This window comes from Salvia hispanica, chromosome 6, assembly GCF_023119035.1.
Source record: "Salvia hispanica cultivar TCC Black 2014 chromosome 6, UniMelb_Shisp_WGS_1.0, whole genome shotgun sequence".
Lineage (NCBI taxonomy): Eukaryota > Viridiplantae > Streptophyta > Magnoliopsida > Lamiales > Lamiaceae > Salvia > Salvia hispanica.
Window position 1 is genome coordinate 10802043 of NC_062970.1, and position 142539 is coordinate 10944581.

General features: G+C 35.1%; 13 protein-coding genes and 2 long non-coding RNA genes across 32 annotated transcripts; 8 read left to right on the top strand and 7 right to left on the bottom strand.

Annotated features, from left to right (window-relative positions):
- Positions 1 to 7121: 7121 nt before the first annotated feature.
- Positions 7122 to 8875, bottom strand: LOC125192690 (syntaxin-52-like). Its single transcript, XM_048090318.1, has 5 exons — positions 8803 to 8875; positions 8593 to 8678; positions 7917 to 8017; positions 7414 to 7458; positions 7122 to 7280 (listed from the first exon to the last, which is right to left on the bottom strand). Exons 2-5 carry the CDS (start codon positions 8672 to 8674, stop codon positions 7167 to 7169), a joined length of 342 nt encoding a protein of 113 aa, XP_047946275.1. The 5' UTR covers positions 8675 to 8678; positions 8803 to 8875; the 3' UTR covers positions 7122 to 7166.
- A 1854-nt stretch (positions 8876 to 10729) lies between these two features.
- Positions 10730 to 20531, bottom strand: LOC125194095 (formin-like protein 18). 13 transcript variants are annotated; one of them, XR_007171705.1, is made up of 21 exons: positions 20418 to 20531; positions 20049 to 20289; positions 19246 to 19946; positions 17257 to 17478; positions 16452 to 17172; positions 15671 to 16352; positions 15426 to 15552; positions 15133 to 15204; positions 14671 to 14718; positions 13918 to 14016; positions 13737 to 13778; positions 13528 to 13608; positions 13393 to 13443; positions 13221 to 13302; positions 12840 to 12934; positions 12364 to 12435; positions 12149 to 12265; positions 11769 to 11837; positions 11607 to 11673; positions 11018 to 11361; positions 10730 to 10926 (listed from the first exon to the last, which is right to left on the bottom strand). XR_007171705.1 is itself a non-coding variant. In XM_048092124.1 (21 exons), the coding sequence occupies exons 2-21, from the start codon at positions 20119 to 20121 to the stop codon at positions 11186 to 11188; spliced, it is 3513 nt and encodes a 1170-aa protein (XP_047948081.1). In that variant the 5' UTR covers positions 20122 to 20289; positions 20418 to 20531; the 3' UTR covers positions 10730 to 11185. The 13 variants fall into 13 exon arrangements, 7 of the variants coding, with proteins under 7 accessions (XP_047948081.1, XP_047948079.1, XP_047948078.1 ...); XM_048092124.1 differs by having other exon boundaries at positions 10730 to 11361; positions 16452 to 16517; positions 16602 to 17172; XM_048092122.1 differs by having other exon boundaries at positions 10730 to 11361; positions 20049 to 20278.
- A 2012-nt stretch (positions 20532 to 22543) lies between these two features.
- On the top strand, positions 22544 to 23787 carry LOC125194377 (replication termination factor 2). The gene has a single exon (XM_048092560.1). The coding sequence runs from the start codon at positions 22609 to 22611 to the stop codon at positions 23641 to 23643; it is 1035 nt and encodes a 344-aa protein (XP_047948517.1). The 5' UTR covers positions 22544 to 22608; the 3' UTR covers positions 23644 to 23787.
- Positions 23788 to 23907: 120 nt separating this feature from the next.
- On the bottom strand, positions 23908 to 27434 carry LOC125194378 (trafficking protein particle complex subunit 5). The gene is made up of 8 exons (XM_048092561.1): positions 27243 to 27434; positions 26862 to 26950; positions 26542 to 26605; positions 26175 to 26252; positions 25367 to 25443; positions 25211 to 25277; positions 25019 to 25126; positions 23908 to 24182 (listed from the first exon to the last, which is right to left on the bottom strand). The coding sequence occupies exons 1-8, from the start codon at positions 27312 to 27314 to the stop codon at positions 24153 to 24155; spliced, it is 585 nt and encodes a 194-aa protein (XP_047948518.1). The 5' UTR covers positions 27315 to 27434; the 3' UTR covers positions 23908 to 24152.
- A 4104-nt stretch (positions 27435 to 31538) lies between these two features.
- LOC125192030 (FIP1[V]-like protein) lies at positions 31539 to 40055 on the top strand. The gene is made up of 9 exons (XM_048089482.1): positions 31539 to 32646; positions 34201 to 34433; positions 34778 to 34904; positions 35025 to 35093; positions 35255 to 35398; positions 35622 to 35723; positions 35833 to 36089; positions 36822 to 38430; positions 39274 to 40055. The coding sequence occupies exons 1-9, from the start codon at positions 31696 to 31698 to the stop codon at positions 39814 to 39816; spliced, it is 4035 nt and encodes a 1344-aa protein (XP_047945439.1). The 5' UTR covers positions 31539 to 31695; the 3' UTR covers positions 39817 to 40055.
- A 4908-nt stretch (positions 40056 to 44963) lies between these two features.
- On the top strand, positions 44964 to 47282 carry LOC125193903. The gene is made up of 3 exons (XM_048091838.1): positions 44964 to 45265; positions 46544 to 46567; positions 46732 to 47282. The coding sequence occupies exons 1-3, from the start codon at positions 45073 to 45075 to the stop codon at positions 47031 to 47033; spliced, it is 519 nt and encodes a 172-aa protein (XP_047947795.1). The 5' UTR covers positions 44964 to 45072; the 3' UTR covers positions 47034 to 47282.
- A 236-nt stretch (positions 47283 to 47518) lies between these two features.
- LOC125193902 (two-component response regulator ARR12-like) lies at positions 47519 to 51502 on the bottom strand. Of its 2 annotated transcripts, XR_007171660.1 has the most exons (7): positions 50991 to 51502; positions 50381 to 50533; positions 49895 to 50272; positions 49723 to 49799; positions 48344 to 49561; positions 47734 to 47852; positions 47519 to 47652 (listed from the first exon to the last, which is right to left on the bottom strand). XR_007171660.1 is itself a non-coding variant. In XM_048091836.1 (6 exons), the coding sequence occupies exons 1-6, from the start codon at positions 51124 to 51126 to the stop codon at positions 47784 to 47786; spliced, it is 2031 nt and encodes a 676-aa protein (XP_047947793.1). In that variant the 5' UTR covers positions 51127 to 51502; the 3' UTR covers positions 47519 to 47783. The 2 variants fall into 2 exon arrangements, 1 of the variants encoding a protein (XP_047947793.1); XM_048091836.1 differs by having other exon boundaries at positions 47519 to 47852.
- A 13214-nt stretch (positions 51503 to 64716) lies between these two features.
- On the top strand, positions 64717 to 68189 carry LOC125191981 (glycerophosphodiester phosphodiesterase GDPDL6-like). Of its 2 annotated transcripts, XM_048089434.1 has the most exons (11): positions 64717 to 64723; positions 64933 to 65048; positions 65124 to 65420; positions 65496 to 65611; positions 65693 to 66191; positions 66279 to 66320; positions 66397 to 66672; positions 66739 to 66872; positions 66953 to 67433; positions 67498 to 67706; positions 68036 to 68189. In XM_048089434.1, the coding sequence occupies exons 2-11, from the start codon at positions 64946 to 64948 to the stop codon at positions 68045 to 68047; spliced, it is 2169 nt and encodes a 722-aa protein (XP_047945391.1). In that variant the 5' UTR covers positions 64717 to 64723; positions 64933 to 64945; the 3' UTR covers positions 68048 to 68189. The 2 variants fall into 2 exon arrangements, with proteins under 2 accessions (XP_047945391.1, XP_047945390.1); XM_048089433.1 differs by lacking the exon at positions 68036 to 68189 and having other exon boundaries at positions 67498 to 67895.
- A 3912-nt stretch (positions 68190 to 72101) lies between these two features.
- LOC125192390 (GATA transcription factor 26-like) lies at positions 72102 to 77085 on the top strand. The gene is made up of 8 exons (XM_048089926.1): positions 72102 to 72398; positions 73323 to 73691; positions 74031 to 74454; positions 74878 to 74950; positions 75328 to 75431; positions 75782 to 75968; positions 76057 to 76174; positions 76532 to 77085. The coding sequence occupies exons 1-8, from the start codon at positions 72359 to 72361 to the stop codon at positions 76840 to 76842; spliced, it is 1626 nt and encodes a 541-aa protein (XP_047945883.1). The 5' UTR covers positions 72102 to 72358; the 3' UTR covers positions 76843 to 77085.
- Positions 77086 to 79557: 2472 nt separating this feature from the next.
- Positions 79558 to 84533, top strand: LOC125196781 (GTP-binding protein YPTM2-like). Its single transcript, XM_048095403.1, has 8 exons — positions 79558 to 79644; positions 80122 to 80194; positions 83252 to 83299; positions 83382 to 83429; positions 83540 to 83611; positions 83715 to 83870; positions 84039 to 84142; positions 84266 to 84533. Exons 1-8 carry the CDS (start codon positions 79631 to 79633, stop codon positions 84360 to 84362), a joined length of 612 nt encoding a protein of 203 aa, XP_047951360.1. The 5' UTR covers positions 79558 to 79630; the 3' UTR covers positions 84363 to 84533.
- Positions 84534 to 89739: 5206 nt separating this feature from the next.
- Positions 89740 to 91150, bottom strand: LOC125196514 (E3 ubiquitin-protein ligase DZIP3-like). 2 transcript variants are annotated; one of them, XM_048095049.1, is made up of 3 exons: positions 90872 to 91150; positions 90682 to 90779; positions 89740 to 90035 (listed from the first exon to the last, which is right to left on the bottom strand). In XM_048095049.1, exons 1-3 carry the CDS (start codon positions 91031 to 91033, stop codon positions 89798 to 89800), a joined length of 498 nt encoding a protein of 165 aa, XP_047951006.1. In that variant the 5' UTR covers positions 91034 to 91150; the 3' UTR covers positions 89740 to 89797. The 2 variants fall into 2 exon arrangements, with proteins under 2 accessions (XP_047951006.1, XP_047951007.1); XM_048095050.1 differs by having other exon boundaries at positions 90682 to 90782.
- Positions 91151 to 100431: 9281 nt separating this feature from the next.
- LOC125192386 (homeobox protein knotted-1-like LET12) lies at positions 100432 to 103743 on the bottom strand. Its single transcript, XM_048089925.1, has 6 exons — positions 103389 to 103743; positions 101517 to 101637; positions 101192 to 101391; positions 100917 to 101048; positions 100707 to 100843; positions 100432 to 100618 (listed from the first exon to the last, which is right to left on the bottom strand). Exons 1-6 carry the CDS (start codon positions 103686 to 103688, stop codon positions 100594 to 100596), a joined length of 915 nt encoding a protein of 304 aa, XP_047945882.1. The 5' UTR covers positions 103689 to 103743; the 3' UTR covers positions 100432 to 100593.
- Positions 103744 to 107909: 4166 nt separating this feature from the next.
- LOC125197290 lies at positions 107910 to 110230 on the top strand. 3 transcript variants are annotated; one of them, XR_007172037.1, is made up of 3 exons: positions 107910 to 107998; positions 108153 to 108216; positions 109682 to 110230. It is a non-coding gene; the product is annotated as an uncharacterized LOC125197290 (long non-coding RNA). The 3 variants fall into 3 exon arrangements; XR_007172036.1 differs by having other exon boundaries at positions 109690 to 110230; XR_007172038.1 differs by having other exon boundaries at positions 109697 to 110230.
- A 16282-nt stretch (positions 110231 to 126512) lies between these two features.
- Positions 126513 to 127159, bottom strand: LOC125194680. Its single transcript, XM_048092924.1, has 3 exons — positions 127149 to 127159; positions 126957 to 127007; positions 126513 to 126801 (listed from the first exon to the last, which is right to left on the bottom strand). Exons 1-3 carry the CDS (start codon positions 127157 to 127159, stop codon positions 126513 to 126515), a joined length of 351 nt encoding a protein of 116 aa, XP_047948881.1.
- A 9939-nt stretch (positions 127160 to 137098) lies between these two features.
- On the top strand, positions 137099 to 142478 carry LOC125191821. Its single transcript, XR_007171255.1, has 2 exons — positions 137099 to 137234; positions 142278 to 142478. It is a non-coding gene; the product is annotated as an uncharacterized LOC125191821 (long non-coding RNA).
- Positions 142479 to 142539: the final 61 nt, after the last annotated feature.

The window sequence follows — 142539 nt, forward strand, 5'->3', positions numbered from 1 at the left end:
GGAGTATTAGTTTAATAATAAAATGTGAGTGAATAAGTTAGCGAAATGTGAGACCTACTTACTATTTTTGATAAAAGTGAAATATGACTCTTATTGTGAGACGGATCAAAATGACAAATAGGACTTTTATTATGCAACGGAAGGAGTATATGTGAGACCCATATCTTCTAATACCTATAAATATTTGTGATGAAAAATATAAATAGAATATATTACTACTTCAATTTCATTTTCCACCTTCAATAGAGCCTCTGAAAGAAAGAGATTCAATCTAATACATAATAATGAAATAATAATGAAAGAGGGTGGAAAAGATTTAGGGGTTCCAAATTTTACCACATCTCCCGTGGCAATTATATATATAAAAGTCGGTTGGCACTTCATTTTTCACAATCACATATTGGTTGGGGTGACATACTCAGCTATTATCTCAGAGACCTGTGAAATAGCATATCATATTCATAGAAATTGAAGGATATAAAACTAGTTATTATGATTTACCCGTTGTAAGAGTAACATTTCGGAGACTCCACCAAATAAGTACACATTTTCAAGCCGAGAGTGGAAAAGGTGCTTGGAGATATTTGTCCTCATAGCTTGTGGGAGTGAATTGAGCATTTCTTGTTGTTGTATCCTGTCTGACTTGATTCTAAATGTTAATGAAAGATGTGACATCATCTGATCTACAAGTCCAGAAGGTAGTTGGTTTCTGTGTGTGAAACTGGAGGCAGCCCAATCTCATATGCACCGAATCCGTAGTCCAAGAACATGACAATAAGGCACGTCAGCCTCTCCTTTGAATTGACGACATGTAAATCTCCAAAACCGATGGTAGAGAAGATTGTGACAAACCAATACATGAAAATGATATAACGAGAACCAAGGCTCAGTTGAGGAAAATTGTCTTCAAGAGGCACAGTTTTAGCAATCCAAGTATTGGATGGATCGTAGTTAAATGCAGCAAGTAAGTAGAGAATGCAACCAACACGATTACTTGAAAAAATGACAACCTATATGCAATAACAAGTTATCTATAGTTCAATAACGGATATTTAATCAATAAAAAAATTTATGAGTTTATGAATTACAATATACTTACTGCTATAAACTTGAACCACCTCGCCAAGGCGTAGTTAACACGGATATTTTTCTCCATTCTGTTTTTGTAAGAAAAGAAATATACTAGGTGGTAAGACAATACAACATGTGAACATAAACACGTCAAACACTCCTTCAAGACGCCATAGACGAATCAAACATAATAAACTGTATTCCTTGAGAGGTCTCGGTAAATTGAAAAACAACTCCAATAGGGATTGCGGCGAGCACATCCGGAGCAAAGGAGGAAGTTGCATATCTCATTGCAATCTCCACATGTGTGTCAAACACAAGATATGTACTCCCTCCGTCCCATAAAAGTTGAGTCGTATTCTTTTTTAGTCAGTCCCAACAAAGTTGAGTCATTTCCTTTTTTAACAAAAGACAAAACATCTAATCACTCTTACTTTATTCCATCATTTACTTTACCCTCTCTTATCTTTCCTACTTTTTTCATCTCTCCTATTTATTTAATGTAAATTCTTAATCTTCGTGCCCAAAAGTTTTGTCTCAACTTTTATGGGACAGAGGGAGTACTTTTGTCCACATATTCAACTAACAATTTGATAAAAATATCAAGTATCAATAACGAGCAGCTGACAACGTCTGCAGTAGAAATAAAACTCCACGATCCATCTAGAACCTCCATCTCGACCGGAGGTGTAATAGCCATGAAGATAACCAGAAACCCAAAAATATAGGGATTGACAATTTTAAAGTTAGTGAAATGGACCAAACAACTTCAATAGGGATTGTGAAATCATATCTAGAACGAAGCAATAAGTTGCATATTTTGTTACAATCTCAAGTAATTACCCAATTTGACAATTTTAAATGCATTAAACATAGCGATTGATTAAATCATATTCTTGTAAAGATATCGGTGAAATGACCAAACAACTTCAATTGGGATTGTGGAGATCACATCCAGAATGAAGCAATAAGTTGAATATTTTATTACAAATAAATCAAATTTGAATAGCTTCTCTTATTTTCACAAGTTTTTCTAATATTGGATTAAAATTTACGATGAACCATCAATTTCCAAAAGAGATGTTGGATTTGAAATATGAACAATAAAATCTATAAGCCTTATTACAGTCAAAGTTGGGTCCAATTGGGTCAAACCGGTGTTTTTTATAATTAAAGATAACGATAGTGTTTAATAAGAACGAAATGATCTGGTAGTAGGCACCGTGGGGAGAGATAACAAACGCACGGAGGTTGTAACAAGGATTTCTTCATGCCCCAAAGCGGGAAGCGGAGCCGTGGTGGCGTGAAAAATAGGAAGCAACGGTGTTTAGGGGCTGCTTTCCGTTGAGAGTTGTTCCGGAGTTGATGAAAACAATCGGCGGACGATTGACGAAGCCATTGAAGCTGATTTCAGTTAGGTTACTTTGCTTAGCTTTGCTGGAAGAAGATGGAGTGTTTCAGACTTTTGAGTCTACGTCTTTTAAACTTCCAAATACTACGTACTATGGCTCATTTTTATTTTTGTTTTGCCTTTTTATTTCACTACTCACTTAATTTTTATTTACTGTATACCCGCTGTCATAATATTAGCAGATTCCAATGAATTCAAACTCAAATAGAAGCGGTTTTAAATAATTTCTTGATTCTTAGCTAAACAAATTGATACATTTATTTTGATTGTTTGTTTGTTCTATTTAATTCTGAAAGAAAAAAAGAGATCATTTTTCAATAACAATAAGGACCAAGTCACGTTGGGTTAGAGCTGACAATTTTTGGCACGACACGATAACACGACACAAACCCGCACGAAATTAATGGATATGTGTCAGCACGATAACGACACGAAAATTTCGTGTCGTGTTCGTGTTACACGTTAAGAAATAATATTATAATAATATTATTATTTTATTTATTTTAAAATGTAAATTAGGTTTAGTCTAATAGAGCACTTAGTATTAGGTAGTGTCGTGCTCGTGTTACACGTTAAGAAATAATATAAATATAGTGTCGTTATTGTGTCGTGCCATATATGTGTTGTTATCGTGTCGTGTTGACCCGAAGTGGTTCGTGTCGTGTTCGTGTCTGAGGATAGCGGGTCGTGTTCGTGTTTGGAGTTTTCTTAACGGATCGTGTTTGTGTTTATTGTTATCGTGTCGATAGGATAACGACACAACACGCACGATTTGCCACCCCTGCGGCGGGTTCAAACTCCGTCATCCGCTAAGAGACTTTCGGCCTTAATTCACAAAATTGTTCGAATAGGATTAGATGGATTCCGTAAAAAACGTGTTCATTATTCATGTGGTAAAAAAAAATAGTACTAATAAGTAACCAAAATGCATTGCTATTTCCCGGAAATAGATTGCTTGATTGTGAGTTTTGGAAATTTTGGATAAGGAGAAGTAACAATTTTTACATCGTGGCCAAGGTGCAGTGCACCATTTTGAATTAGAGTATTATTACTCCTCCTGTTATAGTTGAGACATTTCACATAATTTAAGGAAAAAAATATTGTTTTATTAAATGAAGGATAGAAAAGTAAAAGAGAGAGAAAAGTAGGAAAAATGAATAAAGTATAGAGAATAAATTAAAAAAGAGAATAAATAGAAAAGAAAAAGTGAGTTAATTATTACTATTATATAGAAAAATGACCCAACTTTGAAAGAACTTTCCTAGATAAAAAAAATTGACTCAAACTATGGTAGAAATGAGGGAGGATATTATAAATGTTGGAGGTGAGAGAATTTATTTCGTCCCCGTATGTGAACTATACTTCTATAAGTACTACTACTTCCTCCATTCCATAGTAGTGCATATATTACATTCCAGTACAAAGATTAATAAAATGATGTATCATGTATTAAATAAAAAGATACTAATAAAATAGGAATGGAAAAAAATAGAGATAACAAAATAAGAGAGAAAAAAATAAAAGTAAAAAAATGTGTTAAGTACAATTCCCTCTGTCCCACTAGAAATGAAACGTTTTCATTTTTGGGTTGTTCCATTAAAAATGAAACGTTTTTTAAAATAGAAATAACTTTATCTCTACTTTTCCCTCTCTCTCTTATTTAACTCACAAAACAACACTATATAAAATCATGTGCCGAAAAGCAAACTTTTCATATTTATTAGGACGGAGGGAGTATTATTTTATAAAAAGAAATGACTCTATAATTATAAACAACTAAAATAAAAAATGAGTTTAATGATGATTACATAAAGTACCAATAGTAATGTTATTATAGTAAATTTTATTTATAAATGTATTTTTAATTTTTTTATTTGTGTAAGTATAGAATCGCGGATACCCAAGTAGGTTGGACAGTATGTCAATATATTGATAGTTTGAGACGACGTCAAATCACACAAATACATTTGAATATTGCTTAAGAACAAATTGCAAACACCTAAAGAGCAACCCATCCGTGCTCATTGCATAAGAACAAATTGCAAACACCTAAAGAGCAACCCATCCGTGAACAAATTGCAAACACCTAAAGAGCAACCCATCCGTGCTCATTAGCAAGAGCACGGTTATAGGTCCGAACCCACTTTTATTCATTTTTTATTCCCTCCTCTTAGGTAAGAGTACCCACATCCATACTCTTCCGCAATGGCAAGCTCAAAGGTCTAAACCATTCCATTATTCAATTTAAATAAAAATATTTTCATAATATTAAAATACATTAAAAATATCTTGAATACTATTACAAATTAAAAATAAATAAATTTTACATAATTCAAATCCTAAAAAATTAAATTACATAACTAAAATCCTAAAAATTAAAAAAAATCAAAAATTTAAAAAAACGGTAATAAACAGCTCTAATTTTTGGGAATCCAATTTTATTTTATTTTTTTGGTATTTTTTCGATTTTTTTTTTTTTTAAAAAAGAAAAATCCAACGGCTAAGAAGCGGCACGGACGTGCTCATATTATCGAGTTGTGCCCTGCCGTCGGCACGGACAGACAGCTGCGCAGCGGCGGACAGTAAAGAAGTCTAGACAAGAGAGGTTACCGAGCACAACATTCACAATAGGTCCTTTGACAGTGAATTGCAAGTGATAGTCTCTTTACAGTGATCAAACACTGACAATAAGATCATGTTAAGTAGTGTCCACCTATGGGCATCACATATTACTTACACGAAAACAGAATAGTTGTCACGTATTTATCATCAAAGGTATGTGTGAATCTCGTGCCAAATATTAATCTTCATGTGGGCCGACTAATATTCGCATTAAAATACACACATATCAATAAGGGAACATGAGATGCACCAAACAAAATTTGAATTTAAAAATTTAAAACTGAATACAGACGCTCGCAAGCGAGTCGTTGATAACTGTCTGTAATATAGTGGCTAGCCAGCAAGTCACTGGGTTCGCATACGTTGCGAACTTAGCAAGTCGCTAAATCTTAACGGCCAGTCTAATAATTCCCCAGCAAATCTCAAATCGATGACTCCTAATGGAATTCCACATAACAAAATTCCAAATTTTGATGTTCCCGGGATCAAACTAACAAACATAGATAACTCAAAGCAATATCAAAACAAAACATGCCAGAGCAAAAACCTTAATAGCCAAACAAGAATATGCAGTTTGCAAAATTCTTTACAGAAACGAAATCAACCATTTACGTGAATTGAATTCTCATCCTTAATAATGAATTTCTTTATCAAAGCTAATATTGCACAATATTGCAAAGCCATCATCGGCAGCGTGAAGAATCAATTCTACACCGTATAATTAACTATACAGCCATGAGTCAGAAGAGAAGAGAGTATGTAAAAGAGAAGGGAGAAAAAAAATATTTATAAATAGATATAGACTATTTGTATGGGACCGACAAAAAAGGAAAGAGAACTTATTTTAGTTGGACAAAGAGAGTATAATAATTACTTCATCTCTTATTATTTCTTCTTGGACAAGAATGACACGCATAAATTGAGAAATGATTTTCCGAGTCAACTTTGAAATATATCATACTCGATCCAATCCATACCTTAAAATATATCTCGAATGTTATTTATTAATTATAAATAAATAATTATAGAGCGTGTGAATAAATAATAAAAATTGTGTTCAATTGCAAAGAGATAAGCGTAAAAAATATATCAAGATTTTGAATAACATAATGATGATAAATATTGTTAGGATTGTTGGCGGTAGTATTAGTTTGATATTGTCCGTTTTGGATCAAGCTCGCACAGATTTGTTTTTAGGTTGCTCCTAAAATGTCTCAAACTAATTGAGATTGGACATAAATTATATACACCTTCCAACTTCCCTCAGATTTTTTATGTGGATAGGTTTGTACTCTAACAAATACTCCCTCCGTTCCATTATAATAGAGACATTTCATTTTCTGCACTCATTTTGAAAAAATAGTACTACCTCCGTCCTTTAAAATTTGCTACACTTTGACCCGACACGGGTTTTAAGAAATGTAATGGAAAGTGAGTTGAAAAAGTTGGTGGGATGTGGGTCCTACTTTTAAAGTATTAGTTTTATAATAAAATGTGAGTAGGAATGAGTTAGTGGAATATGGGGTCCACTACCAAAAATGATAAAAGTGAAGTGCATCAAATTTTCAGGGACGGACCGAAATGGTAAACTGTGTAAAATTTTCAGGGACGGAGGTAGTATTAAATAGTTAAAGTGGAGAGAGAGTAAAGTAAGAGAGAGAATAATTTAGAGAAGAGATTTATTTTCAATATTCTCTCTTACTTTATTTTTTCTTCACTTTAATTATTTATAATTATTTTTTTAAAATAAGTGCGCAAAATGACAATTTACTTAGTGGCGACACAACCAACACAAATAGTGTATACATAGCAATTTCCACATTTGTGGGGCCACAATACTCTGTTGACTTTCTTTCTATTTATTTGTGTATATATTTCTCCTGTTGCGAATAAATATTTTTGATCATAAAAATATCAAACGTCTATTAAAAATGTGGTTATTTTTACTCTTATAATCGTTAATTTGATATTGGAATCGAAAATTTAATTAAAGAATTAGCATTGATGATAAGTGTAGAATGAGTTTTTGTGTGACAACTTTATTACAAAATTCATTACAAATTTACAAATACCTGCTGAGTATATAAATGAAAGCAGCCAACACAATAATTCCAATTAATGACAAAAGCAATAGCATTGTGCGTTTGTTTGAGATTTCAAGCCTTCTCTGCACTCGCTGAAGATAGAATAACAAATTAATATCAACTTAGTTTACAGTTTCAGATGCAAAATTAGAAATATTAAAAATAACCTTACGTTAAAGGTTACGAAAATATACAAAAAAAGAAGAAGATAAATTAAAAATTCACCTGTAGTTTGGGGTCTGGAACCTCCACATATTTGTTCACACCAGCCTGAATAGACATTGATTAATTCAGTAACATATTTTGACTCAGGAAAATTCAGTCGTTTCTTTTTTTATAAAAACTTTATTCTATCATATTTTACGGTATTTTTTCTTATTTATTTCTTAATTTATTTTTTCTTCATTTAATCTCTAAACACTTATTTCTTAATCTCCTTGTTAAAAATAAATAAATAAACTTCAACTAAGGTGGGATGGGGAAGTAAAATAAAATAATTCCTTGAAACACATAAGATAGGGTGATCAATTAATATAATGTGACAAAGCAATTGTTGAACAAAAATAAATTACTAGTCCAAGTAAATGGCAATTACCAAAAGTCCAAAATAGCTAAAATGGAGATCAAAATGAGAACTGGTGAATTTCAATGAATAAAAAACGGAGCAATGTCTGATTAAAATTAAATGTGATAAAAGGTAGGAGTAAGTGTATAAGTAAGAAACTAACGTCAAGTCCTTCAAGTAAACGAAATTCTTCTTTGATGGCCCATGCAATACGGTTTGTGCTTCCAATTACCTCTGCCAGTTTCTCAAGATCTTCATCTTGCTCTGCATCAAGCCAATCATATAATACATGATTAGCAAATTGCAAAACAATTCACAAAGTTTGGTCAAATTCTGGTCAATCCTGCAAACTTAAAGAATAACCGATTACTATCATAATTTTGACATTTTTTTCTTAATTGTCTCATTGCAAAAATTCTGGCACACTACATATTTGAATTTATTAGCATAGCGTGTACATATGCATATCTGAATTTAAGATGTGGCTAACAAAGTGTACCATGTAAGTCGAACGTTTTGTCAATGTAGTATTTCTCGTAAGTAGTGTCATACATAATTTTTCCCAAATCTAAGATTTTGGGACAGTTGAGAAAAAAGTGTCGAATTTATGATATAATCGGTCATCTTTGAAAGTTGCGGGATTGACCATAATTATAAAGATTGATGGTTTTTTTTGGCAATTTTAATAATAAATAAATTGTAGTATATTCCTTTTTAGAAATAAAGCGGGCGATCAAAATTGAACACTAAACATTTTACCGTTTTAATACCCTTACGAGAAAATAATACTACTACATAAAAGAGGTACTTCCACATAAATCTGAATCAAATGGACAAACCTCTTATGATTTGTGCCTGAAGATGAAGAATTTCAGAGTTAGTAAGGCCACTTGCTCTGCTCATAGCATCCACAGGCTTCATTTTTCTATACAGATGGAGAAGAATCCCATCAAATTGGACCAAAAATATAAAATACTTGAATTATAAATTTAAAAGAGCAAAATACCAAAAATATTCTGAAAGAGTAATAATTGTAAATTTTACTGTACCTATTTATTTTGTAGGCTAATGAAGGCGCCTCTAAATCAGCTTAATTGAGATCAGTTCACCGGCTATCTTCTTCCGGAAGAAAATTGTTAGAAAAATGAGACCCTTTTTTTGAATTAATATTCGTTCCATTTGGTCTTAAAGGTGGACCCAGTCTGCGTAATATTTCTAATTATCAATTAAATTTTGCAAGTAGTAAGCACACTTGACATAAACATTACTCAAAAAAAAACCCACATGCATTGTCAACTATTCTGAAGAAGGAATATTAATTTTTGGAATTTTAAAATTTCTATTAAGGTTGAAGTTGTCAAATTTTGTTCTTAATTTAGAGGCCATATAAATAAAAATCACGGGATATTAGTATATAAGATAGTACTATATAATAATCTAAATTGGGGCCTATACCTCTAGCGTTTTATACTTAATTCTATACTATTTCATTAAGTGTATCATAGTTATACTTGAACTATTGTATCCATATATTTTTGTTGTTAAATAGAAATTATTAATTTCCATTTATTACAATAATATTCTTGAAAATAGATAAATATATTTCAGTTCGTACAAACAAGTTATTTCTACATATTCTTTTCTTAATGTGGTTGAAAAGGTCTGAGAGGAAAACTATACACAAATTCATTTAATATATACAGGCGATTTCTTGACCTAACATTGAAAATTATCAGTATGCCAAATTTTATTATGTTTTGGGGAAAAAATGTCACATGTTATTATGATCAGTAATCTTTCTTTTATAATTATCTTTTCGGAATTCATTTCTTCTCTCTCTAAGTCTTTTTATCTCTTTAATTGCTAAAATAAATAGCAGAGATGGCAACTCCAAAGAACAAAGTTGACATTTTGCCCCAACTCCAAGTTAAGGATTTTCAAAAATAGGTTTGTGAAGGTCAAGCACCATTGGAAGAATTTTGTTATCAAACCACATGCACATGCCACATTTTTTTGCCTCATCCCACTTTGTTATCACAATCAATCTTCCTTGCTGCATGCTTTTATTTAACGTACATAATTTTTCAAAAAAACAAATAGCCTTACTGTCATCCGATTCTAGATTCTTCAAAACATTAATATATACTTGAATAATTATTGTAGAGATCAAAAATAGTTTGATGTCCAGTCAACTTTCATATATAGGATTTAAACATGAGATCGAGAGTGACTTGATTGCTCCGGTGTTGTGAACTCGGTAAATTGATGCGTCCCTCTTCTAGAGCCTTGTTCCATGAAAAATAGGCTCATAGATGGAAGGCACAATTTAAAGAAAAATTGATAAAATAAAAGAGAAAGAGTAGATAAAATATGTGAGAGATGAGAAAAGTGGATAAAATATAAGAGAGAAAAAAGACGAGGAAGAAAATGTGGATAAAATATAATAGAAATAAGAAAATTGAATAAAGTGTGATAGAGACTTTTCATTTTTGGAATGGGATTATTTTTCTTCGAACACTCTAAAATGAAAAAATAGGACTATTTTTCGCGGAGAGAGAGAATATACGATTTGAAAACCAAAATACTTTACCTAAGCTTATTATATTCCATATTATTCATACAACAATAAATAACGTTTGTGGGTGATACAAATTTGTAAACAGCTATAGATTTTGACTCCCACTGTTTATACACACTTCCACTATCATACACAATTTCCTCTAAATACAAATAAATGGGAGAATTGAGGAATTCACCTGAATAATTATGAATTTGACCAAACTTGATGATTTTTTCAATATTAAAATATTACTATTAACATTAAAAGTAAAGCAGAGAAGCCGCAATGCTAATTAATTATTATCACTAGTTAAAAAATAACAATTGAAAATCATGAACTCTAATTGGAGTGGATGCATTATTTCCATAACTCATCATCTCTGATCAACCACATTAGCATCATTTTCTACAAAAAGCTACACCCTCAACGAAATTTTATTTGAAGCTCGAATAAGATTACTGTACAACGTATTTGAAACAACCAACTATGTACCCCACACAAAGAAAGAAAGAAAGAAAAGTGTGTGAGAATATCTTATACTAGATTTTAGGAGCCTAAGAGATGCTACATGGAACGTTGGCCAGTAAAAAAAAGTCGCACGACCTTCATTCTTCTGAAATTCCAACACGAACCGACTTGAGGCATCAGATGAAAATCTCTCTCCAGCTATAAAGGAATAAAAGAGAACATAGAGCTTAACACACCTCATCATATTTGATAACGGAATTCTTCTGCACCGAACTATCCAACAGAGGAATAGACCATCATCGGGCGGCTTCCCAGCAAGGCGGGCAGTTTAGTTCAGAAAGATCATTTCAGCCAATCCGGAACGTAAATTTATCAAACTCTGCTTCACCCAAATTTGGTTCCAGTTAATTGACACTATTAACTTGTGACTGTAACAAATGTCCAGTATCAGAGGCATTCATCTTTGTAGGTTCTGCTGCGCCTTCTTTCTCTGCCTTCTTTTTCTCGGTCTCTATCTGCTTGCAGTTTTCCTCGTGGGATTGCTTGAACATCTTTACGAAGTTGGAGAGAGTCGAGATCACTGCCACAGTAAAACAAAGCATACATCAGAGTGCGTTGTAATACTATATCTATATCAGTACCAAGAGTATTGGGTATTCAGGGTAGAAGGAATGCTCCACAACATTCTATTTTGTCAACAAGAAAATCTGATTGAATGAAACATAGTAGTGTAGCTAATGGCACACAAACCACGTTTTCGACAAGTTGGTAGTCCTATGATAATATAATACTATCACAGTAAAATAATCAGGAACTGAGAACCACCTTGCTCAAATTGGCAACGCGCAGGATCTTCCCCGAAATATAGGATCAATGAGTCTACATTCTTCCCCTGCAGTAAGAAAGAGATATGAGACACCATTAAAAAGGATTGCTGACACAAATATTATGAAATATGCCTACTAGCTTAATGGCAGGGGAACGTACCACTGTAGCATAAAGTGAAGCCAATGTCCTGACTTCACCTTCGGAAAAACAAAGGAACTCCTTCAGAGCCTGGAAGGGAAAAAAGGAACTAGTACATCACAATTGCCTAAAAATATACCAATCTTTTTATCACCACACACGCAGAGACGGATTGTATTGGCAGTACATCAATTGCATCAAAATATACTCCCTATAACACTATATTAGAACACCATTGCTTTTTCCCAACTCTATCTCCCTACCACTGTTCCCCACAAACTCAAAACTTCACCTAAACAAATTATACAAACTTTAAAATAACAAACTAATGGGAGAAAAAAATTATTTCTCATGGATAGATGAAAGCACCAAGATCCATATTGACAGGGTTTAGGATGTACTTGGCAAAAGTGTTCGGAGACAGGGCCATCACTTTCTGCCATGGACAACTCCTGCATAACTTTTTCAAGCCCTTTGTTAATAGCTTGCATCTCCTCAGCCAAAAATTTCAGTTGTATCTGCAAAAGGATTTCTTCGTCCGCTAAGCAAGTCACTTGAACATTAGTAGAGTCAGAAAATTTGGAGTGCACAATAACATTTCATGTAGTTATTATACCTTTGACGCATGTTCCAGGCTGGAAAGGTCTTGCCAAAAATCAAGAAGCTCCGGCAATTTGTCCGAAAGAACCTGGATGAAAAAATGACGAAAAAACATCGATGGCGAAACTTCATCCCTTACAACCACTATGTGATTAGAACTTTCTAGCCTTATCGAAGTACTATATAATTAAGGTATTACTTGCAAAGCAAAGTCAAGTTGAATGAAGGGGCAAGATTAACAATTTCTTATAATTGTCCCAGTTGCAGGTTAAAAAAACCATTAAATGTCATGGGATGCTCTGCTTTGCACTTCACTCATAAGTGGAATGACTAAAACATTTTCAGAAGCAGAATTGGCAGGCTCAGCAGCAATTAGCTTTTCCAATTGTACCAAAAATGAAGGCCGGATAATAAACCACATTGATTTATTCACAAATGCAAATACATGGTTTATATGATTCACTATGAATCCCCTGGAGATATTAAATGTACCTTGCACAAATAATGCATCAGGGTCATCTTATTATTCAGGGCACGAGTCTCAGTAAGTTTGAGGAGGCTATCCAACCTGAACCCCACAGCAGATCCTGTGGTAATAACACATACATAGCATTGGAAGAAAGTAAGAACTCAAGAAAAAGTGACACATCATCGAAAGAAAATATTCTAGTCCTTAATTGTCTATCATGTCTCTTTCCACCAAGGAACAACAAATAAAGCTTCGTGTCTGGGGCTTTTCCAACAAGACAATAAGCAACTTCCTTTGTACGGCTTGTGCACTCAGTTCCAAAGCAGGAAGAAAGAAAAAACAGACACACGAGGAGAGATTGAAGGTGGTAAATCACAACGTATCAGATGGACAGGTTTACACACCTCGAGCAGTTCCCTGGTTTAAAGCATTACCCAGAGAAAGAATTGTTTGCATGATTCTTTTCAACTTAGCAGAACCCCTGATCTGATGAGAACATGATATGACGATTAATAAGACAGCATATTTCCAAGCTTACATACTGATATGAAAATTAAAAAATAAAAAGCAAGTTGCCTGATCTGAAGCAGAATTCACCACATCCAAACTCTTCCTGAGGTCAGAAACCTATTGACAAAAAATGGATAACAACATTACAGATAAAGGCCAAGAAACAATGGAAAATAGGGAAGTTATGTACTAATTTCTGACCTGGGCACGGAACTGAATTTTAAAGGAATAAACTCTCAACTTATGTTCTATCCGTGGCACATGCATCAAGTCCAAAAAGAACTGGGATTACAGAGAAAAACCAAATATCATATTTCATAACACCAACCAAGCCATATTAGACTGGGTATTAAACAAAATAGACCAGGAAAAAAAAAAAGAGAAAGGAAAACCAATCTAATGCTACGGACCTGTTCGCATTTGCCTAAATTGTCTCTTTCACCTTTGTAACTCTGGAAATAGAGAAATCTGATTAGAATTTCAATTAATGAACATAGAAATTGGCTTCCCAGAGAATCCTAGGTTTGTTAAACAAATATGCTGTTCAAGAGCCCTCGTATGGAAAACAAAACACGAATTTTAAAGCAACACCTTCAGAACTTCCATCTCATCTTTAGTTGGACAAAACTTGATTAGGTTATCAACCTGATCGACATCTAATGCAGAGTCTTCCAAGGCAAGTACTGAACTCTGCAAAAATGCCACAGATTTCATGGTAGAAATGATTGGAACCAACAATTTAAGGAAGATAAATCAATGAATCTACCAAAGTTTAGTAACTACAAATCATGCAAGGAATCTAGAAGGTTTGCAGTGCACAAAACATACATGAAGAATAAAAGGGAAACTTGAAATATGTCAATTTAGATTACAGAGAGTTGAGAGTGTAAAATAACTTGGAGCAGTTACATTTCCCCTCATGTTACCAGATTCAAGCTGACAAAATCAGTAACCACACGCTCCTTACATCATGTACAGAAGATATGCAGTGAATGGGATATTATTCAAGCAATATAAGACGTGCGAATTTGAGATTCAGTCCCTTAAAAAGTACAATAACAAGGGGTTTCATTTCTCTGACTAATTGAACCTACAAGTTAAGCCATCACCAGATTTACTGCCTGATGTACTCAGTTCTGAAGATACAATGAGGAGTATATGTTTAACATACCATGTTTTGAAAATTACAATTTTGTTCATCTAAGCATGTCTCTTAACATTATTTACCCTTTCAATATAGGCAAACCACACCACGCCACTAACAAGGGACTACACTTGTCGAAAATGGAATGTTTAGACCTAATGGGGATTGAACTAGAGCATCTGAATAATGAAATATGAAACCTGTAAATTTGCCGAAAATGCTATTATGGAAACACTTGAAACCAAATGCTGGAAAAAAATGTACATAAAATCAGAATAAAGATCATAGTAGCTAACAAGTTATACGTTAGATAAATCATCTGTGAACTTAAACAGCCTGAACTCAATCTTCATGATAGAAAAAATTGTAACATGAAAGAGAAAGACTCAAAAGGTGCTAAGGTCTCTCAGATACGAAAAGAACAAAATAATCTTTTTTCTTTTCTTTTCCCTTCTTATGAAGCTAAGATTGCTTTCAGTCTTTATTTGCACAGAGAAGGACACATCCTGGTAAATAATAAATATTTTACTCTGTACTTCGTAATTTACAATGATGAGTTGGAAGTAGTAGCATGGCACCTATGGCATAAATCTTAGTAAAGCTAAGAAATACTCAATGTCATTCTTGAAAATGATTGATAAAAGGTGTAATTTATAGCTCACCAGCATATCTTGCAAGGGTATCTTCACTTTTGACAGCATTATTTCACAGTTGTATGCACGCCTGTGTTCTATCTGCAATACCAGGAAGAAATGGTTACAGCAATTCCAATCCTAAAGGAAGCCATATCTTGCAACCAAAAGGTCAAAACTGATTAGTTAAGATTGTGTTAACATTCATTAATGAATTTCACGACTAAAACAAATGAAATTTTGGAATATATTAAGGGAATTCAGAAGGCACAAACAAATCAGATTTTAGAATTGACAAGTAATATTCAACAATTAATAATCACCAATTGCACTTTTTCAGGTTTACTGCTTATTGAAGCTAGTGAACCAGTTTTTCTGCCCCCTTGACCTTTATTTGGAACTGCTGCTGAGAAGAGAGATTCAAGTTCTGAAATATCAATCTCCGGAGCCCTAAAAAATAAATAAAAGTAAATAAACATGAAAATATGGATAATAGGGTATTATGCAAATACACCTACAACAAATATGCAAGAATAGGACCTTCCACCTCAGCCCTAGTAATACTTACTTAGAAGCTTCAGATTTTTGATTCTCAGCCCACAAGCTTCCTGAAACAGCTTTTGATATTTTTAGCCAGTGCAATGGCTTCAATTTTTTCGATTGGTTATTTTTTGAAACCTGTGTACGCGACAACAAGGCTTTCCCTTTTGTCCCAGGTAGAGGGGCCAAAGGTGGAGGGGGAGACGGAGCTCCAGGCAAACTGCCTCCACTAGCAGTATTGTTTGTAGAATGAGGTGGAGGAGGTGCTGAAGGAATATTTGAAGAACTCTTGGTAGTGGGGATGGCAGGGGGTGGAGGAGGCTGTGGTGGAGATACATTTGGTGGAGTATTAGGTCCCACGGGATGCAGAGGAGGTATAGGACACAGAGGCCCTCCTCCACCAGATATCTCTTCCAGGAGCTGAGGGGGTGGCGGGGGACAAGGCACAGATACTGCGCCTGAGCTATGCCCCATACTCGGGGTTGTGGGAGATGCACCAACCCCAGAAAGTGGAGTGGACTCCCCACCGCTAAAACTTTCCTTAGGAGGTGGTGGTAGTTGTGGTGGTGAAGAAGGAATAGGTGCAGGTTGTGCTGGACCACATACAGGAGCTGTTTTAACCCCAGTAGGAGCTGCATGCAGATCAGACACAGGAGGAGTTGGAGGAGCTTCGGCTTTAGGGGCTTCTGGCAAATCTTCAGCTGAAAATGCTGATGAAAGAAGATATTCAGATTTAGAAAGTTCATCCTCTATGACCCTATCTTGACTCTTTGGACTTTTTGTATGAGTCGAAGAAATATTGGACTTACATATATTTTCGTCCCTAAAAGGGCGGCCACTAGCGGTCTCCAGTGGCAGAAGTGGGAGAGAATGAGCTGCACTTACAGAGCCGATTTTATCCTTTGAATGGGTAAAAGGTGAAGTTTGTTGACTATAAAGAGAAGGTCCAAAAGAGGCACCTGCATCTCTTGCTGACTGAGATGGTGCACTTGTAGGTGAGGTTTTAGCATATGATGTTTCTTTAGGTGCACATAAAGGAGAAACATCTTTGGCCTCAGCTGTAAGACTCGGTTGAGCCTTTGTTTCATATTGTTGTCTGGGTGACAAATGAAGAGTTTTTGTTATAGAAAATTGATGATGTGGTGAAGTCAATGAGGGTGGAGAATGATCACCAGAAGGGATTAGCGTTAACTTCGAGGATATGACTGCCGTCATATCAGTCGGTGAAAATTGGTGGTCAGCTTGAATACTAGCCGTATCAGTGTTTTGGGAAAATTTTGGTGATAAATCAGACTGGTTCTCAGAACTTAGACTTGTGTGGCTCTTAGCAAGAGATTGAACATCTAATCCTGCAAGGCTCTCCTTTAGAACTTCAACTCCAGAATTTCCCTTCGGAACTAACCAATCCACACTATTAAACATTTCACGAACTTTAGCAAAGGCCTCCTCTGGAAGGCCATCCTTCTCCTCAAAGCAGGAGGAGTCCACACGAACCAGGGAAGTGGTAGTGTCCATCTCAGAGAAAAGAACCTTCATTGATATAACAGTCATCACTGGAGACACCCTCAATGAGTTTGGGAATCATAAAGTAGCGCCATTTAAGAAAAATTGTACCTCTGACCTGAAGTCCTTAGGAAATTGTTCCTTTGCATTCCATAAAATATCAATATCATCCTTATTGAGCATTAAAATATTTGACCTTATAAAAGCAGTGTTAAACATGACACGAAACATCATCTTTTCCCGCTCCATGTCATCATCCAAGCTGATACATTCCAGCACAACATCACCTTGAATGTGGCAATTGAGGTCAACCTTTATTATTTCAGATTCACCCTGATAATAACTAGAAACCATGAGGGTGAAAAAACTTCACAATTTGGGACATAATGAAGCATAGCTTTTGAACATAACAAAGCACGGACAGAATGAAGGAGGTCGAAAAGAGATTCCAGAGAGAATCACCATATATTTCATTTAGAGATAGTTAAAGTTGTCATAACTACAAATTTAGTTATAGAAGTCAGAAAAAAGGTGGCACTACTAAATGTAGCAGCAAACTTGCAGAGAGACAATTCCTTACTTCTGAAAGGAATACAAAATAAACTCTAGCAACCATAGATGATTGTTAACAAAATAGAAGTATTGCAAAAACTATTGTCATTCATCATTCTGCAGACGTAATCTGGAACAACCTGTTTCGTATATCTTACCCACCCCAACTTCATCTTCAACTTTTTCTATAATGCATAACAGGAACAGGCTGAAAGGAGGCCAAAAATAATTCTTCCTGTGTCCTTGCTAAAACAGGCAATTGTTTGAATGGAAAATATGCCTTCCACTCCGTACCCAATTATTTCAGATATTAGAAAGATAGTAGAACAATCATTGAAATATATAGCTTTGTTTCAGAAATAAGCCCAAGTTAATTGATCTGACCTATTTACAATAATCTTCAAAAAGTGTAAACTATCTAGAACTGTGAAGAAACCAAAAGACCTATTAGCAGCAATTGAAAGAAGAGCCACGAGTAATCATATGCATAATGGTATCATAATCCAGTGCAGTTCATAGAGTACATTGCACAATGCACATGTGACTTCTCTCTCACATAAAAACCATGATAAACTATCCCACTTGAAGTTAGTTACTTGCCCCAGTCAACAAACTGCATTTCTGTATCCTATGAATATGATTCAACCTGTGTGTATGTTTTCAAAATACAAGTTACTAGTTTCACACGTATCCAATACTTAAAATACTATGAAGTTTGCTTAAGAAGCAAAGATAAATTCTTCAATTACATGATGACTGAATGCGACTGAATAGTAAGATCAAATTGACTGTGCATGCAAGAAGAAGTTATTTTGCTATTTTGTCCATGTGCTGAGAGTATAGTGAACAGCAAGAGAAAACACACATTAAATGGTTGAATAAGTTATTCTGTGATTACCTCTTTATATTCTTAATAAAAACAGTACCCCATCCACGATGATATTTTCATATACTTGGGTATATCTTGTTTGCATTTTGGATCAATTTATGGATTCCTACCATCAGCATCAAAATAGCATGTGGAGCACGAAGTGTAACTATACAAATTTTATCTTCACAGTTGAGCATAATCACAGGAACGCTGTGTGCTAGTTCTCAGAAAATAGCATGTATCAGATGAAACCTAGCTTTCCGGAGGACACGACTTCCAAGGATGATTTTTAGAAAAAGTGAAGAAAGAATTAACATCATATCTTGATAAATGTGGAGCTTCAGAAGCACCTTCGCAACTTGAGTTTATCTTCTGTGGATAGAGTAGGTCTGATACTTCAGGAATTTAGAAGTGTTCATAGATATTTCAAAATTGAATCAAAATTCAAAATACATTGACATAAGGTTCAATTAATAAAATATGTTAACAGGTAGTTGCTCCCACTGGTCTACGTTTCTATAAAATTATAAAAGCAGGCATAGTTTTATGATGATATGAGCCTGACTGGGAGGTTTACAGGTAAGAATATTTAAGAAGTTGGGAAGACAAAATATTCGTCCCTCAAGAATATGATGCTTGAGTTGCGTAAAAAGTTGCTATAGATCTTAAGAGTTCACCTGCTTGTAGTGTCGAACAGCTTTATTCCTCTTTGGAGTCGAGAATAATACCTTGGGTGCACGCTCAGAAACAGAAAGTGGATCTTGTCCATAAATACAAAATATTGGTCGGCAACCACCCTTGCCGTCAAAATTAGGAATCATTCTCATAATAATACAATCCAAGGTGAGTGCCCGGTCTATCGGTGGCCATTCTGTTGCGACGTTTCTCCTTGTCACATATTGCAAGTACCTTAACTGAGAAGGAATTGGATTCAAGGGGGACATCAAGTATAAAAGCTCTCGAGGAGCTTGTTTGTGCACCATGTCCAAGGTCTTAAATTCCCCACTGTAGTGCTTTCTGTAGATCAGCAAAGCAGCCAACATGAAAGCTAAAACAGGCCAACCACCACGTTCGCAGTGCATGAGAAGCAAATTTTGGATCCCTAGTGACAGCCAGCTTTCGCTAGATTTTAAGAAGTGGTGAACAACCTCCATTGGGAGGAGCGGACAACCTTCGTATTGGCGAGGATACTCCATTACGGTCATATCATATCCTGTCAAAACACTCCCTATCTCGGTCTGCGTCTCCCCTTGTCGGAAATTAAAAGCTAAGATTGAAGAATCAGGATAGTTTTCTCTGAGTTGGTTGACAATGCCTCCCACATAGCTTTTGTAATCTTGTTTCTCCAAAGAATCAGTTGTGAAACAACAATCAAACACTGTAGAATAAATATATTGCGCAATCAATATTCAGATTTGCAGGCACGTATCAAAAAAAAACATTCACAGAGAAATTAGGGAAATTGAACTAGAGAGAGCACCATAAACTCTCTCGCAGATCTCGAGAAGGCCATCAGGCGGCTTGCGGTAGAACAACTTGCGAAACAGCGACATTACTGAATCGAACTAGTGGTGCGAATCCAATAGAGAATCTGAGCTTCTGTTTGGGGTTAGTGAGTTAGAAGCAGAGCGGAATTTCTCGATTGGGTGTATTTATTCGATTCTACTACTGGGTGATTTCTCCATTATAACATCAATCAATGCGTTTTATCTGCAAATATCCTAATTCGATGTACGGTCAATAACGGCAAACGTTAATCGATGTTGAAGAAACACATGAACCCTAATCAGTTGTACCAGAAAATAATAAGCTCAATAAAACAGAGGAAAAAAGGAAATCAAAAACTCACGTTTATAGCGAATAATATACAAAAGGTGGTAAGAATGGAGAGAGAGTATATCCTTAATCCTTCATAATTGTGAGACGATAGTAGGACAAAACACAGAGATGCTGCTCTTGCGGATTGCGATGGCGAAGGTGATGATTGTGTGGAAACGTGTCGCGTATATATGGAGTAGCTTGCATGAAATGAAATGACCTTCAATTTGTTTTATTTTATTTTAAATTTAATGAGGCGATGCATGCACGACTACCCAAATCTCTTAATTACCGAATCGTTTGTAGTTAATTAGTTGAATAATGACAATTGGATTACCTTCAAAGCCGTAAATTTTATGTCGTCTGAAAATCATGTCTCGCTACCAAGTTGTTATTAAACTGGTTATAAAAAAAAAATTGTAATTTTAGTCTCCCATTTCTTTTTTATCAAACACATTTTGACACATCATGAATTTTAAGAAATACTACATTCGTCCCTAAAAGTTTGTCACAGTTTACTATTTCGATATGTCCCTGAAAGTTTGTCACAGTTTAAAACAGTGTTTTAAAAATTGGATCGGACCGACCGGTTCGATCGGTCGGACCGCGAATCGGGAGCTGGTCCGGTCCGGTTTGGCCCCTAAAACCGTTCGTGTGTTGAGCTGCCGGAACCGGCCGGTCGGACCGGTTGAACCGAAAACTGGGAACCGGTTTTTATATTTAAAAGCTTGTTTAAAATATGAGACTAGAGGGAATTGAACCCTAGAGTCTAGGTAAGAAACTATCACCTCTACCACTCCACCACATGGTCTTGAATGAAATATTGTGAACATTAATTATTGTTATATATTAACTCCATAATTTTTTGTCCACACAAATTAATAATTTGTGTTTAGTTTTATACTTTAAAATAATTTTTAGTTATGATATGTTTAATTTTAATTATAAGCCACTAAATTTTATTTTTATTGATGTAATATGGAGTATATATTATTAATATAGTTTATTACTCCATATTTACTAATAATTCAAGTTTAATTTTATATAATAACTAATAATACTATTATAGTATATATTTATCCAAATTAACTAAAAATTGATATTTAGTTTTATATATTGTCTATAATATTATTTCACCATATAAATGTTTTGAGATAATATGAATTTTATCTATTTATTATATGTAAAATATGTACTTTTTTTGGCTACATTAATTAAAAATTTATATATTTAATAAATATTTAAATTTACCATTCACTTACTTTAAACACTCTTATTATTTAATTTACTTAAAATGTTTAATATATGTTTTTTTATATGTTAATATTAATGGTAATATATTACTCACTAAATTTAATATATTTTGTAAGAGCATATTTAATTTTATATTTGCAAGGTAAAACGGTTCGACCAGTGATTGAACCGGTCGGACCGGTTGAACCATGAACCAGTAGCTTCACCGGTTCACCGGCCGATCCGATTTTTAAAACATTGATTAAAAGTATGATCCACATCCCACCAACTTTCTCAACATACTTTTTATTACATTTTTTAAAATCTGTGTCGGGTCAAAGTATGACAATATTTTAAGGACGAAGATACTACTGTTTAACTTTATTAAAAAGTAAGTGAAAAAATTAATGGGCTATTTTAAAGATGGTGAAGGTAATAAGTTAAAGAAGTATTGGACGCACTTACTAAAAGTAAAAAGAAGATAAATGTGTTATTAAATATTTTTATTAGAAGATAAGTACTGATGTTAAGATGAGTTTTAACGAAATGTATCAATTTAAAATATTAATAATTTTTTATATGAAATATACTATTAATTTAAATTTTTTTATGCTAAATTAAAATACTGATGAAATATTCCAAGTGGATGACGTTTGATGGATTATGCTTTGAGTGTGTCATTTTAAGATATTTTTATAAAAACTGTTATGTTCTATGCTTTTGAATATATAGTAATCTTGTAGATTTATTGGTATCTAATGTTACGAACACTTGACAATTTGTATCATAGATTCATAATGCTTTTTTTTATTAATATTAACAAGATTTTAATAATTTTATAATATATTCTAATTATATATTGGCCCGTATTCAAAAGTCGGCCTGTATATATATATATATATACCACCACTCTTGTTTATAATTAATCATCTTTGGCAGATTCATCTTCTTCCCCACATCGCCCTAAAATTTTCCCCAATTGCAAAATCATGAAACCCACATCTCGAAATTTCCAGGTTTTCTTCCAATCTCCCGACCTCGGAATTCCTACGCGTGCTGTAAATTTTCAAAACCCTAACCCTAATCTCACCCTCCACCACCTCAAATCCTCGCTATTCCCCACGACTTCGATCCCTCACGCTTCCTCCTTCTTCACTCTTAATGGAAAACCGCTGGCCGATTCAACTCCCCTCCTGCAAAACCGCGAAATCGTCCCTTTCTCCACCCTAACCCTCCACATCCGGCTCCACGGCGGCGGCGGCGATGGTGGCGCCACGGGGGCGGAGTCGCGGGACTGCTATCTGAAGATGTACGCCGTGAAGAAGCCCGACAAGGTCGATCCGCACGAGCAGCGCCTCTCCAAGTGGGTGAATTGCAGCTTATCGAACGAGCCGCTGAGGGCGCCGGTGGTGATCGATGCGCTGGGGAATTTCTTCAACAAAGAGGCTCTGGTCGAAGCTCTGTTGAAGAAGAACATGCCTAAGCAGTTTTGGTACATCAAGGGTTTGAAAGATATGATTCCGGTGGAGCTGACGGAGAGCCCGGGAGGCGGAGAGGCCAAGTTCCAGTGCCCGATCACCGACCTCAAATTCAACGGGAAGTATAAGTTTTTTGCGCTCAAGAGCTGCGGCCATGTCTTGAGTGCCAAGAGCTTTAAGGAGGTGAAATCTTCGAGCTGCTTGGTTTGTCACAAGGAGTTTGTGGAGAGTGATAAAATTGTGATCAATGGGAGTGAAGAGGAGGTGAAGGAGCTGTGGGAGAAGATGCTGGCGGAGAAGAAGGTTAAAGAGCATAGCAAGAAATCGAAGAAGGTGAAGAATGGCGAGGAGGTGGGGCGATTGACTGGGACGAAACATGGCATCGAGGCTCGTGGTCAGGGAGCAGAGAGTAAGAAGTTCAAGGTTGCTGATTTGGCTCCTGCTCATGCCACCAAGGAAATCTATGCGTCGCTCTTCACTTCATCGAAGAAGCAGGATTTCAAGGAGACGTATAGTTGCAGATCTTTGCCGCTTGGTCGAAACTGAAGGCTTGGTTATTCATATCTATAGAAACTGGTACTGTACTGTTATTTGTTGAACTTGCATTGCTTTCTTGGAGATCCCCTGCTGCTATGTAGAAATCATTGATTTGATGGCTATCAAAGTTATGCAAAACTGGATTTTTTGTTATGGTGTGTAACATTTGATCATATGATATTTCACAATCTTGGTAATTTTTTGGATTTGAATGTTTTGTGACTAATTTACTTGACAACTTCAAGGCAAGAAATTTACAGAACACAGAAACAATGAAGTTTAGGAATTCTCAACAAGATTTGTAAGTAGCTGTCTTGAAATTCCAAGTAAAGCATTGTCTTTAAACATAAAACAATCATATTGTAAGTTAATGGTAATGAAAATCCCTCGGCAACTTCACAAGTAACATCATCAACTTAGCCAATCATCTCAACATGCACCTATCTTATAAACGAATTTCTCGAGATGCTTGCAAATATGTCAACATACCAAAGCAATTGCTCCAATTTTCCCTTCTGTTAACCCAATCTTGCTTCTCGTTGCAGTACCTAAAATGTAGCAAAAGATTTGAACTTCTTAAGCACTACCAGTTAAACTAAAAATGATTTCCAAAATGAATGGAGAAAAGAAATGAAGCACGTGTTAGACCGACATTTGTTTTGATTAAAGACAAGCAAAGGTAATGATCGATGACATAGACAATTGTTTCAATTAAAGACAAGCAAAGGTAATGATCGATGACATAGACAACCGTGCAAGTAATGCTTAGAAAAGATTTTGAACAAGCATCATCGGGATACTACTTGTTTTTTGGACTTCACAGATGCTAATGACTTTCTTATTTAGCTTACAGCCATAGCTCCACTCTTCTTTATCAGCAAATGTAACTTTATCCCCTCAAAGAACAAAAAAAAAAGCATATGCTCACTATCAGAACAGATCCTATACCTTTGTTTCTTCAGGGACTATTAAAGAGAAAGATCAAGTATTCTCTTTCTATAAAATTACTAACAGTTGGACTTCGATTTCATTCTATAGCAGAACTCAAGTACACTAATTGAAGTTTTCGTACACTTAATTTGTAGTATCATTTAAATTCAGGGTCCCTGTTTAGATAGCCTTCCAACTTAATTTCAATCCCACAAAGTTTTCATTGTAAGGGATGCAAGAAAGCATTGCAAAATTTACAATCATCAGTCCCAAAGGATGAAGTACTATTCACATGTTTATTTAGGTGATGCCATTCAAGTTTTAATTTTGTTGCTACCATTCAAGTCTTACTGTTATTATTGTCAAATCATAAATTCATGATGATAAACACCATTAAATCAAGTGATATATAGCAGTAAAGAGAAATACTATCACATGTTTATTTAGGTGATACCTCTTCAGCAAATTTAATCAAAATAGTTGTCCTGGGCCGGTGCTGCCCATCCACAGGTACAAAATGAGCTGTTACAACAGCCGGAAAACCGGCGTTATCCAAGACCCCCTTCAAAATGGGAAAAACCACTTAAATCACTCACTACCATAAATTAAATATAATTTGAAAACCTTTGTCCAATGCAATACGTACCCTCACAATTCCAGCAACAAATGCTCCGCAGTTAAAGGCGCCCATATCTTTGGGAACTGAAATAAATCTACCATAAAACTTCCCAACTCAGCATGATATTGCAGGGAGTAAAGGAAATCTTGCATGATATAATGAAAACTAGCATAACAAAATAACCTGTTGACAAGAAGCTCCTTCTCACTGATCATGTACTCATCCTCATGCTCGGTACCTTTCTCAAGAGAGTCAGCAACCTAGTGTTGATACAATGTTAAAATCAAAGCAATTATGAGATTATGTTGGTTAGGGCCAAAAAACTAAACTAAGTTGCACTACTCGTTTGATGTAGCACCCTGGCCCTATGAGAAGCCCATTGTGCCATCATATCACAGCTGGGCCCTGCCCCCATAGGCCATGGGAGTTACATACAAGGATCAAAAGACCAAACTAAATTGCATTACTCATACATTTACGAGAAGGGAAAACAAATGTCCCAGTAATTAACATGTTTGTATGGTTCAAGAGTGACACTTCACCCATCTTATACATGAAATGCTGAACCAATTTTATGACAATGCTCATCAACCATGTCAAATTGTTGTAGACTTGTAGTTGAGGAAATTTAATTTTTCATGAGTCATTTAATATAATCCATTTTAAAATAGAGTTTTCTTAAAGATCATTGTGTTAAAATCATTGTTTTTGGATACAAACTAGATATTCCCAAGAATATGACTAGCATTCATGTTCAAATGTAGTCAAACTCAAAGATGCCATATCCTTTTTTCAGTGGATATTTTGGAACCCTACTAAGGGATAAGGATAATATCTCTGACAAAAGTGTTACCAATGCAAAGACTACTCCTATATTCCTTATCAATCATCTACCATGAGCCATGCCAATAGATATAAAAAGTATACTCCTGAAAGAGTATGAGACCAAAACAAAACATAAGAATAATACTAAGAATGGCATTGTCTCAACCTTTGCAAACAACACTTTCCATACTGTGCTGTGTATGAAAGACAGAATACCCAATAGCCGTGTCTCCCTCCTGTTACCCTAGAGCATTGGAAAAAGTAAAACAATTAATACATTTGACAGTTCAAAAATTTTTATACTAGTATCATTTTTTTGACGAGTGAAAACGGGTTTGCAATATATGAGATGATGAAGTGCAAAAGATATTTAAGGATTTTGTTTATCTGGTCATCTCTAGATGAAGAAGAACTTTAGCACATGAGACTCAAGAGAAAAAGCAATGTAAGCAATAACGGTTGCCCTAATTGTATGCAGAAGTTGCACTGTGCTCCTTGGAAGAGTATTCACATGCTTGCATGAAATTTCCAACCTTTTCCCTATGACAAAGCAGTTCCAGAACCCTGGCTCCAACAGCATATCCGGCATCCTCTAACCTGATCCAGATAGAGAAAACTAATCAAGTTTTCCACGTAGTACAAACATCAAATCTGGATTTTGAAAGAAAAGATTCCAGCAAAGATGTTTAGTGACAGTATATACTGTACTAAATTTTAAATCCTCTAAAGATTTTTAATCCATTGACATCAAAATTATGTGAACACTGAACAATAAACAGTAGATATATTATGCTCTATAGCAATGATCATCATATTGGAGATTAACTGAAAAAAATTGATAAAAAATTACTACCTTCTTTCTAACTCTGCTATGTTGTCAACTTGAATCTGATTGTACTGAACGAGCTCCGAAAACAAGAAGGCGAACGCACTCAAACTGACCTGCAGCAAATCCTAAATCAGTTTACTCGTCCAGTCAAATCGTGAGTCCGTGACCTAATTCAATGATGACTAATCCTGCCTCCCCCAATTTAACACAGCAGATTTAATAAATAGACCGTCTTCACAGAATATTCAGCCATAGACACGAATTCGTCAGTCCAATCAACTAGTATTACGAAGCAATTAAACGATCTTCACCGATAAAAGCTTTGATCGATTTCAAGAAATTGATCAAATTTATAAGCTTTACGGTGATGGGCAGTAAGGATGTGAAGCAATAGGATAGGATTACCTCTTGTTTGCCTTTACCAATGGGTCTATCTAGCACGTTTGCATATTGCTTCGCTTTGCCAACCCCTATCATTTCTCCCTCCAACTATTATGCAATTTCGCAGTGTCGACTGAGAGTTTGCGTTGCAGGCTTGCAGCAGTTGCGACTGGGTTTAGACGACAGCGTTTCGATTTCTCTCTGTCTTTTTTTTCCTTTCTATATCAGTTTGTATATCAGTTTTCTATAGATTCCTCCTCGTCCCACGATAGTATACATTTTTAGTTGGACACGAGTTTTAATATATAATTGTTGATAAAGTAAAAAGAGAAGTAAAAAGAGAAGTAAAAAAAATAATTAAAATATTATTAGATGAAAATAGTTCTATCTTATTACAGATAAGAGAATTTTCAAATTTAGAAAGTACATATTTTTGTGGAACAAATTAAAAAGAAATAGTGCATATTTTTTTTGGAAGAAGAGTATTTCATTCAAGATTGTTAGTAATTTTTATTTTTATTTTTTTTAAAGTTAAACTATTTTTTTCCTTTAAACTTCAAGATTTGTAAGCCCTAAAGCTTTTGTGAAGACCCACTATTTATTATATTTACTTGGAGTAGTATATTTCTCTTTCTCTATTTTTTATTTTATTTTTTACAAGTGAATTATTTTTTTCCTTTAAACTTTTAAGATTTGTAGATGTACTAAAGATTTGCGAAGACGATCTATTTATTATGTTTAATATATTTCTCAATCTCTATTTTTCCTTATTTCTTTGTTCTCTATTTTTATCTTCTTCTCAAGTTCTTCTCCACTTTTTAAGCTTCATATTTAAGGGTGAAAAATCTCAATTTCGTTGAAGGGTTTACGAAGGGGGTATCACGAAGAATGTGACAGAGGAGTAGTTGGAGATGCCAAAGTGAAGAGATTTTCAAGTGAGGCGAATTGGGGGTCGACATCTGTGATGCTGAGGTCGAATGCAAACAATGTAGAGATCTTGTGAGGTGAAACTATGGAAGAAGAATGATGGAGATCGGGGTATGAATTTGTGGAGGGGTCTTGTGAAGAACTCCATGCTTTGGTGGAATTTTCATGATCAGAAGGTGAAAGGGCTGATTAAGGAGAATATCTCGATTTTAAGCACAAGGAGATCGGTGATTGATTGTGGTTTGATAGTGCTCCGAAGTGGGTGCTGCTGAGGATCGGGAAGTTGGAATTTCTTGTTCCGGTTGTGAAGGCGAAGTTCCTGCACACGGGAGCATGGCAGTGATATGGTGGTGTTGAGAGGAAGGGTACGGATTAAGATTCTAGGAATACTTGGTGAAAAATCCTAGTAATGGTGGGATAATAGAGCAACGAACTCGACCCCAAAAGAATTTCGTTACTTTTGATATCAATATTGCGATTTGGAAGAATTCGAAGAATTGGAGAAGAAGAGAAAAAAGGACAGGGAAGAAATGGGAAATAAGAGACATACAGAGATACATTGAATATTTTAATTGGAGAATAAAGAGAGTGAATTGACTGAAATGTCCTTTAAAGGCTTGAGGGTATTTTCGGACAAAAAATGTTCAAAAAGTGAAAAAATACTTCAAATTATATTAAATCAAATTAAAAGATCTCTGGTGATATTTTTAGGGTATGTTTGATAATTAAGTGAAGCCTAGAAAATGACCCATTTCCTTATCTTTTCTATCCTTTGATACACTTTCAATTTTTTGAAGAAACCCACAAAAATACTATACACTTTCAATTTTTTGAAGAAGCCCGCAAAATTACTTCAGCTTGCAAAGGCCCGTGTATAGCTGCTTGTTGTTGAAAACTTATTGTTGCTTCAATAGTGGTTTGTTTTCCATTGCGTCAAGAAATAAAATTGCTTTAAAAAATTAGCCCTCTTTGACCTAATTTCACGCTCCATCCTCTCATCTCTTCCATCTTCTATTCTCTTTTTTTCTTTTTGAATTTCCGTTAGATTTACAGCACCAAACCAATCCTTTCTTCTCTTCCATCTTCTCTTCTCTTTGTGAAAATTTTTCGGTCAGATTTACAGCACCAAACCTTCAACTCTTCCGTTTTTCACTTTGATTTTAGGTCAGATTTGTAGCACCACTCCATCTTCTCTTCCCTTTTTCTCTCTGAATTTCTCGGCCAGAGATGCAGCACCACACCACACGATTTTTAGACATCTAATTTACACGAATTTATCTCGCTAAAATTGGCCCCCTGTTTTTGTGCAACCCTATTCTCTGGAAGATTAAGGGCAATAATGTCTACACAAGGGATATCTCATTCTTCTAGTAGTGTAACAAACATGTGCTGAATTTTAAAAAGTTAAAAATTGAGAAATACATTACTTGATAATTTGGTTTATTTTCTGATTTTGTTTCTTCTCTTCGACTTTCCAACTTGGGCTATCAAACACACCCTTAAAAGTAATTCACTCTTTTTTTTATAAGTACATGGTTAAAAAACTTGATTATGCCTAATTAAAACCTTAACTACATCTAATTAGACATTATTCCCCACTCTAAACCCACATCTCCACCCTCATTTACTAGACTTTTTGGAGTCATCCCACCCTTTCCACCCTATCTCTCCAAACCCTTGCAACCTCTAACCATTCAAAACGTTTGCTGCATTTTGATATGAATTAAATATCATATTTGACTTATTGTGATATTTTTTTTTTACAATGAGGCGCAAATCAAGAATAAACAGAGTTTTGATGAAGTGAAGGAACAAAAGTACAACACAATATAGAGTGAGCGATCTGTTGAGTTTGTCATCTACGAACCTAGTGGTATGTTGGTCTCTATAACACAATATGTGGTCAACTAAGTTAGATGTCCGTGAACGCATAGGTTCACTGGAACTGTGTGATTTTTTCATTGTGTTATCAGCGATCCATTGAATTCATCAGCTGCGATTCCAATGGTCCGCTTGTTGGTTTTGTCATCAGGCGCACGAACGTACTTTTTAATTCGATTTAGAGACGGTTACTGGGTTCGACACTTAACATCTGGTGCATTAGCAAATTTGAAGGAACCATGTGCTCATAAAGCTAGCAAGCACATTAAGATAAAATGCTATATCATTCGTGATCTTGTGAGAGAAACAAAATCGTGGTGATCAATTTAACATTCGAGCAAAACCTAGATATTTCTTTCTCAAAAAGCACACTCAACACAAAGTTCAACCATCACGTGTAAGGAATAAGGGTGAAATATATCAATGAATTGCTTCAAAAGATAGATAAGAGACTATTATTGAAAAACAAGTTTTGAGTATAAGTGAGAGATTGTAAAAGTTTGCATAAAGTATGATTCAGAGCGTTTTATATTATAAAACCTTATTTTCTTTTGTTAATTGGAAAATTTTAATTTTGTTTTTTGTTTTGTTTTGTTATAGTGTCATTGATAATATGAAAACAAATATATACTGTAGATTGTGTAATTTATTCGATATTAAAGAAGATCACCCAAAAAGTTCACATTTCGAATAGATCTGGCCAATCTATGGGAAAAAATTGTAATACTACTAATTGTCTTAGCTAACTAATGATATTGATAAAATCATAGCACTAAAAATCAACGAGTCGTAGCGCAGTTGGTAGCGCGGAGCTGCGACGATCTTGAGGTACGAGTTTAAATCCCGCCACGTTGGGAGACTTTCGGCGTTAATTCGCAAACCCGATCGAACAGGGTTAGTCAGATTCCGCCAAAGACTGATTCAGTATACTTCTTATATATATAAAAAAGTTCATAGCACTAAAATGTAATGCACGGTGAGATGGATTAATTTTTGCATATGCAGTCTTGCATTAACTATCAAATACTTGAGAGTATTTCTTCATAGAAATTTCACTTATACTCTCTCCGTCCCAAATAATTTGATCCAGTATTCTATTTCGGATCGTCCCACATAATTTGTCCCATTTCACTTTTATCATTTTTGGTAGTGGACCTCATATTCCACTAATTCATTCATACTCACATTTTATTATAAAACTAATACTTTAAAAATAGGACCCAAATTCCATCAACTTTTTTAACCCACTTTTCATTAGATTTCTTAAAACTCGTGTCAGATCAAAGTGTCCCAAATTATCTGAACGGAAGGAGTACCAAATTGCAAATCTAACTCAAAGTAGGGCTTTTATAAAAGAAAATGGGAGTATGTCTTCATATAAATATCACCCGTGCTAAATTGTAAATCTAACAATGGAACAACATCAATTTAGGGCCTTTTATGTTCTTGGCAATTTTGGTTGCAAATTGTAAAGATATAAAACGAAATGAGAATTGAATCTATTCACTCAACAATTTGTTTGATGATTTTTCGTTGAAGGAAAAGTTGATTAGCACTACTGTTTTGTTCTCGGCTGCCCTATAAATAAAAAATCTCAGCTCCCCCCTTTTGCCTTCAACCATTGCCCAAAACCCCTCTATTTCTCCCTGTGACCTAACCGCGCGCGTTCATGGAGGATGACGATGAGTTCGGAGATCTCTACACAGATGTCCTCCGTCCCCTTGAGGCGCAGAGCCAACAATCTGCCGGAAAGGCGCGCCCGATCGATCTCAACATCGATAGCGACGATGAGGAGATTCTCTATGGAGCTTCGGATTCGGCGGCTAAGAAGCTCAATCCTGATTTCAATCCCGGTTCCGCACCCGTTGGGAAATCCGACGCCTTACAAACCCTTCCTCAAACTAGGGGAATTGATTTGAATTTTAATTTGAATTCCAACCCGGGAGCGGCGGGGATTGATGAATTAGTTGGAAATGGAGGCGATGGTTCGGGGTTTGACGCTAGGGTTTTGGAAAAGGGGCGTGGTGAATCGAGTTTCATGGAGGACGAAGATGATATTAAGATAATTGTGGAAGAGAGGGATGAAAAAGACAAGGACTTGGTGGAGGGTGATCCTAACGTAACGAGCAAGGACGAGAATATGTATATTAGCCCTGTTCAAGAGGGAACTACGATGAATTTGATGAATGATGCTGGTGAAATGGGTTCACAGCAGATGATCCCGGGGCTTTCGGGAGGATTGGAGAATCCTAGGGCTCCGAATGTTGAGGATGAGTGGGAGAGTGAAGAGAGTGATGATGATCTGCAGATAGTGCTAAACGACACCCACCATGGGCCAATGGGGATGGAAAGGATGGTGGGAGTGATTGATGAGGATGATGAAGATGGAGAACCCTTGGTGATTGTCGCGGATAATGGTGATGTTAGCCAGATACAGAGGACCGTGGATGAGAAAGAGTGGGGCGGTGAGGAAGGGGGATCTGGAGCTGACATGGAGAAGGATCCCGGAGATGCAACAAAAACAAGTGGAGTAGGAGGTGGGGCTGCTCCAGCAGCTGCACAGCCAAAGATTGCATACAGCAATCATGCATACCATCATCCATTCTCTTCACAGTTCAAGGTAAGCATCTTGTTTGATGAACACATAGAATGTAATTTGGATTCAGTTGCAACTATGATGCTTTTGTATTGAACCTCAGCATACTAGTGATGCTGAAGACGATCACCAATATTGTGGATGAGCTCTTGGCTCCTAGTGATGAGATATTCAACAACATTGCTCTTGAATTTTCTCTTATTAATGAAGTTACATATTTTCTTCTTATGTCTTTTCCTTTTTTGAGTTTGATCTCATTTCAATTGATGTTTGGATTCAGAATTCTGCTGTTAATTAGAAACTTACAATTGTCAGTTGTTGACAATAATTGATTTGGCAGCTCTTACTCTTATCCAATTCCATCCGCATGTTGACAGATATGGTAAAGGGGGACAAAACGTCTTAGATCATCTTCTTTATGGGGGAATCTATCAGTAGATAAGCGTTTCTCTATTTAAATAGACTTTATAAGATAAATTGAAGAAAGCAGCATACAAAATCCAGAATGCAGAGACCAGATGTATGCACTCATATATTAGCTACATATATATGTCCTACGAATTAGAAAGCCCTTTCAACATGTGCTATGGAATTAGCCACTCTATTTTGGCATTTCATGTATAATGGTGCTTGCCCATAGTCAAAGTGCATTTGACCGTGATGAATAGGTCTGAAAGCTGGGCATAGTCATTGAGAAGTGCATATGTGTTCATCCAGAATCCGCATTCTTGACCCCTATAGCTCTATACAACTCAGTTCAAATTTTTTGTATCATTTGTATGAGAGACAAAGAAGCTTTTATTAGTTAACATAAAATTGGGACCCGATACCCATAAGTTTTTGCCTCTTTTACCGAGGAATCCAGCAAACTATGAGACCGCAAAGCAAAAGGCAGGGCGGTTTAACCCACACATACCTACCTCCTCTATAAATTTAACAAATAATAATCTCTTAATATTTAGCTACTAGAGCATGTGGGGTCCAAGTATCCGTAAAAACTGTACTTTATTTCAAGGCTTTAAGCTCTTTAACTATGTGATGTGTAAAAGGTCAAGTAAACAATTATTTTATGATTACATGGTTATTTATCTATTTAGGGATTCAGGGTTTTGCCCTTAAATTTGGATTTACGTTTTGATTGTTGTCAAGCTTCTGTAATAGACAAGCAAGCTACTGTTGCATCTTGTTCATCCTCATTCTGCTTCAACCAACCTTATTGCCAATTCATAAATATTCATCTTAAAATGTACATACAATAACATATTAATAAAACCTTGTAACTCCAAGCTTCTTAGATGTTCTAGCAATTAAGCTCGGCTCATGTAGATATTTGCTGAACAATGCGAAGTGGCTCATAACTGTATGTAATAAAATTTCATAGTTTACTTACGAAATACTGCCTTAGATGTTGTAATATGATTGTTGACTTGATGCATTTGTTAAGTTGCTATGTTTTTTAAAAAAATTTAATGATTTTTTCTACTGCTGTTTCCTATTGCAATTCTTTTGTCATTCTTGTAATCTTGTATTGTTAAGTGTTAACCATTTTCATGTCTTTCTCTCTTTGGAACTGCTTAGTATGTGAGACCTGGTGCAGCACCTTTCCCTCCTGCAGCTCCTGGAGGATTCCTAGGTCAAGTTCGTCCACCCATCAGCATGGGTCCTCCAGCTGGACGTGGAAGAGGTGATTGGAGACCGGCAGGAATGAAGGGGACCTTGCCTCAGAAAGGGTTCAATCCTCCAGCTTGGGGAGTTAATTCAGCTGGTCATGGTTATGGAAGTGGGTTGGATTTCACTCTTCCTTCACACAAGTAAGATTATATTCCTGAAACAGCTTTCTGTCAATAGTCTTAACTTAGGGATGTTAAAACTTCGAAGATAACATACTAATCCTAATTTCAGCGACATTATTTCAAAGCGATAATACCATCCTAGTTGTAAAACGTGCGCATGCCTCGGCTGTTGCAAGGCATGTGCCATAGAAGAGGCACAGAATACAAAAATGTGAGCCTTGGTAAAATTCATCCTAATGTTTAATAGTAACCGGGATCTGAATGCTGCATTAGGTCCTTTTTAGGTGGATAGTTTTGGCACTGTTTTGTTTTTTCATTACTTGATATCTAAAAATGATGTCTCTTTTTCTTCACAATCTCAGGACAATTTTTGAAGTTGATATTGATGGTTTTGAAGAAAAACCATGGAAACTTCCTGGTATAGATGTGTCTGACTTTTTCAATTTTGGTTTGAATGAGGACAGCTGGAGAGATTACTGCAAACAACTGGTAGGTAGCTTCTCAAGTTTGTACTTCTGTTTTTTGTTTAGCACTTGGAGAGTCGATATGGATGTGAGTCTGTTGGTTATTTTAAGATTGTGGCAGCTAAAGTGAATTTGATATCTCTAGGAACAACTCAGGCTTGCGATGACTATGCAAAGCAAAATTCGTGTTTATGAAAGTGGCAGGGCAGAACAGGTAATGTTGAAATTTCTACATTTTGAAGTAGTATTTTGTAATATGTTACAGGTGTATGTGGTGATCATTTGGTTAAAGTGTAAATTATGCCTTGGATTTTTGTGATGCTATATGTTCTCGAGTGTATCTGTAACAAGTCCCTGTTTGATGTTAAAATCTAGGATTATGACCCAGATCTTCCACCAGAGCTTGCAGCTGCAGTTGGTATCCAAGATAATAATGCATCTCAAAAAGCAAGTCATGGAAAGGTGGATACTGGTCCGACTGATTTAGCAAGAGCAGCTGCACGTGAACGACCTTCTCTTGTATGTGTATTTGCTTTATTCTAGGAATAGAACCTTGAACCTTTTTTTTTTTGTAATTGGATTTGGATGCTTAAATTTACTTGGTGTTCTATTGGGTCCTTTAGTGATTGTGTTCTCAAACATTCATTTTATTTAGTTGGGTCCTTACACTTTGTGGTGTGTGATTATTATATCCAACTACAGAATACAGCTTGGCATCTCATTATCTTTTTTTTAATAACAGCCTGTTGGCCGACCTATACCAGTAGAAACTGGTTCTGGTGAACGAATGCCATCAATTGATACAAGGCGTCCAAGAATGCATGATATTGATACCATTATCGAGGTATACAGTTATCCTCTATACTTTCTGACCAAGCTTCCAGTATTTTTTTTACTGTGCAACACCACAAGTTCTCAGTGCCACAGAACTGATGAAGCTCCTTGGAAAACAGATTGCCTGCCAGAGCCCCATGGATGGTGATGACATACCAGAGCAACAAGATAGTGATACTGCAGCGAAGGATCATGTTGGAGGAGGTGATGCAGATCATATGGATAGCCATGCTCCAGCATTTACTGGTAATAAGAGAGAATTTGAATCAAGAAGATCACAGCTGAAGAACGCTGACAGTGGCGATGGTATTGCAATAGAGGATGCTTCAGAAAATTCACATTCTGATAGGGAGAATCTTGCCCCGCAAGAGGAGAGGTACATTCATATTCATTACCAATTTCAGATGGATTTGTGATTTTTTCACCTCATCAAATTTATTCTGGCTGATTATGGTTCTTGTATTAAGCTTGCCTGAAGTTGAATGAGTATGAAAAGTTCATGATATAGTTAGTTTAGTAGTAGTGTTTATTTTAGGAGGGTGATGATAAATTGTTTTGCATATCATATAATACTCTTATCAGGGCTAGGCGTTCATCCAAAAGAAACATATAGTTAGGACCATCAGGTACAAGCTACATCAGTCCAACAGTGCAAAAAAGTTAAATTAAGGCATCTGGATTATAGACTAGGCGTTCATCCAAAAAGAAATAGACTAAGAAAGTGCATGTGTGATGCCCATGCCAGATTCTAAACCAAATGACTACCATTGTATCTGGATACATTATCCATTGAATATAATTGGGGGGGGGGGATATCTTTACTGCCTTTGTAAGATGCTGGATTTTTTTTAGATTAATGTATAGTGGCGCAATAATTTGTGTGGAGCAAAGGCTAGATCAGCATGTCCTGAATATTTCTGTATGAATTGGGCATTTTTCTTTCTCTTCCTGTTATTTGATACATTTGTCACTCTTGAATTTTTCGTTATCATCCACCAGATCTTCTGTCTAATACTATGTGCAGTATTAGGACCTACTGAGGGTTCATGACGTTGCATATACTCCTTTTGGATTTTGGACACTTACAAACTGTTTATGATGATGATAGGTCTATAAAGGCAAGGAGTAATAAAAGGGGAGAACATGTTACAGGCGATGTAGAGGGAGGATCATATCATACTGGGGATGGTAAGCAAACTCCAGCCTCGTCATCTTCCCACTACATTGGATCTGATGGGGAGCGAGATGTGGGAGTTTTAGATGAGTTGAATGATGATTCAGTGGTGGATGATAGAAGCTTTAATATGGAAGGAGAGGAAATGGCTTCAGATGCACCAAACAGGGGTAAACGAGAAGACGGAAACTTATATTCTACAAAGAAACTAAAGCTAAGTTCGCACGTAGGACTACTTCCGCGCGAGTATGAAGATGGGAAAGACTTGAAGACTGCAAGAAGTAGTGACAGCAAAGTGAGATCAGGAAGTAGTGAACATCTTCATAGTTCTCCTGATGATGTTGACGACGAAGCCCTTCAGGATAGGCACCCTCTTCGAGCAGGTAATGTCAGGAGAGAAGTAGGAGATGAAGACAATACTCATAGGAAAGATCACTATGATAGAGATGATGCTGGAAGACAGAACATGGTGGTGAAACAGAGAGAAGATTCTTTTTCACGCAGAGGTGGAGATGCTAACTCATCACTTCATCGGCATGGGAAAGCTGACAGTGCTGACTGGAGGAAGGGGAGTGATATATCTGAAGGAACCTGGAATCGACGAGATGAGGATCATCGTGGAAGAAGAACAAGACTTGAAGACCCAAGAAAGAGGGATCGAGATAAGCTTAGAGAAAAAGATAAGAGTGAGAAAGATGAACATCATCAGTCAAGAAATCTGCTGGAAAATGGCAGTTGGAGGGGGACTAACCATGAACTGGATTCTACAGGATCTAGACAAAGAGATAGGGATGGCCATTTTAAAAGTCGGAGTGAAAGAGTAGATGACCTTCACAGCACCAGAAGAAAAGAAGAGTCACATGTCAGACGGACAAATGCTGAAAAAGATGATATTTCCCAGAATCACAGAGAAAGTAGCACCAGGAGGAAAAGAGACAGAGATGACGGCTCTGATCTGCTCAAAAGAGATGAGCAAGGTAGATCAAAGGATGATGAGATGCATTTTGCTCGCCAAAAAGATGGGGGCTCGTCTCAAAGGGAGAGAAGTGAAAGGCCAAGAGAGCGTGATGAATGGCATAAAAATAAGCAGGATAACCTTTTGTCGAAGAGAGAAAGAGTAGAAACACGGCCAGTGATGAGGAGTGGGCGAACTGCTGAAGATAAAACATGGCCAAGTCATTCAAGAGTAAATGATGACTACAAGGGATCCAGCAGAGATTATCATCCTAATGATATAGGCCGGCACAGTGATCAACTCAAGCAAAGGGATCGAGTTGAAAATGAGAGTTATTCACAGCATAGGAACCAGGATGATGTTTATGATCGTGGAAATCAACTCAACAATGATGAGAAAAGAACAAGATATGAAAAGACTAGCAACCGGGATGTTCGTGCTGCCTATGGTTCTGACACTTCTAGGGCAAATGAATACAAAAGGAAAGAAAGTAGCCGAAAGAGTAGAGAATCAGACAGTGGAGATCACAGTTCATTGATATCCTCCAAGAGGAATCAGGATGAAGATGGTGGACAACTAAATGAGAAGGTATGTGTTTCCTTGGCCCAACATGTCAAAATTTATGAAAATATCATAAGATCATTACGTCAATTTATACCTAGATTTTATTTTCACTGTTTTCATCTGATCATCAAGACTGATGGAAAAAGGAAAGCATAGATGATTTGTAAATATTGACCTGGTTTACAGAATGTGTCCAGTTGCAAAACTCTGTTATTTTGTTTGTGACTGTTTCATTTAAGAATTTCTATGATCTGGAGAAACCCAGCTCTGTTTAATACTATTATTTTGGTTTTCGACAACATGTGATGACTTCTAAAAAATTCTGTAAATTGTGCTTGATCATAGTATGTTATTAATTGCTGCAAAAACCACCTAGCAGTTGAGTACTTTGAGTAAGTACTCAGTCTGGCTTTGCGAGTGTCTCTGGACACAAATCTCTGATAAGCTGACTTGCTCTGTCGGATCACCTTTTTCAAGGACTATATTCATCAACTAATTAAGCTGTTCCTAATTTCTTCCCTTGAATATGTGCCTGCTCTCTTAAATAAAAGCCAGAGGTGTCCCCATTCTCCCTTGCGAGGCAAAAAAGAAAAAAAGTCCAGACTGAGCTATTATAAAGTTGATTTTTTTCTGAATAATTCTGTCAGGATGTCAGTTAGAGTGCAGTTTACCACCCACCAAAATATAAGATATCACATTCTATGCTTATGCCACCATATACTTCCCCTTCATATATAAAAATGATCATGAACCCACATTCGTTACTGGTTGCTAGTTAGCATTTTCCTAAATTATTGTTAAGTAGGAAACTCATAATCTGCACTTGTCTAAGTTCCCACTGTTTTTGCAATTGGTTCATGCTTGCAGGCAAACTTGAGAGGCAGAACTGAGCAGCAAACTAGTCACGGTCACACAAATCACCAATCATCTCGAAAGCACAAAGAAGAGGCTTCAACCGACGAAGAACAACCCGACTCAAGGAGGGGTCGATCCAAATTGGAACGGTGGACCAGCCATAAGGAGAGGGATTTTGGCATGACCCCATCTTCTTTGAAGAAAAGAGATCGAGACACACACAACAACAGTGGGGCAAGGGGACCTCATGAAGATCCTCCTGGAAAGACAGAGGATAAACCACAGCCGCCTGTAGTTGATAACAAAGACGGTGTTCCAGAAATGAACAGCGACAGCACTAAAGCAGCAGTCGTGGAGGACAAACACTTGGACACTGTTGCCAAGTTGAAGAAACGAAGTGAGCGTTTCAAGCTTCCTATGCCTATTGATAAAGACGCAGTTGCAGCGAAGAAGGAGACCGAGCCTCCTCTGCCTCCGAACCAACCGGAGACACGCCCTGATTCGGAGATCAAATCGGAACGGCCAGCACGAAAGAGGAGGTGGACTGGCAATTAGTAGTCGAGGGATACTTTTGTTTCGTTGTTGAAGAATCGTACGTATTATGTTGTCCGATGATGATAATTGATTTGAGGCATCTTGCATTCTACGTCTTCTATATTTGAATTGCGATGGCCTTCAACTGTTGTACTTTCTATTACTCGAGAAGACTTTGTATATACAGACTTAATACATGTAGCATTAGACAGGCTGTAGCTGCACACACAAATTTTAATATAGCACACAATTTTCAATTCTATACAGTGTATTATTACATGATAGGATTTTGGCTAGTTTGTTTGGAGACTATACATATCAAATTAGATAATGATTTTTGAGAGGATAAAAATTAGAAAGGCTTCTCGTACGGAAATCGGATTCTTATTATAAAACAAAATACCAACTTTCATTTTTTTGGTCAAATTATTCTGTATTATGTTTAATTTCTTTTGCAATTTTGATCAAACTTATTCTATATTATCTTTAGTTTCTATCAATGAAAAATTGATGTGGCATGCTTCATATATTTGTAGCTGTGACTTCTATACTTTAATTAACTAAGTTGTCTACCTAGAGATGTTAATATTGTACTGTAACAAATTACGTATAAGTTAAATAATGTTGCAATTATTTACAAGCAACCTTTTATCGTATACTTCATCCGTCAACAAAAAATAGTCTCATTTTGCTATTTTGGGATGTCTATAAAAATAGTTCAATTTCTAAATATAGAAAGTTTTCATTTCATATTTTATCCACTTTTTCTTCCCTCACTTTTTTACTTTACCAATTTCTCATTAAAACTCGTGCCAACCACAAATGAGACTATTTTTTGTGAACGAAGAGAGTATTATTTTCTACTTCTAAAAATTTAAATTTTTTGAAAAATCATGCCCTTATCAAGCCACTACTACAAATTCGTACATGCAACCCTTACTATCAATTTTTTCTGTGTCTGCCCTGACTACTAAAGTATGGACTTACCAATTACTTCCTCTGTCTGCGAATAGGAGTTCCGTTTTTTCATTTTGGTCCGTCCGCGAATAGGAGTCTCAGTTCATAATTGCTATTAATGATAAAAAGGCCCTCCATTGCACCAACTCATTCCACTCACATATCATTTAAAACTATACAGATTAGACTCATATTCCACTAACTTTCTTCCACTCACTTTTCTTAACATTTCTTAAAACCTATGTCGGAAAAAAGGGACTCCTATTCACGGACGGAAGGAGTATATAGTAGTATACCTCCGTCCACAAAAAATAGACTAGCTTTACCATCTTGGGTCGTCCACCAAAATTAGACTAGTTTCTAAATTTAGAAAGTTTTAAACATTTAAATACTATACTAATAACGTGGAACCTACAATTCACTAACACTATTTTTCTTTTATTTTTTCCCCATTCTCTCTTATTTTACCAATTATACATTAAAACTCGTGATGATACAAAACTATATCTATTTTGGTAGGCGGAAGTAGAACTACATACAAACATGACCTTTGACTTTCATTGATCGTCAATCTAATTAAGAAAGGTTTTAGGCCCTTTGACTTATATTTACACATGCATTGTGGCTACTAAGCTCAATAATAAGTAAGCACAATAAGAAAAATAAGAATATTCAATACTAGTCGAACTGATAAAAGTGTTTTAGCCACATCATAAAAAGTGGAGTAGACTATGATACAATTATGCTAGTCACCAATTCCTGGATCAAACCATAATAATTAAAGAATCAAAGTAGACTACACTTGAATGATTTGACGTGGAAGGTATGAATATAATTCATTTATAAATGGGCATTATACTCTTGTCATTATAATTACAAGTATGAATCCTCTTTCGTTCAAAATAGATCAAAACAGGAGAAAAATGACAAAAACAGGAAGCCAAGAAGAATGCCTTTTGGAATGTCAAGTAGAGTCTTCCATAGTTTAGGAATCTCCAAAACGGCAAAACTGCAATCTACGAAATGTAAGACAATTCAAAGCATCAAGGTAATAAAAAATCGAAAGAAATTTGTCCACTGATCCATGTTTATTACCTTGTTGTATTTACTTTGAATCAAACTAGCTACCATATCAGATTATAAAATGTGCTACTTTAAAAGCCCATAATTACTAATATTCCAAAGGCTTAAAGGGAATATTTATATAGTAATCACCACTCAGCTTAAGAGATCATAATGAATGAATCTACCTGGGCCTGATATTGTCTTAATGTCTGAAAGAAGGTAGAGATATATTAGAAAGAGAGCACACATATATAGATAAAGCGGATTGCTTACCCGATAAGCAGTAACGGAAGGCATATCTGTGGAAATCATCGAAATTCTCTGACTTGAAGGCCTTGTCATTAGAAGTGGTTTGTTCTTAGAAAGGCAAAAACATCAATAAATGAACATTCCAACAGAAGACACCTCTTTCTCAAGTTCTGGGAATGACTTGTATCAACCTTAAGAGTTTTTAAGCCTCTTTGCCACCCTTCCTGATGATCTAAGGAAACCACATCGAATCAAAAGATATAAGGTGGCTGAAGTGGAAAGACTAGAGAACTAATAATCTGTAAACAAACAGAAAGGAAGAAAATATGCATGATACCAGAATATACAACATAGGAAAGACCAGAAATAATATGATATATCTGCTGACTCAAAAAGTATACTTAGAAACAAAAACACTATTAAGACTCCACTAACAGACCTCAACTCCTAATTAAACTCAAATCTAACTCTAAAACCTATGTTCAACAAACTAGCATCTATCAACAATTAACTAAAGATAATGAAGGAAATGTGCAGAAGCCGATGCATTCTATTGCTTGAATGCTGTGCATCTCTTCTTATATTCCATTGTATTTCTGGTTGAATATATCTTATTTTCAGTCCCAAATTGTTATTTTGTGGTGTTACTGTTAGTGAGGTGCTTGATGATGCTTTGAGGAGGAGTATACGGAGGCAATGGCGGCACGTTTTGGATCTCATGCATATGGCGTCTTTACCCGCGAGCAGGAATTAGAGAAGACCAAGCTCTTAGTGATGGTTATGGGAGCCCAGTGCTGGGAATTTCACGAGTTCCCCCTTCATCTCTCTACCTTTTTTTATTTTCCACTTTATTCTCTCTTTACTTAACTCACCTAACACAATATTTCTTAATCTGCGTGTCGAAAAGAAACGCCTCCATTACTATGGAACGGGGGAGTAACAAATAATTGATGGAAACACCTCAATTGAACAGTAGAATTCAACGATAATCACATCAACAGACCAATTAAACCAATAAAAATGTGAGTTTGTCACATATGTCCACCTTTTCTAAACAACATGCCATGTTGGTTCCTTCAAGTATCTCTCAATTCTCAGTGCAACTTCCATATGGTCGCATTGTGGTTGGTGCATAAACTGATGAGGTGCATAAGCCGACTCATCACTCCGACGACATAGGCAATATCTGGCTTAATATAGAAAGATAGATGAGTTTACTTGTTCCGATCTGTGAGTTCTGCTCCTTCCACAATTCCCAGCCCATGATTCACCAAGATAGATGTGTTTACTGTTCAATAGTCTTGTCTCAACGAGGATATCTAGTATATACCTCTTCTATGTTGTAACATGTGATAATCATGTCATCAACTTAAATGACGAGACATGTTAGCTTATCCCCTTGTTTCTTCATGAATAACGTATGATCAAAGCGGCTTTGCTGGAATCCATATGTTACCATAGTATATGTGAACATGCCGAACCACTGTCTTTGGAGACTTTTGGCTTACTTAAATTGAGCCCCATATAATTTAGGCAAATTGGTACCGATTATCATGAATTTTACACAAACTCTGTTTTTTTTCAATGAACTTTTAAATTAGTACCATAAATCATGAACTTTCATATTGGTTTGATATTTCCCTAATAATCCAAGAATTTTTGAAGAAATTCCCTAAAATGCGTTCCTAGGATTTGGGAAAAAGGTTTTGTGTTTTAATTTTTGTAGCGTAGCGTCACAGGTGTGTGTTTCTAATTGAATTCTTTGTGTTTTTATTAAATTTATTTTGTTTTCTTTGTTTTTAGAGTTCTGTTTTGTTAAATAAAAGTAGTATTGTGTTTAATGTTTCAAATAGATATGCCAACATGACATGCCACTTATAAGAATTATGCCAAAATAGTATTCAAAATGCCATATAAGCTAGCCGAACTCGCCATGGGAAAAATCAAACCAATCTGAAAGTTCATGATTTATGGTACTTCTAATTTGAAAGTTCAATGAAAAAAATCAATTTGTGTAAAATTCATGATATTAGGGACCAATTTTCCTATAATTAAAGTACATTAGTATATTGATCAATGTCTCTATCATGAACAATATCGATTTACTATTTCTGTTTAAGTTATTTCATGTCCATTAATTTATCAAGTTTGCTCCTAATTCAATATATTCATTTATTTTCAGTGCTAGAGTTTAGAACTCTTTATATATTGTATTGAAATAAATTCTAATAATTCGGTTTTAAAACATCTCAAGCACACTATAAAATAACAATACGAGTACTAGTCATTCGCAAATACTATACTCCTAATTACTATGAATATTGAGTTGAAAAAAACTAATACACAATCTGTCTCATAAAAATATATACATTTGAAATGATATAAAAATTAATACATAATTGGTGAAATAAGAGGGAGGAAAAGAATAATTAAAATAGTGAAATATATTGATATATATATATAAACAGATTTGTGTTAAAATGACAACATCTCTTAAAGTGACACCGTGACACCACATATACAACAATATTATAAATGCTACACAGTAATCTATAGATTGCTGTATAGTGTGTCGGATATTGCTTGTCAAGAAAAATTATTGTATAGTGTATACCATATTAATGGCCGTCTTTTTTAGATTTTTTTTTTTTCACGTGGCAGCTTATTATTCATCCACGTGTACAAATGATTGACTAGGAATGATGGTATGATGTTATTTTAAGAGGTGGTGATACTCTAACACTCCCATATATAATCATGTTTGAGACAATTTTTTATAAATAAAAATACTCATATTTGCTTGGGACAGATGAAAAATAAAAAATACACAATAAATATACACTATTAACCAATTTTTATATGGTGAAATTGACGTAAATATTTAGATGGTGAAAATAGTGACCGACATCTTGGCAGCGCGTTGATATAGGTAAGCTAGTAGATGAGATAGATCGCAGTGTTAGTTGCGAGATCTCTGCAATTCTCTCAAACAATTGACAAAAAGAGATGAGTAGGAGATCGGGGACCTGGCTGAGGTGTTGCTTGGTCACTTTTGCGGTTGTTTCAGCCCTCTGCGTTTCTGGCCCGGCTTTGTACTTCAAATTCAACAAAGGTTTCAAATTCAAAGGGGTTTCCGATTCTTGCCCTCCTTGCTCCTGCAATTGTGCTCCTCCCCAGTCCCTTTTCCAGATTCTGCCTGGTATCCCTATTTTCTTTCGTTTAATTTTTTAATTTATGGGTTCATTAATTAGGAGTACTTAATTTTGAGTCAAAACATGCTCTGCTTTACCTGAATTTTGTGCTACTTATATCTGTTTCGTTGATTGGAAATGTGGCTCTTTCAGATCCCCAAGGCTACTTACAAGGACTGTAGAAATCACCATGTCACATCTAGTACTTACCCTTTTGGATTTTGAGTAGCTGAATAACTCCAAGTTTATGTACAAATATTGGATTTGAGTTATTAAAAAGACTGTTTTTTCATCAAAACAAGTAGAATTCAGTTTAGCTATCTTGTTAGTGTATCCAAATCTACATGAAACTCCGTAGATAGTTTTACTATACTTTTACTAGGCTGACTTGATGTGAGGTTCGTGTTTAACCTATGATGTCCACATTGTGTGTTCGCTATTAATGGTTTGGCGTAGGATTTTTTGTCGATCCATCTTTGTAGATAGGAATCAACATTGATTTTGAAAATTGTGCTGCTTTTTATCTCATTATAACCTAATATGCTCGCTTCGTCCATTACCTATGGTCTTGGTAGTGGATAGCACATGTTTTAATGCAAAATTGATAAAGCATGAGAGGTGGAGAAAAAATGGTGAAGAATTTTGTTGGAGAATGGATCCACCTCATTAAAAAGTGAAACCTACCAAAAATTAAGGTGGCTAATTTTTGTGGACCATCAAAATAAAAAACAAACAAACAATTGATTGTTGACAGGTTTTTTGCTGACTAGACGAGGAAGATGCTAACGTGTTTTATTTAGCTACCTAAGCTATCCTGCGGAAGTTTTTTCCTCTTCTTGCTCAACTATTAAGTATGTAATGGCCTTTTGATTTTGTTATACATTAATACATCATTACACTCTGTCAGTGAAAATATGCATTCTGGAGAATCATTATACAAACTCTATATTCCAGTTAAGTTTTCCTTAGAAGGCAACAAATTAGATAATTCTAGAGGGTTAAACAATTCTTGGTGATGCAAATATGGAAGTTTGATTAGTAGGGTTTTCTTAGTCCGTAGCAATATGCATTGAGATTATGTAGAAGAGTGGGTTTTCTTGATCCGATGAAAGGTTAGTATTGTTACCAGCTAGCTCACATTCGTGTAACCGTTCCGGTCTTTCGTTTATCATCAGATGTATAAATATCAGCATTGCTTTTCTGCAAGCATTGTTTGATTTAGCCTTGTTAGAATTATATATGTCACATCACTAACATTTTTTGTGTCATTCTTATATCTCTTGCAGGCTTGGCCAATCTCTCTGTTACTGGTAAGGATTCCGTCTCGGAGATTGCCACTTCTTCCTACTTTTGTTTCTAATTGAATGTGACCATTTCTCGATGTGCATGTGCTAACACATCTTATAGTCTCATTCCAATGAGTGTTCTTATAATTTTGTAATTTGAAAGAAAGATAATTTTCTTTATTGGATAGATTGTGGGAAGGATGACCCTGACCTCAAGGAAGAGATGGAGAAGCAATTTGTGGATTTATTATCAGAAGAGCTAAAGTTGGAAGAAACTGTCGGTTCGGAACACTCCCATCATATGAACATCACATTAGGAGAAGCAAAAAGGTTGGCTTCTCTGTACCAGAGTGAAGCCGATAAATGCATAGCAGCCACAGAAACTTGCGAGGGAGCCAGGGAACGAGCGGCAGTGCTGCTCTCAAAAGAGAGGAAGTTAACTTCAATGTGGGAGCGCAGAGCTCGTCAAGCTGGTTGGGAAGGGGAGTAGTGACATACATAAAACAGTATCTATTACCTATTTTGGATGTGGTTGTCAACCAGGAGAACTCAGAGATGTCCAACGAGCAAATTTTGCAGAAATCTCGTATTGTTATGGTTTCGCATCGTCCTATTTCTACTAAGTGTATCATTTTTTTTTGTACTTGGTTGAGACATGGCTAATTCAAACTGTATAATGTCTGAACAAATATCATGCTGCTGTAAGTTATAAGGATTTGCATCATCTATTTTTCTATAATACAACAGTGGCAATATCTATTACACATATATAGTAGTCCTGCCTTTATTTTTCAATTCTAACTAATTAAGAATAAGTATGCATATTATTGAAATCTTATAATCTCATTCTGTATCAAATCCCGAAGCTCAGCAAACACAAAAGCCAACTCTTGTTTTGCTTGCTGCTACAAACAATTCCATGTATAAATTGGTGTGAAAGAGCAAATGGATAACAAATTATTGAGTAATTCTTGATTATATCAAACTCAAATCATTTCTACTGAAATCAAGGTGAAATAGGTTGGAGAGTCTAATGCCTACAAACTTATGATAACTCATTCTTGAAATGCCTTATTTGTCTCCCTAACTCAGTACAGCACTACTCTGAGCTGCAAGCATCAGATAAAAAAAAATGAACACGAGAAAACTCAAACATTCTACAAATGTTCTGAAAGAAATTGGTAGAATACATCATCATATAGACAGACTCGTGGTCGAGGATTTCGAATGTTTCGCAGCCTCACATCCCTGATTCAAAAGAATAATCATCGAACCCGAAATCACAGTTTGCTATGGTTTCATCTTGTTCCTACAGACCAAAAAAAAAAAGTGTTAACATTAGTAGAGAACCACTGAGAGCTAAACCAAATATCTTCACATCTTAAGGGTGTCTTTGCTAAAGAAATCAATATTACTCCCTCCGTCCCGGCTAAGATGACACATTGCTTAGCCGGCACGGGATTTTAGGAGTTATTAGTTAAAGTGTTTAATTGGAGAGAGAGAAGGTGGGTGAAAGTATTAAAGTAGAGAGATAAAGAAAGATGAATATTTTAATAAGTGAGAAAAAGTGGTTGAGTGTATTAATTGGAGAGAGAAAGTTACCAAAAAAGGAAATGTGTCATCTTAGTTGGGACAGACTAAAAAGGAAAATGTGTCATCTTAAGCGGGACGGAGGGAGTACAAAAAAGATGCTAACAAATTGCAATGTGATTATTTATTGATATCAGTACTTGAGATCAACAAAATCAAGGTTGGTCCATCATTTTGAATCAAACATATAACTAGGCAAGATTAGCATACCCGTTTGATCATAGCATTCATCATAGCATCCAATGGATCATAACTACGAGGAGCAAATACACTTTGAATCTTTTGTTGCTCCAAGAGGAAACTGTCATTGGCCATTGCTCTCGATTCTGATGCCAGCTTTTCATTCCCATTTTGCAGCATAAGAGTCGAAGCACCTCCACCCAATCTGCCATTCATGAAGACTCCCATCTTCTCATTGATGATCCCACTATCCTGGTCCAGACTATGGCTTAAGCCGCTGACAGGAACGTGAGCGTTCAAGGAACCAAAAGTGGCTGTTGAACCGTGACCATAACTCTGCCCCTGCTCTCCCCACCTTTGGCTGGGGATATGACTAATGTTCTGCACATCACCAACCAAACCTTGTTGGTAATGCATTTCTCTAGAATCTTCTAGAGGCAAGGACATGGTGGTAGAAGAAGTATCAATCGCGTTCTTCTGTAAATAAGGATCATTGGAGAAGCCATTATTCCCCGTGGTGCTCATAGGCAGTTGTTGACTGTGAAAAGGCTCGGTAGAAAGCAAAGAAGCCGGCTGTGTTGTAGACGATTGAATAGTAGCAGAATCCAACAAACTGGAGGAACTGTTGACACCAACATTGAAGGAATCCATGTTCAAAGAAGCCATGTTTTGAGAAGACTGATCCCCAAATCCTCCACCGCTCATTGTTTGCTGGTAGCTTCCCTGTAGCATCATATTCGTAGAGCTGTTAAAGATATTGCTTGAGCTATTGATTGCTGCTCCCGGATCTGAGAACTTATTCCGCAATCTTGAGTTATCCATCGCGTTGAAACTTGACATCCCTGTCCCGCACTTACTCTGCTGCAGCTGATCCAGTTCAAGCGACGATGGGATTCCTTGAAACAAACTTTGACTTTGATTTGTGGATGCAAGGGCTGGGTGCACTTTTCCGAGGGCAGAGATGGAGTTGGTTAAGCTTTGACCATGATTGGGCTGGATTAGCGTGGATGGAGATAAATTGTGAAGGTTTACATTTGGCGTATTTAGTCGACCAAACATGCCCCCAGTTGTGTAATGCGATAATGCAGCACTTCCGAGCCTTCCTTGTCCAGAAAAAGTTCGAAAATCCCCAAGGCCCTCGAATGGAGCAATACGCATGAAATGGGAATCCTTAACCCCGAGTGCAGCTACCATGTTTGCTTGCTGGGATGCAACTGAACTGATTCTTTTCAGGTATAGCCTATACTTCTGCAAAACCAAAAGCATTCAAGAATTAATATACGGTCAAAACAAGAAATTCTTCATTTCTTGTGATCTCTATTACACATAATCCTATGATTAAATACTTTATCTTCTAGTTGACCACGTTTATTACATTAAAAGTTGGACTCGAAATGACAAATTAGTACCTGAAGATGGCTAGCCACATTTTCTCGAGTAAGCCCTTCAACGTTCATCAGGTCAAGAATCCTTTTAGGAACAGCCTCTGCAATAGTAAGAAGGATCAAATGAGTCGAAAGAGATGGATAAGAGTGAAAACAATCGAAACCTATGAAATAGGGTGGAAAATGGAAGAATTACTTTCAATTCCCAACTGGTTGACTGCTGCAACAAACTTCCTATGCAGCTCTATAGACCAGACCACCCGAGGCTTCTTCGAGGCTGCAGGGTCTTCATTTTCGTTCTCATTATCTTCACTGAAATCTTCCTCGTCTTTCCTCTTACGATTGCATTTACCATTCCGATCCGCTTGAGGCCCGTTACCTTCTCCACTCGATTGATTATCATTTCCTTGATCAGCAGAACCATTTTGATTCTTTGGCTCAGTCCTTTTTTTCCTGATCACGTGTTGCCATATGTTCCTCAGCTCCTCAATCCGAACAGGTTTGACCAAATAATCACAAGCTCCATGCGTGATCCCTTTCATCACGAGTTTGGGATCGCCATTTGCAGATAACACTGCAACAACACAGCATTAAAGAAATTCCTCAAAGTAACTATAATAAGGCTCGACTTTGGGATGTTTGCAGAAGAATGTAGAGAAGAAAATAAATGATAGGAACATACTGATAACAGGCAGATCCATTTCAAGACCAACAAGTTCCAGAAGCTTAAAACCATCCATGTCCGGCATATGGACATCGCTGATCACCAAGTCGAATCTATCTTTGTTTTCCCTCAGCATTTTCAACGCCATTCTAGCTTGACTTGTTGTGGTCACTGTTAAGGGAAAAGAACACTCATGTTTATCTGAACAAGGCATTTAATTCTCCAACTTGATTCAAATCAAAACAATCCAAACATTAGACCATGCCTATAAAAAAGCAAATTAAAAAATTAAACAAATTTGAAGATATTAAAGTATCCAAACCATATTCTTCTTCACCAGCAAGAGCATTCAACTAGAAAAAAGTTTAAGTGATTCAGAAAAAAAGAGCTGTCAATTTTTTCAAAAAAGAAACATAAGAAATCAAGTTATGTTTCCTTAGCTAATTAGAACTCCTAAATCCAAACATTCAACAGAAAATTGAAAACAAAAAACATATCCAAACAATAAGAAATTGGAAACTGGATCCAAATAAATGCAGATTTGACTATGAATTCAAGAATCAAATTAAGTAAAGAATGTTCACAAGAATCAAAATTGAATAAAGAAAATAGAAGACGAAGAACAAACCATGATACTGGCATTTCCTAAGCAGAGTCTCGAGCAACTTCAAGCAAGTTGGATTGTCGTCAACGGCGAGGACACGCAGGCCCGCCGGAAAATCGTCGTAGCCTTCGCCGTCGCTCATAATTTTCTCCAGAGTCATTTTTACCTAAAACCCAGATGCGAAAGCCAGAGATTGGATGCTAAAAATCGAGTCTTTGCCAAAAAAAGTCACTTTCTTGAACAATTGACAAAAGCCCAGATGCAAAAAAGCTTCTTTCAACATCAATAATTGACAAAAAATCACCAATTGGAAGGAGACAAAACAGAACACAGCCAAACCATGTCTGTGTTTCAAGTAAAGTAATAAAAGGTTTAGAAATGGACAATGATTATGGTTTCAACTTTAAACCCAACAAAACACCAAATTTTTATCACTTCCTCTCCTGCCTGTGTAGATCTTTTTTGTCTTTTGTTTTGTGATTGGTTATAATATTAATATAATATGGCTATAGGTACAAGTATATATGCATGTGTGTGGTGGGACTGAATAATGGAGGGACAAATAATGGAGGTTTTCTTTTTCTTCCATCCTTAAATCAGAAGAAGCATGCATTTTTGGAAGTGGAAGACAAATATTGGGTGTGATAAGGTGCAATGCGCCAATTTCTTTTGATAAATCTCAACCATTAATCTCACCTTAATGATGTTCAATTTTTCAAATTCAAGGTACAAGATTTCCCAAGACCAAGTTAGCTTGGCATTCAATATTTTGTCAATGATTTTGTACTGATGCTTTTGGAAATGTTAAGGTTGTCTTCTTATATGATGATAGACATACAATAAATTCTATTTTCCCTACATGTGTTAGATAGTGCACAAATTTATGTAAAATAATTGGACATTTAGAAGAATTCCTTCCATCCCCTTAAATTGGGGTGAATTGAGGGTAAGTTGATATTTTGATTGAATCTACTGCAATATATTTTGTCAAATTAATATTGGAGACGATTGTGGAATGTGCAAATTACTTGCAAGGCAATTGACACTTTCTTTATAAGTTGAAAAATATTTAATAATGAAAATCCACTTAGAATCTTGGCAATAATATAGGCCTTTAAGTGCTATAATACTATACCATCTACCTTTTGCGGAAATCATTTGCAGTGTCCAACCATGCAAACTTCCCATATTCGAATTTAAAAGGTGCAAAATTTATGGGAAATTATATGCTATGGCATAACGTTCTGTCTGGATTTTCTAACATATACAGTATTTAAATAAAGTAATGACTAAGGTACATAATTCTTTGTCATAACAGGAATTAATATGTACATTTCTAATATTAGTTATTTTTTATTATTATTAAATTTATAGTAGTAGTATTTTTTTCTTCACATTGTTATCATCAAGGTAACTAAAATTTTAGAACATCCGCAGCAGGATGCTCTTCCGGACGGCGGAGCCGTGCCGTCGGCCGAGAGCTCTGTGGACGTCCGGCCTAAACGTAAAATAATTCTTTTTTAAAAAAGTCAAAAAATCTGATTTAAATAAAAAAAAGATATAAATCAGATTTAAACCCTCCAAGTGCAATTGGGTATGATCCCCGACCCCAACCAACAGCCGCCGTCGAACTAGTCTTCTTCAACTTTTAAAATTTTTTTAATTTAAATTATGCAATTTAAATTTCACTGATGTAGTTTTAATTTTTAGAAATTAAATTATGTACTTTTTTTATTTTTAGGAATTTGCAATAGTATTTCGGATTTTATTAATGCATTTTAATAATATGGAAATGTTTTTAGTAATTGAAGTAAGAGCATGCCTTGTGGAAGAGTACGGATGTGAGTGTTGTGCTCTTGCGGGAAAACGAAGAATTAAAAATGAATAAAAGTGGGTGTGGGTCCACAACCATGCTCTTGCACAAGAGCACGGATGTGGATGCTCTTAAAGCTATCTTATACTCCGTCCCACATTAGGAGTCCTGTTGATTTTTCTGCACTCATTTCATAAAAATGATACTCCCTCCGTTTCTTCATAGTTGAGTTATTTTACCATTTCGGAAAGTTTCTTCATAGTTGAGTCGTTTCCTTATATGGTAACTTTTTCCTTTTGCTTACTTTACTCTCTCTTACTTTATTCTCTCTACTTTATTCACTTTATACTTTATTCTCTCTACCTTTTCCTCTCTCTTACTTTTTTATCTATTTATTTAACACACCCAACATTCATTTCTAAAACTCCGTACCGAAAAGTTCCGCCTCAACTATGAAGAAACGGAGAGAGTAATAAATAGTTAAAGTGGATAAGTACTCAACATTAATGAGTGCAGAGAAGTCAACGGGACTCCTAATGTGGGATGGATGGAGTATATTAGTTCAACCGTATGAACTTGCAATTTTATAGGAATATGACTCCCACTAGGTGGGTCGCAAAATTATCAGAAATACGCTTCTAGTTCAAACAATTTATTCATTAACAAGTCTAATCACATGAATTTGTGATTCATAGGAATATTACTCCTACGAAGAGTCGCGATATTATTAGAATTTAGAAATCACTTCATATTTAAATCTATTTATGAAGACCATATACAACGTTTGGTTGTAACTATGGCTTAGTGGTCGGTAGACTGAATCCGATTCGCAAGAGAAGAACAGAAGTAAAATAGCACAAGATTGAGAATAATAACTCAAAAAAAACATATTACTACAACGATAAACTAAGGAAATATGTTTGTAAAATGAAAGTAGAGCATAAACAAAAACAAATCATAATAAAAAAAATATACTCTAAACTACAAATTATTGTTTTGAACACTAAAGCTAATGTGTTTTAGCGACAATAGGTTGTTGGAAGAGGTTTATAAACAAGTGGATTTGAGATCTGGAACATATGGTCTCGGAAAAAGAGGAGATCTAACATACTTCGAGAGTATTCCTAACTTGCTTGTCTAAGATAAATTGATTAGACTTAGAACTCGTCGGAGTGTTCAGTGATCTCGGTTAGCATTCTAAGAATGAAATAGTAAAATATTTCACTGAATAATATATGATACATATTTGCAGTACTTTATGAAATTAAATTGCATATAAGGTATCTAGAAAAAACTTTAAATTCATTGTTTTATATATGTATTCACATCTATAAAATAAATCTTTATGATAATGTTGTTTTATCTCCTTTAGGTAAGAATTAGATCTAGGGTTCCCATATATACTCGTTTGAATATTCGTGCAAGCACCATGCACACTCAAAACATTTTTTTAATATACTAACCCAATCAACACCCGTTCAAGTGACTGGCATGTTGTTGTGTAAGTCGGTTGGGTAACACGTTGGACCAATTTGCCCCCTACTCGGTCCATTTCCTTGTCTTTACGTTGGATCTCCATCATCAAGTCTGGGACCTCCTCAAGTGTCACTTTCTAGCTCTCCTTTAGTGATGCTCCAAATGAGGACAACTAAGGATTCTTGCACATGACTTGTGATGGCTCTCTTATCGTAAGAGTTCGATCCAAATCCTTCACCGGTACCAGCACATGTTGCGTGTCACTTATATTCGCATTAGCTAGATAATCTCTAGTAATAAAAATATAACTAGGATTGAAGTTCAGTGCAAAATTCATCTAAGCAAAGTCTCCAACTCCCTATTATTACCAGAAGAGTTATATGTGAAACTTATTAACTTACAAAACGAATTCAAAAATTAAAAATCAAATTGACATACAAATATACAATTCATATATGTATACTACTCCCTCTGTTCCATAGTAATAAAGTCATTTTGCCATTTTGGTACGTTTCATAGTAATAGAGTCATTTCTCTTTTTAGTAAAAGTCAACACATTTTTCCACACCTACTTTACTCTCTCTCTTTTTTCTCTCTTCATCTTTCTACCTTTTTCATTTTCAATTTTATTCTCTCTTTACTTAACTCACCTAACACAATTTTTCTTAGTATTCGTGCAAAATAAAAAACGCCTCCACTACTATGGAACGGAGGGAGTACAAATTATCCAACTAAGTCCTCTTCCCAAATCCCAAACAAACTTATATGATGAAGACCTAAATAGTCTTTGTCCATATAACATTAAACCAAACATCCCGTAACACAAAAAGTGGATAATGTCTAAATATTAAAGAGCAAAATATGATAGAATTGAATGTAGGTTGAATGCGGACAATGATACGAGCATGTACAGCTGGCTGCGTGAGAAAGGCCATGTCGCCAAAAAAGGTATGAGATTCCTCCACGTTTCGGAATATGATTGGTTGAAGGATGAGGGCCTATTGTAGGACCAAGTGAGATTTACGCAGAATTATAAAATTCTGCATCCTTACATATAAAGCGCTTCCATCGCAGGATAATTAAATGTATTTTAGCATTTCAATTTCTTTGTGAAAATTTTAGAAATTAATGTAGCGTTCAAATAGTTAAGCACACAATGTTCTTAACTTGGAATTGTTTGTTAAAGAGTTTGGAAAAAAGATCTAGATGACATGAGATACTCCTCTATTTGGGCTATGACATGAGATTTTAAGTGAAGTCGTTTAATCTAAGGTAGAGAAAATAAATTAATTAGTTATTATTTTAATAATATAGAGGACGACATATGTTTTGATTTAAAAAGAAAATATGAAAAATTAGTTGGAATAAACCAAAAATGAATAATAAATTGATTTTTTACTTAAGGGTAAACTTTAATTTTAATATTCAGTATTTCATATTTTGAACTTTAATAACGTATTTGCTATTGAAATGTCCACTTCCATAGAATTATTTATTTAATTTGAAAATGTAACTAATCTCTATATTGGCAAGAGTAATTTCAAGACGAGGTAAATGAAAAAATAAAGAGCAACGTTATTATATTTATTTATTTTTCATAAAAATATATTCTCCAAGATATTATATTTTCTTCAGTTTAGAACATATATATTTTTACTTCTATTTCATAAAAAAAGTAATTATGCTAGTTATTTTTTCAGCTTTTTACATTTATCTTCTTTTCTTGACATTTACTAGTAGTAGTATTTTATTAGAAAGAATATTTACTATTATAAAAAAATAAATAAAAAATTGCCTCTTTTCCTTTAAAGATGCTCTAAGAGGATAGCCGCTTAACTACGCTTTACAGTTTAAAATAGTGAGGACTTACAAAGTAGACATGATATATTATATTGGGAAGAATAATTTAAAATAGTGAGAAGCTTTTCATTTACATGCGTATGGTAATCATGCTTGCAAAAAAGGACGAAAATAGTGTATTTTCAATTCAGCAAGCTCTGGAAATTGGAAATATGACCACACTTGCTCAATAATAATAACAATAGACAACGCATTTCCGCTGACCAAATTTAATAATTTAATGAGTTTGAGTTTCTTTACTCATAATATAGATATATAAATATATAGTGCATGTGAAAGGGAGCATACATATCCCTATCAATCCGGAGTGAAGGTTGGGTCATTTCCACCAAGGTTTATCTCATTAATTGTCTTTAAAAGTACTTTAGTGCTAGTATAATTTTTTTTTACATCGCAATCATGATACCGTATAATTTCAATAAATTTGTGAAATGATCACGTAAAAATTGAAGCTAGGGTATAAAACACTACAGGAGTATAAATTATTGAACAATATTATTGACTCGGAGTAGATAAAATATGTTGTGCGTGATTACTAATTAATCTTCGCATGGAGCAAAAATTTCTTAATGTATTTAATTAATAATTTTTTGACAAATATAATTATATATAATATAAATATAGAAACTTTTCTCACTTTTATTGACCTTCATTTCTTTTATTTTTTACAAAAGTCTTACTGGTAACCAATGAACCTACCTTCGTTCAATTTATATAGAAAAATGTTAATTAATAGTTTAAACATACATGATCTTTCTAATATATGTGAGCAGAATTATTAACTTTACAGCATCGAAATGACATTTGTAACAAAAAAATAAAATTTCTACATGATCTTCATTGTTGCTCAATAAATATAATAAAAGTTAAGGCCCAATAGAAAATTAATATTCCTACATGAATTGAAGCCCATTCTCATTCATCTTCTTCCCCTAGGGTTTATTTTATTATCATAAGGCGCAGTTTCTCAACTTTGAACATTTTGGATTCGGTGTCGGGGCGTTGGGTGCCGGGACGGAGGGCGACCATGGGTGGGGCAGTTTCGGGACCGGCCAAGCCCCCGCTGGAGCGGTGGTCGGCTTGCCGCTGGTACATCCTTTCCTAGCATCAGCTATCCATGGATGTTTGGATTTTTGTGGCACACATATTTGACTTTTAATTAATTATATTGTGCTTCTCTTAAATAAAATGTTATTATCAGACAATACACTAAAATAGTATTTCATCTGTCCACAAAAATATAGACAACTGATATGGCAGGAGAATTAAGACAAAATTGGAAAAGTAAGATAGAGTAGGAGAATGATAGTTAAAGTAGTATAAATGGATAGTAGGACCCGCATTATTAGTAGTGTTTAATTGTGGTATAAGTTGTAAATAAGTTGATATATAAGGGTAATAAAGTAGGATAACTTTCCAAAAATGGAATGCACATATTTTGTCAAACGGATGAAAATGGAAAGTGCACATATTATTATGAGACTGAGGGAGTACTCTCTCGTCCCATCATAAGTAGGGATGTCAATTGAGCTAACCCGTTTGGGTTCGGGCCAACCCACTCAGGTTGTCGGGCTATTTGGGTGCGGGCTATTCGGGTTATAGATTTTTCGGGTCATTAATTTTCGATCCTAACCCTAACCCGCTGGGTTTCAGGCTAACCATAGGGCTATTCTAGCCTAAAGACTTCCGAAGCTAATCTCTTGTATCAAAATTTTCCTCTAAAAAATGATTTTAAATTTTTGATATTTTTTTCTTCTTAGTTATACATCAGATAAAATCTTTAAATTTTCATAGTTTTCTTAAATAATAGTTGGAGAGAAGTCTTTCATCTCGATCAACTACAACATAAACAACGATAATCAAAATTAAAACAATCAATTTGAATTAAAGCCTGTATTCGTGTCATTATTTTGGCATTGTTGATATCTTACATATATCATTGTTGATGAGTTAGTTCTTAATTTTGTCGTGATTAGCTTTTGTGGTGGTAAGACTATAGTGGCAGATGATGAGACGATGGAATAATGAGTCGAGGTGGAACTTGAAAGTTAATAGTGTGTGATCAAGTGAAAAAATGTAGAATAAATATTTAAGAAGACTAATGATTGTGTCACATGAAATTCAAAAAAAAAAAGAACTCTTAAAACTTAATATTTTTTAATTAAAAGTTGCAACCTGTCGGGCCGACCCGCAACCCGTTCAGGCCAACCCATTCGGGCTAACCCGTTTAGCCCATTTTGTATTCGGGTTACAAAATTACAGTCCTAACCTACTAATTTTACCGGGCTATTTGGACCGACCCACGAATTTCGGGTTGGATTGACATCCCTAATCATAAATGATTAACTTTCCATTTTAGGTTGTTCCACCATAAGTGATTGGTTTTTTTTTTAAAGAAAAACAACGCCTTTATCTCTATTACATTATTCCTTCTCTTTTATTTTATTCTATCTTTCATACTTTATTCTCTCTTCAACATTTTCTTTTCTCATACTTTATTCTCTCCACAACATAACTTGATAAATACTATGGCCTTCGTCCCATAAGAATATGCACTCTTTCCTTTTTAGTCCGTCTCATAAGAATATGCACTTTCTAATTTTGGAAAGTCATTTCTCTCTAATGAGGTGGGAACCATTCTCCCCTAACAATAAATTAATTACTCTTGCTCTCCACATTTCTCTTGCTTTACCAATTTTACATTAAAAATCGTGTCAAACCCAAAGTGCATATTCTTTGGGGACGAAGGGAGTACTATCATATTCTTAAATCTCGTCCCCAAAATGAATCCATCATGTATGGTGAGAAGGAGAGAGTATTGATTGCCCATCAAATCTGAACTTACGAGTATCCCGAGCTTCCTCGTTAATTTAATCATTTTCCGCACTTAAGATATAAATATATATTAATTAATTAAAGTATGCTATTGACTTTTGATTAACTTCTTTATATAAGAGTGGTATGAAAACTCATCTCTCCTTATTGCTCAATTCACAAGTAAATTTTAAAACACACAAGCACACAACCTGATCAAGTTACTCTGGGACCTATTCAAACTGGGCGACTACCACGATCGTTGTGTGTGAATGAAGATGAAGAGAGTGTTCAAAACCTAACCCAACAACACTATTAAGCTAGCATAGAGAAGTAATGGTCGAATCCCTCAGAGATAGATGCGTTGGAGTTGAGAATGAGACATTTGGAAAGGTCGGTTGCGGCCACGCTTTAATTTTGGGGGTTTAGACTAAATTAAAGTGAACTGATCAACTAAATGAAAACATCTTCTAAACTAGAGACTCGACTGGATCAACTAAACTAAAAACGACAAAGAATAAAAAGTACACGGGACCACTGACACATCCGCGTGCACACTCGGAAAAGCTGACAATAAAGAAAAAGGTGACGACGAAGGTGGTTTTAACTAACTACCTTCTGCGTCTAATCTAAGCTACTGAACGAAAAGCATAAGCGTAAATCAAAATAGGGCATCAACATAAAACTCGAGAACAGAGCAGAAATAATCAGATCCATAGAAATTGCACGTAAACGAAAACAAATCTAGGCCAAGGAAAGTAAATCATGCAAGTTTGCGAACTAAAATGTAGATCTACCTACGAGAAAGCAGTAAAAGGACAGATCCAAAGCGAATAAAAGCAATCAACACTGAAAACACTAGATCTAACAAAGCTTGCACCAAAAACTCCATTTCATTCAAGATCTTCGGTAAAACAAAAGGAACATAATTCTTGCGCAATTAAAGAGTGATATGAAAGAAACTAAGTAGCGACTTAGAGAAAAACATGTTTAAACTTTAGAACTACGAAAGCGATGAAAATAACGGAAGGTAAATTGTTCAAAATCCTCAAAAGACTACACAGATGATGAGCTAAAAGGACTTCTTCACGGATCTGGCCTCGTCTCCCTTGGTGAGGAAGAAGAGCTGAGAGCTTGAAAGTGGAATGGTGACTCCTTGGCAGCTAATTACTTCTACTCCATGACTAGACTAAATTTGAGTGATCGAAAATGGTGAGTGATGAGCGATATGGAATCCATGCAATCTTGCCATATTTATAGAGTGCATGTTGGGCTCATATCCCTAGGTTAAGACCATTTTGCTTTTGACACTTTTGCCCCTTCTAGAATGGCCTTTGCTCTTTCTCTCTCCCGTGACTCAGCATTGCAGATGCAAGATTCCACTAGATCAGTTCAACAACTTCAACGGATCAACTCGACTCTTTTTCATGCTGCTTTCGCTCTTTTCTTGAGGTGATCCGATTGACCCTGCACTCTCTATTTCTTCGTTTTCTAGCTTCTACACACTCAAATTTGCCATTCTTTATTCACATTATTAGCCATGTTAGTGTAATAAACCCAATAAAACCATGCATGTATTGAGGCCGATCATGGTCTACTTTAGATATCTTATTTATTATTCATGGATTATATTCCTACCGGCCATCATCTGAATAATAAAACTTAATTCTGAGACACGATTAGTTAATTAAAGTATATGCTATTGACTCACCTGCGAAGCGATTCAATGCAATAACAATCACAGCAGCAGTATACATTGATCACCACTATCCAAGATATCAAGATTTGTGGATTACGAAAAATTCAGGATTCAAAGCTAAATATATTGATTTAGAATAATCATTGAGACGTCGTCTTTCAATAAATAACAATAAATACTGTTAGGCCATGTTTGGTTGTCAGGATTCTGTCTGGGAAAGTAATCTGATTCCTTAAATTTTAAATTCCTGCATTTGTTTCAGTTTTTAATCAAACTAGGAAAGTAATCAGAATCCGAGAACAAGGAAAGTTAGTACAACTTTCCAGGATTCTGAATCCTAACTTTTCTTAGGTATTCTTTTTCCCAATTTTAGGATTCTTACATATTTAAGCAATATAGTATAGTTTAATAATAATAATAGTAATAATAATAATAATAATAACAACATAATAATAGTAATATAATAATAATAATAATGATAATGATAAATAATAATATAATAATAATAATAATAGTAATATAATAATAATAATAATAATAATGATAAATAATAATAATTATAATAACAATTTCAATGTTTAAAAAATAATTTAAAATTATAAATCATACTTAATTTCACTATAATAAATACTATAATTAAAATGATCATAATTATATTTATATTTTATAATAATTCATAACAGTAATAATAATTTATTAAATAATTAAAATATAATTATATAATATAAATCTTATAATAAATAATAACTATTAGTATATTTTATAAATTAATAATTAATCAATAAAGTCATAGTGCAATTTTAATTTATAAAATTTATTCAATTATAATATCTATAAATATTATAATTATAATATAATAATTATTATATTTATTATTATAATAAATGAGTATTATAATATTCCATGTAACTTTAATTATAATTATATCATTATATATTACGATGGATAATCCATATTTAAACTATCCATCGTAATAATAAATATAATTATATAATAATTATTATTTATAGTTAATAATTTATTTAAAATTTTACAATATTATTTTTTTTATAAATAAAAAAATAATAAGTAAATTTTTAGTTTAGTATTTAAATTAAATATAAATTTAAAATCTTGATATTTTCCAAACACAAGAAAGTAAAGTTACTAGGAATCAATGAATCATATTCCTGGGATTCATTTTCCTAGGAATCATTTTCCTTGCCAACTTTACTTTCCCGCCAACCAAACATGGCCTTAGAGTTTGTATACTAGAATTCATCTTTCGAGTGATTGAATACTGTAAAAACTCTTATTTTATTTTCCAAGGAATAAAACAGATTATTTTTATCATAATGTTGATATGTTTTACATTTAATGGTTGTTATATTACATACTTAAATGTATAAGAAACTTAACAAAGTCTAAGTCATTGTTTTAGTAGATCGGTTGTGGGCGAGGTCCACTTTAAGGTAATACGGTCAGTTCTGAACAAAGAAAAAGAAGAATTTCATAACCTAGATAGGCTTAGACTACCTATCGTGAAAGGTTGCAATGTCAGTCCGCATATTTCTAAGCTTTAGTGAAATAAGATAACATTGGTGTGTTATAGCACTGAACGGATCTAACAACAAGACATATCTTTATGCTATCTATTGAAAGACGAGATCTTGATAAATATTTATTTCTTAATCAATATATGTTAGCATTGAGTATACAGTATTAATTATGCACTACTTTGACTTATCAAATGGTGCGGATTTTTCGTAACCCAATAATCCTGATATATTGGGTGGTGGTGATTAATATCTAGCGGTTCTAGGATTGCTATTATATCGAAACGTATGTGACGTAAGTTTCGTTTGATAATGTCCTCAAGAGGAGCGCGAAACAAGGTTTTATTATTCGGAACCTAGCTAGTTGGAGTTTGGTTACTCTATGAACAATAAATAAATGTTTCATGCTAAGTCCACTTTTAGAACAAATAAGAAGTTAATTAATTACGCCTATAGCAGACAATAATTAGTTAATGAACATTTCTATCTTAAGTACTGAAAATAAACAATAAACAAAACGGAAACCCGAATTACTTGTAAATTTGAATTTGTATGGGCATTGCAATATTATTTCTGTAGTGGCTGCTAATAATATTTCAATATAAGCTTGTATTAAATTATGGGTTCGATTTAATTAGCAAAAAGCTAATTAGGGGAGGCCATATCCAAAACCTTCCATAGATCCCTAACTGAGCCCAATATGAACTTAATATAAATAGGAGAATAAATGAGACAGAAAATATACATAATTTCAGTTGAAACTTTCAGAAAATATACATAATTTCAGTTGAAACTTTCGTCCACTCCTATACACAGAGGGGGACGAATTTTTCTTTCTTTTCCCACTTCGTGAGGATCTTCTGTCTTCTTTATTTAAGTCCTAGTGTTCTGATAAGATCAGCCCACACACTGATATCGAAATACAGTTTGGTGACCAGTCAGAAGATTTGTGGTCGAGTATCGAAGATCTTCACGTGGAGAAGTAGCGAGCCATCTATGATTCTTTGGAGAATCAAGAAGGTATATTTCTGCTCCGTAGAAAAGCATGTTTTAGGTTTCAATTAATCTTAAAGCATGTTTTCATTGAAGTTATGAGCATGATACATGTGATAATTGCGCTAATAGAATTTGTCCCAATAATCTGCTAAATAGATTGTTTTCTCTAATTTATTCATGATTCCGTTGCCAACTCCTTCAAATACTTGTCTCGCTGTTAAATCCGTTCGGTGATATACCAAAACAATGTCGTATATTTCCTTAAAGGTAGAAAATATGCGAATTGTCACTGCAACCTTTCACGATTTGGTAGTCAAGATGTATATATGTTGTGAAATACCATTTCTCGTTTGTATAGAACCGATTGTGTTATCTTACTTTGAACGACGCCCACAACCAGTCTAAATAAGCAAAAGATTTTGATTTGTTTGTTTCTTACATTTAAATATTGCAACAACATTCTCCCTTCAACCCTGAAAAATATGAACTATTTTCTCATTAGTCTGTACCTGAAAAGTATGAACTTTCTAATTTTGGAATTGTTAAATAACGCATTACCCTTGCACATCATTTTAGTTACAACTTATACCATTGCACCACACTACTAACAATGTGAAGCTCACTCTCGACTAACACTATTTGCGCTACCCTTTATCTCTCTCTCTCCTATTTTACCAATTATACATTAAAAACCCGTGCTGAACAAATGTTCATACTTTTCATTGACGTATATAGTATTATAAATGTATAAACAAAACATATTGTGAAAAAATAATTTGTTTCATTGATTGAAAAATAAACAAAGAGTTTTTGCATTACACAAGTACTCAAAAGATGCTTTTAAAGTATACAAAACTCTAACAGACTGTAAAAGCTTCCTCTTTAATTTAATTATTTCTCGTATTTAAGATAGAAATATCCGTTAATCATTTAAGTATTATGTCTGACTTTAATTAACATTTTTACCCAATATTATCTAGTTCAAGAACATTATTTAGTATTCATAAAATAAATTCAAACCGATCGAATTTACAGAATACGAACACTCTTATTAAACTAGACTCTCATTAACAATTCAGTCCAATAATAATCCCAGCACATCTAGACAATAATTACTGACTCATATTTTAATCTTCATTTAAAAATATCGATAATAGAATCTGAAGATCTAATTTCATATCTTATTCCAATCCCTACGTGTTGTTGGATATAAGGATTAAGGATTTATGTATCGACAAATCATATCACAATTCTAATTTCTAAAGGAAAGAGAAATCTAACGATTACTAATTTTAAATATTTTACTAGGTAAACATACAATATTTTAGTTTTACTAGATCTTCTAGTTGTAGTAAAACTAGTAATGCATGGCGGAGCTAATAATCCGAGAAATTTGTGAAAGCTATTAATGCGCATTTCACATTCTCTTCTCCCATTTTCCTATCTTTGTATTCCTTTTCCTTCCCACGCTGCCACAATACCTCACAACTTCCCTTTTTCATTTTTTTTTTCCTTTTCCCCAAAAGGGAATACCACTTTTCTCCGTTTAAGACCATCTATTCATGTAAGCTTCTTCTTCATGATTATTTTTTCTCTCCACATTCTTATTTTCGTTTTGCTCTTCAATTTTATATTTAATGCTTCATCATTAGTCTATCATGTGAATATATATAGTTATAGAGGTAGAATTAAAGCCCAAATCATTTTACATTTAATTGCATTTTCATTCTTACTTATGATGATGATGATACAAATTAATTTGTGGCAATGCAGTTTTTGGGGAGAAATGGTTGGCCATTTGCTTTTGTGTATATTACTGTTTTTGACCATACAAGTTAATGATGGTGCTAAGCTACCACTTGTTCAAAAGAAATTCAAGACTCTAAATGGTAGGATGTGCAACTTGTCTTAGAGTTTATGTTGCGTTACGCGTCGTAAAAATGAGCATGTTTTCTCCGGTGCAGGCGGTCAGCCGGAGGTTGTGGCACTAGGTGGATACTCTGGATTCTTCCCTAGCTCAAGCATGAGTGCTTACGACTTTTCTCACGACGTTAGCATGCCTGGGACAATCCAGTATTGTAACGTACATTTTTCAAAGGATAACGTTGGCTTCTGTATCGCTCAAATAAATCTTATGAACACAACAAGTATCGAGGAATACGATCCTAAAGGAATTAAGGAGTACAACGTATATGGACAACAAGTCCGTGGCTACTTTGGTGTCGACTACCCTGCCAACGTGCTATTTGAGAATGTCACGAGTGAGTCTAGCATGTCATTTTTTGCCTGTGTGAAAAAACGTTGCTATTGTTAACGTTCGTCTTCTTTTCCCATAGTACGACAAAACATTTACACCAGATCGGGAGTGTACGATGGTGCTCCACTGGTTGCACCGTTTCAACTTTTCGAAGATAAGAAAAAGATACCAACAAGAGTTTGGTTGAACATTGAGGTCCATGTCTTTCAAAGACTAGTAATCTATCAAGTTTCAACACAGAATAATAAGATATCACTGATTAAATGTTTTTTGCAGAATTATATGTTCTATAAGGATCACAAGATAGATGTCGAATCGTTCCTCCTAAACGAATTGCCACATCTTCCAGAGTTCCTCTCTTCCCCAGAGATAGGATTTTTGAAGTCTATAGGAGCAAAGGCGGCCAAGTCCAAAACGAAGCTTATCTTGACATTCCTCGGATTGGATGAAGTTGAGCCAACGACAAAAAAACCATACGGTTCCCTAATAAAAGATCTGTCCATGATCAAATCATTTGCATCAGGGATTGTTGTACCAAAAGAATATATTTGGCCTGTTGATAAGGCCAAGGTGTTGCTGCCAGCAACGACCCTCGTGCAAGATGCTCACAAAGCAGGGCTTTCCGTGTATGCTTCGAGCTTTGCCAACGATAGGCTGTGGAGCTACAATTTTAGCTATGATCCCGTGCTAGAGTACGTACACTTCACCGATAATTCTGAATTTTCTGTTGATGGAGTCTTGTCTGAATTTCCTTCCACTGCTTCAGAAGCAATCGGTGAGACACCTAATCTTCTGCGATTTTTGCGTTTCCCACTCGTTATTTTAGTTGTCTCGTGTAATAATCTTCCTGTCCTTATCACAGGATGTATAAATGTGGACAAGAAGGCTCCCAGGGAAGTACATAGTAAGAAGAAATATAGCTCGGATTCTTGTTTATTTTCGCGTATATTAGTATGATATGTATTCGCTTTATACCACAGCTTTGATCATATCCCACAACGGTGCTAGTGGAGATATCCCCGGTTCGACTGATGCTGCCTACAACAAAGCTGTAGCAGATGGTGCTGATGCAATTGATTGCTCGGTTCAAATGTCGAAAGATGGAGTTGCCTTCTGCTCCGACCGAGCTGATCTTATGAAAACAACTAATGCAGCAGCTATGTTCATTGATAGGTCGAAAAACGTCAAAGAGATTCAATCAGCTGATGGTGTTTTCTCCTTTGAACTCACGTGGAACGAGATTCAAACTCTTAAGCGTACGTACGTTGATCCTATTATATTTTCTAAGTTCCTATTTACACTGACACTTTCCATATTTTCAGCCAAAATCGAGAGTTTCTTCCCGGATCTTCCTAGAAATCCTGTAAACAAGAACAACGCCAAGCTTCTGACCCTTCCCGAGTTTTTGGAACTTGCCAAAACAGTGGGAGCACACGGCGTATTCATATCCATAAGGGTGAATGAATATATCTAGCCTTTCCTTTGAGATAAAAACTCTTTTGCTTTGTTATTTCTCACACATTTGTAATCCCTCAGAATGCTGCATTCCTTGCTTCGAAGAAGGGTCTTGACATAGTCGGTACAGTCTCTTCAGCGCTAAGCCACTCCAAGTTCGATAAGCAGACACTACACAAGGTTATGGTCGAATCAGACGACACATCAGTGCTGGATGCGTTCAAAGATGTGGCGACGTACGAGAGAGTGTTGTACCTCAAGGATGCCATAGGTAGCGTACCGGACCAAGCAGTGCAGGAGGTCAAGAAACACGCGAACGCAGTTAACTTGCGCAGAAACTCCATCACGGTCGCTGAAAACAGCTTCATCGCCAACTTCACTCAGACCGTCCCAGCCTTCCATGCTGCTAACATCTCAGTATATGTTGGGTATCTGAGGAATGAATACCAAAACTTGGCCCTCGATTATCTGGCTGACCCGTATGTTGAGATCGCCACGTTGACCGCCCTACAAGTTGACGGCTTCTTAACAGACTATCCCTACACTGCAAATCTGTTTTCCAGTAAGTACTTACTTGTGCTTACTATCCCAATAATCGGCCAATGAAATGTGTTGTGGTGTGGCAGGATCATCGTGTTTAAACGAGCAATCTCCGTATGTTATAATGCCGGTCCAGCCAGGTATGATGTTCCCACAAGAAGGAGTAGCTGAGCCACCTCAGCTCAGCCCGAAGGATGTGGTTGATCCACCTCTGCCTCCGGTGGCCAAGGCGCCCTCGCCTCTTCCGGCTGCCACCCCGAACAAACAAACTTCTTCAACTACGAACACATTAAGAGTTAGTGCTCAGAGCTTATATTTTGCTGCACTGGTGCTGCTTCTTACCATCTATACATAGAAATCTCATTTTCACTGACACTGAGAAATATACATTCATACACTAAGAGAATGTGAGAGTGAGTGATCTCTGGAGTTAGCCAGATTGTTGTGAAATATTGATGATGGTCTATAATCAGAAAACAAATGTAATTATTCACATTCATGGTCTTAAACAAGAAAAAAGTTGTGTATTTTCTTCAACACTTCTTCCCCTCTTTATTTTTTGTAATTTGTCAAATATGTGCATTCATTACTATAACATCGATTATTTTATAATTTGTTTTGCAGGTTCAAAACTAATGTGAGATGGAGTCTCATCCCTCACAAATTGTACAACCGAATAATTATCATGGTCGGCAAAACATAGGAAGAAATTGTATGTGAATAATATCAAATAATAAATTCAAATTTGATCTTCAATAGTAATCGTATTCTTTGATAATGTACTCATATTGTGTTTCGTAATCAAATTCAAAAGACCTTTCTAGATTCCAAACCTTTGGCCTCGCGTAGTTTCCCATTTTGACTATAACACGTACTCCGTTCAAGCACTTTCGAAAATACACGAGTTTTATTATGTAATTTTCTAAAATAGAAATTGCTATTTGTTTGGGACAGTCCAAAATGACAAAAACTAGTCTCTTTTTCTTTTATAGAACGAAGGAGATATGTGTTTCGACAATGTTATATAAAGTTGAAAATCTACAATCGAAGAGGAAAACTTACAGGCTAAAGTAATAGACTTGTAAATAGCTGATTAAATAAGTACTCCATAGTGTTTAGTGGTGAAAAAGTGGGCGGTAGTTATGTGGGGAGTGCAAGTGTGTTAATGCAATTATTATAATTTTTCTTATTATTATCATTATATCTAAAGGAGTCTTATACTTCCTTTCTCTCATTTAGGTGGAGTTTCTAATTTGACACGAGATTTAATATAATATTATTTTGTGAGTAAAGTAGAGAAAACAAAGTAAGAGCAAAGAAAAAAATGGAGTAATGTTTCTATATTTTTCTTTTCTTGACATCTTTTTTGAATTCGGACCATAAGAGCATCTCCAATGGTATGCTAGCCACCGGCTAGCCGATTGACGTGGCTAGCCGGTCGGCTAGCCGAACCATTGGAGTAGGCTAGCCGAATTTCGGCGAAAAAACCGGCCAAGGCTAGCCGATTGCGTGTGGCTGGCCGATGCGCTGGCCGCCATTGTGGCGGCCCGATCGGCCAGCGCCGATTTTTAATTTAATTTTTTTTTAAAACCTATATAAACGCGATTTTAGTTTCATTTTCATTTGCACCGCTTGTTTTAACGAGTTTTCTCTCTCTCTAACTTTCTGTACAAGAGCATCATCGAGCGATGAGTAACGCGGGTGGTAGCAGTGGTGGTAGTGGTGGGGATGCTGAGGAGTACGAACGGAGGATGAACGAGGCTATGGAGGCCTACATGAACCGCGAGATGGAGCGGTACATGCGTAGGGTGGAACAGCAGGCGATACCTCGCCCTCCACGGGTTATCCACCACCGAGCAGTGATTGATCGGGATCCATCGGCGGCACAGTACGACGACTACTTTTCGGAGAACCCGCGGTTTTCCGCACACATGTTCCGGCGGCGTTTTAGAATGCGCAGGAGTTATTTATGCGTATCGTTGGCGCATTAGAGCGTCGATATCTGTGTTTCCACTTCAGTGCACGATGCGGTTGGCGGAGACCCGGCCACACCCCTATCCAAAAGTGCACGGCGACAATCAGTGCAACTTGGCCTACGGAGGCGCGGCGTACATGTGGGATGAGTACCTCCACATCGGTGAGTCGACAGCCCTGAATGTCCTAAGTATTTCGTGAGGGCGTGATGAACGCTTTTCGGTGAAAGCGCACTCTTCTGGAAGCCCTACTCCCGAAGATTGTCGAATTTGATGCGATGCACGGGGAAAAGCATGGGTTCCCCGGGATGTTAGGCAGCATAGACTCGTATGCATTGGGAGTGGAAGAACTGTCCGACTGCACTGGAAGGGGGCCTACACGACCGGCTACAAGTCAAAGAATCCCACGATGATCCACGAGGCCGTAGCTGATTACCGGCTGTGGATCTGGCATGCGTATTTTGGGGTAGCCGGGTCGAACAACGACCTCAACGTCCCGAACTCGTCTCCCCTCTTCAACGAGAAGTGCCAGGGCGTCGGTCCAGCCGTCTCGTTTGTGGCCAACGACAACCGGCATGATATGAGCTACTACTTGGCGGATGGGATATACCCTAGGTGGCCCGTCTTTATGAAGACGATCAGGCACGCAAGTGATGAAAGGAAGGCCTACTTTGCGGAACGACAGGAGTCGGCGCGCAAGGACGTGGAGCGCGCATTTGGTGTGCTCCAGTCTCGATGGGCGACAATTAAGGGTCCAATGCGTTTGTGGGATGTCACATGCATATCCCAAATAATGTACGCCTGCATTATCCTGCACAACATGATCGTCGAAGACGAAGGCGTACAACTGACTAGTTGGCCCAATGGCGATGAAGCCGGTCCAAGCCACGGAACGGCCACCCCTAACGTACGACGTGGGGTACCTCTCGATGAAGTCGGCCGCCTCAAGGAATTTGCCGACATGCCCCAAGTGGATGCTCATATTCAACTCCAAAAGGATATAATTGAAGAGTTGTGGGCACGGAGGACTGCACGGCGATAGTTTTTTTTTTTTCTTTATTATGTACCTTTTTAAATGTAATTTTTTTTATCTATGTACCTTTTTAAATGCAATTAATGAATTTTCCAGTATATGTCTCGTAAATTTAATTCCGTAATTTAATCGTAATTTTAATTCCGTAAATGTAGTATATTTTGAATTATTTTTTTTGCGGCTGGCCTATGGCTGGCCTAAATCTGATGTGGCAGGTGGATTTTTAGTGCTGCTAACGTGGCAGGGAGAGAGTGGCTGACCTAATAGCATTGGAGATGCTCTAAACTCCACTAAGATTATCTACCTCAAATTAGTCTTTGTCTACATTTCACTATATAGATGGTATCAGTGGAGATATGAGAATGACTCAGAATAAGAAATTCTTGATATGATATGTGCCACATACAATTCTGATTTCTAACTCAAATGAATTGTGTCTTCTAATGTTATTTTTTTTGTTTGATTACAAGTGTTCTGAAATCTGAATCTGTCTTTGCAGAAATTATTCTGCTCAACTGTGAATTAAAACCAAAAGTCTTCAGAAGGTGGCAGAATTTGAACCTGTGACCTCAAGAATATAAAATGGTCTGATCTTAGCGTGACTACAACTTAAAAATTTAAGGTTATTTTAAATAAATCTTTGCTATACTATCTTTTCCTTTCTCTCATCGCTTGGCCACCAAGATGGGTTGCTGAGGTCAAAATATCACACCATAATAATTTTTTTCGGAAAATAAGATAAAAATTAGGTGAAAAGACAATTTTTCCTTAATGAAATTTTATACTCCTTCTCATTTCTACTCACACTATCCTTCTACTCTCTCCCTCCATAGAAAAATATCTCACTTTGCCATTTTGGGATGCGTACGATTTAAAGTCTCATTCACTTTTTTATATTCTAAGTGAATGAAGACGACCATTCATAACTCATTACACTCACATTTAATTATAAAATCAATATATACAAATATGGTCTATATTCCACTAACTCATTTCTCTTTTTTTTTCACAAAGACAAATAATTTTTAAAACTCAGTGCAAAATTAAAATGACACTATAAATGACGTACAAATTGAGTATTACTTAATTCTAACGTATTTGGTCCTTTACGTTTATGTTTAATTATTTTTGAAGTACTTTGAGACTATTTTAAGCGTTTAATTGATTGGCAAAAACTCTAGTTCGTTAAATATCAATCGAATAGTAAACTAAGACTAAAGACATTTATAGTATTAGTATAATTGAATTATTAATATTGGAAGAAAATATGGAATTGACCGATCCAACTAATTTCAACTATTTGAGTAATTGAATTATGAAAGATAGGTCCCCATGTTCGACTTCTTTAATTTTTATATTTTGGAATTTCCCCTATTAAATATTTTATTTCATGTATACTATATTTGACAAATGAACTTTATATTTCATTAATTCACTCACTCACATATAAAATAAGAATTCAGATTCTATTAATTTTTGTTAACCAATTTTCTTTATAAATCTTACCCGTATCAAATTGTAGTAAAACATAACCGAATGTTTTTTACTTCACACACAATAAGAAAAATTGAATACAAAATAACACGTCACATTGAATACAATCAAAACATATCCCTTTTCCCCCCTATAGTAATTTCTCATCTTATTTATTTTCCCATTGATTTATTCCCATTGGTGTTGTCATTGTGTATTGGATTGACTTCCATTCAATATCAGCTTAATACCCACATCTTTTTTCCTCCTTCACTTCCCTCAATTTCACACTTTTTAGTGGATTTCTTCACACTAGGAGGAAAAAAGGAGATTTCATTTTGTGTTGCAAACGATTTGATTTTTCAGAAAGCTTTAGTTTTTATTTTTCGCCGGTTTCGGTGTAGACTGAATTTACATTTAATTCCCGTGCTTCTTTTTAACTGTGGGAGATTCAAGAAATCCACAGACATGGGAAAGCATGGACCTTGCTATCACTGTGGTGTTACAAGTGAGTTTTCTGGTTTTTCAATAACAATCTTGTGTTTTTTATTCTGAATTTGTAGATTAATAAGCTGTTAGTATTAGTTTTTATGATTGAGCTAGTTTTATTCTAATGTTTTTGGCATTCATTCAGTCAATGAATTAGTCTCCCTTTGATGTTTTGGTGAGAAGCGAATCAATGAACAATGAGCAATATCTATTCACTCATTTTCCCTCTCTTTTTTTGTGTGTTTGCTGGTGTTGTTTCCTGTTTGATTTGCAACCATGGGGATTGATCATAGTCCCCTGTTCTTGTTCTTCAGTTCATTGCCAATTTAGCGACATTCAGTGTATTCCAATGAAGTTATGCGTCTTTTGGATCAAATTCGATCAATGCTTAACCGCCATCGATGTTAGATATCTATCATGGATTATTATTGATAGTACTAACTTTCCTACAAGGAGTATGTTGATAGCACACCGTGATCAGACTTAAACGAGTCCTTGTCATGACAATGTGAAGCATGCGCGAATAAGTTTCATCTCTTTATCGGTTAATTAGTGCAAAATCTTTACATCATTCCTCTACCAATTGCAATGTGAGGTGCTTCTATGCATCAGTAAATGGAGGCACTTCACCATTGTTTTTTCTTTGAACTGGTTTCACTTTTGAAAGCAATTTTGTGAGAGGTTTAACAGAATGTGTCATGAGTTAATTGTTTGAAGTTTTTTAAGTGATGAGAGACTGAGCTTATGCTAAATGCCAAAGTGGTTCGAAGATTACAGTAACTTTCTTGAAATGAATTCAAGGTCCATCTGTCGTCATACTTCTATAAAACTTGAGTTTATATGTTTTTTTGTGCTTCAACTTATGTGGTGAAACCCTCTGATTTCTATCATTCTTTTCTCATGACGGTTAATGGTTTTTCGACTAATCGCAATCATGCAACAGGCACCCCTCTTTGGCGTAATGGGCCTCCTGAGAAGCCAGTCCTCTGCAATGCATGTGGTTCACGGTGGAGGACAAAGGGAACTTTGGCAAACTATACTCCTCTACATGCTAGGGCAGAACCTGATGAAATAGAAGATTTGAGGTTTACTAAGGTGAAAACTGTATCTGTTATTAGCAAAGAGCCGAAGGTTCTGAAGCGGAAGCTCAATAGTGATGTAGCTGAATTTGGAGACGTTCCCCCTGACCGTTACCAGGGTTTGCAAAAAGTCTATGATGAAGATACAAGCAATAGATCAAGCTCCGGTTCTGCCATATCCAACTCTGAAAAATTTGCTCAATATGGCAATGCTGATACAAGTGATTTGACAAGTTAGTAGGATCTGTATGCATGATATCATTCTAGCATCATGATCCGCAACACTTGTCTTCTTTGACTATTATCTATCATGTTTTCTTGGGAGGGGGAAATATATGAAGTGAGGGACAATTTTTTGTAGGGCACTCAAGGTAAAAGGCCATGGAATATGGAAATAAATCAATGATATTCTAACTTACTGCTTATAAAGATTTTGAGCAGACTAGATATTGGAAACCTTGAAAAGCTTATGCATCATCTAATAAGGCGATAACTTATCTTTCTGTTTCTTGTTGTATAATATGCATGTTGTATTGTAATATGGTCAAGTTCTCACTCATTTGCCATCTCAGGTCCTCCCCAACCCAGTGCCTGGGATTCGATTGTTCCTTCTAGGAAGAGAACCTGTGTTGCAAGGCCAAAACCTTCTCCGGTTGAGGTTCTTACCAAAGACCTGTATACATTATGGTATGAACAACAGTCATCATGCTTGTCTGGATCTTCAGAAGAAGACTTGCTTCTCGAGAGTGACAAACCAATGGTATCTGTTGAGATTGGACATGGAAGTGTACTTATTCGGCACCCAAGTTCATTTGTTAGAGAAGAAGAGTCGGAAGCGAGCTCCCATTCTGTTGATAACAAGCAGTATACCTTAGCATCACGGGATATAAGATTTCATGGTCCCATTGAAGACACAGGCGCCTACTCATCAAGTAAAGTTAATGAAAAACTTAAGACGAAGGCTTATCCTGGCATTGTACATGGACAAACGAGAAGGTATTTTCAATATCAATCTCTGGTTCTTATGAGCACACAAGGAATTTTCGGAAGTATTATTTCTCAGCTACAGATACCCCGTAGAGAAATTATGTGAATTAATAAGTTCAAATGGCTAAATATTTTCGTTGGTGACATATTGATTGAAAGTTTGCATTTGGTTAAAGCACGTCACATGAGTCTATAGATTAAGATTTCATCCATTATGAAACAAACTTCTTTTGATAAGCTTCGTAGATTTCTTATTACTTATTTCTTGTCCATAGTTGCTTATTTTTCTGTCCAAATTTAACATAAAAACATAAGACATCGCAACGTGTGTAAAAAAATAAATTAGCTGCTTTGTAACTTTGATATGATTAATATGGTTCAAGTAGCTTCTTTGAATATGCTGTTAATGCATCTTCTTTTATTCAATTTCAGAGACAAGGATCAAGTTGTAAAATTACCGATTCTTGCACATCATAATTCTCCACTATGTTACATAGATCTACAAGTAAGTTGCAAAGCAAATGTTTAGTTGATACTAATAAGCAATTTCACATTTACACTTAGTGATACAGATGCATGTTTACCCAGTTCCCTATTCAGCCATAGAAACAAATTGAACATATATAAATATTTTTGTGAACGGTTCTATATAGCTCATGGATTTTGTAGCAATAGACTGATATCATTTCTTTTTACTATGTACGTTTTCAGCTAGTTATATTATAGCGTTTTTAATTGTAAAATCTGATCGAGAATAGGAAGTAATTCGTATCATCATCTGATTCAACTTATTTCTCTGCCCATTCTCCATTTTGGTTGATCTTGAAACATTGTATGATTACAAGTGTTAATCAGTCCTATGATACGTTGATCTCGATGCAGGACATCATTAATTTCGAATTGTTTTCAAGTCATTTGACAAATGGAGAACAACAACACTTGATGAACCTATTACCTTCTGTTGATACTTCAGATGCTCCATGCAGGTGTGTGTTCTAGCTTTCTCCTCTAGCTTACGGGAGTCCAGCATGATCACATCTTATCATAATTCATTTAAATAGTTATCCAATTTGGGAAGTTTCTCTCATATGGCATATTTTGTAATACTGAAGAAAGAACTACAAATCCCTCACTTGTTTCAATGTTATATCACGGTATTTTTCTTTGACAATGCGTAGTCTGGATACTGATCAAGGATTATATTAGATGATGCGATATATTTTTTCCATTTTAGCCGAACATTGATCAGAAAAAGGTATTGTAAACTATAGAGAATTAAACTGACTTAAGGTAATACATTTTTGTTTGCTTATTGTGGGCTCTGTTTCGTTTCCAGCCTTAAAAGCATGTTCGATAGCGCTGAGTTCAACATGAATCTGTCATCTTTCCAAGCACTTATTGCTGAGGGAGTTTTTGACAACTCATTTGGTGGGGTCAATAGGGAGGATTGCAGAATTTTGAAGAAGCTTGTCTTAGGCGATTTAGCTAAATCAAAGTGGGTGGAACAACACACAGCTTTTAAGGTTCGTAGTTTCAATAACTTGTAAAAACTTTCTTCAATTGTGTCTCTCATAGTTTAACTTACACACTAAATAATACTACTATCTTTAGGATCTGAAGTGCAAAAATTCCATCAAGTCAGAAGTGATGGGAGGATACAATGGCTTTGAAATTGTCAACGCAACACCCTTAAAAAGATCACGAGAGGGACAGCACCAAAAAACTACAGGTAAATGTGTGGAAATTCCTCAGCTGTTAGGAGTATTACAATATTAGATAAATGTGATACTTGAGCAAACTGAATCTACAATGATCTAGAGTTTATATTGGCATGTGGGGCTGAAAATGATTCAGTCACGTAGCTATCTTGTTCACTGTCTTTTTATACCTATCTCGTGTAGCTTGTTAACTCAAAACACATTATTCTTGATCTACCTTCCCAATTACGAGCCACTTATAACAGGACATAGGGAGTATTTTTTTTTTAAATGTCAATATAATTATTTCTTACTCAAAGCATCTTGGCATCGTTGTTCAATTAGAAATATCCAGATTGGCTATTCTATAACTTGTTTTCTTCACCCAGGATCGAAAGTTATGATGAAGAGTCCCAGAAGAGTTATTATGAAGTCGAGCTATGGGAAAAAAGAAGTCCTAGTCGCAGATAGAGATGACTCCTTCGTGGGTGCTCAGAGTCTATTTTCAATCCAAAATGAAAATGGTTCCTCGGTACTGGACACATCCTATTTCGAATGTGAGAATTCGGACCAGGACTTGCTGCTAGATATCCCATCCAATGGATCCTTTCCACAGGCAGAGCTCCTCCCTAGTTCGAGCTTTGGCACCATGGCTAGCACAAGTAGCAGCTCAGTGTACCCTTATCTTGTCCACCCTTGATGGTATAATCTCAGCAACATAACATTCTGCTTATTTCGTGTACAAGGGGAGCTTTTCTTGTGACCTTCGTTTCAACCGTTTTGTTTGTCTTCTTCATTTTTGTTCAATTTGAGGTTGGATGGAGAATACCTTGTTGGAATGAATGTAAAGGGGGATGAGTTTACTTGCCTTTGGATTTTGTACCTACTAACAAAAGATTGTGTTAAGAAAAGGGAAAAAAGAATGGATAGTGTATTATTCAAATCGTCCTTTTCTTATGTGATAAATTAGATATGTAGGATTTAAGATATGCAACACCATATTTTTTTAATGTTTAATACTATCTTCGTCCACAAAAAAAATAGACAAAGTTGTGAGTGGAACGGATTTTAATGCGTAATTAGTAAAGTGAGAGAGAGTTATAGGTTGTGGAAGTAGTGTTGTGGAGTTCACATTTAGAATGATGTGTAGGGTCATTATTTGTTTAAAACTTTTCATATTTAAAATTGGTCTAATTTTGGTGAACGACCCAAAATACTAACATTGGTCTAATTTTTGTAGACAAAGGTAGTAGATATTACTATCAATTTTAAAATAGCTGAATATATAGATAAGCATGAATTCATCACAACATCACGTAGTAGAGGAATTTCTCTACTTGCCAATGTTGTGATGAATCCTTCCATGCATAACAGTAGCCAGAAGTCTGAGCACTTTTGAAGCGAGCGTCGAAAGCAACTACTACTCCCTCCGTCCTTTGTTAAGTAATTTATACTCCTATTTCTTTTTGAGACTTCAATGAGTCATTTCTTTATTTGACATTATCTCTCTTACTTTTTCCTATCTACTTTTTCATATATTATACTTTATTCTTTCTATTTAACTAACAAAATTCTATTTTCTTAAAACATGTGCTTATTGGAGGAAGGAGAGAGTACTTTCTTCGAGTCTTCGCCAAGAATCCTAATTCAAATTGATGTATTAGTACTCTTGCCCCAAGTGAAGAAGGAAACTACATGCAAGATACCTATAATCCTCATGCACATTCCAAACCAAACAATGAATTGGCGTATAGCTCACATGGTGGATTGGTGCATCTATTCAAGTAAGACGTATATAAGAACATGACAAAAAGGGAAAACTTGTGACGTGAGCTCTACCATTCACTGACACTATCTCAATTATCTTTTTCCTTCTATTTTACTTTAGGGCACTCATAACAGCGCTGATTTTCCCGCTCTACGCGATCGGCAGGAAAATCGGCGCTACTGCAAGGAGTTGCATGCCATCCATACGCCCGTCAATTTCCTTGGATATATATATATATTTTTTATTTTCCCACTTCTTTCTATAATATCCTCTTTTTCATCCCATATCTTCACCCCTTCACTCTAATCTTTTCTCATCTCAATTTTCTCTTTCTAGAAAGCAAAAAATGGTTTTCCCTGGTTTCTCAAATCGACAACTCACGACGGAAATTCCGATGTTCCCCAGTGGTCCCTACTCTGGTGGTTCCCCATAGAGGAATAAAAAACTGGAGGACCGGTTTCAATACCGGTTAAAAAACATCGGTACAAGAGCCGACCTATTCTTAATCAAGAAGCGGGTAACATTACAATTTCAATTTTATTTTATTTTTTATTTTACTACTCCCTCCGTCCCTTTGTAGTAGAAGCGTTTCTTTTCGGCACGAGATGTAAGAAATTGTGTTAAAAGTGAGTTAAGTGATGAGAGAATAAAGTAGGAAAGGAAAAAGGTGGAGAGAGAAAGAGAGAATAAAGTAAGAGAGAAGAAAAGTTGGTGCATTAAGGGAGTATCCCTCCGTTCCGCTTAAGATGACACGTTTCCCTTTTTTGTTTGTCCCAACTAAGATGACACATTTCCTATTTTGGAAGCTTTCTCTCTCCAATTAATACACCCAATAATTTTTTCTCACTCTTATTAAAATATTTATCTTTTTTTTCTCTCTTTATTTTAATACTTACACTCATCTTTTCTTTCTCAAATTAAACACTTTAAACTAATAATTCCTAAAATCTTATGCTGGCTAAAGAATGTGCCATCTTAGCCAGGACGGAGGGAGTTTTATAATTAAAATTTCAGAATTTTACCCTAATTCTCTCATGTACCTTCGCACCGCCACCGGCCACACTAACTCAAGAGAAAGAGAAAATTTGTCCATCTACCTAATTGTCTTGGTTTGTTTTTGTTGTATTTATTTTAATATTTTTAGTATTAACTGTTAGTATAATTTTAGATGGTAGATTATTAATTTTTAGATATTTACTTTGATTGAATATTTATAGTGGATGATAAATATTGTTTGTTTTGTATTTATTGTGTATTTATTTAAATCTATAGGTATTAATTGATTTTTAAATGCTAGATTATTAATTTTTTAGGTATTTAATTTATTGAATTTTTAGATATTGGATGATAAATATTATTGTCATGTTGGTTTGCATTTTTTGTGCATTCATTTTGAATATTTAGGTACTACAGTAGATTATTAATTTTTTAGTATTAAATTATTCAATCTTTATTCAAATAAATTTTAGATTAAAATTCCAAATCAGTTCCGGTTAGAGAATTGAAAATTAAGCAACTAATCTTATTTTATTCAAAATACAAATGGAATAACACGTGTGAAGCACTTGTACGGTTGCCACGTCATGCCCCCACCCCACCTTAAAAGCGACATTTTCTCATCCCAACTCTCAAACTCCCTCTTTATAGAATCGGTGCCGGGAAAATTGAAATTTCCCATTCATTCTCACTCCGATCATCTCATTCACCATTAACGCCGGCCATGAATCCTGAATAGTAAGCCTTCTCTCTCGAATTTTTACTTTTAATCACTTCACCCAATTTGGTTGCTTTCTATGCTGATCATCACGATTTTTCTGACCTAAATCAACTGAATGATTCACCTGATCTTGATTGTGTGTTTGCAAGGCGTATTTGTATTTCATTTAACCGTGTTTCGGAAAGAGTAGATTTTGGAGCCATCTGTCTTTTTCTTCCGATAATATTCATGGAACTATATATTTCACATTTTACATTGTTATGGAATCTGATTACTCTAATTCTCATTGCTATATTTTTACTATGCTTATGTGATCTGAAATATATACTGGAAATTAAAATCTTTTGGCTCTCTTAATTCCTAAATCATGAACAAAGGAGACTTGGATTTCTCTGGTTAGACCATAGAAGAATAATTTCCCTCACTCTCATTTTGGTGATTTTTTTTTTTTTTTTTTTTTTTTTTTTTTTTTTTTTTTTTTTTTTATATCTCAGCGACTACCTATTTAAGCTTCTGCTAATTGGAGATTCCGGTGTGGGGAAGTCATGCCTTCTTCTGAGGTTTGCTGTAAGTTCTTTTGTGATACCGAAATGACTTGTTTAACATATTGTCCATTTATTTCCACCAGTTAGAATATCTCATGGTCATGGAGTACTGAGTTTAGTTAGTGTGATGGTATAAAATTGTTACTGTAGCTTCTGGTTTTTTTTCGTATTATGGCCAACTAGCGGATGCTGATATTTTATCACTACTATCTAATTTGGACAGTATTTATTTGGTTAGAAATGCTTTTCGTTCTTTATTCACTATAAAAGGTAGACTGTCTTCTTAAAATTTAGAACTGAGTGAGATTTGGTTGTTAACTTGGAATGTAAAGTTCCATATCTGTAAGCTATACCATGTATATAAGAATTTCATTGCTGCAATGGTTTGGCCTAAATACAGATAGTAGCTATGAATAGGACCCTGCAGGCCTGCACAAAATTGTAAAAACGTAACATTTTCTCCCAATGCATTTTGGTTAGTATGGTTCAGTTTCTTAAGCTTTTGGTTTGGTTAAATTTTAACAAAAAAGTCAGTTTTTTGGCCAATTTTGTATTTTTCCTATGTAATAGACTGATAAAAAAAGAGGCAATCATAAGAAATATCCCCTTTTATATAGTATAAGCAAATTATACCCACCTTAATAACCAGTATCCACGATTCATATAAAAAGACATAATTACCCTTAATGAAATGTCAAAAAGAAAACTATATTCACCCCAGTCCCACCGTCATCCCCACCCATCGATCAAGCCTCCACCCCCTGTCTTCCCCAACTCTCATATTCCCCCCCAATTATCTTTCCATAGCCACTCCTCTAGTAACCTCGAACCCAACTCCATGCTATGCTCGTCTTTTGACATGTTTGTTTTCCTTGTTGTTTGTCGTCCCGTCATCGTCATCTGCAGTTATGCTCATATTTAATATCTCTTACTTTACGCTCTCATACTATATTTTCTCTCCTAATTTATTCTCTCTATTTATCTACATTATTCACATTCTACTTAACTCACTAAATATTATGCTTCAACACTGATGGGACGGAGGGTGTATTAATTTATCTTTCTATCCTTATTTCAAAAGTGGTATTTTTCATTTTGCATAAAATAAATAACTAAATAAGAATTAGTATATGTATAATATTTAATGAAATGAATATATATTTACAAATAAATCTAAACTAATTAAATAATTATGGATTTTTTTTGTAAAACAAAAGTAAAGAAAAGGTAAATTAAAAAAAAAACATTGTTAAGTTAATTCGGTTCGGTCCAGTATACTTCTAAGGAAATTTGGTGTTCCCTATTTGGTAGTTTTCCTTGGTAAAAATTGAGCTTAAAATGCTGAAACACTTTTCCTAGCATATTTTCTTTCGTTCTATATAAGAGGACTAAAAAGACCTCCTGACTAGGTCAGAACGAGAACTTGTCTTAAATTTGTAAATGGCCCAAGGTTATATATACTCCTTAAATATAGCCAGTGATAAACATAGGGCCTATCCACACGGAGTTGTATGTTCTAAATATCTCTGGCTCTCTGAGTTTATATTAAAAATGTTTGGTTGTTTGGTTGGTTAAAGGCTCTTAGCTGACCGAGGTATTGTAAAGATCAAACTGAAAACCAACAGGAGTTGCAAGTTCTAAATCTCTTTCTCTTTGAGGTTGTTTAAAAGATGTTTGGTTGGTTGGTAGGTCAAAGCTAACCAAGGTATTGGGCATATCAAGTTTAAAACTCTACAAGAAAAGATTAATAAAAACAAACGACCTGATCAGTGGTCTAGACTTGTTAAGCATGTGCACGTTATTCAGTCATTGATGCATTATATCACATTCATGTCAACAGTTATGGTTAAGTAATGCCGCAAGTAGCTTTTTACTCATCACGCCTTCGACAAAACACTTCCCCATCCTGTCCATGCGTTATAGAGTTTTTCCCCCTCATCTGACCTCACCTGACCTGGTCAAGGTCAGGACTTGTTAAGCATGTAGATTTATACAGTCACTGATGCATGGGTTATAATTGCACGTAGACATCCCTGGTCAAACAATGCCGCCATTCGACCAGAGCGCATTCGCTCTAGATGGACTCGTAAGGGACTTCTTACGTATATCCTCAACTCGATGTTTTTATGATATACACCTTACGTCGGTCATTGAATCCTTGGTTATGTTGCATCCGGATTATACACCTTTCGATCTGATCTATTTGTGAAGTAGGTTACCTTAATTATTTTACACCTTATGCCTGTATCAGTTATCCTTGATCAGTTATCCCTGATTATACCCCAAAATTGGGCTCATCACTCATCCCAAGAGTGACTGTAGATGAGGAATGGCATGGAACTATTTGTAAGGCTTTCGAACATAGGTAGTGCATTAGTCAATCCCAGGGGCATTTTGGCACGTCAGAGTGGGTTACCTGAATCTGATGATACCCAGCGCACAAATCCAATTGGCTGAACCAATGTGTGTCGTACAGCTCGTATAGTATGAGAGAGGAAAAAGTAATCCATCACTTGTGGTGGGTATAACGTGTTTCCTTTTCCGAGACCAGTTTCAAGAGAGAATAAAGAGATAAAGAGATAATAAAGTAAGAGAGAGAGAGAATAGAGTAAGAGAGGGTTAAAGTTTTGTTTTTCCTTAAAAAAAGAAATTGATCACTTGTAGTGGGACAATCCAAAATGGAAAGTTAATCACTTGTGGTGGGACGGATGGAGTATTTATAACTTGAAAATCGCCATGAGCAAAATATATGTTATGCTTAAGTCACCCCTTTATTCGAGTAATTTTTTCTTTGGCAGTTGCCCCAAGCCTATGCTTTTCTGAATCCAAATATATGAGTTGTGACTTTTGTATGATAAGACAAAAAATAGGTAAAATTATATAATCAAATTTATCATGAGCAAACTTAGTGCTTGTACTTCTGCTATAGTGATAGTATCTTTTAAACTGCAACCAGTGCAATTGATTCATAGTTTTTCTTTCTGTTACTTCTGCTTCTAGCTAGTTGCACTACAATGTCTCTTAGGATAGAGGAGATAATGTTAACTTTCTTTTTTCATCTTCTTGCCTTTTTATGCAGGATGACTCATATCTTGAGAGTTACATTAGTACCATTGGTGTAGACTTTGTAAGTGATTGTTTCGATTACACATTAACGCAGTGGTTTTATATTATCCACAATAATGTACAAGTATTATTCTATGATGTAGAAAATACGCACAGTGGAGCAGGATGGAAAAACTATTAAGCTGCAAATAGTAAGTGTCTGGAACTCAACTCTGGATTACCAACCTGCATTGGATGGGTATAACGTCTTTACTTTTCCAAGACTAGTTTCAAAGGACTAACCATTTAGTCCTTTGGGCAGTGGGATACAGCTGGGCAAGAACGTTTTAGAACAATTACTAGCAGTTACTACCGTGGTGCTCATGGTATCATTGTAAGTGCCAGGCAATATAAGTGCAGTTCGATCCATGTGTTTAATTAATTAATCAGTGTCATCGTGAAATCAATTAATGTCAAGTAATGGTCACACTTACCAGGTAGTTTATGACGTGACTGATCAAGAGAGCTTCAACAATGTGAAGCAATGGTTGAATGAAATTGATCGATATGCAAGTGACAATGTTAATAAGCTTCTTGTTGGAAACAAGTGTGATCTCACATCCCAGAAAGTTGTCTCCACTGAGACAGCCCAGGTAAAATGTTTAATCCACATCACACTCTCTTTATCTGAACATGATGGTAGCTCGAATTAAATGTGTAGATACAAACCATTTGAGACAATAATAAAAGTCAGACAAGATGGTAGTTGTTCAGTCCATGAGATTGAGTATCGTTTATTAAATACCGTTATTCAATTTCAGGCATTTGCTGACGAAATTGGGATACCATTCATGGAAACAAGTGCTAAGAATGCTACTAATGTGGAGCAGGCTTTCATGGCTATGTCTGCTTCCATCAAGAACAGGTATACATTTTCATCTTCGAAAAACTTTGAAATGGTCTGTGCAATTATGTCTTTATTCCGCTAATCATGATTTTATCGAAACACTTCTATATCTACTGAAATTCGTTTGGTATCTACTTCAAGGATGGCAAGTCAACCAGCAATGAATAATGTTCGACCTCCAAGCGTGCAGATTAGAGGACAACCTGTTAACCAAAAAACCGGCTGCTGCTCCAATTGAAATTTTAAGACGTGCTTTGGGTTGACATCAATTTTGTCTATCAAGGCATGTAAAATTGGAGCTTGAACTAGTTAGGGGTTTAGGAAGATGACTTCATAATCGTTCCCTCTTTTATCTAAGAACCACTTCTATATGCTCAAATATCCATTATTTTTTATAATATTTTAGCAAGGAAAGAAAGTGTATTGAGGGAGGCACTCTCCTTGAGAACTAAGACCTCGATGAGGACAACCTTAGGCTACTTTCATCTATGCAAGCACTATCCTATGAATACACAGAAGAAAGCTCACAAAGGAGGCTTACAAATCAAGATTCAACAAAGTCCCTCATCAAAAATATTAAGGGAAAAAAAGATGAAAAAATATCAAAAATCGTGCTTGGGCATCCCATCGACTCACTGTGACTATTTTGGACTCGTTGCAAAGCCAACGAGTCGTTGGTTTTGCACTAATCTGCGTAACTCTTTCATCTTGACTTCGATTGAGGCGTGCAAAGCACTCACGTGAAGCTATTTCGAAGATGAAGATAATGATGGTCTTAGTAGAGAGAGAATTTTAACTTCATTCGTATTGGCATGTTTCTATTTGAATCAGACTTCAATTCCGGCTTGGCTCCTTGTCATGCCTTCACGCTCTTTTCATACTCCAGTAAACCCATGGCACAACGTTGTATTATATGATGTTCAACACTTAGATTCAAATCAGGTACTATCTATTAGTACTATCAAATAATTCATGTCATCAATAAATATATTCTTTAATTCATTTATAGATATCATGTGCTTTCTTTTTAAAAGCTGACTTTAAATCTTTCCTTAGTTTACACTTAATAATTTGTTTCATTCACTTTATTTTCTATCAAAAAATTTCTTTCGTTTCCCTTAATTAGATAAGTAATAAGCTACATATTAGGGTTGGAAAAAGTATCGCAATACCGCACTTGTCATACCAAAAAAATACTGAAAATACCAACTTTTTCGTTATACCGCAATTTTCGTACGGTAGAATACCATACCGAAATATTTCGATACAATAACAATACCAATTTTTTACATACCGCGGTATACCGAATTCTTGGTGCATACCAAAAAATCGGTATATGATAAAATATTACTTTTAAATATTTTGTGTATGTAATAATTTTTTTACATATCGGTATTACGGTATACCATACCATACTTCGGTATACTGTAACCGTGCGGCACACCGTAATAACGGTATCAAAAATTAACCATATTTTGTCATAGTGCAGTTTTCAACACGGTATGTGATATGTAGACATGCCCAAGAGTCCGGAACGCCGGTTCCGGTTCTGAAAATCTCGAATCTGTAACCGAACCTTGAGCGTATTTCACGGTTACGATTCCGGTTCAAAAATCGCCGATTTTGGTTTCGGTTCTGAATTGGTGGTTTTTCGCGGTTCGGTTCAGTTCCAAACCGATGGCGGGTTTATGAAGATTTGGTTTGATTTTATGGTTTTCTGGCGGTTTTTCGCAGTTACGGTTTGGAACCGCCCGCAACGGCGTTTCCGACACGGTTTTGGTTCCAGAATTTTGGAACTTGAACCTACCCACAGTTCCAAAAATGGCGGTTTCGGTTCCATTTAAATCTCACGATCTCGGTTCAAAACCATAACCACCGATTACAGTTTTGCGGTTGGTCGCTCTAATAGTAAACCTTGAGCATTTCTAGTGGTATGATATTCTCAGCAGTGGTATGGGCCTCGCTCTTGAGTTATTTAAACTTAACTATTGAGAACATCGTACTTATGTCTTGTTATTTTATTTGTTATGTATCTTTTGAATATAACTAGTAATATTATTCGCACCTTACACATTTACTATTCACATTTTTTACATGTATTGTGATAGGATTATTTTTCATATTTTTAGAGTATTTATTGAGCTTGACTAATGATCCAATGAGATATTTTTAGAGTATTTATTGAGCTTGACTATTGATCCAATGAGATTTGGAATGGCTTAAACCTAAGACTTATTTAAAGTAGTTTAATTTTATTAAAGTCTTTAAAACTATTAATGAGTGTCACTACCATGTTTAATGATGAATTACCATTCCAAATTTGAATTACATATTCCTGATTAATTTAATTCCATTTCTCGTGTATAAGATGTTTTATGTCCATTAATTAATTAATTTTGCTAACCAACTTAATTTAATAAATATTACGTGTATCAATAGGACCATAGAAAATTTCAGATGCAGTTTTTGTGAAATGTAATAAAATTAATAAAAGTTACCTTCAATCGAACCATAAGGATGATTTGAGTATTTCTTAGAGTCGGCGGGAAATGCTTAGAGTAACCACCCGAAATGCTTAGAGCATCCACAATGGGTTTAGGCTAGTCATAGGCCAGTTATAGGCTAGCCACAAACTTCCCATGTCACATCATCAGCACTAAAATTCTTCATGTCACATCATCAGGACAAACAACTGGACAAGCAATAAGCTAGCCACAACAATCAAAATTAAAAAAACAACTAAATTTACGGAATTAAACACAAAATACGGAATAAATTTATGACACATATACGGGAAAATTCATTAATTTTATTTTTAAAAAAAGTACATTACATAAAAAAAATTACATAAATAAAAAAAAATCGGGCTTCCACACACGAGCCCCCGCCCCACTCTAGTCCTCGTCGCCGTCGCCGCCGCCACCCGGGACCCCCAAATCTGCAGCATCTGAGCCCGCGTCTGATCCCCCCAACTGTGCTGTGGCGGCATCCAAATCGACCCGCATACTCTCGAGCATTGAGTGAAGAAATCTCTTCTCCACGGGTCAGTTGCCTCCCTCCATTCAGCTAAGATCTTGTGCATCTGTTTACACGTTTGTTGACGCGTGAAGAAGGCGAGCTCGGTTGGTGACTTGCCAGCAGGGGGGGATGCCGCTGGACCTCCTAGGACCCTGGGCGACTCCCCTCGCTGCCCGTTGCGCCCGTATTTGACCAACCGGGCGAGTGCGGCGAGTAAACAATGAAGGTGACGGGAACTCCTGAACATCCTCGAGGAGGTCGTGAGAACCGCCGCTGCTGCCGCTGTAATCACCGCCATAGTTCAGTCGCTGCTTCTTTGGCCAGCCAGCATCAACACTCGTCTGGAACTTCTCGGAATCCATCGGCACCAGATAACAGTTCTAGTAGGTGAATTCCTTATACAGCCCCGTCACGGGGAAGGCTTTCTCCGCTATCCTCCTGCAGTCCTCGTCAGTTTGGCCACTGGTCTTCATGCGGAGGGCGTTGGTGTACAAGCCCGCAAATCGGGAGACCGCAGCCCTGATTCGCTCCCACCCCTTCCGGCACTCATCCCCACTGTATGCCTTCCTATGCAGGGCAATTCCTCTTGTAGGCTGCTGCAATTTTAGCCCACATGTTGACGATCCTCTGATTGTTCAAAACGAGGGGATAATCGCAAATAGACACCCAAGCCTTGGACAACGCGACGTTCTCATTATCCGTCCACTTCCTCCGTGCCGGGCTGCCATCATCAGCCGGCTACGACGACTCGCCAACCACCCTCTTGCCCTTCCTCTTCTTCTTCGGTTCGCCCCGGCCCCTCCCTACTCCCCCGGGGACGTGAGTGTCCGCCTCCTCGAGATCTATATAGTGTTTCAAAAATTTAATTAAAAAAAAATGCGCTGGCCGATCGCCAGCCTACAATGGCGGCGAGCGGATCGGCCAGCGCTCGCCGAATTTCTCGCTGATTGCAATGGTTCGGCGAGCGGACCGGCCAGTGCCGGGAATCGGCTAGTCGGTCGCTCGCCAACCATTGTTGATGCTCTTAGAGTCACTACCGCGATCTGTGAAAGTTTTTCTGAAAAAAAAGAACTCGTCTAACGACGGAATTTGAGATTTTTTAAATCTTGATTTGTGAAATTAGAATTTTACCACTAGAAAAACATTATTCCCGTCATTCATTCAATTCTATTGATTATGACATCTTTAAGAAATGTGTCCTAAATCCAACACTAATAAGAGCATCTCGGGAGAAAAAAGGTAAATGGAGAGATAAAGTCTTATAATTATCATATTTATCTTCTTTTCATGTAAAAATATTAGTATAAGAGGAAAGATATTTGGGAAGGTATTATTATACCTTTTCGCATTTTAAAGAGGTATTGCATCTCGGGAAAGTCTTATAATTATCATATTTGCTTTTTTTCATGAAAAATAAGGAAAAGGTATTTGAGAATGTATTATACCTTTTCGCATTTTAAAGAGGTATTGCATCTCGGGAGAGGTAAATGGAGAGATAAAGTCCTATAATTATCATATTTGCCTTCTTTTCATGAAAAATCATTCTATAAGAGCAAATGTATTTGAGAAGGTATTGTATTTTAAAGAGTTATTTTTACCTCTTCATCAATGGAGAGGTAAAATCTTATAACTACCATAATACCTTTTTTTTTTTCCAGGAAAAATCATTTTAGAAGGGAGAACGTGCTTGAGAGGGTATTATATCTTTATATTTTGGAATACATCTTGTACTAATTTTTTTTTATACTAGAAAATAATTTACCTCTTAATATATTTTTCTAATTAAAAATTATTACTTTTTAAAAGGATATATTTCCCTTTTTTGAAAAGATAATTAGATAATATACCTTTTCTATATACTTATTCCCTCCCTAATCTATTAAGTGAGATATATCATTCATTAATTCCAAATCAATTAAAACTCAAATTATGAATACAAAAGCAGGTTGTTAATCTCAATTCTCAAACTTCATCGTATGTTTTCTTTCGATGAAATGTAGACCAAAATTTCAATAATGTTTAAGAGTAGGTGTGATTCAAGAGCAGCACTTGGCTTTAGAAATTGCGACAGGCGATTTCATTTCATGGTGGAGACATTATTAATTAATATTGAAACTGAAAATTCAAGAAAATGCCACCTCTTGTCGGAGCCAGTAAATGACAATTGCTACACATAGGAGACTGACAGTTTTCACTCTATCAATATATATGTATTTATATTTCTTTGAAAAAATCATTACAATTCATTTGATATTTAATAATAATAAAACAAAATAAGACTGATATTGATACCGATTGGCCAAATAATTTGGACCACATAAGGACATAGATTGCCTGGCCAAATATATACCTGGGGCTGGTGCTACACAAAAAATTAAATTTAAGAGATTAATAGTAGTAATACGTACTTTGGCAGTCAATTAAAGGACCATAGTTCCATTTAATTAAAATTATTTTTGCAGTAGCTAGCGGAGATAGCCTATTTGGTGTAGGGATAGAATTTTATTTGTAAACTTGTCTCACATTTTAATCAGATTTCATTTCCAAAACTGAATTACCATAACTAATTACTATTAAAAAAATAAAGGAAGTAGAAGTAGAAGTAGAAGAAGTACTAATTAAAGTTGTGCATTAATTTTGATACAAGGTAGATTATTAATTACTAGTAATTTCCATTCTGCAACAAGGGCAGTGTGCATTGGCCTCTAGCCAAGGCAACAAACAGTGAGTGTGGAACCTATGCCCACATCTCAACTTCATTAGATTTTCCGGTGAAGCCTTGATCTCGTCCAAGCACACCACGCACTCCTCCAACGATGACGACCTCCACTTCAGCTTCAACCATTTTAGCCTCTTTGATTCGCTCTTCTTTACTTCCGAACCGTTCTTAACCCTGTCCACCAATTACATTTTTGATCAACCTAGCTATATAAATTGAATTGAGATATTGACATCTAATATCACGGAATTTTTTAAAAATTTGTTTTTTCCATGAACTTTGAACTTGACATATAATATCACGAACTTAAATAGTTGTTGAACTTTTTTCACCACCGACAAAATCCAATTACATTAAAATAAGATTGATAACCATATCTAACTTTTAGAGATTTTGTAATCACATAATCATCATTTTTAAGTGGTAACAATACCTTAGGTGATGTGATAACAAATAAAATGTAGTTGGATTTTGTCGTCGATGGAAAAAAATATAACAACTATGTAAGTTCGTGATATTATATGTCAAATACAAAGTTCGAAGAATTGTTTTTTTTTTTTTTTTAATTTCAACCATATTAGGCGTCAATACCCAATTTAATTTGGTACCGGAGTGTATTGGATGAACTAACTAAAGCAAGTTTGGTTGATGACTTTGACTTGACTTGACTTAAGGGTCATTTGGTAAATAAAGTAAAAATGGACGGAGTGATGAAGAAATTAGTTTCCATGACAAGGACATGCAAAATTTCACGATCTTTAAATTAATGTTCATTTATCAATAAAAAAATAGTCGGAAGTAAAAAAGAAGTTGGCCGGACCTGGTGGTTTCCGATGTCCACAGCCTCGAGTCGAGTCTTTTCTTCGCTTCTCGGGCCTCAGCGCCAAGCCGGCTCTCGTCGCACATTATCTGCCGTCTCTGCTGTAGACGTTCAAATCAGCCAAATAAAACTAGACAAAATTAATTAGAAAATCTAATTGATCTATATTTGTAGTAATTACAAATCCTACCGAGGAAGGCGTTGAGTTGCAGAGATGGAAGTCATGGCTGCTGACGTATAAGCACAGAGACGATCGCCGTGTGGAGCAGCCGGAGACGGCCGGAGAGGGTTCGCTTTTCTGGTGAAGTCTTCTTCTTCTTGCTGCTTCAACTCCCGGCAGCATACCAGCCATAGATAAACACTCCAAATCTTTGTTGTTTTCTTTTCTTTTTTTCGATGGTTTCAATGGAATTTAAGGCGGAGTTAAAAGCTGTGTAATATAGTCCTATTTATGTGCTGTGTTGTTTAGTGTGACCTTTGTATTTAGTTATGATTCTCTTTTGTATTTTGCTATCTTGTTTCGTGAGTAAAGTAAGAGATAGAAAAAAAAACTAATCAGACATCCTGAAAAGGAAAATTTATCACTTAGTTGTGATTAATTGCTAACCACATTAAAATGAATGAAAATAACTGTAAAACTAAACCGTGTACTGATTCATTAATACTGAGACGCATCTTTTGGACACGAAGATTAAGAAATATGAATAGTGTGTAAAGTGAGTGTTACTTTTTGCCAAAAATAAAAATGTCTCAATTATGTTGAAATATCACAAAATAGAAAAACGACTCAATTATTAAGCAACGGAAGGAGTATCACCAATTGCCAATTTTCAATATCACAAAACCATACAGATATTGAGTCATACATTTTATAATGTTAATTAATACTCCAATATAGTCCTCAATTCTTATTTTACTGGCAGTCTTAGTAGAATAAGACCCTATTATAATATTCAATAAACTTTATCTATCTCATAAGAATAAACATTATTTTTCTCTAACAAGACGGATCTTATATTTAACTAATAAAAATCTTAAAATGTCACTCTGGAGAGGGTACTTGAGAAATGGACGGTCATATCTTTAAATCACGTATTTCGTAATTTATTAAATCTTTCTTAATTAAATTTAATACTAGTTTATAGTAATAAAAATATAATAATGGCCGTCTCAACCGGCGAACACATTTAAATGTAATAATTTTCAAAATGATTATGAGTGGAGGAAAGATGACCTGTTTGCATGTTAGTGGAGTTTAGTGGCAAGTGAGGCAGATTGTTTAGGTCTTTCAAAGTTTGTACCGTCAAAAAAGAAGATTTATCATCCAAGAAAATGGAGAAATAATAGAGGTTCACGAATAATTGGGAGACAATGGTGTGGCCCTACCAATAAGTCCTCAGTCTATAGTCATTCAATATGATTGGCAAAATGTCACTCTATCTTTATGTATGGATAATCACAAATATATTATTCATAATATGTTAACTTCCGCAATAATACTAAAAATATTAAAAAGTTATGCACTATGAAATAATAATATAAACATTCAATATAGGAGGTCTCTATATTTCAACAATAATTTATAGGGCATTCCATTTTCTATAACGAGGACAAACTTTAATTGGATTCATTTTATTAGCATTACTCTATATTTTTGGTGAAAGTTAGTGTTTATAGAGTATATAAAGCATATATGACAGCGAAATATGCAACGGAAAGCAATTTGACAACGAAATTCATGATGAAGTTAGGAAACTATACATTTTTCTAGATTTATATAACTACTATTAGAGTAAGTAGGAGTTAATAGAAATCTATTTTCTTTAGTCATCGAGAAATTATATTGTTTCTTTAGTTAATTTGAGAAAGTATGTAACCATACGCGATTCATATTACACGCAACTAGTTCTGAAATAATTTTAAAAATAAACAATAAATACGAAATAAATCGTATAAAAAAATGACTCGAGTATATTGACGTTTGGCCACGATTTAATAGTTGCTAGGCTACTTAATTTCGGGTCGTTGAACTGATTGAAACTTAATAAAATTTTGTTACACTCATGTACGTGTTATAACTTTAAAAATAGGAAAGAAAAATTATGAGATTTAAATTGTTTGCATTTGTCTCACAAGGTCTGATTAGATAAAATCGTATATGATGTGGTAGTGAAAAAAAATTATACTTCCTCCAACCTCCGTCAATCATTTAAAGACACGTTTTGATTCGATATGAGTTTTAAGAAGTTTGTTTGACTTTATAAAAGAAAATGAGTGAAAAAATTAGTGAAATATGACTCATATTTTTATATTTTATTTTTATAGTAGAATGTGAGTGTAATAAGTTAATGGAGTATGAGGTCCACTTACTAGTGAAGGGGTTACATGAAGAAACGGCCGATGTCGGATATTTATCATTAATGTTTTGTACTCCCACATTCCACAAAAGATGTCACACTTATGGGACGACACGAGATTTTATGAGGTTTTGTTTTGTGTGTTAAATGAAGAGAGAAAATATAATTTTTATATTCATGTGAGAGAGAACATTTTTCAAAAAAAGAAATGTGACATCTTTTATGAGACAAAATGAAAAGGAAAGTGTGACATCTTTTGTGGGACGGAAGGAGTATATAATATTGAACATACATCATAGCTTATTTATTATTTTAGCTTGGTAGTGAGGGAGGATTTTTCATAACTAAAAATTATTCTAACCGATGTCGGATATTTATCATTAATGTTTTGTACTCTATATAACATTGAACATACATCATAGCTTATTTACTATTTTAGCTTGTCAGCGAGGGAGGATTTTTCATAACCAAAAAATATTCTAACATCTTGGGTAATACTATTAATTAATGTTTAGAGGTATTAGGATTATTACTGCAATAAATCCTTTCTTAGCTAAAAACATGTTTACGATATTTGTTAGAGTTAATATACTAAAAAGTATATTTCTGAGTGCTCTGAATAGGTAAAACTCTCCAGTCATTTCAATCTATCAATGAGAAAATATAATTTTGAATCATTCTTTTACTTGTTTATTTATGTCTTACATTTAGGTAATATAAGCAAAGAAGTTTAGGTTTTCTGCATTGTAGACCGGTCGTAGAATATGTGTTATCACATTATGTGACACAAACGGTTCCTAGAAGAAGGAAACTATATTTCACAACCTAGAGTTAAAGACATTTCACAAATGATAGGCTTTGGTATAGCACTAAAATAATCTAACTTTTTGTTGCTATATGTACTAAAAGATGAGATCTTGGAATATTGTTATTTCTTAATCTTTATAGACAACATTTAACATATGGTATTAGTTATACATTGCTTTGACGTATCTAACTATGCGGGTTTTTCGTCAATCAATTTAATCCTAATATTTGGGTACGATTGTTATTGCCCTGAATCGTGTAATGACAAAACCGTTTTGACTATATCCCAAAGAGTAGTTTATAAAAGACTTTATTATTCGAAAGCCCGAACGAAATAAAGTAATTTCATGAATAATAAATAAGTACATGAACTGGACTATTATTGGTACAAAAGGTAAATTAATTTAAAAGATAGTAGAGGACTTAAATCAATCAATTGATATTTAAATCAAATACAAAAAAAGTAATTAAATAAAAGTGGAAGCTCGAATTACTCAATTTCAGTCTAGGACTTGCGGTCATATTATTTTCGATAGCATCACAAAATAATAATCTATTGGATTAAAATTAAGCTTGAGCTTAAATTTAATTAAATTAGTCCAGTTGGTGGGGTTCTAACCTTCATAAATCTATGATATGTTCTAATAATACTCTATAAATAGGAGATTTAATGAGAATGAAATTTTAGCCTCCATTAATACACTAAAAAGAGGATTTTGAAAATCACACGACAATACACCTGGGTTATTTCTCTTGTTCAAGTTCCTTTGGTATATAATTAGATTGTCCACACAAATAATATATTGGAATAAGGGAACATATCAGCATATTTGCAGTAAATCACTAAGAACATGGGAAGAAGTTGCTAGCCACATTATTTTTTGGATAATATAAACGTAAGTTAGAGCATCCACGATAGCGGCTAGCCGATTTGCGTCGCTAGCCGGTCGGCTAGCCGAACTACTGCAACCGGCCAGCCGAGAATTGGCGTAAAAATCGGCGTGGGCTAGCCGATTAGAGGGCGCTGGCCGATGCGTTGGCCGCAAGGAGTTGTTTATGCGTATCGTTGACGCTTTGGAGCGTCGATATCTTTATTTCCGCTTCAGGCACGATGCGGCTGGCAGACCCGGCCACACCCCTATCCAAAAGTGCATGGCGGTAATCAGGCAGTTGGCCTACGGAGGCGCGGCAAACATGTGGGATGAGTACCTCCACATCGGTGAGACGACTTCTCTCGCAATGTCTGAAGTTTTTCTGTCAGGGCGTGATTCACATTTTCGTTGAGCAGTACCTTCGAAGCCCAACCCCCCAAGATTGTCAGAGTCTGATGCGAGATGCACGGGGAGCAGCATGGGTTCTCCGGGATGTTAGGCAGCATAGATTGTATGCATTGGGAGTGGAAGAACTGTCCGACTGCCTGGAAGGGGGCCTACACGACCGGCTACAAGTCAAAGAATCTCACGATGATCCTCGAGGCCGTAGCTAATTACCGACTGTGGATCTGGCATGCGTATTTTGGGGTAGCCGGGTCGAACAACGACCTCAACGTCCTCAACTCGTCGCCCCTCTTCAACGAGAAGTGTCAGGGCATCGGTCCAACCGTCTCATTTGTGGCCAACGACAACCGGCATGATATGGGCTACTACTTGGCGGATGGGATATATCCTAGGTGGCCCGTCTTTGTGAAGACGATCAGACACGTGGCGGATGACAAGAAGGCCTACTTTGCGGAACGACAGAAGTCGGCGCGCAAGGACGTGGAGCGCGCATTTGGTGTGCTCCAGTCTCGATGGGCGGCAATTAAGGGTCCAACGCGTTTGTGGGATGTCAAATGCGTTGCTGATATAATGTACGCCTGCATTATCATGCACAACATGATCGTCGAAGACGAAGGCGTACAACTGACTAGTTGGGCCAATGACGATGAAGCCGGTCCAAGCCACGGAATGGCCACCCCTAGCGTACGACGTGGGGTACCTCTCGATGAAGTCGGCCGCCTCCAGGAATATGCCGACATGCGCCAAATGGATGCTCATATTCAACTCCAAAAGGATATAATTGAAGAGTTGTGGGCACGGAAGATTGCACGGCGATAGTTTTTTTTCTTTATTATGTAATTTATTTTTTTAAATGAATATATTTTATTTAATGCAATTAATGAATTTTCCTGTATATGTCTCATAAATTCAATTCCGTAATTTAATCGTAAATTTAATTTCGTAAATGTAGTTGTTTTTTAATTATTTTTATTGCGGCTGGCCTATGGCTGGCCTATGCTGATGTGGCAGGTGGATTTTTAGTGCTGATGACGTGGCAGGGATAGAGTGTGGCTAGCCTATGACTGGCCTATTCTTGCACCTTCCGTATAATGTATTACTATGATTTATATTTTTTTATATGAATTAAATGCACTCTTGGCATGCATTCAAAGTTTATTTACAACTTGATTAATCCAAATAATCATCTAAATATATTTGTGTACTTTGATTTTTTTGGGCGATGTCTCACCGTGCAAACCCCATCATATCTCTATTCTCTAGAGGTGTGCGAGATAAAACTTTGTGATACATAAACTTTGATCAATGGAGTTTACCCGGATAGAATATATACTACATACGTCTTAAACTTGATAATTATTGGCAAAATATATTAATTGAATTAAATCCATCAAATTTGATTAATTAGTGGATATTAAAGATCTTAAACATGAGAAAAATAATTAGTTACTTAAAGAGAGTCCGGATACATTGAATTGTGATTATAATATTAATTTCAATAGTGATAAAAATTAATATAGAATTGGACTACAACTCAATTGGGACACTATTTGATTAATAAAAAAATCCGCGATTAATCATTGTTGATCAATCCCATTCAATTGATAATAGAGCTAAAATATATGACTCGTACAGATTTCGATGTTGTATGTTCTTGAAAATTTCTTGTATTTTTTTTCATGTTCCATTTTAGTTTTTTCAGGCTTGTTTTTGAGAAATGATTAGTTTTGTTCTCATAATTGTATTGTAAATTTCCAGTAATTTATTAAAAATTTCTTGAAAGTATAAAACACTGTAACAACATAAACTTTCCAAAGAGCGATGTAGATCGGATGCTTTTCTAGTTTTCTCAGTGGTATAAACGTTGTTAAGCACATGTGATTAAATATTCAGCCAAACACAATTAAACAAGTACTTAGTACTAATTATTTAAACGTTTAATGTTGGGGAAGATATTCATATGTTCAATAAATAAGCTACCTTTACAGTTCAGGGTTTAGGGTCATTTAATTTTTGATGTAATGATGTCAACAAAGTTTATTTCAGATTTTGTCAAAGTAGTTTGATAATTGTCCATTAGTTTAATTTTTCCTAATTAAAAGACACGTTTACGAATCTCATGGAATCTGATTTTGTGAGATTTATTAAGTATCATTATTCTCAAAAAAACATCTAAATATGTCAGCAGTTGAGATTCGATGCTAAAGAACTGATCTATGCATGTATAATATCTAGAATATCCCATACATTTTAAATTTTTTCTTAGTAGCACTTGAGAGGTTTAGGTTGGCCATGTGAACAAAGTATATCCCTGTAATTTTTTCAATATTTAATTTATTTGAGAGGAATATAGGTTGTTAATTAAATCTCATGGGGCTAATTTATTTGAGAGGAATATAGGTTGTTAATTAAATCTCATGGGGCTTCTGTGTGATGTATATTAAGTAGAAGCTTTTGCTTATAGTAACAAACAGCTACTCTATATGATTGATTTCTTTTAGATATATTAGTAAAATATTTGTATTAAGTTAAAATGAAAATATAATAAACTAGATAAATAAAAGAAAGTAGAGTATGAAAAGAATAACGTAAAATAGAGTAAATATGCTGTGTTTTTTTTGCTGAAAACATATTCACAACTAAAAAAATCAATCATTTATAGTAAGATTGGTGAAGTGTCGATTTGAAATGTTAGAACTTGACCTTATGAATCTATAATTTGTCCAATAGTACTTATTTTATGATCATACTACATAATTTATTACCAACTTCTATAAAGTAACGCTAAATTTTGAAAATTAATTATTAATTTTTTTTGTTTGACCATAAGTGTACCGAATCCGTCTTTAGCGAAATCTGACTAATCCTATTCGACCGCGGTTTGCAGAAGGTCGAAAGTCTCTCAGCTGGTGGCGGAGTTTAAAACCCATAACCTTAAGGTCACCACAACTCTGCGCTGCCAACTGCATTGCAACCCGTTGGTTGATTCAAATTAAATTTTAGTTACTAGTGTTATAAAATTTTATATTTGATCCTACGTACTCCCTCCGTATTGAAAATATAGAAACAATTGAAACAATACGGGTTTTAATGCACAATTGGTAAAGTAAATGAGAAGAATTGGTAAAGTAAGAGAGATGAAAAGAAAAATGAGTAAAGTAAGAGAGAAGAAAAGAAAAAAATAGTGAAAGTAGAATTAATAAATTATGGATCTGTATCCTAAAATTAAAAGATTCTAAAATCTATTTTTAAGAAATGATACAAAATGAAAATAGTTGATATTTTTAAAAAAATGGAGAGAGTATTTGGTCAAGTTTGTGCAACTGCAGTTACAGTTAGGCCTATCACCATTGTTTGCAATAAACACATCAATTTAATCAAGTCGGCCCAATTCGGTGACTGACCCAATTATTGAGCAGTGGATTTGACATTTGAGACTGAATTTCTCCACCCATAGAAATCGCCACAAAAATTAGTCAATTCTAGCTTAATTCTTATACTTCCGTCGTCCACGAAGAATAGTCTTATTTAAAGACAATATATAATTAATTCATAAATTAAAATAGAAAATTAGAATTTAAAAAATGGTATAAAAGAGTTTTCATAAATAAAAATATGACTAATTTTAATAGACACCCAAAATGTAATATAACTACTCCCTTCCTCTCTCATTATCTATATTTTTTCGTCACAAGTTTTGAGAAATATAAAAAGAAAGTAGGTTGAAAAGGTAATTGAATTGTGTTTATTGGACATTTCTACTCATTTTTGGGTAAAGGGCAAATGGAATTGTTTATCGAATAACATTAACAATCCAACACCAAAATTTCATTCAGGATGTTATGGAGAATTTTTTGAGTTAAGTATTTTAAAACGAAATCATATGTACTCCTATTAGATATACACATTGACGAGAAATAAGCAGACGAAAAGATTCTAAAACTACTCTCCCTCTACGTCATATACCAAACTTCTATAGAATTTAAATTCTTATTATTTTATAATCCTCCAATTATGGCCTAATTAATGTAAATTGTGACAGAAATAATACCCGCCCACACCTATATCAAAACGAAATATTATTTCTTATTACTAGAGTATATTAAAAGAAAATTCTGATAATATATTCTTGATTATGTGATATGAATCCGGGCAGCGCTAAACCAAGGAAAGTGAAGAGAAGAGGTGACAAAGAGCCAAGCCGCAACTGGGGTCAGATTCGAGCAAAGATTCGCCTATTCATATGATGTCCAAATGCTTTTCAAAGACCACCATTGTCTTCTCCATCGAAAGAGCTTCGCGTGAGTATCTTGCACACCTCAATCGGAGCTCGGATGAGAAAGTTATGGTCGTTTTACAAAAACTGCGCAGTCCAACAAGCAAAACGCCCGGCGACAGTGAAAACGCCCGGGCAAGGCCCCAAAACGCCCGGCTGAGCGTTTTATGTCTGAGAAGACTTCAAAAAGGCGGGATTTTGAATAATTTTGAGTGGCTTTTCATATTCCAACCCTAGTTTGAGTGACTTTTCATTTCCTAATCTCCCACATCTATAAATAAGGCCTTGTGTATCTTTTGTAATAGATTAGAGATTAGATTAAGTTTAGAAAAAGAGTGTCTCCTTTGTGAGAGTCCCTCCCCCTGTTGGGTGAGATGAATGTTTGGAAAAATCCATGGCCGGACTATGGTTACTTGGTGGTTGGCCCGGGGTTAGTCACTTGGTAAATTCACAACTAGCACCATGTAGCTAGTGGCGGAGCTTGAGTGCGAGTATACCCTAGGGGCGGAGCTCGAAAGAGTATACCTCTAGTGGCGGAGCTTGACGAAAGTATACCCTAGTGTCATGAAGCTAGCGAGTGAGTCGATATAAATGGTTGCTTGGATGAAAGTTGCCACAGGTTGCCATATCTTTTTGGTGGAGGTCCTTCGGTCTCCAAGAGGTCATTTGTTCACTCCTCAATTTCTTCCATTTCGATCCCCCTCGCCCATTCTATTTTTGTTCTATCTTTTTGTGGGATGGAACACCTATCCTTTTTAGTGTAATATTTATTTAAGTTTCAATGTAATGTGTTTTTATGTTATTGTTGTATTGTTTTTAGTTTGTACTAATTTGTAATTGTATTGTTGCTTTTACAATAACAAGTCTTGGGCTAATTTTGGAGATTCTCATCATTATGGTTTCGCCGGGAGTCATGCGCACATTAAATATTTAAATTTTTATGTAGCATGTTTCGTATATTTTGCTATGAAAACGGAACATGTAATGCAAAAATAAATTTACAAGCACCTCTTTGCAGAAGTACGAACATTAATTAGACTAAGAAATAAAATAGACTCAAAATTAAAACTGTAGCAAAGAAAAGTTTCTAAAAGTCGTGATTATACAACTATCTAAGCAAGGCTTCAAAATCACAACTTTATACAATAGCCAACTTTCATATAGTAGTATGTTTAAATGATCAAAATCTGGTCATTTAGTTGGTTTTGTCACCTGCAGAACTGGGAATTACACCCCAAAATCAATTAAGTTAGCAATCTTGATTCATATTAATTTATAGGTATGAACCATTGGAGGAATTTAGCTTACTTCTTGCGCTTGCTTTTTGGAGAAGAAGATGTAGAAGGATTGCTGTGCCAATTCCTTTTCCTTTGGTTGATAAACCAATTATTTATTTGTTTCAGCTGTAAGCCTGTTTCCTGTACTAGTCTTGCCTTGTCTTCCTCCTAATGTTTATAGATATTTAATTTAATTTAGCATAACATTTTGATGCTAAACACATAGTACTAGCTTACTTACTGTTGGATATGGCCATTTTGAATGTGATTGCCACCAAGCTTTCAACATGGATGTAGTGTCACCGGGCAGCTTTCCTGCTCTTCGCTTTCTCAATATTTCTTCTCTGATATCAAAGATCTTCTCCTTATAACCCTATGTACACAGTCTTATCTACATTATTCTCTCTCTTACTTTACTCTCTATTCCCTTTAATTATTTTTTCAAAATGAAGGCAGAAAATGAAATGACTCTAGTACTGATTGATGGTAGTTTTGAGGTCCAGGATGATGCTTCACCTGTTTGAGCTCGTGTTTGAGCTCTTGTTTCACGCGTTCCATCAGAGATCTCTCACTTTCAGTGGGGACAAGAGGGCCGAATCCCATACTGTCCGATCCATCCATGCTCTCGTCGAACAAGTTTATCTCGCTGTCCGCATGCTCCTCCTCCTCCTCATCATCAGACATGGTTGCTCCCGTTCCTTCACCCGGTGCTACCCCTGCAAGTAATTATTCAAAAGAGTGTAAACACCATTCGAAAGCTGTCGTATTCTGGTTGTGTCTCGTTATGACCATTACGTAGCTAAACTTGATAGATCGACAAAGTTAAGAGAGATTTTATAACCTGTCAAGCTTTGCAATGCCTGCTCAATCTCCCAACAAGCCATGACTGCTTCCATGGCATGGACTCGGACATGTTGTTGAAGTTGCTCTTTAAATGAGGATAGCAACAGAACATACTGTGTCTACAAAATGAGATCAATACCATAACAGCAAAATGTGAGCTTCAATATATGATCCAAAATGCACATCACAAAGTGAAAGTATTTGAACTGAAAAAAGGAATCTAACTACAACAAAACAAATAATTAAGGGCGCTAATTTGTACTCCCTCCGTCCCATAAAAGTTGAGACAAAACTTTTGGGCACGGAGATTAAGAATTTATATTAAATAAATAGGAGAGATGAAAAAAGTAGAAAAAATAAGAGAGAGTAAAGTAAATGATGGAATAAAGTAAAAGTGATTAGATGTTTTGTCTTTAATTAAAAAAGGAAATGACTCAACTTTATTGGGACGGACTAAAAAGGAATACGACTCAACTTTTATGGGACGGAGGGAGTATTACTAAATATGCCGTTGACACTTCAAAAAAAACGTCTTTATTATTGGTGTCCCAACTAAAATTGGAGGATGCAAATGGAAGCATTCTAAAAAAAGCAAAATGATTAAGTTAATTTATCTTTAATTTAGTTACGCTTTCTTTTGCATCCTAAATTGTTGTTATTTTTAACATTTTCGAATGCAAATAATTGCATCTCAATTTTTGTGTGTCCTTAAAAGATACTACCTCCGTCCTATAATTTTTGTCACACTTTGATGGGAGACGAGTTTTAAGAAATGTAATGGAAAATGGGTTGAAAAAGTTAGCGGAATATGGATCACACTTTTATATAGTACTCCCCCCGTCCCATAGAAATATGTTATATTTCCTTTTTCATCCGTCTCATACGAATAGTCCTTATCCATTTATGGTAATCTTTTACTCCTCTTTTACTTTATCATTTACGGGAACCGTCATCCACTACACACTTTCAACTACTCCCTCCGTCCCAGTTTTATAGTCACATTTTGCCATAAAAGTCCGTCCCACATTTATAGTCATATTTAGAATTTTCCATATTTGGACATAAAATTTTACCCCATTATTCACTAAAATTACATCCAAATGTCATTATCAACACAAAAATAAACCAAAACAAAAATAAAAAACCAAAAAGTCAACAAGGGACCCACCTTCAACCAACTCACTTAATTTATTACACACTCTTTCATCTCACTTCAACCATCTCACTCTTCCATCTCACTTCATTTATTACACACTCTATCATCTCACTTCATTAATCACACACTCCACCAATTCCTTAAAATCCGTGCCCTAACTAAATGTGACTATAAATGTGGGACGGAGGAAGTATTTTTTCTCTTTCTCTCATATTTTACCAATTACATATTAAAACACGTGCCAAACTCAAAAGGCCTAATTCTATGCGACGGAGGGAGTATTAGTTTTATAATAAAATGTGATTGGAAATGAGCTAGTGGAATATTAAAAATGGTAAAAAAGTGAAATGCAACAAATTTTGTATGACAAGTGGGGATGGAAAAATGTGATAAATTTTTGGGGAAGTTTTTTTGCATCGTAAGAGGAAGAGATTCTCCAAAACACTAAATTATAAAGTGTGAATTATCAGTTGACTAATGACAATAAGATTCCTCATTTGATGAGACAACCATTCTCCTCAACTCAGTTTTAATTATAGAGTTTCAGGCAGTCAAACTATGATTCAAATTTGACAAATTGAGAGGAGGAAATATCACAGAGAGGACAATTGGTAGGTGGAGTAATTCATGATTATTATGAGTGTATTTCAAATTAAAATCATGATTTCAAAAGCACTACAGAAATTAAGAAATTTGATGTCAGAATAAAAGTACCATGAAAGGGTCGAGGTCCTTGTGGTGAAGGGGCGGGAGAAGAGAGTACTTGGCGGCAATCTGGTGCGACTCGGCCAGCTGGGCGTCGATCTTGTGCAGCTGGTCCACGGGAGTGGCGATGCGGAGGCACGCCACGTGCGCCGACAGCAGCTGCTCGTACAGCGGGTGGCTTAGGATGTCGGCCTTGCATCTCTCCTTCTCCCAGGCGGCGGCGTCGTGATCGAGGAAGGCGGCGGAGGAGGTGTGGTGGTGATCGGAGTAGCGTGGGAGGATTTGGTCGTCGTGGTCCTCCAACGCCATCTTTCTCTATTTCTACATCTACAACTCTACAGCTAAAACTTTCTAATATAGTGTATAATTATATATACTCCCTCTATCCCACGGTTTCTAATTCGACACGAATTTTATTTAATGTTGTTCCATGAGTAAATTAAAAAAATATAAAGAGTTATATGTCTAATTTTTAGCTAAAAACGTGCTAATAGAGTGAAATACTGTTAAAATAAAAATGTGTCTATGTTAAGGGAGAGAGTATAATATGCATATGCTCCTTCAAATTAACTTTACTTGCAATTCTTTATTATTACAAACAAACATATTCAATCATTGTTATTAGAAAATTATTTATCAATATTTTATAAGTGAAATCAATTATTTGTACTATATGTTACGTGAAGAGTGAAAAATTATAGTACAAACATAATCAATCATTGTTATCAGATAATAATAGTGATGTGGCATTTCTTATGTAATAAAAGAATCACCTTCCTTTGTTTGATTTTGTGATGTAATTCAATCATTTAAGAATTGATCAAATATAATGTTATGTGTTGGTTCAACTAATTTGAAATGATCAAATCATTGATAGGGGCGGAGGTATATTGTACTCCCTCCATTCTATTATAAGTATGGGGTTTTGCTTTTTAGGTCATTTAATTAGAAGTGAGACATTTTTTTTTATGACAAAAAATAATATTTTATCTTTTTCTTATTCTATCTTCTCCCATATTTTTTTCTCCACTTTATTTAATTTTTAGAACTATGTGATAATTTTGTTTCTAATAAATGTTGAGTGAATATCTAAACATGTGCTTATTGAGTTTAATATATATTGATTGAATTTTTAACATTTGCTAATTAGATTTACAGTATTTTTTTGCTTTTATTAAAATATGTAGGAGTACATTTCAGAGTCTGTTGAAGCTGGGTACTATAAATGCAAATGTGAAATGAGACAGAAAAATTCGATGATTTATTTAATACTAGTACTAAGAAAATAAAAAAAAGGCCTTAATAATTTGGGTAGCTAAAGTTGGTGGAAATAAGAATTAAATAAACGGGGGGAAATGACAATTGATTGACCTTGGAAAAAATATGGTTGGTTCTTTTGTTTGATTTATGTCACTGTTTTCTGATTGGCAATTGCATTTCGTAGTCCAACAATTGAATGCCAGACAGCCAATACATTACCCTCTTTCCGATTTGAATTTGCGAATTCATAATTTTGAGTTATATTGTGTGCATTTTTTGTTTAGTTTTTCTCACATTTTATAGCGAAAACTACTTTGGATTAAATTATCCCGTGTATCAGTGAGGTCAATCAGAAAATCATCAAGTTGGACACATTTCCTATAACAAAAATAAAAGTATTGCAACAAAGTAAATGTCATACTCCTTCCGTTCCTTGTTCCTCAATAATTAAAATAATTTTGTGACGAATAAAACCAAAAAAGATGAAAAGAGAAAGAGTAAGACAAAATACTTTTTTTTTGTCAATATTAGAAATGACTCAATTATTTTAAATTTTTTAAAATTATAAAAACAACTCAAATAATAAGAAACAAAGAGAGTATATCAATAGAATAATATTACTATGATGATTAAGCTAATTGAAGAGTGAGATATATTAACTCTATCCTATTAAAAATGAAAATATTTTTTTTTGTCCTATAATAAAACATTTTCTTGAATGGAAATATTTCTAACTTTATTCTATTTTTATTAATTCAAAAAAATACTACATAAAGTCATGTGTAAAAAAATAAACATTTCATATTTAATGAGAAGAGATAATTGTTTAGATGAAAAGTATCAAAACAATTTAAAAAGGGATAAAGGCATTTTAGTCTTGTAGAGAGAGAAGAGGGGATAATGTTGAGTGACATTAACATCAAGCTTCGACATCGACAACATATGTCCGTACATGTTACACGCGTCAGTGTGTGGAGGAATGGACCACAAAGAGAGCGGGGACCGCATGAAAGCACGCGCCACCGAAAACTTGCCTTTAGTAGAAATGCCTATTCCTCTAGCTGGGCTCTGCGGCGGAGGAGGCGCTGGCACTGCCCCAATGCCACGCTATAAATACCAGGCCCACTCACACTCACTTGCTTGGTCCATACCCTACTACTGCATTTTACTTGTTCCATTTCAAACAAAAAAAACACCCATCCATACAATAAATAGTTGTAATGCTGTTAGTTTACTCAGTTGAAAAAAACAATCTGATTAACTCATTTACTTGATTAAATAAATAAAATGGATTCACCCTTTTCTTTATTCTTTTAATACTTTCATTGTCCGTCGCTAAGAGTTTCATTTGAGTTCGGCACAAATTTTAAGAAATACAAAAAAAAATAGATAAAAAAAGATAGTGAAATATGAGACTCATTTTTATATATTAGTAAGGAGAATGAATAGTTCAAAGTATTGTAAAAACAAACCGACACTCCTAATATTAGACGAATTAGAATAGTCAATTGAAATTTCTAATGACGGATAGAGGGAGTAACACTTTTTCTCCATTGTATCTACAATTTGAAACAAATAGTAGTACAAATTTGAAACAAATAGTTGTACAATCAAATGCTATACATTTAAAGTTTGAATGTATTTGGGTGTGCGGGTCCCTCCGTTTTTTTTCACCACCGAGGATAAGAAAAAACATATCTAGTATGTTTGCCAAAAAAAATGATTTAATTATCCAAAACATCCTAAAATGAGAAAAACGAATCAATTTAAAAAGAATGAAGAGAGTATTTGTTAAGAGCTCGAAATGCATAATTCTGAATTCAACTATAACAATTCCTTTATGCATATAATTCGAGGGAGTGATTCAGTTGGAAACTTATCAATTGAAAATACAAAATATATTAGCAAGATCCATAAATCTAAATTCGAGGGCACACGCACATATGCACAATAACTTTTTATCATGCGCGCCTTTTTTATTTCTACAATTATCCATATCTTGAAAATGAATTAAAATCTATTCATTAGTAGTAGCAAATGTTTCTCTTATACTAGCTAGGGGCGTTCGGTCTCTCTCCGTTGGCAAAATTATATACATTATTAAATTTGTATTATATTTGTATTATGTTTAGTTTATAAGATTGAAACTCATGATTTAATAATTATTCATAGTCTACCTACTAAATAATCTCATAACTTAATTCTAGATTATACCTCACCACTATTTTATCTAAAAAAACAGACATTACCTAATACTACTAAGATGCCATTCAATTAGTCATCTGACATCTTATTTTACAGCTCTACTTTGACAATTTAATTGCAGAAAACTGTCTTTCAATGATATTTGGGAGGTAGACCAAGCGGTAGGGATAAAGAGATAACTATAGTTCAGAAGGGATAGAGATGAGAAGGAGATTGCACTTTTAAAGTTGAAGATGTACTAATATATAGTTATAAGACCTACGGCTAAGTGTTGGGCCAATATCTAAAAACGAATTGGGCCTTATTGTAATAAAAGAAACAATCTTATCAATATACCAAACGAGCATTATTAGCATTATCGACTTGTTGTAATAAAAGCAACATCTTATCGAAACTAAGTTGGTATTTTTAACAAGGGATATTTAGGTCTAATATCATAAAATTTTCTGATATTTGTTCTTTTCTCATAAGTTTTAAATATGACATATAATATTACGAACTTAATAGTTATTGAATTTATTCCACCAGCAATAAACTCTAGTTACATTTCATTTTCTTTGTTCAGAGCTGACCGTGTTACCTTAAAGTGAACGTCGCTCATAACCGGTCTACTAAAACAAAGACTTAGACTTTGCTTAGTTACTTATACATTCAAATATGCAATAAACATCCATTAAATGCAAAACATAAAAATATTACGACAAAAATAATCTGTTTTATTCCTTAAAAAATAAAATAAGAGTTTTTACAATATTTAATCACTCGAAAGGTAATTTATAGTATACAAACTCTAACAGGTTTGACATCTTAACCATTAAAAATATTATAAATCAAAATGGAACTCAATTACTTGTGATCTTTAGGAATGGACGAGATGTCAATATCATTTTCTATATTGATCTAAAGTAATATTCTATTTTGATGCATATTAAATTATCGGTTAATTAATTTAATTAGCACATGTCTAGTGGGTTAGTCCAAGTCAATTTTTTCATGGATTCCTAACCTAGCCCATTAATTTAACTCTATAAATAGGGATGGATATAAGAGAAAGACACACACCAATATTCACACATGAAACCCTAGCCTCCATCATAAGGAAGAAACACACTACAGTGGGGAAGAGAGGAGGCGGCCCCACTTTTGTGGGAGAGGTGAATTTTGATTTATCTCAATTCATTAGAGAGATAAAACTGTTTTTTCATTCTTATTTACTAGATCTAGGTTCATGTCTTCTATATCCATCTAGATCTATGCAATTATCTAAAAAATTTCACGCAAATGGGTAATTCCGAGTTTGGTATATAGGTTAGATTTGTGGTAGAGTACCGACACGACACGTGATGACGTTAATCCTTTGGGAGATTTTGAGGTATTCTTCATATCACATTTAATTTACGTATTCTATGTAAATTTATGTGATACTATTAATTTACATAAAAACGGAATTAATCTCATAATCACCTAAATAGATCTATAAGGATCTGTTTGCTTTTGCGCTCTTCCACTACCCTAACCCCAACAATAGCATCCCTCAATTAATTATAGGACTTGGGTAATGCATTTATCAAAAGAATCGTCTTATCTTCATCACCAATAAATACATATATGTTCTCCAAATCATCAACAGTCTTGTTGAAATCTTCAAGTTGCATGATCACATCCTTATCCTCCCAGAATCTGTATGAATAAAGTCTTTGGTTTATATATATGCCTATTTGCCAATGATTTCGTCATATATAGGATCTCAAGCTTCTCAAGAATCCCTGCTGCAATCGTCTCCTTTGCCACTTTCTTCAAGACCTTGTCTCCGAGCACAATATAATAGCACAATGTGCCTTTGTGAGCATTTCCTCCTTCTTGAGTTGCTCTTTTTCACCGAGGATCCCCTTTTCCTTCACCTCATTCTTTTTAGCCGGCAAACCTGCGGCCAAACCTTGTTGTATCAACATAGCACGTATCTTCATCCACCAAAGACCAAATTAATTTTTCTGGTGAATCACTCTGTCTCAAACCTAGAATCCATTGTCGCTTGTGGATTCAATTCCCCCTATAGAAGACTGTAAAATCACTTCCCACAGACAACACTAGTTATTAACTATTGCAATCGAAGATTGAGTCGAAGAACAACAAAGTGGAAACATAAAATCGTCATTGAACCACCACCACAACCGCCTCTAACGACTCCACTTCCACTACCAGCGCGGCCTCACCTCCTCCTCTAGACAATCGCCACCTCAAACAACTCCACTTCACTACGAGAGCCGCCTTCCTCCCCCTCCTCTAGACAATCGCCACTTCCGCCTCTCCGTCTCTCCAATACATTCATTGTGCGCACACGTGCGATACCACCTCTTCAAATACTCCCTCCGTCCTACAAACTGTTTCATTTGTCCCACTCTAAGTGACACATTTTCCATTTTGGGATATCCCACTTTACATAACACATTTCTAAAAAAAGGAAACATCGTTATCTCTACTTCTGCATTCTCTCTTACTTATTCTCTTCACTTAACTCACAAAATAAAACTATATAAAATCTGGTGTCGAAATAGAAATGTTCCACTTAGAGTGGCACGTAGGGAGTATGAGCATATGATATGAGGCAAGAATTAAGACAAAATTGGTAAAGTAAAAGATAGGAGGAAAAGTGTAGTTAAAGTAGTGTTGGGGAATGGTAGGACCCCAATTATTATTAGTGTTTTAATGGTGGTATAAGTTGTAAATAATTTGATGTATGGAGGTAATAAATTAGGAAAACTTTCTGATAAGTTGAGTTTTATGCATGGGTTACTGGTCAGTTTTCCATGCTTTAACAGATAATATGAGCAAAATAGTTGTTAAGTGTGCAGGAAAAAGGGTCTAAACTCATGCAAGGGATACCGAAGGCAAATCAACTGTAAAAGAATGCAAAAAAGGTACAAATTGTTCAGTAGACCGCACCGTGGAGTTAGAGTACAGGAGGAGGTTGGCTTAGAAGATTCAGAAGGGCAGAAATGTCAAACCAATATAGGAGTATCCATAGGGATTGAGGTCACATCATCCTAAGGGCTGAACATGAAGATAATTATCACTCACCACGCCTGATCATCATTCACCACTCAACATCTTTCACTCCAGCTCACACTTGAAGCCTTCGGCTACCAACTGAAGGGGGAGGTTCATCATGCCAGTGGCGTTCCAGCCGTCGTAGTTAGCCAAGCAGTTTCATTGCTCTTAGGAGTAAAAACAATCTACTTTATGGTTTACATTTTTATTTCGGTTTAGATCTTGCTACTGTTTCGTTTTTCGGATCTCCATAGTCAAACTCTAGGTTGATTTCATTTTGTTGTTGGATCCTTTGGATCTTGATTTCATTTTATGGTATGAAGTTTTTATTTGGTTCATCTTGTGTTATTTTTAGCTTGAGTTTTGATGCTTGCTTTGTTATATCTAGCTCGGGTAGATCTTTCAGTTCTTGAGTATTTAAATGTTTAAATCGGTCGAAGTAATAGAAATGTTGTTAGAGTTTGTATACTAGAAATCACGTTTCGAGTGATTGAATAATGTAAAACTCTTATTTTATTTTTCAAGGAATAAAATAGATTATTTTTGTCATAATGTTGTTATGTTTTACATTTAATGGATGTTAATTGCATGTTTAAATGTACAAGAAAACTTAACAAAGTCTAAGTCTTTGTTTTAGTAGACCGGTTGTGGGCGTCATCCACTTTAAGGTGACACGGTCAGTCTTAAACAAAGAAGAAGAAGAATTTCACGACCTAGATAGAATTAGACTATCCATTGTGAAAGGTTGCGATGTCAGTCCGCATATTTCTAAGCCTTACTGAAATAAGATGACATTGGTATGGTAAAGCACTGAACGGATATTACAGCAAGACGAGTCTTTATGCTATCTACTGAAAGACGAGGTCTTGATAAATATTCGTTTCTTAATCAATGTAGGTTAGCATTGAGTATACGGTATTGATTATGCACTACTTTGACTTATCAAATGGTGCGGGTTTTTCGCAACCCAATAATCCCGATATATTGGGTAGTGGTGATTAATATCTAGCGGTGCTAGGATTGCTATTATGTTGAATCGTGCGCGAGGTGAGTCTCGTTTGATAATGTCCTCAAGAGGAGCGCGAAACAAGGTTTTATTATTCAGAACCTAGCTAGTTGGAGTTTGATTACTCTAAGAATAATAAATAAGTGTTTCATGCTAAGTCCACTCTTGGAATTAATAAGATGTTAATTAATTAAGTCCATAGTAGACATTAATTAATTAATGGACATTTTTATCATAAGTGCGAGAAATATAAGTTAAAATGGAAACCCAGATTACTTATAATTTCGGATTTAGATGTGGAGAGTTCAATATTACTTCTGTAGTGGTTGCTCGTAATATTCCAATTAAAGCTTGTATTAAATTATGGGTTCAATTTAATTAGTAAAAAGTGAATTGGGTGATTCCATATCCAAAACCTTCCAGAAATCCCTGTCTGGGCCCAAAAGAAACTTAATATAAATAGGAGAATAAATGAGACAGAGAATACAAAATATTATTTTTCCAAAAATTTTCGACATCTCCTTAATAGAGAGGGACGAATTTTTCGCCCGAGCTCTCCTCCGTGGATTCGAATTTCTGTCTCTTTTATTTAAGTCCTAGTATTCCGATGAGATCAGCTCACACTGATATTGGAGTACAGTTCGGGAACCGGAGAGAAGATCCGTGGTCTAGTATTTAAAGCGTCACATGGAGAAGTCGCTAGCCATCGTCAATTCTTTGGAGAATCAACAAGGTATTATTTCTGCTCCGTAGAAAAGCATGTTTTTTTAGGTTTCAATTATACTTAAAGCATGATTAATTCAAGTTATGAGCATGCTACATGTGATAATTACGCAAATAGAATTTGTCTAAATAATCTGCTAAATAGATCTGATTATTATGTGATTTATTTGTTTGAATTTCCCGAACGCTTCCGCTGCCAGTTCCTTCAAATGCATGGTTTCAATTCTGCTTTGTCTCAGTCACTCTTGCATGTTTGACCAATTTATGTAGATCTTAGGTTATCCTATTTCCGTTCTGGTTTTTGAGTTAAATGTTGCATTTACAATTTCGAGCTCAAGAAATCATCCATGGAGATCGTTAGTTAGTTTTGCTTGGTGGAGAAGAGAATGTTAGGAACAAGAGTGGGACCGAATGTGTTACTTTATGCTTTTGTATCTTCCACTTTTTCAGTTTTACTACGCTTATATAGTTAGATAGGAGATGTGGTTCCTTATTGCTTTTACCTTTGGTCTAGTCCAATTTTAGTAAGTTTTCGGCCGGTAGCTTTTGATTCCAGGTGCACACCAGTAATTAAGTCTTCCATGTTCACGCATACCATTTTATCACATGTTGCATTTCGAGTCACTCCCGACCTTCTGGTTAGTTTAGGTAGATATCCTGTTTTCATTTTCAACCCCACAAATGCGTGGTAACAAGCCAATCTTTTCCGAAGTATCATCACAAGTGCATCACGCCCTCTCCATTCCCGTGGGATCGATTCTTACTCCACTATACTAGTCGTAGAAGTAGGTTGAGGTTTTGATACGTAGGTTAAATAAATCACAACGACAAAATTAGGTCTAGATTTCCTCCTGACAAGTTGAAGCACACGCAATATAGAAAAGAGATTTTTCTCACAAAACTTACTCTAGTTCCAAACCTCTCATTTATGAAATGACTGGGATTGATAAAAAAAATTATATATATTTATATGGCATGGACGAAGAGAAAATTTTCAGTAGTGTATTCATTGACTGAAAATAATCATGAGAACCTGCTGCAGCAAAGCTTAGATTAAGACAAATCCAATTGCCGACATAATAACAAATAATCACTGCTAAATGATAATAAAATAATTAGTCGGCACGGGAGACAAACACACCTCGTGACTTGCACATGATACAATAGGTGCATCCCATGTTCTCATTGCTCAATATTCTCTGTTCTTATAACTTTTCTATTCTTCTTTATAGTTTTACGTCTATCGTCAACATTAATACTCCATGTAGGTAAATTACTGACTTGTATTGCTAATTGGAAAATGGCCTAATGTCGTGTATAAATATTGTAACATAAATTTGTATGTAATTATAATTATAAGTTTTTAAAAAATAACTGCAATTCAATAATAGAGCGCCTCGGCCCTTGGAATACTAATTTTGAAACTCATGTAGATCCAAACCCCTCACTCACAAAATAAATAACGTTGATGATTGTAATAAGAATGCATGCAAAATCTCATTTTCATCATTCTCCCTTGATTAAGGGTGTTTAACTATTTACAATCAACAATTCATTAAGGCCAAATGGAAATATATTTAGGTCTCATTTAGCTTTAGATGGCTAAATTATCATTAGTTTGGTATATTAGATCAATTATGCAAAGATTTAATTTCATGTTTATAAATTTCCATTTATGTTTAATTAAATTGTGAGTGAACAATATTATCGCATTTAAAATCATCAATTACCAAATTATCAACACATAAAAGAACATAATTTTGCACACAGACAACGGGCGCAATTTCAAGAGAAATCTCGCTTATTCAATATTTCACCGGTGTTTTCACCGCCGACTCAAAGCACAAATATTGCACATAAACTAATAACGTAAGTTTTTTTAAACTTGAATCCATATGATACTACTTTGATGCGTATGAATTTACGGCCGGTTTTATTTGTACTTTGTAGAGAGAAGAAGATGGGTATTTTTTTTTTTTTTTGCAGGGTTAACATTAGGTATTCAATTATTAAGAGTAATTGAGTAATCAAACTAAATTATATTTGTTTGATTTTTATTGTAGATAAATAATTTAATTATCTTATCAAAACATAGAAAAGAGTATTATTTTATCAAAACATAGAAAGAGTGCTGGCTGAAGAAATAACACAAGACTTAGTAATTGATTAATTTTGTAAACCAAATACTAATAACCACAGTAGAGCAGCGGCAGCCTATTGTAAGGCGCGGCTCTGCCACCGGCACGGTCAATATCTGTTTTTCTTTTTGTTTTAAGTTTTATTTCTCAATTCATTTTTACCATTCTATTCTAATTTATTTATTTAGCGTAGCTGAGCCGTGGCTTTGACGACGGATAAGTTTTTTTTGGCTATGGTATGGTGTGGTTGTGCCATCGTAAACACTCTTCTGATAAATAGAGATTATTATCATATTAAAACATAGCTACCAAACATAAATTTTAAATTTTAATTATAATAATAAAAGTGAGATAATATCTATGAGCTCATGTGTGTTGGATCATTGAATTATGAATGTGGGTCGTAACTATTAATTTCGTGAGCGCCAGTTCTACTACTCTTCTTTACAGATCATTAATATCTGTAAAATAATTAAAACAATTAATTTTAGTAAAATAAATCAAATCATTTAGTTTAGATTTTCCCAAACTATAAGATATGGTAAATCAATTTATTTCACCATAATCTTTTCATGAAGATTAAGTAAATAAATATCTTTGGTAAATCAATAATTTTCACCATAATCTTTTCGAAAAGATTATGTAAATATCTTAACACTAATTAATACTAACAATTTCTGATATAAAATAAGAAGATGGAAGAAAATTAATGTTCTGAGATGAATTAAAATTGATGAGGAGTTTGAAGATTAATAAAAAAAAATTATTTGCAGTAGATGTAAAGTAAGAGAAGCAGACGTAACTGAAGTAACCATGGAACAAATCAATATTCTTGAATCTGAATGAAATTGTTTATAGAAAATCTAAAACTAAAAATCAATGAATACTGAATTCTAAAAATATGAAAATATATAATTTCTTGTCTCTGACAATTGAAAGAATTTCCCTAAAATATGCCACGAATCAATGTTAATAAGAAAAAAAAAAAAAAAAAACCTAATCGACCTCTTCCTCTTCGTCCTCCTCCTTGTAGAGGACCAAATGCGTCTGCGTCCTCGTCATATCTGCGAAGGAGGGCGAATTGTGGCAAGGAGAGGCGGCGCCGGTGATCGGAGAAGAGAGATTCATGAGCGCCAAGCAGCCCTCGCTCCACGTCCTTCGGATCGGATAGGAGATGGAATTGAGGCGAGAGGCGTGGGTGCAGTGGCCGCGCTCCTTGTGAAGGGCGCACTTGCAATTCTTATGGTACGGCCGGCGCTCGATGTTCATGTCCCTGCCGGAGATGCATCCCTCGAATATTCCGCGGTGGAAACCGTCGCCGGCCGCACCCGCCGACATATCGAGATTTCAGATCTGGTGAATGAAGCAGCGCCCGCGCCTATTGTGTGAGTCACAGAGATTTAATGGCGTGGGATGAATCAATATTAATGCTTGTTTATAAATTACTTAGAGATTAGTTAGCGCCGGAAGCGGGGGATTTTATACCTAATTACAGTAATTAATTAAACCGACCTAGATGCCTAATTTTTTTTATTTTTTTTCTGTGGGGCCTACCGCCAACACTCCCGGCACCTGGGCTTCCCAGCCCAGCAATATCAGAAGTAAAACAAAATAAATACAATATTAAAATATTATAAATAACAAAATATATCCACCATGTAGCATACAATTGATTGAAGTGAATATGGCAAGCGAATACAAACTCTAACTGAAATCCTACGAAGGAAACCAATGATAGCAAATTGACATCATCACCCTTATTTGTTTCATTTTTACATGGTTGAGAGTCCAAATACACACTCTTGTCTGCCTTAATTTTTTCTCTTATTTTACTATTTTTCGACTTTAATTATTTATTACTCTCTACGTCCCACAAGAATATGCACTCTTTCCTTTGTAGTATGTCCCATAAAAATATGCACTTTCTAATATTGTAAACTCTTTTCTCTCTAATGAGGTGGGATCCATTCCCCACTAATAATACTTTAGTTACTTTTTCTCTCTACCTCTCTCGTACTTTACCAATTTTGCATTAAAACTTGTTCCGAACCCAAAGTGCATATTTTTACAAAACGGGTGCAGAAAAGTAAATATGACAGTTAATGCGGGACGAAACTAGTAATTATTAATTTAAGATAAGTTGTGGAATTATTTTAATCAAAGAAGGTGAATATACCTTATTATTATAGAATTATCTAGGGATGTCAGTGTAGCCCGCAACCCGTGGCTGGCCTGAATAGCCCGTCAAATTTATAGGGTTAGGGTTGAAAATTTATTGCCCGATAAAATTAACAACTTGATTATCTTGTACCCGATTAACCCGCAATCTGTTAGGGTCAGACCCAAAAACCGATAAAATTTCTATTGTTCTATTTATTAGACTCATAATTTGTCACTTCATTGATTATTTTTACAATATAGATGATATCAAAAATAACTTCCAAATTTAATATTAAATATATAAATTATATTTTAAATATATAATAATATAATAATAGATAAATAAATTAGAAACTTCAAATTCACTAAAAACGTATAAATTTCTAAAACATGCTTTAAATTTTCTCGAAATATATTTATATTTCATTTTGCCCAAATCTCAAATATTAATATTTGTTTATGTTTATGTTTGAGTTTAAGCATATATCTCAAATTATCAAATATGTCATTATTAAATGTTTTACATTTTATAAATGTTACTAATTTTCATCATTATTTATTGGATTTATCGCATGTTAATTTAATCGGTAGCAACCCGATTAATCTGTTGGGCTAGCCCGAAACCCGAGCTTTTAGGGTTAGAGTTAAACTTTTATAACCTGAAAAAAATCATAACCTGATTAATCTGCACCCGAGTGACCCGCAACCCGATAGGGTTAGCCCGAAACCCGCTAGGCTGACCTGATTGACATCCCTAAAATTATCTATCTAGGATTAAGTTGTGAGATTCAATCTCATAAACCAAACATAATACTACTCCCTCCGTCCCGGCTAAGATGACACATTGCTTAGCCGGCACGGGATTTTAGGAGTTATTGGTTAAAGTGTTTAATTAGAGAGAGAGAAGATGGGTGTAAGCATTAAAGTAGAGAGATAAAGAAAGATGAAAATTTTAATAGGAGTGGGAAAAAGTGGTTGAGTGTATTAATTGGAGAAAAAGTTACCAAAAAAGGAAATGTGTCATCTTAGTTGGGACAAACTAAAAAAGAAAACGTGTCATCTTAAGCAGGACGGAGGGAGTATATCATAATATATAATTTTTCAATCCGAGCATGCCGTAGTGTATGTAATAGAGAAGATAAGTAAATAAAACAAAATAAAAATACATATTTTAGGTCATTTTTGTTCATATAACTTAACATAGATAAGTTATCTATCCTTCTATGAATAATACAACTCATAAGAAAGAATCATATTATATATATTCAACCTTTTGAAATAATATATTCTCTCCAATGCTATTAATTGATACCAATTTCTTTGTTTGTCCGTCCACAAATAATTGACACCCTTACTTTTTATTACTCCCTCCGTCCCAACTAAGTTGAATCGTATTCATTTTCGGGACTTCCTAACAAAGTTGAGTCATTTCTCTCTTTGGCAAAAACCAAATCATCCAATCACTCTTACTTTATTTATACTCTCTCTTTATCTCTCATACTTTTTCCTCTTTCCTAATTTATTTTACTTCATTTAATCTATTCAACACAATTTCTTAATCTCCGTGATCAAAAGTTTTTTACCAACTTAGTTGGGACGGAGGGAGTACTACTTTTGATAATGGACTACATATTCCTCTAACTCATCACACTCATACTTTATTATAAAACTAATATAAAAAGTAGGACCCAACATTTCAATCACTTTTTCAACTCATTTTCCGCTATATTTCTTAAAATCCGAGTCAACTCAAACGAGCTCAATTAATCGTTGACGGAGTGAGTAGTAAATTATTTGGTTGCATTATTGGACATCTAATAATCTAATAAAGAGTTTAAAAATATTAAAATGATCAAATATTTAACATTATAACTAAGGTTCGAATTTTGTTCGATTAAAGTGTTATTTACAGTTTCTTATAAACATATTTATAATTTTGCGTTAAATATAATACTATTCAGATTAGGTTTGTAAGCAATATTAATATTAATGTTATAAAAGCCCTACCTCGGAATCCACCACAATTTTTTTGCCAAGTCTAATATCTTAGATTAGGCTTGTAGTTATTATGATTAATGTTATAAACGTCCTACCTCTTAATCCACCACAATTTTTTCCCAGGTTCTAATATCTTAGATAGGCTTGTAATTATTATTGATGTTATAAACTCCCTACCTCTTAATAGGGATGTCAATCGGGCTAATCCGTTCGGGTTCGGGTCATCTCACTCGAGTTATCAGGTTATTTGGGTGCGGGCCATTCGGGTTATGAATTTTTCGGATCATAAATTTTCAACCTTAACCCTAACCCTAACCCGCCGGGTTTCGGGCTAACCCATCGGGCTATTCGGGCCTAAAAACTTTTGAAAATAAATCATTGTAATCAAAATTTTCCTCTAAAAAATAATTTCAAATTTTGAATATTTTTTTCTTCTTAGTTTTAGAATCATAAAATAGTCAAATTTTCATAATTTCCTCAATAGAGAAGCCTTTTATCTCGAACAACTACAACATAAACAGAGATACATTAAAATTAAATCAATCACTTTTAATCAAAGCTTGTTTTCGTGTCATTATTTTGGCAATGTGCATAATTAATTCTTTATGAATGATAAATATATTGATGTGTTGATGGTTTAATCTTTAACTTTGTATTGATTGGCTTTGGTGGTGGTAAGACAACAGTGGCAAATGATTGCAACAATGGAATAATGAGTCGAGGTGGAACTTGAAAATTGATAGTGTGAGATCGAGTGAAAAAGTGTAGAATGAAAGATTGAAAAAGAATAATGATTTAAGAAGAATAATGATTGTACCGCATGAAATTAAACGAGTACAAAATTCCCTAAAAACTTGATATTTTTTAATTAAAAGTTGCAACCCGTCGGGCCGACCCACAACCTGTTCGGGCCAACTTGTCTAACCCGCCAACCCATTCGAGCTAACCCGTTGAGCCTGTTTTGTATTCGGGTTAAAATGTTACGGCCCTAATCTGTTAATTTTTTCGGGCTATTTAGACCGACCCACGAGTTTCGGGTTGGATTGACATCCCTACCTCTTAATCTCCCAACAAACCGTGAAATAGGTGTTCGAAAATACCGTTAAATAAACAATTAACAATTTGAAGATTTACTTTGAATCTAGATGTAGCTTACTAATAAAGGAAAAGAAAACGCATTTCATTTTCACCTCGATGTGGGACCAATGGCAGATGCAGAAATTTTGGATTGGAATACGAATTATACAACATATTAATATAGAGAATAATATTAACAATTAAAATTAAAAATAGCAAGATTTTAGGTACGAGTTGTACTACAAATAATATTACATAAATTGATGAAAAAATAGAGTATAATATAAAAAATCAAAGCAATTAAACAAAATTAAATAATAGAGCATGATTAGGAAAACAAGAATATGTTTTGAGGTATAAGTTGTGCTACAGATAATATTATAAAATTATAAAAATAATAGTGTGAAAATAAAAATAAAATCAAAGCAATTAAAATAAATAAATAAGAGTGTAGAATAGAATATGGAAATTCAAAATAATTAAAATATGCTACTCCACTAAACAACCTACTAACTTAAAAATGTAAGTGCATAAACAGAAAAACTAATAAAAATATCTACATAGCTTAAAATAGACTCTAAACACAATTGAAAAAATATTTAAAAGAATGGTCAATAGTTGAAAAGATTCTTTTTTTTAAACATAACTAAAAATAAAATTACATATAGAAAGGGTGATAAAGAGAAAGCTCATGCGACCATTGGGGCTAGAACACGGACCAAAGAGTATTTGAGAGCGTCTAACCGCTGGACCATCAATGTTACAACAAAATGACCAATGATAATAGTACTTCCTCCGTATCCATAAAAAATGCCCCATTTTTCTTTTTTAGTTTGTCTCACTAACATGATGTCACATTTTCATTTTTAGAAAAGTTCTCTCTTATATTTTCTCTTTCTACCTAACACACAAAATAAAACCTCCTAAAATCTTGTATGGTCCCACAAGTGTGACATCTTTTGTGGGACGGAGAAAGTACTTAGATTACACATATTTGGGATACAGTGGTACCCCCTTGTTCCAACGTGCGTCCGCCAGTGTGTGGGGCAAAGCTATCTCCGTCCCATAAATTAGAAATAATATTCATTTTTCCGTCCTTAAAATTAAAAACATTCTATTTTAAATTTATTTTTCTCTTTAATGTGATAGAACTCATTTTCTACTAATAATCGTCCAATCACTTTTTTTTACTATTCATGTCTTACTTTATTAATTGTGTATTCGAACTCATATTATTTCAAAAGTATATATTTTTAAAGGAAAGATGTTGTAATAAATACTTTCTCCGTACCCAAAAAATAGAAAACTTGTACTCCCTCCGTCCCTCTGTTGTAGAGGCTGATGCACTATTTATTAGCACTAAAAATACTTGCAAGTATACAAGGTAGATCTAATATAGCTAAAGGACAGTACCGGGATATCGAACACAGGGAATATGATTGCACTGTCTATTATACTAAGCGTCATATAGTATTTAGAGACACGAGATATGTGGGTTTGGAATTTATAAACTAGACAAGGAAATAAACAAATAATAGAAACCATAAAAATATTAATAACAAATGATACAAAGCAGGATAAGGAATGTAGTTTTTGGAACCACAATCAAAAGCTAATATCCAAAAGACTTCCTTGAATTACGGTCTCTAGAGTTACTAAGCTATCACAGATGTAAAACTATATCTTCTCCCGAATATTCAATTTGTAGATTGCTACCTAGAACCGAAGTGTCATTCCTAGAACTAAGGCAACAACTCCTAAAAGCTCCTAAGATAAATTCAAATGCTCAAATCTCTCGATTATATTGGCAAAGATGTCAACTTCTCTTCTTTCAAATTAAACTACTCATCTCTTGAGTATTGTACTAAAATTCACATGCATTTTTAAGATGGCCAATCAAATAAATGTATAAGCATAAGAGAAATTGAAATAACTACAAGAGCTAACAAGGAAAAACAATTGAATAAATAACTTATAATCATAGCATATTACCAAAACTTCTACAAAAGATGTTTAATACTCATAGACAAGTAAAACAACAAAAATACTAGATATGAAGAAAAACAAGATAAAACCCAAGGTTGAATGATGTAGTCTTCAGTCTTCTCTTGCCTGGATCTACAGAGCTCCGCTCCAATGGAGGATGGAAGAATAAGATATGGAATATGGGATGGAAGAAGTATAGAGATGGAGAGGATTGGAGGCTCTGAGATGAATTATGAATTAGGTTAAGGAAGTATTTATAGGCTAGAAAAAGGTTTAGAACGGTAAATAATATCCTCCAATTAATTGAAAATATGATATTTTCGAATCCTTCAATTAAAAGAAGAGATTTGGGCAATAATATATTTCTTCCTTGAATTTCCGTCTAATTTCCGCCAGCTTTGACTGTATTGCGCAATGTTCGTAGAATAGACATAACTTTCTCCACAGAACTCCGATTGAGACGTGCGAGATATCCATGCGAAGCTCTTTCGAAGGCAAAGAGAATGGTATGTACTAAGAGCTTATTGGACTTCAAACTCGTTGGCAGATGAGCTCGAACAGAGGCTGCTGCACCTTGGCCATTTTTGCACCTTTTTTCTATCTTTTTCTATCATTTATCAACAAACACATCAAAAATACCAAATGTATAACATATGCAATTTAAGAACATAATTTGCATAATTGACATTTAAAACGAGTCAAATCTAGTTCTTTAAAACATGCAAAATCTGTGTTTGTCAGAGGTGTTTCATTTTGAGCACTCGATTTGAAAAAATGATATAATTAGTTAAAGTGGAGGAGAGTAAAGTAAGAGAGGATAATAAAAGAAGAGTTTCTCTATATTATTCTCTCTCTTTTTCTATTTTTTCTCTACTATAATTATTTATTATTATTTTTTAAAATGCGTGCTGAAAATGAAACGCCTCTACTGCAGATGGACGGAGGGAGTAGGTTTTAGTGTACAATTGGTTAAGTAAGAGAGAAATGAAAAAAAATTAAGAAAGAGAAAGGGAAAGGTAATAGAAGAAGTATTAGTGGATAGTAGGATTCACCTTATTAGTGGTGTGTAATTAGTTAAACACTTTCTATATTTAGACTCTATCTAATTTTTTAGGACGACCCAAAATAGTAAAACTAGTCCATATTTAGAGACAGAGAGAATATTAAGGAACAACTCGAATTCACAAGAAAAGTAAATCTATTAGAATAAAGTGATAATGATTTTAAATTTGTGTTCGAAACAAATATTTTATGCCATCTACACTTTTACTTCTAGTTTTATCATAACAAAAGTAGTAGAGTCAAGAGTAGGCAAGCGAAGAATTTAATATAATACTAGTAAAGATCAATCATGCTATACGACCAAAATACAAATTGAGTCCAATACATTCACTTTTTGAAAAACAGATCCATAACAAGTAAAATTTGTCTCAGTGGTCTTTTTTTTTTACGATTTCGTCAAAAAACTAAGGGTCATGCCACTGTGCAATTAGCGTTGACCATTAGTTTTTTGACGGAACCGTAAAAAAAGGACTACTTCAGCCATATTTTCATTTGTTATGGACCTATTTTTCAAAAATTAAATATTTTAGACCAAATTCGTGTTTTGGTCATATATTTAGGAACAAAATTAACTTTTACTGTTAATATAACCTTCGAATAACTATGGTAGTTTATATTTAGACAGCATAGCAAGTCCAAATTTGGGAATTGGATTCAAAGAGGGGGGCTCTAAGTTACAAGACGAGTGCTAATTGGTGTTTACATTTTCATCATGTTACAATTCCATCTATTTCATTCATCTTGAAATTGGAAACTAACTTCAATATCATCTAAATCTGAGAAATGAATATGAAAATAGGGTTCTTCATATGTCTGTCAAGATTAGTGATGACTGTTGAAATAATTGATTGAACAATTACATAAAGCTCTCTATGATGATTAACCGATAACGACGGAGAAGGAGTATAAATTGTAGAGCGGAAGCGTACCTTGATCCATATCGAATTGAAAGGCAGAATTGCTTTGCAGCGGCTATGGATCTTCCAAACGATCAGAGACATTCTTCGCAATAAGTCTGCCGAGAGAATACAAAGATATCGAACGTTCTTCTGACGTCTGGGGACCATAACCCTAGCTGATATTTATATTAAATATAAACCCCTTTATTTTCTATTCGGTCCCTCATCAAATAGAAAATCCCATATGGTATCTACACTTATTTTCATAACAAATAAATACACTTTAAACCCAAACTTAATCTTTATTGAATCACTTTAATTGGGTAACTGAAAGATAGCCATACACATTAAATTAGTCATGTGGAAGCCCAAATTTCTAATAATCTCCCACTTGGGCAACACATGACACCAAATAAATGTGTATAAACTGAATGAGCGCTCAAAAGTGCTATCACATAGTGTATTTCCTAACAATCTTATTATCAACCATATCGACATAGGACTAAAGGGGCAGTCACCATATTTTTTCATGATTAAACCCATCAGTAATCACATATGCAAATATAATCAACAACAGATCAATTATGGAGTGTAGCATGGAAATTTCATGCAAGGTGATCATACATGTCTATTTCCAACTGGTCCTCCCAAAGTGAGATCAAATCAAAATTAATGGACAAAACATAATACTTTATTTCTGCAGAGAATAACATGAGTTTTATAACTACATGTTCAAAACACAATATAGAGCAAGAACCAAAACTACTCCCACTGAACGGAAGTATCCTTAAACAACTTAACACCCATTTGGGCTACATGCCCATGAAAGACCTTGGGTGATAGTCCCTTAATAATTGGATTTGTAATCATCAAATCCATTCCCTTATGCTCTATATGTATTATCCATTCTGAACCCTTTATTTAACAACTAGGAAGCTCCTGTTGTTTTAGAATATAATACTGCAGAGTTATTGTCACAACATAACTTAAGTGGTCTTTCAATACCTTACAATATGCAGCCTAGTGACAAAATTTCATAGTCATATTCGTTAACTAGATGCCCCAAAACAAGTTACGAATTCTGTTGTCATGGAAGAAGTAGCTACAAGTGTTTGCTCAGCACTTCTCCACGAAATGGCTCTACAGCCAACAGACACACGTAACCTAAAATGGATCCTATACTGTATTAGCATCTAGCAAAATCAGAATCAAAATGCTCTCCAAATGATCTGATTTTATATATATGTAATGCTTAGTTCTCTATAAATACCTCATAACCCGTTTTGCTGCTTCTTAATGATCCATATCGGGTTATGGAAATATCTGCCCAACATATAAACAATTAAAATCAAATTGGGTCTAATACACGCTTGACCACACATTAGGCTCCCAATTACCGAAGCATATGGAACCTTCTGCATTTTCTAAATCTCAAGATTTATCTTAGGGCACTGAATGAGACTAGGTTAATCTCCTTTAGCCATAGAGGTATTTCTTTACTTGCAATTATGCATCTCAAATACTTTAGGCACCTTTTCACTATATCCATTCTGTGACAATCGAATTTTTTTTTTCTTTCGATTCCAAATACAAAAGAGGCTTGCCCAAGATCTTTCGTCTCAAATTTCTTTGAGAGAAAATTCTTGGTGTTAGTGCAACATATCCTTATCAAAAATTATTTCTTTTGATTCCAAATACAAAAGAAGATGCATTTGCTCCCACTGAACTTGTGATACACACAACCATCAATAGCATTCTTTCTGAATCCAAATGAAAGAACTACTTCATAAAATTTGTGGTACCATTGACGAGAGTCTTGATTGAGGTTGTTGAGATTGACTTTAAATGATATCATCCGCGTGAGATTGAATGTTTACAACAATATCATCTTGAGGTTCTTAATATGCTTCTTCTTCAATGATAGTAATTGATACCTAATCATTGTCAGAAGTAGTAGTAAGTGTCTATACAGACTCCTCCTCAAAGTAATGTTCCTTAACACATTCTTTCCCCCAAACTCAACATTCTCAAGGAATGCTATATTTCTCATCCCAAAAATTAGTTCATTTTGTGGGATCATAAAATTTAAAAACCCCTAAATTTTTCTAGAAGACCAACGTGAGAATATATGCTACAGTCTTTAATGCCTCTCCCTAAAGCGAATGCGACAAGGAAGAATGATAAATCATACTCCTTCACATATCTTTAAGAGTTTTATTTCGTCTTTTAGCTACACCACTCATGCTAGGCGATCCCGACATGGTGTACAAAACGACGATCCCACACTCTTCCAAATAGAAGGCAAAAGGTCTTTGACATTGTTCACATGAGTAGTCATTTCTGTCGTAGTATTCGCCACCACGGCCAGATTCGACTTTTTTTTTTAAGCCTTTGTTGAGTTGGAGCTCAACATCAGCCCTAAATATTTTGAACGTGTCCAAAGCCCCAGACTTATAATATATTAAATGTAGGTGCCCAAAACAAGAATATTCGCCTATGAATGATACAAAATATTGTTGATCATTCCAAGTAACCGAAGGGAAAGAGCCACAAATGTCCGTACATATCAATTCTAAAATGTATAGCTCTATTGGCACCTATTTTTTTAAGTTTGGTCTGCTTTCCTTCGATACATTAAACACACAAATCAAGTTCTGAAAAGATAAGTGTATTCAATACAACATATGTCACAAGTCTCACAATCCTTTATTTTGAAATATAACCAAAACACTTGTGTCATAAATTAACCAAATTCTAATTATTTAATTTGCTTAGTCCTTTTTGATTAAACATGTATAGCTTCTGAATATGAAATAACATAATTGAGCATACAAAGATTGTTATATGCACTTAAGGAAACAATGCCCACAATACTAGAATTATTTGAAAGAAGAACTTTACTATTTCTGAATGAACAAGAGAAACCAAATTTGTCCAAAGCAGAAATAGAAACCAAATTTTGTCTAAAAGACAGTACAATAAAGTATCCTTCAAAGGCAAAATAATTCCAGTCTTTAATAACAATCTATAATGCCCAATAGTCTCTACTTGCACAAATTTGTCATGTTCCACATAGATGTATCTTTCACCATCAATTGACTTTCGGTAGCTCAAACAGCCTTGCACTGATAACCTTATGTGAGTAGTAGCACCAGAATCTACCCACTAAATATCATTAGGGACTAAATCCAAATTAACTTTAGAACATACCAAAACAAGAATTGTAACTTCCTTTGCACGCCATGAGTGATATTTACAATTCTTCTTTTTATATCCATGTTTACCACAAAAGAAACAACCATCATTATCCTTATGTTGTTTCTTTTGTGATAAACCCTTATCCATAGCAACATTCTCAATACACTTTCTCTTAATGCCCTTTACTTTATTTCTTGAGATACTGACCAGATGTGCAACACCAAATGCACAAACAAGTCTTTAGAATTCAAGCTTAAGTGAAGCAACATGAGACATTTTCATAATGTACTCCCTTATACTGCCCTTGCCCTTATATACTTTATTGAGATCAAGCACACTTGTCTCAACCTTAATGTTTTTCTCAAAACATTCCTTAATTTTTGGCAAGGCATTCACTGGCCTTAGTGATATACTTAGATGCAGTGCCTAGAAAGGCTTCTGGGATGCTACACCTAATGATCAGTAGACTTACACGATTCGAGTATTCCCACTTCTCATAGTTTCTCCTTTGATAAGAAGCACTATAGTCCGTAGGAGAAGTAGGTTGCTCAATCCTTAGCGCGTAATCTAGATCCATGCAACCCTGAGCAATCAAAATATAATCTTTGCAATCCTTAAAATTGACCCATTCAACACTAACATATTGTTCATGTTGGAAGAAACTGCAAAAGCAGACATCACAATTGAATAGAGAACAAAACCAAATTAACTGTCATGCTCACATCATAAAATTCAAATAAAATGGTAACATCTCGAGGTACCGGCACAACATTCAAATCAAGTCTGTGGACAGTAATATGAACTTGCAAGTGGTAACCTTTTGCAGTAATCAAACACTGACAATAAGATCATGTCAAGCAATATCCACCTGTGGGCATCACAATTTACTCACACGAAATCTGGATAATCATCACGTATTTATCACCACAGGTATGTGTGTATCTCGTGCCAAATATTAATCTTCTAGTGGGCCGACTAATATCCGCATTAAAAATACGCGCACACTTACCGTCCTAACATTCGCAGTAAAGAAGTCTAGACAAGAGAGGTTACTGTTGCAACGTCTTATTTCGACTAATCTATTTTGAACATTAGTAAACCATATCGAGGTACCGAGCACAACATTCACAATAAGTCTTTTGACAGTAATGTGAATTTGTAAGTGGTAGCCTCTTTACAATGATCAAACACTGACAATAAGATCATGTTAAGCAGTGTCCACCTGTGGGCATCACACATTACTTACACGAAAACTAAACAATTGTCATGTATTTATCACTAAAGATATGTGTGTATCTCGTGCCAAATATTAATCTTCCTGTGGGCCGACTAATATCCGCATTAAAATACACACATCAATAAAGGAACATGAGATGCACCAAAAAATTTGAATTTAAAATTTTAAAACTGAATATAAACGCTTGCAAGCAAGTCATTGTTAACTTTCCGGAATACAGTGGCTAGCCAACGAGTCACTGGGTTCGCGTACCTCGCGAACTCAGCAAGTCGCTGAATCCTTACGGCCAGCACAATAGCTCCCCAACAAATTACAAATTGCTGACTTCTAACGGGATTCCATATAATTTTTTTTAAATCCGATTTTCACTAAATCGACAAAATCCAAATTTTGATGCTCCCAATAACATAACCAATAAACATAAACATCCAATAATAACATCAAAACAACCAAACAAATCCATAAAATAAAACCAAATTATTATGAATTCACCAAACAAACAAGAACGAAACAATTTGGTGAACCATAATTCAGGATAAACTATTGTAACATCCCGGATTTTAGAACCCTAATTTTTGAGCCCTAGAATTTATTGTTGATGACATGGCATCGAGAATGCTTTTATTTCATGAGTTGATATGGTCAATTTGAGTTAGGGTTTGTGTTGAAAGTTTGAAAAGTCAAACCTATTTAATTTGATGATGTGGCATGTGATATATTAAGTTATGAGACTATGTGGCAATTTAATTGTTTATGGGTGAGTGAGAATATTTGAGAAAATTTCCATAAATACTTATCACCCTAATTCTTGTAATTTTCGAACCCTAGACCCCTTGGAGGAAGAATTTCTATTTTTCCGGAATTTATTTAATCCTTGGGATATTTATCCAAATTAAATTCCAAGAGCCAATTATTTCCTTGTTTAGAGATGTAAAAATCGAGCCCCCTTGTTTTTCTAGTGATTTTCGAAAATCACTTAATTATGGGAAGGAAAGAATTATTTTATTTTAGTTAATCCCTTGTTTGATTTCTTTCCATACCTAGAATTTAATTATTCTACCAAATCTTTCCATACTTCAAGAGATCTTGCCTTACTTTATTTTAGTCAATATTCAAGAAATCCATGCCTTATTTAAAGGGCATAGAAATCGGCCCCTACCTTGTTTCATGGAGGATTTTCCTTATTTTTATTTTGCTCCATGATATTTTATTCTATATGGAAAAATACCAAAAACAAAACCATGGCTAATTACCTAGCCTAATTTTCAAAAATTAGGAGATATTGCCATCTTCTATTTTTGTTAATTCTTCTTCCCTACTTCACAATATTATTTCATTTATTTATTTAATTGGGAGAATGAGATCTTACCAAATATTCTATTCTTGTTACCTAAAGATCTCATTGGACACTATAAATAAGAACCAAAACCCCAACCCTAGCCCCCCATAATTTCGAAAATCTTCACCCCCATTCACTCTCTCAATTTTCTTCCACTTTACTCCATAAATCTTTCATCTTTTGAGAAGAAATCGAAGTTTAATCCGAGGATATTGAAGAACCAAGTCTCTACTTTGTTTCTACCGATTGATTTTCTCTAAAAAGGTATTTTTGCTTAAGAGTTATGTTGTTCTTCTTCTACCCCTTCTTTTCTTTTTCTTCCAACCGATTTAATCGGTGTTCTTGAACCTTCATGCATATTAATTGAGTGAAAAAGGGATAAGAAGGGATATGGGAACATGTGTGTGTGTGTGTGTGTGTGTGTGCCGAGAGTGTGTGAGGTGTGTGTGCCGTGTGTGTGTGTTATGCGTGTGAGTGTGTGTTGAAGTGTGTGTTGTGTAGTGTGTGCTTGATGGCTAAATACTTTTGTATGACATATGATGATAGATCTAGGGTTGAGATGCTAAGAAATATGCGTATGCTAAGCGTGACTTGAAATTAGTAATTTATGATGAGTGTGACTTGAAATTTATAAGTTATGAAGATTAAGGTGAATCGATGGGAAAGAGGGAAGTAACGAGACATGCACAAGTTAAGAGTTATAATTGAACCTAATTTGTGAATATGTGCCTATGTGAATTTAAAGGTGAAACCTCGGTTGCGAAGCCGGATAACGGAAAAGCGAAACTACTTGAAATCTAAGCAGTCAAGGTGGGCTTTACTCTCAAAAAACTCTTTTTATTTTGTCAAAGATAATTATCGGAGCTATAAGGGTGGTTTAACTGTTATGTCATGCCTATGTTTGTTTTCTTGTGAGATTGTGTGTCTGATGCCTAGTTTGTGAGTTCGCTCCATTGGGCTATAGGGCTATGGATATGATATACGAATTCGGGTCTGAGTATGGGCCGCAAACCCTACCAGGCTGTGTACACGAGGGGATCGGGAGCCGTCCTAGCTAGTCGGCCGGTCTCGTGGGCGAAAAGCGTGGCCACGCTTTCGTCGCACCATGGAAAGATTGTGATATGTGATTGTGGAATTTGATGAGAAAATGGGGAGTTATTTTTGACTGGCCAGTCTATGGAAAATATTTTGTGATACTCGTGATATTTCTCTTAACTGCTTAAAACTCGAGTTCACTTGGTAAGGGTGGCATAACTTTTGAATAAAATGTTTTGGCAACGAGCTCACTGAGTATTTCAAAATACTCAGCCCTGCATGTGTTTTTCCTATGTGCAGGTTGAATGATGACGAGCGGTGGCGGGTGTTGAGCAGCTCAATTAATTAATGGATATGTTGAACTCTAAGTGTAGTTGTGTCTCCATACATAGCTATGCTTTTTCTCTTGGTCGTTTTCCACTAAGTTCTAATACTCTGATATTGATTTGGTTGATTGGCACTCTTCTTCGTTTTTGAGGCCTTATACTTTTCTCGTGACGTTATCTTGAAACCTATGTCATTCTCTTAAGTTTTGATCGTCATTTATAAAACTCCCCTTTGTTTACCTATTTAAGTTTCTAGGTTAAGTTGTTGCATTAAATACTCTGATATTTCCTTCGTTTCCTTTGGTTGATACTCTTTGAATGAAACCCTAGCCTATGTATTGATTGCTTGGAGTCGGTTTTGGGTAACAGCCGCCGCATTTATTGTACCCTAGGAGGGCGGGATGTTACAACTATAATCCAATTCTTAACCCCAAGATATCACGCGCACAGGAATTGAATTATCAATCTTAAGCCGAATAGACGTCACCATATAGACATGAATTATGCATACATAAAACCTGAATTGCATTATCAAAACATTCATATATTACACCATTTCGATAGGCGTGCAAAACACAACAATTGAAATATCAATCCCATGATCAAAAAAATCAATTCCGTGAAGAATTGAAACCACATTCCAATAAACATGGGATTGGGTTAGCAAATATATGAATTGAATTTAGTTAATTCTTTCCACAGAAGCATGCATACCAAAGAAAAAAGATCCTTAACCCTAATTTATTTTTCCCAAAAAAAATAATAAAGGCGTATGCTACATTAGACGTGAATTGAGAAAGGAAACAACCAAAATCTCAATTAATTAACCAAATATTGAGAGTCACGTACCAGAATAACCAAGAATACATTCGACAACCGTGAATGGAGAACTCAAATTCATCATTTACATTTCCATCATGTTACAATTCCATCTATTTCATTCATCTTGAAATTGGAAACAACTTCAATATCATCTAAATCTGAGAAATGAATATGAAAATAGGGTTCTTCATATGTCTGTCAAGATTAGCTATGACTGTTGAAATAATTGATTGAATAATTACATAAAGCTCTCTATGATGATTAACCGAGAACGACGGAGAAGGAGTATAAACTATAGAGCGGAAGCGTACCTTGATCCATATCGAATTGAAAGGCAGAATTGCTTTGCAGCGGTTATGGATCTTCCAAACGATCAAAGACATTCTTTGCAATAAGTCTGCCGAGATAATACATAGATATCGAATGTTCTTCTGACGTCTGGGAATCATAACCCTAGCTTATATTTATATTAAAAATAAACCCCTTTATTTTCTATTCGGTCCCTCATCAAATAGAAAATCCCATATGGTATCTGCACTTATTTTCATAACAAATAAATACACTTTAAGCCCAAACTTAATCTTTATTGAATCACTTTAATTGAGTAACTGAAAGATAACCATACACATTAAATTAGTCATGTGAAAGCCCAAATTTCTAACAATGACACAACAACAACATACGCTAGAAAGAAAAAGATTGCTATCTGGAAGAAAAATTTCGGATTGTCCCTCATATTTGGAGATGTAATAGCCCTGTAGATTACAAATAAACAAAATTAAATGAATATTACCGAAATAGTGAGTCAAATTCACCAAGAACTTTCATAGATGCACCTAATGATGACCTAAGTAATTCCTACTAAGTATATAGATCAAATCATGGCCAACACTAATTAGTCGTTCAACTTCTTTCTATTCGCTCTCTTTGTAAATTAGTAGCAGACTAGCAGTTCTTGCATTGTTTCAGGTACAACCATCTGATTAGAGATAGATAACCAACATGAAAGTTAAAAGTTCATCTAAAAGAAAAAAATTGTACACGGACACTATATCACATTGTAATGTTAACTTAAGTTGTTAGATTAGTAGTACAAAACTAAACAATCAGCTGTGTTTTAGCATTGCTGAAAAAAAATCTCAGTCATCACGTCGGTAAACCACTTCTCTTATTTGATTCTCCTATTTTTGAAAACTATATTCCTCAATTCTGAATTCGTGTGTGATTTATGAATTGAAGCAATATCAATGGTGGAAGTCAAAATAAGAAAAGCGTTCACCTCTGTTGCCTTCTGTTCCCTGTATGGGTTTTACATCACTCTGCAGTTTTGTGATTTTTGAAATTTTAGGAGAAGTAACAAATTACTAGACGTGTTCTGGAATTTGAACTTGGAAAAAAAACATGTTGGGATCTCAATTTGAATAGAAAACGATGACGGAATTGAGCAGGTGAATTTTTTACTCTGATGCAGAATCTGAACTAGTCAAGGAGTATTATTAATATTAAAAAACTGAAAAATAGAAATAAAAAGGGAAAAAACTGATGAAGGAAAGAGTCGCTCACGCTGGTCCTCAAAATGAGCACCCAGCAAATCAAAACAGACCAAATAATAGCATTAAAACGGTGCAAAATTCGAGCGTAATAATATGACTAAAAAGCAATTGAGTACATCGAATTATAATTATTCACTTTCTAGATGACATAATCGTGTTTAATTTCTAAATCTAAAACAATTAACTAAAGTAGTAAAAGTAAACAAAGCAATCAATGACCAGGGTTTTGATAAAAATATGAAGACAAAACAGAGTTTCTTGATCCAACGTACAAGTCACTTTCTTAATTCAATTAATTAAACCTTTTATCTATTTGTGTCCCCAGGATTGCTAGGTTAAGTCGCGACCTTAGGATAAACTCTTCCTCGAGTGCACCTGTGCAGTTGATTAAACTCTAACTATCAAAGTCTCTTTTCAAATAGATTAGATTCCAACTCCTTACTCTTTAGACCCAAGCCCTCACAAGGTCTCCTATGTGTTGTATTCCCTTAACCATGTAAAACTAGCTATCTCTCGATTAATCTAGCTAAACAGACATAATTCTCATGTTGATCAGGGAAAAGAACAATAAAAGTACGAGAACAAGCAAACCAATCACAAGAGTTAGGTAAAAAAGGTTCAATTGCATAAATTAAAACATAAACTCATAGTTTTCACCAAAAACTCTACGAGTATTTAGCTATTCATAGTAGTTCTAACAAAATATTCGGTAAAAAAAATGAAAACATGAATAATTGGAGAATAAATGTCACGAGAAGAGCTAAACGGATGGAAATATTCAATCTTTGATCAGAAGTCTTTCCAGATGCTTTACTCTTGCTATGAGATGGATTTTGGGTGTTTTGGGCGTGAATGGATGTGTTTGGAGACATGTTTGAGGCCCTTTTATAGGTTGAAGTCTGACACTTAGTCGAATTTGTCCGTGTATGTTCTAGCGGGTTGCTGACTTGCAACTTGGCGAGTCGCTAACTCGTTTCTGGAAATATGGGGCTTTTCAGCGAGTAGCCGAAATGGCACTGGCTCCCGCGCAGTCTTTGTAAAACAGGCATAACTTTCTTTACCGAACTCTGATTGAAACATGCAAGGTACCCACACAAATCTCTCTCAAAGGTGAAGAATGGTAGCCATTGAGAGAATTTGGAGATTATCTTGCCAGTCGTATTACTGTTGACATTTCGACTTCCTTTACTTGTCCATCTTACCTTGACTGATAAATGGGTTTTTGGCTTGTTTTCACATGTTTTCTTATATATCCCACACAAAATGGTTAATATGATATATTAATGCCCTTTTAAAGACCATATATACATAAATATCAATCAACTCCTATCTCTAAACACATGCATACTTTTAAGAGGTGAGTGGCCTATTTCTAATATGGTATCAGAGCGGGCCTAAGCCGATGATGGATTTATTCTCTTTATCTCTTCTCTTGTCTACCCACGTGATAGGAGTCCGATGTATCATTCCAGCCCACACGTGAGGGGGCGTGTTAAAATTCTAATATCTTGCCCCACAGGCTTTGTGATGATCCAATCTAATCTATATAAGTGTGGATAACTCTCCCCCTTATGAGGACTTTTAAGGGGTGAAAGCTTATCAGAATGCCAAATCGATTCATTAATTGTGTACAAATTTTTGTTCTATATAAGAGAGGAACGAGAGATTGTTTTTCAAGCTTCTCATTGATTATATAGAGGAGCTACTCCTAGTTGTCTACACCCCCATAGTTGGTGAGATGTGCCAAAAAAACGAAGTATCTTTAGGTGGCCTCAGGGTTTGTATATAAGTTTGAAGGAAAACAATGCCTTCTTATTTTGACTGTTATGTACTGATCACGCTATTTTATATGGACTAGTTTTGACTTTGCAATGCTAGTGGTTGCAGGGGAAAGATACTCGAGGTTCATAGAAACTGGCCCAAGAGGTCAATTCAAGTCATTGTCATCGCTGATGGTGAGAGAATTTCGGGACTTGGCGATCTTGGCTGTCGGGTGACTCCTCCGACTCTTTGTTAGGCTACATTTTTATGGCAGAAAAGTTTTCGTTTAGCATTGAGATGACTTAAGAGGATGATTATGTTTACTTGATCATAACATCTACGTCTAATGTAGGGAATGGGAGCAACGGTGGGGAAACTGGCATTATACACTGTTCTTGGAGGTGTTTGGCCTTCTGCGGTGAGCACCCATAAACCATTTCTATGTTATGCTTATAATTTTAACCATATACCAAAACTATTTAGAACAAAACTTCGATTATGAAAATTGAATTGCGAGTTCAATAGCAGCTCCAACAGTATTATAATTTACCTACCATATTTCTTGTGTTTGCCAATAACAATCAACGTTGGAGCAAACGATCACAAGATACTGAATTATGAATCCTACATTGGTCTTAAACAAAGGCGGGGAACTGGAAAGGTCGGTGGTTCCCTCTGTTTTCTTCAGTCTCATCCAATTTATCTTTAGGCATAAATTTGATTATGTTGATTTTGTGGTGTCCAGGAATATTATGACCTCTTGGAAGAGTTCATGACTGTTGTGATTCGTGAAGCAAAATTATGGTGTAAAAGACTAAAAGTTTTTGTACAGGCTATCAAATTCTTATGAATGTGTACCATCATTTTCTGATATTTTTCCATCTAGAGTCGTTAAGCTTGTGATTGCAGTTTGAAAATTTTGGCAACCACAATGTCTTTAAGCTCCTGGCCAAGTACGAAACCACTCACTTGATATTCAGGTATTAATAGTTACAACCTTATTAGTACATGCCAAGAATTCCTTTATATATGAACATAATATTTTCTCCAACAGGGGACGGGACATCTATGGTGCTTCTCGGGCTGGTTGCTTCACGTAATTTTCATGTAGATTCCTTGTTCCTCCGAGCTGGAGAAGTATATCATCATCCTAATTATTTTTCATGAAGTTTTCAATGCCAACAGTTACATTCATTATTAATAGTATCTAATTGCAAGCTGGAACTAGTATATCAGAGCTTATAGGGCTTGAAAAATTAAAGCAGGTAAAACATGTTCCAACATTTTCTGGCACTGTAATTACAGATATTGTTTGCACTATCTGATGTTTCTGTTTGCAATCCATAGACCAAAGCACCTTAGGAAAAATGCGTAACGAGATTTGACTTGTAAACTCAAAGGTCATTTGGCTTGTAGATTATTGTCTGGGTGATTGCTAATGAAGAAATAAATTTACACATTATTTACAAAAATAATGAGATTGATTGTTAGTTCTCGCAAGGAATCTCTGCATCACTCAAGCAACCTTGGGCCCACGAGCACGGACACTATTAAAGTAAGATCATCAACATACAAACAAACAAATAACATATTACCCATCTATCAACTAAAGACTTGATGGTATTAGATGTTCCTGATTTTTCAAATCTCAGTTGGAGTATGAATATCAAACAATTATCTAGAAAGAAACAAAGGATAAATATAAATAAGAAAATTTCATGTGATCTTGAAGTTTAGGCGGTACGACGAAGTTGCGTTGTGGGAGGCTTGGAAGTGACTTTGTAGCCGTGGCTTGAGTCTGGCTGAGTATGGAGTAATCGAACAAAATCCTGAAGTTTTATTTTTGACTGAATCTAGGGGTGTCGAAACGGGTGCCCGCGGGTACCCGCACCTGATTTCGGCTCCAAAGGCAGTCCCGATACCCGTCCCGCACTATGTCAGGTATTGCCCGATACCTAAGTCGGGTATCCCGCACTCGACACCGCGGGTACCCGACCTGACCTCTTTTTTTGTTGTTTTGTTGTTTTTTTAAAATCTTAATATTGTTGTTATTTGTATATTTTACTCCATATTATACTGCCATAACATGGTCAAGATGTTTCGAAACTAATTGCTGCTATAATATGCTCACTTGTTGGTCATCATCCGTAAGTATCCTTGATTTAGATGAATTCATTCAAAAAGAAATAAAACATCCAAAGTCTAAACCTTGTATATAATATACATAGTATGTTCCTGAATATATAACATATGTAAATAAAAATTTTGAAAATTATGTTAGTATGTGTTGTATGTGTGTATGTGTTACTGTAATTAAAAGATTTTAAAAGTTAAAAAACTTAACACTGATAAAAAAAAGGGAAAAAGAAAAAAAAATAATGTAGTGAGCTCATATTTAAATTTTAAATGATTACAAAATGCTAATATAATTATAAACAATCGGGTAATTGTCGGTTATCGGGTTTACCCGTTCGGGTATTGGGTATACCCGATACCCGCAAATCCCAAATTTGAATACCCGATCCCGACCCGTTTCCCGTTTCCATTGGGTAGCGGGTATCCAATACCCGCCTGGTATCGGGTCGGGTAGAAAATTACCCGATACCTGATACCCGTTTCGACGCCCCTAACTGAACCTATCATAGCATAAGTAAATGATATTTATTACATAGCATTCCCTATTTTTCATTAATCTACAATTACTATCTAATTGATTCTTGATTGATCCTAAAATTATGAAGACTCCTTGATTTCAGCATGTTTAATTTAATATATATGTAAGAGTTAGTTATATTGAAAGTACAAAAGAGAAACAACCTATGTATAGCCAATATATATAAACTGCATGTGCATCCAAATTAATTACCTCAAAATCTTGTCTGATGGCGCATAATCTTCTTCTTTTACACTATCCATAAATTCTCTTGGCATACCCCGAATTTCCATTTGTCGAAGAGTAGAGATGAATTTCAAACCATCTGGAACCTTCTCCAAATTGAGGCACCCTTGGATCCGCAATTCAGTAAGTTTTGGCATTGCTCTTTCTTCCACTTTCCATTTCTTTAAATTGTCCAAATTGTCGAGATTAAGCTCCTTGAGTTGTGGGAATGAATTTGAATGGCATATTAATGTTTCTGTGATTTCTACTCCGTCCAACTCAAGAGATTGTAACATAGGATCGGATACCCCCCATGGGCTTTGGCAATATTGTTAATCAATTCCATAATGAGCTTTCCAACCTCCATCACATCTACCTCTTGCAATTTGAAAGTTCTAAAAGTACTAAATTCTGACACATCCCTTGTTTGTAGAGTGGAAAACTGCCACTGATATTGCATACCTCCATCGACAAATTAACCAGCAAAGGAGACATCAACCCACCATTTAAAACCTCTCCATCTTTCTTTGAACTTAGATCACACTCTTCAATAAAAAGCCAAGTCTCACGTAATTGTGTGTTTTTGTTGCTCAACACAATTGACATGCTATCCACGTCACTAACTGTAACATGTAATGTCTGTAGACTGACCAATTTGGGGATATCTACAATGCAAGCAGTCTCGCTGTTAATACTTTCTAATATCTCCAACTCCTCTAGTCCATCTAGTCTTAGTTTTCCCCCTCCAATCACTTCTATGTTGTCACCGAGAAACATATGTTTTAGTCTTTTCATCTTCCAAATTACATTTGGCAATCTAATATCTACATCCAAGAGTACTCGCAAATCTAAGGTCTGTAGGTATGGCAGGCTGCATATAGACTTTGGTAGTTTTCTCACATTACAGTCCTCCAAACTCAAGTATCTTATGTGAATTAGTTTACCCACCTTGCTTGGTAACTTATTTTCTTCAAAATCACAACATTCTGCCACATATATCCTCAAGCATGGTGACATCTCAAAGTTAAATGTACTCTCTTTGAAGCTAATGTTTGGACAACGGTAATACCGTTTTAGGGAAAGAAAGGTTCTGAGATCTTTAAGTTTCTCTAACCCATCTATACACACATCATCTCCAACAAGATCATTAATGATGGATAATCGGCTTACAGAATTGCCAATGGATTGAGGAAGAACTAACCTTCTTCTAGTGTGTGAAGGAATGTTAAACAAATATTTGGAAGCATCAACACGCCTTAAAAACTTTTCATTAGCGGCTTTAGAAGAGCAGAGATCATGCATTAAATCATGAAGCTTACACCCATTAAACTTGCCATGTGGAGTATACATCTCATTGTCACGCAGTTGAACCATACACCTCATAGAAAGCTCAATTAGATATCTACGGGCAACATCTCTTAGAGACTCGTTAGGTCCTTTATCTTGGTAAGAAATGAAGCCTTCTGCCATCCACAATGTATACAATTTCTCATTCTCAATCTCTTCAACCTTAGAATAACATGCTAGATAGAGGAAGCATGGTTTCAAGTAATATGGTAAGGCATCATAGCTCAACTCCAACACCTGATTAACTCTTGTGTATTGCTCAACACCTTCTCCATGCCTCAAATATGATTCCATGTTCTCATTAACCCTTCTCCATTCCAGTAACATGTGTCTTTTTTGCCGCAAAATCCCTCCAATAATGCAAATTGATAGTGGTAAACCTTCACACTTTGAAACAATTTTTCTTCCAATATCTTCAATCGATGATTTTAAATCTCTATCAACTGCCACAATATGTAAAAAGCAATAAGATGTATGTATTCAATTTATTCTTACAAGGAATAACAAGATCAATGATAAATAGTGTCATAGATTCTTATGTATCCGGACAAAGTCTTACAAGTCACTCCCTCACCCTCCATTTAGTGAATCTTTAATTATTTACACAAAACTTAAAAGAATATTCTCTATCAGTTACTACCTCCGTCCACCAAAATTTGTCCCATTTCTCCATTTCCGTCCGTCCCCCAAAATTTGTCTCATTTCACTTTTATCATTTTTGGTAGTGGACCTCATATTCCACTAACTCATTCCTACTCACATTTTATTATAAAACTAATATATAAAAGTAGGACACACAATCCACTGACTTTTTCAACTCACTTTCCATTATATTTCTTAAAACCCGTGTCGGGTCAAAGTGGGGCAAATTTTGGTGGACTAGAGATAGTATGATTTATACTTTTTCAATCATATTTATATACTTTATCTATATCATACATCAACCCACAACATTTTATCAATAACTCATACACCCTCCGGTCCCTAGTAGATGTCTCATACTCCCTCTGTTCCCATAGAGTATGAAGATTTGGTTTGGCACGAATTTTAATGCATAATTGGAAAGTAAGAGAGAGATATAAAGAAAAAGTTTTTAAAGTATTGTTAGTGAATTTCCAAAATAAGAAAATTCATACTTTTCAGGGACGGACTAAAAAAGAAATAGTTCATACTTTTAAGAGACGGAGGAAGTATTTGACCGGTGCAAGTTTTAAGAAATTATATTTCTATGTGAAGAAAAGTTAGTGGAAAAACTTAATTGAATGTGGGCTCTACTTTTATACTCTCTCCGTCCCATAGGGGTGCTTAAACGGTTCTCCGGTTCTCGGTTAACCGGAATCGGAACCAGAACCGACCGGTTAATTGAGGAACCGGAACCGAATTTTCCGGTTCCGGTTCCGGTATCGGTTCCAACTTTTTAAATAAAACCGGTTTCGGTTCGGAACCGGTCGGTTCCGGTTCCTAACCGGGAACCAGATTATAAATCAATTTTATTTTTTTATAACTTAATATACTAATAAATCTAATTTAATTGAATTAATTTTGAATTAAAATAAAATAATTTGAAACATTGAGTGATTTTTAGATTTAAAAAGTGTTAGATTTGCGAGCTCTGTTTCTGAAGTATTTAAAATGTTTAAGCCGTGATACTTTGAATCTACAATTATCTTCCCAATCAATTCTTTATGAACTAACTACAATGAGTAGGACATCATAAGTTTGTTTTTAATTTCCAAACGAACTTATACAATTACAATATCATTTCATATGATAGAAATTTAACTTTATAACAAATATATGTAACAATTCATTTAACATACGATTTTAACATGTTTGTGAATAATTTATTAACTGTTCCGTTATAAACCAAAAAGCACAACAAGATCAATTAGTAATATTAGAAATTCCATTGAATATTTGTTTAGCCAAAAAGGGGAAATGGAATTCAATTTTAAAACTTATTTTTTAAAAAAATTGCTAAAGTTTAGAACTCCTATTTTTTATTAAAAAATTGCTAACATAAACTAATCCGACCTACTACACTTGGCATCACTCTTATCCATATATGCATATTATTGTATTGTTGGTTTGTACTTTTGTGTATTTACTTGATTTTTTTAGGTATTATTTGTTATATTTCTAGATGTTGGCTTATTATTTTTTTAGTATTGAACTATTTAAAATTATAAATAAATTCGGATTAAAATTACACATCGGTTCCGGTTCGGAACCGAAATCGACCGAAACTTAACCGGCCGGTTCCAAACCGGAACCGATCGATTCCGGTTCCGGTTCCGGTTCTAGGATTTATGAAAATTTAAAACCGGTTAATCGGTCCGGTTAGAACCAGAACCGGCCGAATAAGCAGGCGTAAGTGGATGGTAGGTCTCATAAATGATAGTGTAAAAGAGAAGGAGAAGAGATTTTCGCAAATGAATATAAATTATTTCTATGGGACGAAAAATAAAGGAAATTCAATATATTTTTACGGGAGGGAGTATATTTTATTCAAAAATTCAAAACAAGATTTGTTTTGCATCTATTTTCCTACTATATCTTGGGTTTTGCGTTACCATTGGAAATAATCTTAATGACCGTGATTGGTTTGACTTAACTTTGAAATATCTGAAAATTTAGAAATGCTTAACTTTGAAGTTAGAGGGAAATATTAAAATTTTTTTTTTAGAGTTCGTGATCTTAGAGATGATTATTTGACCTACCTTAAATTAACAAAAAAACTCTAAATTCCTAACAAAATAATGCAACTAAAACATGAATAAAAGAAAAGAGTTAACAAGTTGGTAAAATATTGACCTGTAAAAAATTATGCTACTTTTTGTAGTAAAACCCAACCTTCATCTTCTATCAGAAATTTCATCCGGTGAGGTTCGGATTATTGATTAGCGATATTCTCATAACGAGTGGTGAGAATCACATTACAATTCACCGGAAGAGATTTCTTTATGATCTCCCAATGATTATCTTCCCATATATCATCTATCACAATCACACATTTCCTTCCCACCGATGAACTCTGAATTCTAGTCACCAACTCATCAACTTCCAATTCTTTGATCTCAACGGTGCTATCAAGTTGTTTCAAAATCTTGCCAAAAACGGACTTATGTTGAAACTGTTGGTTAACGCAAATCCATGCTCGATCATAAGATCCGAGGTCTGTGTGGTTGTAAACCTTTCTCGCAAGAGTGGTTTTTCCGAGACCACCCATCCCATATATCTTCACTATTCGGTGCCTCTTTTCGTCCTTCATCTTTGATACCAAAAGCTCGATGTCTTTCTCCATGCCCACGAAATGAGGCTCTACATCATGAGCATACGTCTGTCTCAACAGACGCTGTTGCTCATCTTCATGGTTCGAGAGAGATGAGCTTTCTTTCCCCAACTCCAGCTCTAGCTTGTGAGTGAGGTCCGCCAGGGCAGATATTATGTCGCGAGCCTCTTTACCAAGCTTTCTGAAACTAAAATACTCACAAAGGATGCAAATGTACCTTTGGAATTTGCCCTTGAGGCTCCTCCGCCCTTCGTCTTTTTTGGATTGAACTTCAACGGCATACTGTTCAAGAAGATTCTCAGCTTTGAAAGCGATATCTTTGAGTTGGCGTATGCAGCTCTTTAGAGTTGGAGAGTCGCGTCTTTCTCTGTCTGCTCTCATCAGCAACGCATGCTTTCCAAATCGGCTTTGACTTTGTCAACATCACCGCCGACGCTAAGCAAAAACTTAGTTTCTTCAAACACCAAAACACGAATGGTTTCAAGTAATACATTTGCAAGAGCATCTGCCATTCTAATTACTCTGCTTCTTCTTTTTCTTTTTTTCAGATTGGATTTGAATTTCGCAAAAGGAAAGAAGAATAGCAAAGGCAGGTTGGGCAAATGGAATTGCTGGATAAGTACGCAAGCTCACAACATAGATCAGTTATACTTTTTTGTTAGCTCATTCTTTTGTGTTTAGTAATGTTTGGAGGTTTGCTTTATTCTTTTGTCTTTCGTAATGTTTAGGTTTGCTTTATTCTTTTGTTAGAATAGTTATTCTATAATCTATATGTCGTCCATATACAAATGAGCGTATACATGCATAAAA

What these genes read in the sequence shown, in the direction of transcription:
- LOC125196514 (XM_048095050.1), bottom strand. Translation starts at nt 91,033, where the DNA reads ATGGCTGGTATGCTGCCGGGAGTTGAAGCAGCAAGAAGAAGAAGACTT. An exon ending in GCAACTCAACGCCTTCCTCG is followed by an intron (nt 90,783 to 90,871) that starts GTAGGATTTGTA and finishes GAACGTCTACAG; the next exon opens with CAGAGACGGCAGATAATGTG. An exon ending in TGGACATCGGAAACCACCAG is followed by an intron (nt 90,036 to 90,681) that starts GTCCGGCCAACT and finishes ATTGGTGGACAG; the next exon opens with GGTTAAGAACGGTTCGGAAG.
- LOC125191981 (XM_048089433.1), top strand. Translation starts at nt 64,946, where the DNA reads ATGGTTGGCCATTTGCTTTTGTGTATATTACTGTTTTTGACCATACAA. An exon ending in CGAGATTCAAACTCTTAAGC is followed by an intron (nt 66,673 to 66,738) that starts GTACGTACGTTG and finishes CCATATTTTCAG; the next exon opens with CCAAAATCGAGAGTTTCTTC. An exon ending in CACTGCAAATCTGTTTTCCA is followed by an intron (nt 67,434 to 67,497) that starts GTAAGTACTTAC and finishes GTGGTGTGGCAG; the next exon opens with GATCATCGTGTTTAAACGAG.
- LOC125194378 (XM_048092561.1), bottom strand. Translation starts at nt 27,314, where the DNA reads ATGATAGGGGTTGGCAAAGCGAAGCAATATGCAAACGTGCTAGATAGA. An exon ending in GGAAAGTGTTGTTTGCAAAG is followed by an intron (nt 25,444 to 26,174) that starts GTTGAGACAATG and finishes TATCAACACTAG; the next exon opens with GTTGCTGACTCTCTTGAGAA. An exon ending in TGATTAAATTTGCTGAAGAG is followed by an intron (nt 24,183 to 25,018) that starts GTATCACCTAAA and finishes GCTACATTTTAG; the next exon opens with GTACTGCAACGAGAAGCAAG.
- LOC125194680 (XM_048092924.1), bottom strand. An exon ending in GTGTTTGATTACTGCAAAAG is followed by an intron (nt 126,802 to 126,956) that starts GTTACCACTTGC and finishes CTGCTTTTGCAG; the next exon opens with TTTCTTCCAACATGAACAAT.
- LOC125193902 (XM_048091836.1), bottom strand. Translation starts at nt 51,126, where the DNA reads ATGACTCTGGAGAAAATTATGAGCGACGGCGAAGGCTACGACGATTTT. An exon ending in ATGTGGCTAGCCATCTTCAG is followed by an intron (nt 49,562 to 49,722) that starts GTACTAATTTGT and finishes TTGGTTTTGCAG; the next exon opens with AAGTATAGGCTATACCTGAA. An exon ending in TGAATGCTATGATCAAACGG is followed by an intron (nt 47,853 to 48,343) that starts GTATGCTAATCT and finishes TTTGGTCTGTAG; the next exon opens with GAACAAGATGAAACCATAGC.
- LOC125192386 (XM_048089925.1), bottom strand. Translation starts at nt 103,688, where the DNA reads ATGGCGTTGGAGGACCACGACGACCAAATCCTCCCACGCTACTCCGAT. An exon ending in GGCATTGCAAAGCTTGACAG is followed by an intron (nt 101,392 to 101,516) that starts GTTATAAAATCT and finishes AATTACTTGCAG; the next exon opens with GGGTAGCACCGGGTGAAGGA. An exon ending in TCAAACACGAGCTCAAACAG is followed by an intron (nt 101,049 to 101,191) that starts GTGAAGCATCAT and finishes CTGTGTACATAG; the next exon opens with GGTTATAAGGAGAAGATCTT.
- LOC125194377 (XM_048092560.1), top strand. Translation starts at nt 22,609, where the DNA reads ATGAAACCCACATCTCGAAATTTCCAGGTTTTCTTCCAATCTCCCGAC.
- LOC125192030 (XM_048089482.1), top strand. Translation starts at nt 31,696, where the DNA reads ATGGAGGATGACGATGAGTTCGGAGATCTCTACACAGATGTCCTCCGT. An exon ending in CATTCTCTTCACAGTTCAAG is followed by an intron (nt 32,647 to 34,200) that starts GTAAGCATCTTG and finishes GGAACTGCTTAG; the next exon opens with TATGTGAGACCTGGTGCAGC. An exon ending in ATATTGATACCATTATCGAG is followed by an intron (nt 35,724 to 35,832) that starts GTATACAGTTAT and finishes CTTGGAAAACAG; the next exon opens with ATTGCCTGCCAGAGCCCCAT.
- LOC125196781 (XM_048095403.1), top strand. An exon ending in GTACCATTGGTGTAGACTTT is followed by an intron (nt 83,300 to 83,381) that starts GTAAGTGATTGT and finishes TCTATGATGTAG; the next exon opens with AAAATACGCACAGTGGAGCA. An exon ending in AAACTATTAAGCTGCAAATA is followed by an intron (nt 83,430 to 83,539) that starts GTAAGTGTCTGG and finishes TCCTTTGGGCAG; the next exon opens with TGGGATACAGCTGGGCAAGA.
- LOC125193903 (XM_048091838.1), top strand. Translation starts at nt 45,073, where the DNA reads ATGAGTAGGAGATCGGGGACCTGGCTGAGGTGTTGCTTGGTCACTTTT. An exon ending in CCTTTTCCAGATTCTGCCTG is followed by an intron (nt 45,266 to 46,543) that starts GTATCCCTATTT and finishes TATCTCTTGCAG; the next exon opens with GCTTGGCCAATCTCTCTGTT. An exon ending in GGCCAATCTCTCTGTTACTG is followed by an intron (nt 46,568 to 46,731) that starts GTAAGGATTCCG and finishes TTTATTGGATAG; the next exon opens with ATTGTGGGAAGGATGACCCT.
- LOC125192390 (XM_048089926.1), top strand. Translation starts at nt 72,359, where the DNA reads ATGGGAAAGCATGGACCTTGCTATCACTGTGGTGTTACAA. An exon ending in GTACATGGACAAACGAGAAG is followed by an intron (nt 74,455 to 74,877) that starts GTATTTTCAATA and finishes ATTCAATTTCAG; the next exon opens with AGACAAGGATCAAGTTGTAA. An exon ending in ACTTCAGATGCTCCATGCAG is followed by an intron (nt 75,432 to 75,781) that starts GTGTGTGTTCTA and finishes TTTCGTTTCCAG; the next exon opens with CCTTAAAAGCATGTTCGATA.
- LOC125194095 (XM_048092122.1), bottom strand. Translation starts at nt 20,121, where the DNA reads ATGTCGCTGTTTCGCAAGTTGTTCTACCGCAAGCCGCCTGATGGCCTT. An exon ending in TTTTAGGGACGAAAATATAT is followed by an intron (nt 16,353 to 16,451) that starts GTAAGTCCAATA and finishes TTCTTTCATCAG; the next exon opens with CATTTTCAGCTGAAGATTTG. An exon ending in AAATTCAGTTCCGTGCCCAG is followed by an intron (nt 13,444 to 13,527) that starts GTCAGAAATTAG and finishes TTTTGTCAATAG; the next exon opens with GTTTCTGACCTCAGGAAGAG.
- LOC125192690 (XM_048090318.1), bottom strand. Translation starts at nt 8,674, where the DNA reads ATGAAGCCTGTGGATGCTATGAGCAGAGCAAGTGGCCTTACTAACTCT. An exon ending in TCAGGCACAAATCATAAGAG is followed by an intron (nt 8,018 to 8,592) that starts GTTTGTCCATTT and finishes GGCTTGATGCAG; the next exon opens with AGCAAGATGAAGATCTTGAG. An exon ending in TTCCAGACCCCAAACTACAG is followed by an intron (nt 7,281 to 7,413) that starts GTGAATTTTTAA and finishes TTCTATCTTCAG; the next exon opens with CGAGTGCAGAGAAGGCTTGA.